This window comes from Acipenser ruthenus, chromosome 27, assembly GCF_902713425.1.
Source record: "Acipenser ruthenus chromosome 27, fAciRut3.2 maternal haplotype, whole genome shotgun sequence".
NCBI lineage: Eukaryota > Metazoa > Chordata > Actinopteri > Acipenseriformes > Acipenseridae > Acipenser > Acipenser ruthenus.
In genome coordinates this window covers 232,880-354,775 of record NC_081215.1, presented here as the reverse complement: position 1 = coordinate 354,775, position 121,896 = coordinate 232,880, and the positions used below count along the sequence as shown (strand labels likewise).

The 121,896-nt window shown below is 42.3% G+C and overlaps 2 protein-coding genes across 3 annotated transcripts; one reads left to right on the top strand and one right to left on the bottom strand.

Annotated features, from left to right (window-relative positions):
• Positions 1 to 311: 311 nt before the first annotated feature.
• Positions 312 to 100,661, bottom strand: LOC117425012 (paired box protein Pax-7). Of its 2 annotated transcripts, XM_059002101.1 has the most exons (14): positions 100,370 to 100,661; positions 94,980 to 95,013; positions 89,824 to 89,914; positions 75,968 to 76,113; positions 73,707 to 73,901; positions 66,585 to 67,317; positions 64,348 to 64,583; positions 63,455 to 63,584; positions 62,597 to 62,725; positions 33,914 to 34,113; positions 23,586 to 23,745; positions 23,106 to 23,305; positions 5,511 to 5,760; positions 312 to 2,736 (listed from the first exon to the last, which is right to left on the bottom strand). In XM_059002101.1, exons 6-14 carry the CDS (start codon positions 66,667 to 66,669, stop codon positions 2,621 to 2,623), a joined length of 1,506 nt encoding a protein of 501 aa, XP_058858084.1. In that variant the 5' UTR covers positions 66,670 to 67,317; positions 73,707 to 73,901; positions 75,968 to 76,113; positions 89,824 to 89,914; positions 94,980 to 95,013; positions 100,370 to 100,661; the 3' UTR covers positions 312 to 2,620. The 2 variants fall into 2 exon arrangements, with proteins under 2 accessions (XP_058858084.1, XP_058858085.1); XM_059002102.1 differs by lacking the exons at positions 66,585 to 67,317; positions 75,968 to 76,113; positions 89,824 to 89,914; positions 94,980 to 95,013; positions 100,370 to 100,661 and having other exon boundaries at positions 63,440 to 63,584; positions 73,707 to 73,829.
• Positions 90,570 to 92,626, top strand: LOC117963816 (small ribosomal subunit protein bS16m-like). The gene is made up of 4 exons (XM_034905122.2): positions 90,570 to 90,725; positions 90,920 to 90,954; positions 91,158 to 91,418; positions 91,964 to 92,626. The coding sequence occupies exons 1-4, from the start codon at positions 90,604 to 90,606 to the stop codon at positions 92,104 to 92,106; spliced, it is 561 nt and encodes a 186-aa protein (XP_034761013.2). The 5' UTR covers positions 90,570 to 90,603; the 3' UTR covers positions 92,107 to 92,626.
• Positions 100,662 to 121,896: the final 21,235 nt, after the last annotated feature.

Below are 121,896 nucleotides of genomic sequence, written 5' to 3'. Positions count from 1 at the left end.
TTCAAAGGCTGCTGGTTCTCTTCCCAGGACTGGACTGGAATGGACTTCTAGGACAGGGGAGTCCGATCCCAGTCCTGGCGGGCTGTTCCACTCCAGGACTAACAGGTACAATGAGATCATTAACTGCTTCAGGGTCTGGACGGAGGTTTAATTGGTTCCGTTAAACTATTTAGAACAGGGTTGGAACAAAGACCAGGACTGGAAAGGCCAGCTTTGGCCAGCCCTGTTTTAGGGTCAAAGTTGGGAAACACTGATCTAAATGAATTTTCCAACTCTAAGAGAAAGAAAAGCAGACATGGCCAGCAGACACGTTCGTTTTTAGAGCTTTAATGGATAACAGTTACGCCAGTGTTACAGGTAAGACACCAACAGGCTGCAGGTAGTAAATGCTGATACAAGTTCCCACTACGCTAATACTTCATACAGCAGAATAAATTATGCCATGATAATATACACACATGCTGAACAGAAATGTAATAAAGCAAAACACAGGTGCAACAAAACAGCAAGTCAACGGGTTCGGGCTGGGGGCTGGGGGCTGGGGGCTGGGGGGGGGGGTCAGGTCAGGGAAGAACGGGGGGGTGGGGGGGTCATATAGTGCTATAAATATCTCAACGTCGATAAATGCAAGTGTTAGAAATGGGTGTTATACACTAGAATTTTTTTTTTTTTTTTTTTTTTTTTTAAATACACAAAGTCTTGAAAGATCTGTTTTGGCGAAGGAGGAGAGAAAGTTTATCTTTTTTCTTGTTAATCCTGAAGATACCTCAAATCCTCCTGTCGCAGTTCTCAGCCGAGCGCGCGCGCACACGCATGCGCCTGCAAAGTTCCTGGCTGAAGAAGACCGATTTGTTTTTGTTGAGAAACTGGAGAAAATGTCTGAGGCTTCAGCTCTCCCATGCCGTGAAGAGGCATTGTCATTGGTCCTGCCTCCAGCCGAGCTTCAGCTGAGGATAGAAGAGGCTGAGGCAGCCTGGTCACGTGTGCCTGGAATGTCACATTGGCATATCGAACCACAATAATGGAGCTTTGCTTCCAGTAGTAACTGCAAAAATGTAAACTCAAAACACTTTCAAATGGAATGGTCCTCAGTCACTTTATCCATTGTAGATGTGTCCATATTGCATGGATGAATGAGGTGGGTGTTTGTTTGTTTATTTAAAAAATAATAATAATAATTTTAAATGATTTTTTTTTCCAGTGAGCAAAAGCGATACAATCTGTCAGGTTGCAATTTTTTTTTTTTCTAACACATTAACGCAGTTTTTAAAAAAAATAAACATATTATAAAGGAATGTAAATTAAAAGCACATCATTGATCTCCCTTTCAATCTACCACTGCACGCTTTGTTTTAGTATAAAACATATGCTCTTCAGAAACATACAACACACAATCACGTTTATGTCCGCTGTACAATGAACTGTATATGCGACTATATCGAGGGTGTCCAAGATTAACTAGGAGGAGTGCTACACAAAAATGTTCGATATTTGCTATTAAAAGGTGTTTCTTTTTACATCTGTGAATGCGTACTGCCGGAAATCAAAGAGCTGAGACAGTAAACTCAGGCAACCCTGATGCTAAAAGACAGGAAAGTCCAAGAGAGACACAGGGTTCTGCAACTAAACCAAGTTCTTCAAAGCAACCACGCTGTTCTTTTTATTAGATTTTTATATATATATATGACAGCAGCACCCTTAGAGAGTCTTTTAAATTCTCAGCATCAGAGTTAATCCCCTCTTTAAACACACACACTAACTCCAGTGGAGTGGTATAAATCCTGTCCTACTGGGATGTTTTACTGTGCCACAGGCATCACAGTAGCTGGAGCCACATGGTCCCTTCGTGCAGATATAGATTTTTCTGCATCTCCTTCTTTAGAGGTGTCGAGGCAAAGAGAGTTTACGAAAATGACAAACTCAATCTGGAAAAGGAAACCTAAGCTTGGTCTTGTTATGGGGAAAAAAACAAGTGTTCAATTGAAGAACCTTTTTTTTATTATTGTCTCAATTTTCCTCTTCTCTGAACGCTTCAGAAGGAGCACTCTGTATGGTGTTTGACTGTGGCCGATTAGTTTTATTTTCACAGCTAAACGTCCCACGCCTGTTGGTTTGAGTTATTTTGGAATGTTAACTTGTAAGATTCTCCTTTTTTTATTTGATCATCTACGGGTTCCTACAGCAACCGCAGAGATTGTCTCTCTACATCGATACAGTATTCTGAAGTCTCTTCCATCCAATCAGAATAAACCATTTACACAATCTCTTTCAAACAACTACCTGTTAACATTTACAACAACCAAAAAAAAAATCTACGAATAAAAAAAAACAAAAAAATATTAATAACAACAACAATAATAATTACTATAAAACAGCAAGTTAAGATTAAGATTCAAAATGAGCTCTTGTGCTGTCTTTGTCGGTCTCCAGTAATGTTTTGGTGGTAGATTCTCTGCGTCTCTTAGTTGTCGCTGCGTGGGGGGGTGCCTTCGTTTTTGACGCACAGACGAGACGCTCGCTCGCTCGCGCACAGAGAGAGAGCTCTGTGTTGGAATGAGTGTTGAAGTGTGAGAGGGGGGGCTGGTGGGATGGAGGGGTGTGCTGCCGGACTCCTCCTGGTTCAGTAGGCTTGTCCTGTTTCCACCTGCAGCAGCCCCAGGACGGCCGAGTGATCCCCCAACTTCATCCTCCTCTGCGTAGACAAGCTCACGTTCTTAGCCAAGTAGTCCACCGCAGCTGTGAAAGGAACGGAGAAAGAGAATGAGTTGTTACGCAAACGACAGTGTGTATTAGTGGTAGAAGTTACACTGAGTCACCAGCGGGGGGCGCTGTGTGCTATGCAGGGAAACTCACTCTGTCCATATTGGCTGTACTGGTTATCCCGCTATATTGTAATAGAGGCATGTATTGTTTGTATGGTGATATAAGACTAAAAGCAAAAAAAAAACAAAAAAAAAAAACGTGTTTTTGCCGTGACAGCTGCATCTCTTTTCTTTATGACAGGAAATCCGATGTTGCCTGTAAACTTGATGAGATTAATTTCATCTCTGCTAATGTGTTTTCCACCGTTTCTTTCTTTCCTTCCTTCTTTCTTTCTTTCTCTTTCTTTCTTTCTTTCTTTCAGAACTGGCTTTGGTAACCAGCAGTCCTCGCTTGACAAGTAAACAAGCCCATCCTGTCAGCATCCTGTCATTCTGCTAGAGCCCCAAAGGGGATCCCTTCCAGACAGAAATTTATATTGGACTTGTCATTTCTATTTAGATTCTTTTCACGCTTCTATCTGCTATCATTTTCATCATTAGGCAGAAGCGATCTTTGGGAATTTTCAGCCTTTCATTAATCCTACAATCCTGACACATGCACGCTGACACACAGACACACGCCAAAAACGCACACACACACACAAACACAACTGTGACACAAAACCATGAAGATTACATTGCACCTAGTTTAGATTAGTTTAGACAAATCATAAAGCATACAGACCAAAAACTGACGCTGCGTTGTTTATTTTATTCCTGTAACTAACTCTGCCAGCATTTTTATTTTCAGTGAAATATGAGAAACAGTGGTTCCCTTTTTAATCTATTTATTTGTGTGTTGTTTTTGGCAAACTGCTCTCAACAAAAGTCACACAGAGAGGGGTTTCCATATCCCGCGCTGGGCAGCGTTTGATGTGGTTCGTTCCCTCTCCCCTCGCTGCAGACTGTGCTGGCTGGCGCTAACACTGTCTCCCTGCTGGCTTCTACACACACCAGGGTGTGACTAACACAGCACCTGCGGGCTGGAGCCTGATTGGAAATATCTGGTATCGGTATTTGGGCTGGAGATTTTTATCAAGAGCACGTGTCTCTTTGTATCCAGAGGCAAGCGGCTGGGGTCGGAGGGCAGATTGCTCCCCCCCCCCACCCTATCCCCAGGTATTGATCAGCCCAGGCTTCCTGACAAGGTTTCAATTTAATAGCAGGAGTTAAAGACATTAGAGAGGGCCTGATTGTGGAAGAGGCGCGGCGAATGGGGGTCAGGGGTCAGGGAGGACACTGCAAGGACAGGGGGGTCAGGAAAAGGAGAGAGAGAGGAAGCACCTTTAACCCTTCGGGGGCTTCGAGCTGAGCGCGCTGTCCCACAACAATAATATTGTTCTGTATTAGTGTTTGCACTTGGACTAACATTGCATTTCAGAAAGCTGGAGTGGAGACAGGGAGCCAACTCCCTAATCCTGCTCCTTAGTATACAGCCCGGGCCTTTGTGTGTTTTAATCCTTAAAATCAAAACGGTATTTGATTCTGTTTTAGGGCAACGCTATATCAAACAGCATGCAGGAGATCCCGGGTTCAAATCCCAGCTCAGTGACTGACTGGCTTATTGTGTGGTCTTCTCTCTGACAATCTGGTTAATATCCTCGCCTGAATCACTTTCAGTTCACTAAACAAAACATCTCCTCTGCCCGTACTGTATATAGCAGGGCCTGCTGGAACAGTTACAAGCAGAATGGGCTGCCAGCTGACGATCATCCCTGTTTGCAAACCCGCTGAAGCCCCGATCCTCTTTCTGCACCGCGGTGGCGCTGTGCGTGGAAATCTCCCTGTTTCCTTCTTTTTTTTTCCAAATCACCTCTTCAGTGTTTGTAACAATGTCAGCTCTATTCGAACGTTCTCGTTCCTCTGAATTAGAAACCTGGTCACCGGGAAAGGGCTGTCTGAACCCCTAGCTATGCAAGTCTTTCAGGTGAAACCTGCTCTCTTATATTTCACTGGTAGATAGACTGGACTCCACTTAGCAGCACTTATTTTCACGGCAGCCAAAATCCTGTCGAGAGGACGAGAAACTGTAACATATCAAAGTTCGGAGCGTGTGTGTGTGTGTGTGTGCGTGTGTGTGTCTGCACGTGTGTGTGTGCGTGAGGAGGGGGGGCGGTTTAAGACATGGCAAAGAGTTACATTGATAAACATTCCTGCTCGTCAGTGACAGCCTTCATGCAACACTTCCTCTCAACACAATTGCATTGTTATTTATTATAACCTACAGTTAATGCTGCTGCATTTCCGTGCCAAGCAGGGCGGTACAGACCTCATCTGAAACACTGCTCCTACTTTTGTGGTCGTGATATTTTATCCATTGTGTGACAGCTCACAGTCATTCCCTCTTCAACTTGGCTTTAGGCTTCCAGGGTCGAGTTTCATACGAATCAGTGCGGATTTGTTCTGGTGTGCAGCAGGGCTCCTCTGCTATTATTTGCTGGCATTAGTAAGTTGCACTTAGATTTTAACTACCATTTAAACACCATTTAGAAAATATGACTTTGATGCGGTAGTAACAGTACGCTTGTAAGGTATTTGGCAGTTAAACACGCTTCCTCCACTTTTAACTATGCATTTACTGCAACAATGATCTGTACAATTCTTTATACTTGGTTTGCCAGGATTCCACTATGATTTTAAAGTTACACGGATTTACCACCGGGGGGCGCTGTGTGCTATGCAATGCAATAGGTGGGGGTGGAAACTCACTCTGTCCGTACTGGCTGTACTGGTATCCGGCGGTGACGGGGTCCACGCTGTAGCCGGTGGTGCTGTAGGTGGGTGGGCAGTAGGACTGCGATGTGGGCAGACTGTCCACCCCCTTGAGGGACTCCGAGCGCTGGCTGCAGCTGGCAGAGATGGCGTTGGAGGAGTCCAGGCTCCCGTGGAGGGGCGAGATGGAGAAGTCGTGCTGGGACTGGTGGGGCACACCGCTGGGGTTACTCAGAATACTCATCACCTGTGGAGGGGTAAGAATTCAGAATTCAGAATTCATCTCTCACCTTGAGCACGGTTAGCTAACAATGTGCATTAAAAGCTAAGGAAATACATTTGCAATTATATTATACATCAAGGTCAAATCCTAAAATAATTCAATATTAAAAGGGGAGATCAACATCTGTCACAACATGGTACTTGGATCTCAATATTGCAGTTATATACACTCGACTTTACAAAGCAAAATGAATTCATTCTATAGGGTGAAAACTTGTGGCCATAGCTGTAGGTGCTACTTAGCCGGTGACATTTAATATAGATCTCTAGTCTAGCCTGGTGCCTCTGCCTCCGAGCTAACAGTACAGCTCCGGAGTGAGCTGCGGCTGAGGTTTCAATATCAGAGGTGCAGTTCAGCCCGGGAGCCTGATAATGAGGGCAGGGTCTGTCACAGCGTCTCCGTGCCAGGCTGCTCCTGTCCCGAGGCAGACTGGGAAACACACACTCAGGGAATACATCATCTACAGCTCCCAGCTCTCCAGACATCCATCCCACCAGCCATGAAGAGTGAGAGTGTTTGCAATAATCCGAACAACGCTGCATATCCTCCTGAGATTGTATTGCTCATTGCGTCGTATCTCTTTCCAAAACAGGAGTGGATATTCTGAAAAGGCTGAGAGCACTGCCTGTGATAAAGGTTTTTTTTAAATTTTTTTTTTAAAGGTGGACCCCTAAAGCCTCAGCGAGTCCAATCAAATGCTTTAATGCATAGGAGGCTGTGTGGTCCAGTGGTTAAAGAAAGGGGCTTGTAACCAGGAGGTCCCCAGTTCAAATCCCGCCTCAGCAACTGACTCATTGTGTGACCCTGAGCAAGTCACTTAACCTCCTTGTGCTCCGTCTTTCGGGTGAGACGTAATTGTAAGTGACTCTGCAGCTGATGCATAGTTCACACACCCTAGTCTCTGTAAGTCGCCTTGGATAAAGGCGTCTGCTAAATAAACTAATAATAATAATAATTTAATGATATTCCAAGATTTTTAAAATGTTTAAACAAGCACACATCGATGTCCTGTAACACATTTTAACATTGGATTTCTTTGTGTGGATTAGATTCATACCGATGTAGTGTAGTTCAGTTATTTAAAAACTTTTCAATACAGTACAAAGCGCAGGTACTGTTATAAAAGTTTACCACAGTAAAAGCGTAGCAAAGTGTAATAAAGCTTAGGTAAGCATTGTACAGAACAGCGAGCTACGGTAAAGCATGCTAATAAATATGGCAAACAAGGGTATGGTAAATGCGTAGTGTAGCCTTGGGAAAAGCAGGGGGGAAAACTGCATAAATACTGTGGAAAAATTCTGTGGTGAACTTTTCTAAGGGTATTTTGTAAGCTAAGGCAGGTTGTTATCAACGTCTTTAAAATACACCCGATTCATAACACTTTTTCTAAAGAGTTGAATAAAATGCCTTTTGCAGGTTAACAGTCTGGAACGGGTTTAAAGAACCTGGCTGGAATATCGTAAACGTGTAAATAAAGGTTTGTTAGAAAAGGCCCTAACCCCACATCCAGCTCTCCCAGCATGCCAGGCGAGGGCTGCTGTTGGTAGCGCTGTGGCTTCCAGCCTGCAAGGTTACCCCACACATGCTCCTCATTGACAGACACCACGCAGCATCCTCTCCTAACATCAGGCTTGGATTCTCACTCTCCACGCTCTGCTGCCCTTTCGCCCTCTCTGTACTGGGGCTGCTAAACCAATTAGCCCATCATGGTGTTGGTTAAGGGGACTGGGCTGAGGCAACAGGACTCCCCCCTCCTGCTCAGCCCCTTGACGAGCACTCAGCAAACTGCTTCTCTCAACGAGTGTGAGCTGCAGCTTCACAGCAATGCAGTCCAAGCACTTTGCAGGCAAAAAACACCTCTATTTATGCAACACTGTACGCAGTAGTATATGAGCCTCATTCACAAAAACTTGAAGGTCTTTTTTAAGGAATGTTTTTTTTTTTTTAAGAACATTTAATTAATTCAAGTTTGAAAACTTTAGTGAGAGCGTTTGACAGTTCATTCTTATTTAAACTCATGGAATGTTTAGAAACCAGATTCTCAAAACAGTTCTTAAAAACCAGTCCTTTAATGTTTGTTGACTAGGGCCCGGTATAGTTTTAGCAGAGATCTGATGTTTTCTTTTCTGTTCCTCTGCAGAATTAAAAGTGGATTTGGCAGACCTGCATCCCTGAAGTGGTGTGTGAAACCGAGCCCAGGTTTCTCAAACGTGGCGAAACACAACAGAAAATATGAAAAGACCTCTCCAAAGAGCTGCCATTGTTTCAGCAGTAAGAAGAAACAGCTGAGGAGCTCTCAGGAGCTCTGAAACGCGCCCTCGGGTTGTTTATTTTTTCGTTGTGCAACTCGAACAACAGATGTTTTTCCTTAAAAAAAAAACCAAAACTGGCACGCATTTTGCAATGCCTGAGCAGGCTTTGTTATCCACCTAACTCGGAAGATTAATAATCAGTAATACTGGAAAAAATGCAAACTTGAAGCTGTGTGTGTGTGTGTGTGTGCGTGTGTGTGTGTGTAGTGTTTGTGTGTATGTAGTGTGTGTGTGTGTATAGTGTGTGTGTGTGTGTGTGTGTAGTGTGTGTGTGTATGTAGTGTGTAGGTAGTGTGTGTGTATAGTGTGTGTGTGTGTGTGTCTGTGTAGTGTGTGTTTAGTGTGTGTGTGTGTGTAGTGTGTGTTTAGTGTGTGTGTGTGTGTGTAGGTAGTGTGTGTGTGTGTGTGTGTGTGCGTGTGTGTGTACTGGGGTTCACTTGTCATACATTTCAGAACAAGTTCATATGCATAACATTCTTCCTGTGTAATACGAGTGGCTGACAATTATTCTGTTTCTCCGACTTGCCTTCAAAATTCCTCAAATTCTCAAAGTCTTAATTCTGTCTCCAACCAGCCTAGGAATTGCAAAACCCCATTGAATGGTTGGATTTGAATTGCTCCCCACCCCCCCCCCCTGTCTTTCTTTCGCAACGACAATAACAACAACAGTAATAACATAATATCATTTCATATATAACAGCAGCAGAAAACAGCGGCTTTGTTAGCTTAATAAGTTTGAAGGGAGCGTCGCGTCTCTGCGGGACGGCTGTTTTTAATCAGATGAGCGCGGGGGCAAAGCGCACGGGACGCCAAAGAGGAATATGAGAGCAGAGAAACGGGGTGGCGGTTTAGTCTGACTCGTCTATTCAGCCGCGCGGCTAAGCAGGGCTGTAGCCTCGGTGATGCCATTATTGCGCTGAAAGCAGAATTATTCAAATCTTCACATTTAGCATAACCTCGCTGACATCAATTAAAGGGGCGAATTGAAAATGCTGCTGCTCTGCGAGAGGTAAAGCGCGCCCTTTATCAGCCGCGAGAACCATGGTGGTTCATTGTGCACACAGGCCTTTCACTCTGCCAGCCAGACGAAGCAGCAGAAATATCCCGGCTACACACTGCACACTCCCTTTTCTAAAAGGGCCCGCGGTTCAACTTCAGAATGTACAACACTTATTGTTTCAACAGCCTCCAGCCAAATAAAAAAAAACAACTCCTGGAGTTCGAGACGGTATTGCATGCAGCTGTTACTGAAGACACTTATTTAATAAATTCGACACAATTGAATTTCAACTAAACCGTTTACATCATTTATAGAAGGTTTAAACAGAATTGTGGTTCAATACATCGTTAACTATGTTGTAAATTATATCAGAAGCACATTAATAGATCTAAACAGAAATAAGTGTAGTTGCCGTGGCATCAAAAGCCTGCCAGTACCTCCACTGTTTTCAACAAAGGCATGTTAAACATACTGAAACATTGGGAAGTTGGCTCTTTTGAGCAATGTATATATATATATGTATACATGCACACATACATACAACCGTATCATGTGTTTGTTTCTCAATTCTAGAATGTTACTGCAATTCTAGAAGATCCGCAGGACTTGCACGACAGGTGACTCGCGTGCTCTGATGAATCCATGACATTCCTTTATCATCATGTACTGTCAGGAGTTGCTGCTTAAGCATGCGTGGGGCGACTCAGACTAGTTCAACAAAATAAATTTTCTCAAACTTGTTAACTTAACCTTGAACAGCCTTGCCCTGAAGCACACGAGAGAGAGAGAGAAAGAGAGGGGCAAAAAGAAAGTACGCAGGGGTCTGGAACTTGGCTGGGCTGCAGTTTGTAATCTATTATTTCCTGCTGTATTATCACCGCTAAATAAAAATCAATAGTGTCTCGACATCTGTTAGCACTTCATCAGATAGGGGTGGCAAAAAGGAAAAACTACCTGCTGCCAATCACCCGGGAGGACAAACAACCCCAGGCCCAACTTTCATTTTACTAAACCCCTCCTCCCGCCCCCTTCCACCCACAGTAGCTGCATCTCGTTTGTGTGTGTGTGTGTGTGTGTGTGCGCGCTGTCTGTGCAGATAATGCTAACCAGGGCCTGGTGGAAAGGACTCAGCCTCCAGGCATTCCTGCTTCTTCCCAAGAGATAGATTACTTTATAAATAATAATAAAAAAAAGAAAGAAAAATAAAAAAAAAAGTAATTAATTCTCTCAAGTTGTGAGCCGTCTGCCCCCGGGCTGTATGAATGTTGAACTGTAAAAGGATACAATGTGCGTCCTTTCAGATAAACACGCAGTGCATTCACAAGACCCTTTATAAGATCTTCATTTCCTTAACTGTCACATTATAGATTTTTTTTTTTGTGTAAGCTTAAATGTTAAGCCTGACAATAAATAAATAAATAAATAAAAACGATTCCAACTCTGCAGGAACCAAGTTAAAATCTTAGCCTGACGATACAAGGAGACAATGATGTAAATACCTAAAAGGTTGATTTTCTAGAACACTGGTAATAAAATTAGACAAATGCTTTTGTCAAAGTCTATTTACTGTTGCATGGATTAAACAGATCATTCAAATAATAAAGACTATGTAGTAACGCGAGTTCCTGCTATATATATATATAGATAGATAGATAGATAGATAGATAGATAGATAGATAGATAGATAGATAGATAGATAGAACTGTATATGAGCATTCTCTCCAGTCTTTAATGAACTCCTATTACAATTTAATGTATTTGTGACAAAACTGAAAAACAGTCAACTGTGTGTGTTTAAGAGCCCTTGAATTATAATGCTGAGCAGTTTGTATAACGGAGTGATATATATATATATGTATGTATGTATGTATGTATGTATGTATAATAGTTGTATAAAGACTGGAGTAACCGTTCAGCCCATGATCCACACAGATGCACAGAGCGCTGCAGCAGTGGATAGAGAGAGCAGTAGAGAACCTGGAGGATGTGAGCACATTCTGACACTGAAATCAGTTACAGACTACAGGAGAGAGGTGCAGTACGACAGCCCAGGACTTGACATTCAGCGCGGAGGCTCACAATTAAAGTTAAAACGGCAAAACCAATAAGGATCTTTTTTTTTCTTTAAAAAATAAAATAAAAAATGTAGTGAACCATGATGTGCGAGCGATCCCCTCCTGTCTCAACCCCCTGCAGGTGTTAGTAATGACAGTCTGTCTGTGTCTGTCTTATTGCTTCCCAAGTACTGCCTCTGCTGCCCCCCCCTCCTCATCCTCATCCTCCTCATCCTCATCCTCCTCATCTTCATCCTCCTCCTCCTCATCCTCATCCTCTCATTCCGATTTTGCTGGCTTGAGTAAACGCTAAGAGAGAGGAGCTAGTGGCTTTGGGAAGTACAAAGAGTCCTGGAGGATTGCAGGCCTGGGGGCCAGTCTGCCTGCCTGCCTGCCCGCCTGCCTGATACGACTGTCTGTTCATCTCCCAACTCCACCACGCCAAAGAGGTGATCAGTGGAGAGACTCTTAATCTGTTAAGAGGACTGGCTTAACTGCTGGGTTAGAGATACCCTTTTATTTAACCAAAATTAAATGCCCCTAAGAGGTACCTTCAAGTTGGAAAAAGGTCATGCGGGCTACAAAATTGGGTTAGAAATCGACTAAGAAGCATGAAAAAAAAAAAAAAAAACACTAGGCAGAGCAGATTTGAGCAGGAGATGCTGGCTGTTAATTCTGATGGCTGAAAAAATAAAAATATACAGACTGGTGACCTAGTGTCAGGGTCTGAATAGTTAGGATGTTACGTAGCCAAACATTTGCAATTAAAAGGATTACAAATAAAAAGAAATCTGAGAAATAAAATGAAGGGGGTTCATTTAACAGCATTTTCCTGTTCCATCAGTTGAACCAAAGGTTTTAAAGCTGCAGCAAAACTATCTATCTGTCGCCTCCTGGTTGAGCAACACATCGGCAATTTAAAAAGTCTACATGCAAGGAATTATTTATCTCTCCAACGAATCTCATTTGCCTTTATTATTATTATTATTATTATTATTATTGGTGGTGAACAAAAATGTTACTTTTCTGACCCGACGCTGGCTTCAAATAGATGGGGTTAATTCCACATGGCTGTCACAATAGCACAGCTTTCAACTTGAAAATGTAATTTCATTCTAGTTATGGCACATAGCGCGTCAGATAACAGCCATGACAACCGTGTATTTTTAATTTAATGCAAACACTGCTTAAAAATGACAACAAACACATCCATAGCTCAGGTTTTTGTTTGTAGTGTTATTTGGAAGTTTTTAATAAGCTGGACAGAGGTGTCGTAATTAGTGGAAATTAAGTGGAAATTAGCTAGTGCGTCATTAGCAGAGAATATTGTGCGAAACTGTTTCCATAACAGCGATGCCCCCACCCCAGCACCCTCTCAATCCACCTTCACACACACACACACACATCAAGGTAGACCGTCTCAAAGGCAAAGTGTCCGGACGCTCATTTGAAAAACAAAATGACAATTTAAAAAAAATAATGATGATTGCCTAAATGTAATTAGCGCGCTTGGTCACAGCCACGTGTAATTAAAGCTGGATGTGCCGCGGCGCGAGAGCCCCTGAGTGGCAGGGAGCAGATGACAGCAATGATTTCCTCTCCCGGCCGCATGTCACTCCGCTAATTGGCCGAGGCACGTTAATCAAAAGTGAAAAGTGCCGTCCGCCGACGGCTGGGCCGCTGCGAGGCCTGGTGAGATGGGTTTGAGGAAGGGGAGAGGGAGAGGGAGGGGGGGAGGAAAAATCGAGAGAGGGGAGGGAGGCCCATAAGTGTTTCCAATTAGATATCTGATTGCCGGTGACAGAAACTGGGCATTGACAAGATGGGTACAGATGAGAGCGATTAGAGAGCGACAAAACAAGCTGTCACTTCTCAGGGAGCGTTAGCCGTTCAAAATATTCTGCATATGCTTCTTTTAACCCTTTCTCCTCCAGCCCCCTGCTGCAGCCAGACTGCCCTTCACTGAAGCGAACTGGGCCTCAGATTAAGCCTAGTTATTAATGGCTTTAAAGAAGATACCACAATATAATTTTATGAATATGAATCTTTAGTAGTTTTAGCATTTTTAAATAAATAAATAAATAAATGCGTTCTCTGCGGCCTTGTTTATTGTATTTACAAGAGTTTGACGCCTTAAATTTTAGCATTGAAGGGCCAACGGTATTGTCTTGTACTGTGCTGGAGTATATAGCAGAGATCAGATGGTGAAACAGTAAAAACAGCTCAAATTAACAGCAATTAAGAGAAGCCTGCAATAGCAACATTCATAATCTGATTGCACATTTTAAAAAGTGGTAGCTATCTCAATGTCGGGCTGTCCGGTAATTTTGAAATCTCTTGTTACAGTATCAGTATATAAATCTAAAAAATCAATAAACTACACTCCCTTAAAAGAAATACAAACACACTCTCTCTATAGTTCTCATGTGACCTTCCCTGCACCCTGTGCACCTCTTCTTGTTTAACAGAAACCTCTGAAACTGTTTCTAATATTTTAAATGTTTCAGTGTGCCTTTCCCTAACCAAAGGTTAATGCACTCTATCACGCTGCAATTGAAGAAAACGTCGTGCTGCAATTCTTTATTTTCCAGCGGTAATGCTCCAGTTACTGCTAGATAAATACTCACCCCAGGAACACAGACTCCAGCCCGCCGCCCCCTCCCTCCCACCTTTCCCCAGTGCCGACTCTCGCCTCGTCCAAATTAAATGGCAGGTTTTAATGATTTCAATATAGCGGTGTTTGCCAAGCAAGGCCTGCAGACTTAGAGGCTCTGACTATAATGCAAGGTGGATCTAGGGGGGGGAGAGAGGGAGGGGGGTTTGTTTGTGAAAAACAGCAGGGCATAGGCAGAGTGAAAAATGTCAGGTCAAATTGTTCTTGACAGTGTTAATATCTGCACCTCATAGCGATAATTACATGTAAATAAATAGTGAAATAGCTCTCAGCTGGAGTCTGAGTGGAGAGGCCTGGAGTTTGAGCCAGCCAGCTGGGACTCAACGAGATTCGTTTTTATTATTATTTTTTGGGAGGGGAGGGGGGGCGAGAGAGAGAGGAGAGAGAGAGAGGAGAGAGAGAGGAGAGAGAGAGAGAGAGAGAGAGAGGAGCAGAAACACTGTGCTGTACATGAGATACATCCTTATGATGCAACTCAGCCCTTTACAGGAGATCACCTGTCTGTCTGTCTGTCTGTCTGTGTCTGTCTGTGAATCAATGTACTTCATCTGTCTGTCTGTAGAGCCCAAACGTAAAACCTTTCAAGGTCACATTTCTGCCATTGTTTGACAGCTTTGCTTTTGAGGGTGCATGCAGGTTACATTGCATTGCACCCCCATTTTTTCCATCCCGAGTAACAATAAGCACGGACTCCTGAAAGCTTTGCTTCCCTGGGGGGGTCAGGATTGTTCTCCAGCGTTTCTCCACACTCCCTGCCAGTGCTAGAACCCCAAACCGGCTCCTGTCCCTGTTGATAAGGGAAGGATCCGCTTTGTAGCTTGTTGTCTGAGCCGCGGAGAGAGGCAGCTCGTGGTGTTGGATGCAGGGGTGTGAACTGCTCAGGGAACACTGAGAGCACCGGGGAATTAATCACAGCCTCGCACCTGTCAGACTGGTATCTGGAACTAACAGCAAACTCATGCAAGAGGGCGCCCCCCAGACCCCCCAACCAGCCCCATCTCACCCCCGCAACGGGGGACGGGGAGCAGGCAAGAATTCAAAAAAAAAAATTAAAAAAATGATTCTGTCAATTTCCCATGAAGAAAGGTACTGGCTCAAGCTGAACCCTGTCCTGAACAGCCCCCCTGTCAATCAGTCCTGCCCCCCCCCCCCTCTCTAAAGCAGAGACTATGTTGCAGAACTGTGTGTGCTTTTGTCGTGTCTGTGGTTGAGGGTGTGAAACCCATTCTGTTTTGGACGAGGGCTGAGGAGTTGTTAACCCCATTCTGACTGCCTGCCCCTCTCTGACATGCACAGGGGGGGCCACCGAGGAGCTGAAAACGATCCGAACACAAGGCGTGTTGGCGGGGGCCCGATTCTGTTCAAAGTCTTTCTTTCAGCGGCTAACTCCCACCCCCAATCCTGGCAGTGTTCACTGGAGGCCTCGGGGAGGTAGGATTTGAAAGCGGGCTGAGTTGTGTGAATTGAAACCCCATGTCACAAACATGCCCTGCACAGATAAGTGATCAGAATCTTTACCATACTGCAAAAACTGCCTGGACTCTTGCAGCATATATTACATCAACAATAAGCAATAAGCCTTAGGAAAATGTCTTGCACACTTTGTAAAGAACATTTCTACATGCGCTGGAAGCATGCATTTGGTAATAGTGTGGATTTCATAGTAGCAATTGGGGTCACACTACCGTGATCTAAATTAGTCTGTGTTATTTAGACATACCGGCCCTACGGTTTCAATAGAAGCTTTTATTTGTGGCCAATAGCCCACTGGATTACTGGTGCGTCTACAGGATCATTTAGAATTGATTGAAGAGATTGATTGCCGTCTGTCTTGTCTGTGTAAAATATATAATAATCAGCACGCTTCTGTAGCTGGGAAGGATACTACTTATAATACTGCTGTGGTGTAACATTGATACAAAGCAGGGAGCAAAGGGAACAGAGGTTATGCATAAGGAGGTCACATGGAGTGGGAAACCATATTTTATACTAGGAGAATATCCACAGCTGCATGCGTTCATATTTTTGTTCATTTTGCAATGAAATACAATATAAGAAAAAAAAATGCGATGGGTATTTGAGATAGCGCCTATACCCATGCCTATACTAAATAAGGGAATCAAATTTTTAAACTAATAGGCATTTCTATTGCGTGGGACCCACAGTGTCGGAATTGGTCTCAGCCAGTCCCTACTTAAATCCTCATCTTCTAGGATTTAGTGAAATTTATATTGGCTGCCTCTCCAAGATAAATGTAAATCGCATTCCCTTATATTCACTGTTTATCAGGATGCAACAGCTCACTTTGTGCAGGAAATCTCTCTCACACAAACACCCTTGCATTTAAATAGCATTTTTATTGTCAGCTCCAGCCTTTCATCTGAGTGAGGGGAATAATGTTTCCTCTCTGGGGAGAAGGGTTGCTGCACTGCAGTCCGAAGCTGCCAAAAGAAAAGAAAAACTGAAAAACCACTAACCCAAACTTTGTTTTTTAAATGACTAAGGGACATCCGGATTATTGAAGGTTTGTTTGCATTACTTACTTGGTGCTGAAGATTGCTTTAAATTGTACCCCACCCCCCGACCCCAATAAAGAGAGCGATATTCTGCTGTCTGTAGTGGACAGGGTAGTACACTATAGCACCATTGCACTGATCCCTAGGATCTGTCAAGCGGAACTTGACTCCCCCCTTTACGAGAATCATTGATATGCTGTTACAAAGGTTGACCACCAGGAGGTACCGATCGCTATGTAAAAATCTCATTTCAATAAATGTTAAACAATAACACTATCAAAGGGAAATAATATTTTATAGCCACAATGCTGAATATATATATATATATATATATATATATATATATATATATATATATATATATATATATTACATTACACACACAATACGATCATTTGATAATATGATACATAATATGATGCTGCCCTCACTCATTAGCTGACTGGGAAGAGACTCTGTTTGAAATGATCTACAGCGATCAGTGACTGTTTTTGAATCGTTTACCTGGGCCCCTCCTAATTCAGAGAGAAAACTAAAAAAAATCTCTCAAATTTTCTCAGTAAACTGATGCAAAAAAAATTATAATCCTCCAGGAGGTTATGATTAAATTTGCTTGCTTTTCATTTTGGCAGCTTCCATGTTTTTTTTTTTTTTTTTTGCTAAAGCTTCTTAAAAAAAAAAAAACAACATTATTATCATTGCCAAATTGCAAAAGTATCTTGCGTATTTAAGACTAGTCCTGTCTCTAACAAGAATCAACAGTTTGATGATTCGTGCCCGTACGCATGTCATTTACATGCGTGTGCTCATCTTCAGTCGCTCGAGCCTGCCAGCTGACACTCTGCCCAGTGAGAGGCTTAATACAGAAGAGTTAGTAACGTGCAAGAGTATATTCATATACCTCCTCTCTGTTCTCATTGATATTCAGGTACACAATGTCTTGTCAAATGCAAGCTAAGAGTGAGCCAAAACTAGAATCTTTTTTCTTTATTTTTTTTTTGGCAGCCCCTGTGTGGGCTTCTTAAATCTAATTCCTCCAGTTTCAAGTGTCTGCCTTGCTCATGGAAGTCGGGGATGAGGCTCGAGTCCCCCTCCCTTATCTCTGGCTCGCAGTTGCTCGGAATCACTTTGCAGGACTCTGCTTGAGCTCTCTCTGCAGCAGAGCAGGCCTGGGGATACGCATCAAAGGGAGGATGGTGAGCGCTGCTCTGTCTCTGATCCCCTTGTGCTGAAACCCCAGCCTCTACACACTCCATCCCCAACATCAAATGCAACCAGAGTCCCTTCATTCCAAAACACAAATCTCCCGACAGCTCCCCTCCGCACTGCCCTCTCCTGCTTTAATTACTCCTGAGCGAGCGAGCCATCATTCATTCTGCAAGAGAACGGGCCTTCTTCATATCTATAGTGTGCTCTTTATAAATCCAGCATGGGGATGGAAGTAAGACTCCCATTGCATAGCAGTCTGATCCGTTCCTGGTTTTACTACAAGTTTAATAAGACCCACCTGAGCGTGTTACCTATATATGCTGTGGCTAATCAAGCTGGAATGGGTGAAACTGCTGTGCAATAGGAGTCTTATTTCCATCCTTGAGATTATTTTCTTTCTCCACTTTTTTAAATGTCAACGGTTGTATATTCTATTATTAATAACATTTCCATGTGTCTATTAATATGAAAGTCTCCATTATCAAATTACAAATACATCTGTTGTTTTTATTATTATTATTATTATTATTATTATTATTATTATTATTATTATTATTATTATTCCCAAAACGAAAAAAGTAGAACCCTTTTTTTTTTTTAAATACAATCAATATGTTGTGGAATAAGAATTTTATAATGGATTTTCAATAGGAGTCTCTTTCCCCATGACTCCCAGCAGGGGTCTCTGTGTTTCAAAAAAGTAATTATCTTTGGAGACAGGAGAGTGGGAGAAACAGATCTTCAGTCTATCACCATACTAAACAGCTACTGAAAACTGATGGAATCGCATTTAATCAATGAATGCATAAACTGCTGCATGTACACATGCACTCACACACCCACACCCACTGATACAACTGGGGCACAGATACACACTTGTAGTGCATTAAATGGACATGCAGAATCTTACAAGAAAATAAAGAGTCAACAGTGAACCCCCATATAACAGAAAGTAAATGTGCAGTAATTTGCTGCAATACTGCAAGGTACCATTTAAGATGCCTACTTTTTTTGTTATCTTGTATTACCAAACGTATTTGCGCATTACTTCACCTGCCTGTGCTGTACCATGCTTGCCTATGCTTCACCTGCCTGTGCTGTACCATGCTTGCCTATGCTTCACCTGCCTGTGCTGTACTGTGCTTGTCTATGCTTCACCTGCCTGTACTGTACCATGCTTGCCTATGCTTCACCTGCCTGTGCTGTACCATGCTTGCCTATGCTTCACCTGCCTGTGCTGTACCATGCTTGCCTATGCTTCACCTGCCTGTGCTATACCATGCTTGCCTATGCTTCACCTGCCTGTGCTGTACCATGCTTGCCTATGCTTCACCTTTCTTTCTACATGCTTTTCCAGGAGTGGCAGTAAAAAAAAAAGTCAGAGAGAGATTTTATTTTCTTACATGCGAGCCAGCTAAGAATGGCTAAGGGGAGGGGAAGAGGGCTTTTCTGATCAGCTGCAGAAAAATGTTGGGCTGACCTAAAGACATAAGAATCTGGGCTCCCCAAGGACCAGGGGCTTAGCTTTACAGAGCCCTGACATGGCATCGTTCTCAGCATCTCAGCAGAAACCAGGCTGCGCAGTTTGGAACACGTCAGGATTTGGTCCCAAGCACCTGTTGGTGGTCGAACAGCAGGAATCCATTTCAACCTGCCTGCGTCGCTGGCAGAGAAGTTATTTACAGGAAATCGCACATTTTTGTCAGTCTACACAAGCAAAGAGCAGCCTAGTAGAACTAGAAATGGACAGAAAATAACTCGGATGACCTCGGACAGATGTCTAAACCCTGGTGCTGTTACATTTCTCAGGAGGAGAAGCCGTTCCTCCAATGGCAGCCTCGTACTACTGTAGCCCTTGAGCACAGAATAAAACCCTAGCCATTGTCTGTCTGCACTGCCTCTGAAAGTCTGGTAAGGGGAAGTGAGGCTGCTCCCTGATCAAAATAAATCTTCAAAGCAACCTACAGCTGACATTCAAACACACTACAGTACAGCTGACCGACTGAGAAATTGTGAGCTGTAAGCAAAGGAATGGGGCGAAGCGGCTCATCTCAATCCCAACGTTATCATGCACAGTACAAGTTTGGTTGAAAGACACGCAGCCATGCTTTAACCTGTCCTTGCTGTCTTTTCAATTCCATGAAAAATTGTGGGGCTCAGTGAACCAAATACGTGTGCATGCATAGGGATGGAAATAAGACTGCCATTGCATAGCAGTCTGATCCATTCCTGGTTTTACTATGAGTTTAATGAAACACACCTGAGCTTGTTACCTAGACACTGAGGCTAATCTAGCACATATTAAAACCTGGAATGGATGAAACTGCTATGCAATAGGAGTCTTATTCCCATCCCTGAATGCATGTATGTATGTATGTATGTATGCATATATGTACATTGCACATGTCTAAACAAAATGTATACAGATTCCTCCAAGGCCAAATGATGCAGAGAGACAACTTGAAAAAAATGTTTTTTCTAAAGTTTGCCCATTTTCTGCAGACTGCTGTTTCCAGCAGCGACTGGCTTACTCAGAGGAATCAGAGCTGCCTTCAGGCTCTCTCTTCCCTGGTTTAAACCCGCGACACACCCTGAGCATGCAGGCTGTGCGGGGGACAGCGCCGGCAGGCATGATCGCTGGACGGACTGCAATAACCAATTCTAGAACTGCTTGCTTTCTTCAGGGGAAAAAGTGTGCAAAAAAATACAAATGATGATGATCACCTGAACTAGGTTTCCACACTGGGGCATCTTGCATCCATCAGAAGCAGACTGCCACAGTCCGTAGATCTAAACTGCTGGACTGCTGCTTTTCAGTGTTTATCACTGTGCATCAAGTGAAATCTGAAAAAGCATGCCTGTGTATGGTAGCGTGCAATACACAAGATGGTGTGGTGACATTTTATAAAGTAGTGTCATTTGAAAGACATTCTGCACAGTAGATCTGATCTGACACTATTTCCAGTGCAGCACAGCCCTGCTGTATGACACCATGGGAAAATAAAAAACACCCAGCAGAGTTCATGTAGCAGCAGGACTGTGCAGTGTAATAGGAAACAGCCTTGTGTTAGCGGTGCTTTAACAAACAAGTCAGAGAATTCCAGCTGCAGCTTCCACTGCTAAGGAGGGTGAGATAACTTTAACTGATTTCAACAGATGCCTGCGCTGTCAAACCTCCGAGAATGGGAAAGCTTTGTGCTTTTTTTGTTTAAGGCTACTTCGTTTGGAAGTTTTATGTCCATGTGCGGGGGTCTCAGAGGGGCCGACCTGAATTCGGATACCCCTGTCAAAGAGTACATCAATTTAAACGGACAATAAGGTCCTGATGGGATTGCCACATGTTCTCTCTCTCTTTCTCTCTCTCTCCCCCCCCCCCCCCCCAGCTCACTCCTGCACACCCCATATGAAGAACATACTGCAGCACTACGGTCAAAACACAACATAGCATATGGAATACTATAGACTACAGAACACTATACTGTAACATACTAGAGCATTCTCTAAAGCACTGTAGCTTACAACAGCATAGTACATGAAATACTTTACATTATATTATGGAATACAGAAAAATACCATAGCATTCTGGTCAATGTGCAAGTGTACTATGAGGAATACAAAATAGGTAATTATTGTACATTACATTGGCCAATATAATAAAATACTATAGTATTTATTTTTTATATCTCATCCGAGAAGATTAATACTCTCTGCAGACAAGCGTGACAAAACGACACCTTTCCTGCGTTAATAAACACATTTCTAATACGCTCTGTTAGGTAGGTTGCAGTTACCTATAGGCTGCTATAAATCTCCCTTAAATGCATGTTCATAAGTAGGCTTTATTTTACTTTCAAATGGTATCTCCCATGGGTGAAATACGGGACACAGTCCTGCAGTACAAATCCCATTTTTATAACAGGGGTAGATGTTTGCTGAGATCAGACCAGCAGGCTGTTTTTGCAATAAGCATGAAAGAATCACACTCATAAAAAGAGAGAGCGCCGTGTTCCTGGTGTTTATGCAATTGCTGAGGAAGCATTAGTGGTTAAACCCTGTGCACTGTGATTAACAATCAAACGTGCTGTGAAATACCCGTGTTATCCCCCCCAACTCTCCACTACAAGAGAAAAGCTCTTTTTTTGTAATGAAATCCTTAATTCTTTCTTTTTGAGAGAGAGAGAGAGAGAGAGAGAGAGAGAGAGAGAGAGTAATACCACAATGTTTCCAATCTGCTTTGAAAAAAATATATGGAAAAAACAAACAAACACAAAACCTCCCTCTCAATAAAAAAATACGTGTGCACGAGGGGGTAATTGCGGACAAATGCAGCATTGAAAATCATTTTCAGCTCTTTACACACCATTTCAATCTTATTTTCTGCTTATTAACCAGATCTTGTTGCTTAGGGTGGGCAGAACAGGCCACTGTCAGTGGGTTCTGTAATTGTGTATAATTTACTGTTCACCACTGATTTGCTTCAATACCAGTCAGTAGGATTATTTTTTCATTCTGTGGTATTTAGGAATCAACCCCTTACTAGAAAGCTTAATTTGAAATGGTTATTATTCAAGGTGCAGGGAAAGGATAACAAGAAGGATTGTTCACGGGTTCTCACCCGCTCCACCCTAACACACGCACGCACGCACTCTGCAGAGCTGCAATGGAATTGTGTTTTCCACTGCAGACCACAATCACTCGACCCCATGTACAGTATTTAGAGCTCCACAGCTACACACTGATATACACGCTCACTGAGGACGGCAAAGCAGCTAATTAAAGCAGCTAATTATCACGTTATCCTTGTGCAATTTCATTTCGGGACGAGAAAGGGAGCTTCTGATTTTCCAAAAAAACAAAACAAATAACGAAGTATTGCTTGATTTTAGAATAAAGAAAACGCAGAAAACAGCACCCTACTGGAATTTCTATTATTTTGCATGGAAACTGATCTAATTTATTTGTCAAGAAAATGAACATCTGACTTTCTGTTTAAGATGCGCAAGTTACAAAACTCAGCCACCGGGGGTCACTACATGCTATGCAAACAAACAAACAAAAATATATTGCTGCAGAAACTCCACACCTATTTTCACCCAAACCAGTTTCAGACATAAACCATAACCATCCCATTTAATCTTTGTCATGGCTCTCCCTGCCATTTTACAAAGAACAGGACTGCTCTGAATATCTCCAGGGGGTGTTAAATGAGAAACGGGCAGAGGTGCAGAAACAGACGGGCCGCGCTCTTTACCTGGTGCAGAAAGATGAGCCTGTGTAAAACTGTACGACATTCTTTCAAACATGTATTGCTTGTTCCTGAGGGCACTGTAGCACACTGCTTACAACAGAGAATGTTTTGATGAGAGTGATTTAAGTGTGCGTGCGTGCGTGCGTGAGAGTGTGTGTTCGTGCGTGTGTGTGTTGGAATTCAGAACCGATTTCAATCTTTAGCTCAGTATTAGGATTTTCTCAGCTGGCCCCTCTTTCTACACCCATGCCCTGGGGGTGATTGGAGCTCCCCTGACCTGGCTGCGTGGCACTGACCTGTGGCGACAGTCCGTTGCTGACTGTGTTCATGTGGTTGCTGGACGGCGATGGGTTCATGAAGCTCTCCGAGTAGCTGGAGAAGCCGTGCCGGTTGGACGCAAGCCCGTAGGCAGAGCCGCTGTCTCCGGTGAGACCCCCCTGGTGCATGGAGGAGGGGGGGAGCGGCTGCGGCCGGTGCACTGTGCCGCTGTTGCCATCTGCCAATTCACAACGAGTGAGAAGAAACGTACATGCATCAGACCCAATGAAGAAAATACAGGAACACTGTTTTGGCATATCTGTCCTTTCTAGCAAGACTGTTGAATGAACACTATCCATCAGTGCTGATTCCCTGATCGTTTTCTGGTCTCTCATAACTAATGAAGACTAGACCTGTTGGCTCAGTTCGGGTACACCTTTACACGTCGATTGGTTCATAACAGCCAGCGGCTGCAGAGTGTGGTGGCTCTGACTGTGGGAGCGTGGCGTTTCTCTTACCCTGGGATAAGGTGGGGTAGCTGGACTCGGGAAGCTGGTACGTTGGCAAGGTTGGCATTCCAGTGTGTGCGAATCCTCCTGGTAACAGGTGATTAAAGGCTGCCAGCTGATTGGCACCAGCCTGCTTGCGCCACCTGGCCCTGCGGTTACTGAACCACACCTGGGGGGAATAAGAAAGAAAGAGAAGATCAGCTTCCTGGAAGCATTTCTGAGGGTCGGTTATCTAACAATTGTGTTTGCTAGAAAAAAAAAAAAAGCATTCTAAAATAAAAGGGGTTAATGTTCCACATGAACTACTGCATGTCCAGTGGGTTCATTAACAGTAGCGTTGCTGGTGAAGTGAACAAACTCTGTCGCCCTTATCCAGACTTCTGTCTGTGCTCAATCCCCGACACCTCTCCCTGACTGTTTGTCTTGCTTTGCCTGTCTGTTAAAAAGCCTAATCCCTCTAGAAAACTGCAACTTCACACAAGGGCACAGAATGTTGTTCTTCCTAAGAGTCCAGAGCCCTGATCTGTGTAAACAGGGTCCCTTAAGCCCAGGAAAAGAAGGCAGGGCAATTAAAGGACCTACTGGATGAGACATCTCAAGTATGTCTGTGAACCTGCTGTACACTTTGTAACACAGCTTCAGAACGGAAGGGTCACTGCCCAAAAATGTACCACAGCTATGACCAAAGTTCTGCATCACCTAGAATTTAAAGATTGAGACAGAATTAAAAAAAAACAAAACTTTATGAATCTTTTATTTAACATCATGTAATGAAAGAAACTACAAAATGATGTTGCAGAAGTCTATCCCAGAAGCCAATCTCAATCTGCTGGTGTTGTTTTTGTTACCAATGGGCCGGCCCACGGTGAAGGAGTGTATCAATGAGCATCAACAGCTCCTCACCGAACAGCTTTTAAACAGCTCTGCTTCTTTTATTTTTAGGTAATCGATTAAGAAAAGGCAGACAGGGACGCATGCGGTGCAGCACAAAAGGAGGAGCGAATAAATCTTCATCAGATTAAAAAGGAGCCCCCCCCCCTCCCCCCAAATCCAGACAGACAACAGCTTTTCAGATCTCCGGGTTTTCTTTTGTTTTTTCTTTCTGTTTCCCTCCCGCGTCACGCAGCGGTCCCGAGGCAGCTCCCCAGAGGAAGTCGCCCCTATTCGGGTTTAGGAGAGCGTGATGGAAGACTGACGTGGAGAAGGGGGAAGCAGGGCAGGAGTGTGTGGCGCCCCCTGCTGTGCACAAACAAACAGCAGCCAGCGGAGAGCTATTTGTTGCGGGGCACCATCACAGGGGCTCCAGTCTCCCCCGAATGGATGGGTTTCACTGGGGCGTCTAGCAGGACGAGTGATCTCCAGCCCCCTGCCTGCTCCCCACCTCCCCTCCTTTATGTTAGTTTAACTTCCTTCCCCTGCTTACTGAAGTAAGGAAGAAAGGATGCACTGCCGCCCCAAGATAACCTCCCCTTCTCCCCAGGAGTCAGATTGTTAGGACTGCTGCTCCCTTTAGTAAAGTCAGGAACAGCAGAGAGAGAGAGAGAGAGAGAGAGAGAGAGAGAGAGAAAGAGAGAAAGAGAGAAAGAGAGAAAGAGAGAGAGGGGGAGAGAGAGGGAGATAGATAGATAGATAGATAGATAGATAGATAGATAGATAGATAGACAGATAGACATACACACACACACACCAAAAGAATTGGGGAGATAACTTGCGTGTTCAATATTTCCGCGGAGCGCAGCGTATAAAATCGCTGAAGCCGGGGCAGATGAAAGGAGATACCAGGCGGGCGAGCCTCACTTTACCTCCTTTCTCATTTGCTATCAATCATACCGGCCTATCTGGTTTGATTTCTTCTCCTGTTTGCAGAGACACCAGCAATGTGTCTTCCTAGGATTACAGGCGCGGCGGCAAGCCGATGAGCGGCAGGCAGACAGGACGACGGTCACCACTAAAAACCTGCCAAATGTGATTGAATTTCACAGCAAAAAAGTAGGACATAACAGAGACTGAGAGGCGTACAAGAGCCCAACATCAATCTCTCAGCTACTTCACAGCTGATTCCGAGGGGGTAAAGGTCTCACGAACTCTGGGAGAAACATCCGTGGAGAAGCAAGGGTTTGCCCAACGTCCCAAAGCCACAGAAACCAGCAAAAACAGCAGGGGTGAGGGTGCGTTCAAAGTGGTAGGGTATCTCTCTCTCTCGCTCCAGTTACATTGAGAAAAATAAATCAAACACTGGTAAGGATTATCTCCAGCCACAAGGTCCCAATACCTCAAGGTGAGGAGAGCAGTGTGAATTTGGTTTCCAGGCCCTGGCCTTCCCCTGCGAGGGACTCGCTGCTCGTGACGACAGCCAGCCAGCCAGCCAGAGAGTCGAGCGAGTCTCCGCTTGGCTGTATGCTAATTAAAGTTGCTGGAAGTGTGAATCTGCAAGTACTGGGTAGGATTAGTTTGATAAGTATCAGAAGGATGAGAGACTGAAAGGAATCCATTTACTTCTCATAATAAGAGTCTCTGTTACAACACCAACGCTGATGCACTGCCACTATTTCTTGTCTGCAATCTACATAAATCCTATTTGTTCCTTTATGACACAAAAAAAACCCCACACATGACTCCCAGGAACAGCGCTGGAAGAGGGGATGGGTGGGCTGGTCTTGCCTGCTTCACAGAGCGAGCACAGTACTTCCTTACAGTACCTGTCTCTATAAGCAGGATGGGAACTCATCTTAGAAGATATGAAGGTGTGCTTTACAGAGATCAATATAAAAACAGCAGCAGCTGTGATCCCTGCCACACTCCTCCTCAGATGGAGGAGCAAGACCGGGTTTGTTATCTGCTCTTAAAGAGCATGGTGTTAATGTTTAATACATTCTTAATCTAAATGGAAACCCGTTGTTTCTGTGGTGCAAATATTTGCAAACGCAACGGAATGCATGTAATCCAGCTGAGCAGCAAGTTGCAAATGGAATGCATGCTCCTGATTGGTTGCAGGGATTGTAGGCGGAGGTTATTAATAGGGCAGCTGGAGCTGGAATAAATTATTTTCTGTTTACCTTGCTGACTCGTTTCTCACAACTCACAAACCGCTGGGAAATGCACGACACGCGGCGCTGTCAAAGTGACTTCCATTTTGAAACGAGATGATGAGGCACGTGGGTGTCTACGGGACGAGGCTGAATGCGGAGCAACGCGCGTCCAAACGTGGAGAGACTTTCCAATAGTTTTGCGTCTGTGCTCTTTAACTGCAGTGTTTATGTCATGCTGGCATGCATTACTCTATAAAAAGGATCCTTCTCTCATCCATTGCTTTCAATATACATTCCAACTTTTTGAAGTCTGATAGAACAATAACATGGAAGCGTTCTCTTCTGTGTGCATGGACCGGTTCAGCCAGTGACAAACTGTGTGACCCTAAGCAAAGCCATTTCATTGAATATATATATTTTCACAGTGCATAAATATATGTGTTTCTACCCCAGCGTTTTAATGATATCGTTGTCTGGTTTGATTTTACTATCCACAGGGTGCTATTAAGAAGCAGACACTCTTTTTTAAACATCTCCAGTTTTAACAAAATGAGCAGCTGAAGAAATCCTCTCCCTTTGCGTGGCTCACACTGGGAAGCTATTGCAAACCACTGATGCTCCAATAGCTTGAAGCCCAATAGAAGAAAAAAAAAAAAAACTTCTTGCCAAATTGATTTGTACGCTTCATAAAGAGGCAATGGTTATTAGATTCTGCTAAATATTATAGTTACGTGTGAAATGTTCATTGGTAATGAAATCTAATCTACGGTGACATATTTGGGTAACAGAGCCCTCACTTCAATGGAGATAAAGTTTCTGAAGAAGTGGAGAACGTGAGCGGTCTCTCAGACACCCCCCCCCCCCAAATAAAGAAGAAGAGCCTAATTCAGTGCAGCTGTACCAGTGATTTACTGTGCTCCCTTGACTCGTTCCCTCTGCTTTTATTTTGTACAATGTAAAGCAGAAGATCTCCAAGCATACCTGCAGCTGCAAGCCTTTTAAAATCACGGTTTGATTAATTAAATGAGATCAAATGCTAGCAAAACCCTCCGAACATTAAGGAATATTTATGAACAAGCAGTTAAATACAGCTTTGGAAAGAGATTATATATACATATACATACAGTGCTCACCCTTTAGAACGCTATAGTGGGGAGCCATAGTTACAAGACCGTGCTAATTGTGTTCTGCCTTATAATGAGTATAAATGGGCTACTGTAATGGCATTATGGAGCAAATGGGAGCCACGATCCTACCGTGTTATAACTGATTCCACACTATAAAGAGGAGTGTTATATGATGGGTGATCACTGCATATATATATGAAAATGAATGGAAAAATAAATAAATAAATAACTAAATAAATATAGTCTTACTAGCACGGTGCCTGAAGGGTTAAATAGAAATGGATAGTGGATCATTACATCATTAACCATGTCGTGAATGACATCACAAACACATTAACAGATTGAAATAGAAAGCCTAGAAGTACCTCCACTGTTTGTTTTCCAGCACACTTTCCCTCGACAAAGGCGTGTTAAACACACCGAAACGTTGCGTATAGGGTCTGTATATTACACCAGAAATAATTGTATTCAACTCCTGCGCTTTTTTGCTCGGACTCTGTTTTCCGGTAGCTTTCATCTGGAGGGTCGTGTTTTTCTTTTCTTTTTTTTTTTCTGTCGTAAAGCAGGTAGCTGTTGTGGTTCTACCCTCTGTCGAGGGGGTCTGGAACTAATTACCCCAGCAGTTAGTGAGATATGGATCAGCTCCCACAATTTGTCAGACAAGGCAGTAAAAAGAGTTGCCTGGCGTGGGGGGAGCGGGCTACGTTTGCTTGCGTAATTATGGGGTTTGGTGGGCTGATGAAGACAGATGGCCGTCTTCTCTGATGAAATAAAACATACCAGAGAGACTCAAAGGGGAAACGAGGGATTAGACCTCAGCTACAACTGCGAAACTGATGACTGAAACCTGGGTCTATTCTTTCAACAAAGATCCCACATCGCATTCCCGACATGTCAGACACCCAATACCCAGAGAAGCCCAGCTGGTACTGGGGTAGCCTTCTAGCTGCGACCCTGGGTTCAAACCCAGTTCTGGAGGATCCACTACATGCTTGGGTGCACAAAACAAAAACTCAATAAAAGAAAAAAAAAATGTAGAGCATTATAATTACAGTGTAACCTCTACTGCTTTGAGCGCCCAACATTTCTGCCGTTTCAAATTGCGCTGTATTGTATTCTAATTTGATTGTATTCAGCCCTTTTGTCCTTCCTTAACTGCTCTGTCTAATCCGTGCATTAACAAGCAGGGCAAGACTGTCCCTGAGCGAGTCGGCCGAGCGTTAGCGGTCTTCTCTGCCCTTCAGACTCGGCACATGGAATACGGAGCACAGAATCCTGATTCTGGAACACTCAAACACACACATGGCAGAACGGGGATAACCAAAATAACCAAAGTCTCTGCACAGCCCGACACGCGATCAAGGGAAGCGGAGCTTGTGTAAAGAGAGGACTGTCCAACAAGTCCAACAAATTGGGGCAGCAGTGTGGAGTAGTGGTTAGGGCTCTGGACTCTTGACCGGAGGGGCGTGGGTTCAATCCCAGGTGGGAGGACACTGCTGCTGTACCCTTGAGCAAGGTGCTTTACCTAGATTGCTCCAGTAAAAACCCAACTGTATAAATGGGTAATTGTATGTGAAAATAATGTGATGTCTTGTAACAATTGTAAGTCGCCCTGGATAAGGACGTCTGGTAAGAAATAAATAATCAAACTGTGCAGACTACTGAGAAACGAAGTTACGAAATGAAGAAACACACACACACTAAGCTCAAATATTTTTTTCTTCAAAAGGCTGCCTCTTAGGGCAAAAAAAAGACCCTTTCTTTCTCTTTCTTTCTTTCTTTCTTTTCATCCATCAATATATCTCATTTGATAGACTGATGGGACCCAGATAAAAAACAAAACAAATACAAAGGCAGGGCCGCACTAAAGGGTGCACGCAGACAGCCAGAGATCAAATGAACTGCATTACAAATAACCCCCCAGCGCTTTGAAAAGTCCCCCCGTTTCAGTGCGTCTTTGAGAGCGGATCAGTGAGCCCCTTGTTCGGCCGCCCTGTATATCTTGCTGGCTGTGGTCAGCACTCTGCTTCTCCCTCGGCTTTCCCAGCCCCAGGGAAAGGCTCACTGACAGCTGCTCCGTCACCCCAGTGCCAGGCTGCTGTTTGTGTTCCCAATCCAGCTGCAGAGAGGCCGAATCGAGAGGCTGGTCATGTGATCCCCCCCCCCCCCCCCCCCCGTCTCTATTTCAGATGCCTCGACAGCAGCAACAGCGAGGACATTTTACACAGAGCCTGTAACGTTCAAATGTCTGCCGAGCTCTTTAGGAAGCTGAATGCATCGGGCCGCGATAGACGATGTACGGGAAATGGGAAGGTTGGAAAGAAAAGGCTCTGGCCGTGGGTTTGAATCCTTCCAAGAAAGTGAATTGAATTCTGGAGGTCTTAGCCCTGACTTTAAAATGGGCCATCCACATGATCACGTGAACTGGGATCCGGACACAGATTCCTACTGTTCCAACTGTGTGTGTGTGTGTGTGTGGATGATGATCAATGAGAAAGCACGCATGACTTTCTTTTGCTTCCTGCTCCCCCTCCTCCTCCTCCTCCTCCCCAAAAAACATTGAAGACCTATGGCCATTATTTACTTTTCTTAACTGGAGTCATTCTCCTAAAGTGACCTTTTCAGAAAATGAAGTTTAAGTTGACCCACTTAGGATGTTCAAAGCACTTCGGAATTAGATTAGAAGGGAAAATTGCATCAACAAATTATATCCATGACTCCAATGCCACAGCTCATCACATGACATCATTTAGGGCTATTATTTAAACAGAATGAGCAGCAGTGTACCATTTGCAGTTTTTAAACACACTGAAGAAACCAAACCCCTCCTCAGGGCTTCATGCAATGTCTCAGAGATTCAGCTGACCTTTAATAGACTGGACTGTAAGCTTGCCAGCACAGCCTGATTCAGGTGCCCTCTAAGAACATTACTTCATACTGACCAGTGATGTATTTTACTTGACTTTGGGTGGCTAGTCCTGGTCTGGATCGAGTCCCTACCCCCATTAAACTCCATTAGAAAATTCAGAATAGATAACAGTTATTTTTTGTGACGTATATACCGGACCGGCCAAGGAGGCTGTGTGGTCCAGTGATTAAAGAAAAGGGCTTGTAACCCAGCGGTCCCCGGTTCAAATCCCACCTCAGCCACTGTGTGACCCCCAGCAAGTCACTTAACCTCCTTGTGCTCCATCTTTTGGGTGAGACGTAGTTGTAAGTGACTCTGCAGCTGATGCATAGTTCACACACCCTAGTCTCTGTAAGTTGCCTTGGATAAAGGAGTCTGCTAAAATGAACCTCTTATTTTATTACCGTTTCAAGACTCCCCTACATGATTATATGTCCCTCATATTATATCCTAGGCTTCGACAGCCACGCTCCTCCTTTGAGCACATTGGGATTGGAAACGCTTTGAAAAGCTGCGGACTTCTGCATTGAACGCTGACTTTAATAACAAGGTGACCCTGCTCGCTTTAGTTTCAGATGCTCGGACAGGAGTTGCTCACACTTGGAGAGAGCCAGGACTGGAGGGAGGGGGGGGGGGGGGGGGGTGCTCTGTTCAGTTTTTACAAGCTTGTGATTGATTCATGTTTGCAGCGGAGTAGCAGGTCCCAGGAGAGGGTGAGGGATCCTCTCTGATATGCAGAACATTTTACAAGGAGCGGCAGGCTTGAAAGTGGTGGGAAAGAGAACCCTGCCAGGACTTTAAATGAGAAATCCATCAGGAATGCAGCCTTCTTTTTTTTTTTAACAGCTGTTGCTATAACTCTACTGTACTGGTCTGCGAGACGCTACAGAAAGCAGGCAGCAGTGAGAGGCTGTCAACTGTCTACAAAAAAGAAAAGTGCTACCCCACCCCTGGTTAGTTATTGTCAATTAATATCAGTTAACTGTCATCCATCTTCTCCCTTATAAAAATTTGCCACAGTTTTTTTGCACAATATTTTTGCTCTTTTATCATGTGTTTCCCATGGGTATACTAGGAACGTGCCATAGTTTACCTGGTTTGCCAGGTTTTGTAATATGATTCACCATACCTCACTGTTATTTGCCATGTTTTCTTACACTTTTACTATGGCAAACTTTTATAAGGGCTATCGTAAGGGAAAACATCTAAGCACTGCATGATAATACTACTAATAATAATAGGTTGGTATTAGTTTAGGTAGACTGTAGTCTAACTCTTGCCATGATTATAAACTGCACTGGCAGTTTAACTAACTGCCTGCACCTCCTCTGCAGTTAAACCTTGCAGTCCACATCAAAGAAAAATCAAAGGGACAACACCCCTTCAAACAGCACATGCTTGCTTCCATGCGAACTACAGGAGGGGCGCGGAGCAGGAAAACGGAAAGAACATCTGTCTCGGAGAGTCCTGGGAGAGAGAGGGGAAAGCTCCTTCTCTCTATCATCGCCGTGTGGAATCACAGCCACTTCAAACACGCGGCCCCAGAGCTTTTCAGCTGAAGGCGATAGTTTATTCTGGAAGAGGCTCTGCTTTTGGAAGGGAACCCGACTCCCCCTGCCCCCCCATCTGGGATTAACCTGGCCCTGCTTCATCTATCAGCATCTCTGCGCAATTGGTTAAGATGTCAAAGCCATCCGAGCTTGCCATGGGAGAGCCAGGGTCGCAGGTCACAGCCCTGAGCTGGTGTGAATAACAGCCCACTGTGGAGACCCAGAATCACATCTGTAGGGACTGCACAGCTAGGCTGGGGTTTCACTGAAGAGCTCCGTGGAATAAAGTTATTTTTCACACTGTTCCAGAGATGTGCGTATGAAGCATGTGTGTGTACAGAGGCACTCGGACACACTGCCAGCATGTGCAGGCAGTGCCAGGCCTGTGTTCAAGCCTGTAGAGATCAACTGGGTGGGGAAATGGGACCCCCTTTCCCAGCGTAGCCTGCAGCGTCCGAGTATTTGCATATCACCATCACCTCAACTAATACCGGGTCTGCAGTGAAACGTTATTTCAATGCCATTCGTAACTCTTCTATGATAAACACAACATTTCTGAAATGACTGTGTATTAAAACAGGGTGATTGAGACACTGACAGGGGGTCGGATCCTGTATATCCCATGTGTATAAATACGATGGCAAAACCACGCGATCCTAACATAGAGATCTGTAGAGAGAGATTTGCCACCATTACTATAGAAGACTAAATGCTGGATCTTGTGCAACACGTGCGACTATTGCAAACATGTTAAATGCAGAAGAGAAAAGGAGAAAGCTGGGACTGGGAGGAATGCTAGCACCGTCGTTGCAGGCAGGCAGGCAGACTGAATTACACATGGTGGCCCCATTACACTGGCATCTCTGTTAACACACTTGATCCCTTGGACATCAACACACATAGCTGACCTCTGATTCTTCACTCACGCTCGCAACCACACACATTTTCCCACAGTGAGTATTAATCCTACTAAATATTAGCTCCCTGACTTCTTTTCACTCATCTGGGAGAGTGTGCGTGTTTTTTTTTTTTACCCTGAAACCGAAGAGGGAGGGAGGGATTGGCAAAGTGGAGCTGGACTATGGGATACTCCCAGCTGGTGTTTGGGGAAAGAAAGCATGAGAAGGGGTGATAATATGAAAAGAAACAAAGATAACTATAATACAGAACTCCGCATTGGGTGGCTGTAGTTGTGTCAGGTTTTACAGTTCTGTCACATAAGCGATGATTTTAATACAGTGCATGCAGGCAGCCTCTGTCTCTCACATACATACAATGCATCCAGAATTCAAAAGATGAACTTACTTAGAAAAGTACACCGTGGTAAATAACAGGATATGCCATGGTATAGAAACACATGGTAAACCATGATGAAGCACAGTGAATGTGTAGTGCAACCCCTGGGTTCACGACATGTCTAATCGTTCTAGGTTTGTTATCCACGATGTCATTATAATGCATGTATGATTTTTCAAAGTCTGGGCAGAGCAGCAACTTCTCATACTGTAAAGAGTTCACAGTTTTATTTTATATATATATATATATATATAAAGCAGAGGAAACCGATAAATTGCTATGCAAATTTAACAATATCATTTAAAATCCCCAGCCCCCAGCCCCCAGCCCCCAGTCCCCAGCCCCCAGCCCCCAGCCCCCAGCCCCCAGCCCCCAGCCCCCAGCCCCTTGTCCTTCCCTCATCGCAGCCCCTCCCACTCCCCCTCACCTGCACGCGGGCCTCGGTCAGCTTGGTCCGCTGAGCCAGCTCCTCTCGGGTGTAGATGTCAGGGTAGTGCGTCCTCTCAAAGGCCTTCTCCAGCTCGTCCAGCTGCTCCGCGGTGAAGGTGGTGCGGCTGCGCCGCTGCTTCCTCTTGAGGGGCAGGTCCGGCTCCGACTCCACGTCCGAGCCCTCGTCCATGCGGGTACCTGGGGAGAGGAGAAGGGTGAGCGGGGAGGAGGAGGAGGAGGAGCCAAACCCTGACGACCCTAACATACTTTAATATTATTATTCCTCCGCGGGGTATCGTGTGGTAGCCGCAAGTCAGTCCGCCTCAGTATACGAGAGGTATGTGGTCTGACGTTGGGGGGGTGGTTTACATATACAAGATTTATGGATAAATCACGTCTGCTACAAAGGGTTCCACAAAGTCATAGAGACTTGTAAGACACCAGCTTTCTTGAGAAATGAAATCCAATTGAAAGTAAATAAAAACAAAGTTAAATGGCTAAGGGGGAGGGGGGGGGGCATATTATATTATTTATTACATCCAGGTTGTTTTTTTTCAAACCTGTTTATGCTTCCGAATAGGAAAAAGAAGCGGCGATTGTGTCCGTTTCTTTACATCACGCCTTTCCCAGCAGCTCACTGATCCGCACACAGGCCTCATCTTTCTTTACTGTTATTATTATTATTTTCAGGTTTCAGGGGAGAATTTCTGATCCCTTCAGATCCTCACAATAGCACCTGAGGGCCTGTGCTCCAGACACTGAGCCTAATCTGGGCCATGACTCCTGGTGAAATTTAAGCGATTCCAAATTAGGGATGGCTGAACTGCTATTTTTTTATGTGAAGGTATTTATACAGGCCGATAGCCCCCTCCGAGCGCCGCGCTCTACAAGAGATGCCCCAGTCGAGAGGGGAGGGGGTGGGCAGAGAAGTTCTGCTGGGGTAGTTTGGAAGGGCAGGTGGGGCAAATCCTTTACAAGCTCACCCAAACAAATGAACAGATCTAGTCTTTAACTCTGGTACAATTAACTTCATGTCTGTCTACCTGTATCTCTACAGTGCAGTGATCTGTACATTAGATCCGGGTTCAAATCCGTAACAAGAAAAGTTCCCAGTGAAACTAACTAACTAAAAAAAAAACAGAAGCCATAATAAGTAAATACTGAAGAAGAAAAATCATTATTAAAAAAAAAACTGTAATAAAAAATGAAATGGCATATCTAGTGTTTCAATAAAGTAATCAGTCATGCAATGTACGTATGCATACCGGTAAAGTTGGAAGAGATTCTGGGCATACAAGATACAAATCTTTTCTACTAAGTAATTCATTCCAAACAAATACAGCTCCATATTCGCTCCAGAAATTGATCAACTTCCCCTCCAGCTAAAAAAAAAAAATTGAACTGAGCTTGCTGTCTGGATTGCTGGGGATCGATTCCAGATTCATATCCGGAAGATTGGAAAAACACAAATTGCTTGCACTGCGTCTGCAGAGAGGTCGTGGTAGCGCCAGGTTCAGGGCTTGTGTGTGTCGAAGAAGCGCCTCTGGCTATGAAAGTGAAGTGGAAGAAACGAGACAGACAGGAAACTGAACCTGGAGATTTCAACAGCTTAGCCTTAGCTCTCAAACAAACACACTCACTCACTCACACACACTCACACACTCACAGGGACAACTGAGCCCATCTTGAAGGTGGAATTTGAGCCCCTTGTGGGGAATCTGGGTAAACCAAGGCAGCTGTGAGGGTGTGAGGGGCTGGGAAGGGAGGGGAGGGGAGTCTGGGGTGTGGTGGAGGTGGAGGTAGGACCTGGTTTTGTTTGGGAAGCAGTCAAGCGTGAAAATAACACACAAATTAAAACGCCCAGAAATCAAGAGGGCCCGCAGCATTCTCAAACCAGAGGAACAGGAACCCGAGAGGAGAAAGAGAAAGGGAATGGCACTCACGTCCGAACTTCGCTAGATTCAGAGGTTTGTTTGGCGGTGCCTTTGAGAGCGAAATCATTTCACTTGTGACCTGAACTAGAAACCCACCCCCGGGGTCACTTTCACAAAACACGTCAGCAAGTTTGCACACCGGAGCGGGTTCGACCCGTTTCACAAAATTCCGGGGCAGAACAGAATTATTATTTTTTTTTAATGATTCTTTAAAAATGAGTCTAAATGATTTTAATACATTTTCTGTTAATTAAAAAATGTAAACTGTGTGTCTTTTTTTGAATTAGAAGAGTCTCTTAAATGTATTTGTGTCAAATAAATGTAAATAAAATCAACAGGTTTGATACAAACTGGATATTTAAAAACAGCAGTATTAAGATGCCGTTTGGATCAGCTGGGATGAATTGTAAAGTGTATAACCCACGGTCTTACTGTAAAGAAGAAAATAGACGGTAGCAAAATTAAACAGCTGAATGAGTGCATCTCTGAGCAGAGCGTGTTTCTGCATGCTGGTGTGTGTGTGAATATCACCCTCTCACCCCCCCAAAAAAAAAATGAAACCGCAAAATAGCTGGCACTCCTGGCCTTCTCTGAAGTTTAATTAAACAAGGAATTACAGGATTAGGCAGAGTCTGTCATTATGGTCCTCTCTAGGAGTCATTTCCCGGACTTCATCTTGTCTCTCGAAAGCCCAGAGTGGAGAATTCTTCCAGGATTACATGCGTCTGCCGGACATGACTGTGCATTCATGAAATCGAATTTGTTTTTTTCTTTAAAAGATTGATTTTCTATCACCCCTCCCCTCCTCCCCCCCTCGCCCTCTCCAAACACACACCACACTTCTCCAAATCTATATCTTGATATATATATATTATATATCCCTTTGTTGGTTTTATGGCTAAGCAGAGGACTGCTCTGGTGCTAACGCAGCGTGACCACACTTGAGGACTGCTCAGCGGTCTCTATATCACTTTGTGAAGGGACCGAGGATTCCAGGAGGCTGATAAAGCTTTCTATTAGGAGTGGAATTAATGGAATAAAAAGAATAGAAAGAAAGAAAGAAAGAAAGAAAGAAAGAAAGAAAGAAAGAACCCACAATCTGCATCCCCTTCTTTCTGTCAATTATTTTTGTCAACTCAGACAGGCTTACAAGGTGATTTACCAAAGTGGTACTTTATTTAAACAGTGGACATCATCAGTGCCGATGACAAGTCTGCTCAGAGTGTTACACCCCTGCCAGCGTTCTCTCTCTCTCTCTCTCTCTCTCTCTCTCTCTCTCTCTCGCAATAAAAAAAGCTTACTAGAAGCGTTAAGTCCATCACCAGACCTGTCATACTAATACAAGAACTTTGACCGAAATGTACAGACAGAAGAAAATGCTAAAGTTAATTTTACATTTTCGTTACTTCCAGTTATGCCTGCCTCAGTAAGCTCCCACAAAGCTGTTTATATTTTTTTTCAAAACGATTAAAGAAAGGGTCAGAGACCAGATTTAAAAGCTTTTTACTCACTGATCTGCAGGCTCATTTCAGGTACGGGAAGGGTTAATTCGGCTTTTCTTGTGGTTAATAATATACTGAAAAATATCGATTCCACAAGTAAATGTTCTCAGAGTCGTAAGATTTAGTCTATAACTTGCATTAAAGTATAACAGACCTGTACTGTCAGACAGCTGAGGGTTATATACGAACAATTATGGTATCTACATTTTGAGAAACTCAAATGATTTCATATTAAGTTATAGTGTTTCAGAATTAGATAAATACACACTTGTGTATTTTAAAAAAAGAAATAGCAGTTCATTAAAGACTGGAATGCATGCTTTGAAAATATGTCCATCTATCCTGTATCACAAAGACTAAAACAGCTAAAATAATAAATCATGTAAACGAAGGGCTGCTATTGCCTGCAGCTAGCATGCAGCTGCTGACTGTGCAATGGTTGACGTTGCAAATCTCATTGCACATAACACAGTGTGGACATACTCCTTGTTTATTAATGTCAAAACAATAAAATAGGGTCTAATTATCGCCATGGTTTAAGTCATTAAAATCGGTCTCTCCCTGCCGGTTTTCCAGAGCCGTTGAATACAGATCGTGCAGCACAGAGCCAGCCTGCACACACCAGACCTGCCGGGTCTTTCTTTCTTTCCATTTGAATTAATTAATCCCCCTAATTAGGCCAGGCCTGCTGGTCCCCAATGGGACCCCACTAAACTTGTTGTGAAAGCAGCAATCGACGGAAGATAGCAAACAGTTATTGTTAGGAGAGGATGTAATGTTTCTGTTAGCAGTGAGCCCAATCTGCTGGAGGTAATGACTGCAAGATTAACATGTTGGTGGAGTGTAGCTGGTTGAGATCGATTTGGTAATGAGGGTTTTGGGGAGGGGGGGGGGTCTGGGTAACGCAGCGCTTGTGGTTTAGCACATCAGAAAACCAAAAAAAGTTCCCTTTAATTTGACTAGTTTTGCTCTTACTGTACATAGTTGTATTTCTATTTCTCTGTCAACTATTTATTTGTTCATGGAGAAGTGAAATTTACTTATAAACAGTACTTACTGCATATCTAACTGCCTTTGCATTGAGTTGGCGGGAATAATAATATTTACTGAATCAATGTGAAGAAGCAGGTGAAACACAACTGTTACCATGTAGCCCGGAGATCCCTGAAGAACGAGCAAGCCAGGGGGCTCTGGGGAGGGAAGGAGGAGACGAGACTGGGAGACTGACCAGGGCATAAAATAGTCCATTCCTGTAACAGCCCATTGTTCATCCAGCGCCCTGTTCTGAGCACAAGCAGATGGGATATCCATCAAAAGTACTGCTTTCTGTCTCTCTTTCTTTTCTTCTTTAACTTTTTTTTTGGCACAAGGACCCCACTGCACCACCTCCCTCCCTCCCTCCCTCCCTCCTCTCCTCCTCATTCTTAGCACCCGTTTGTTTGTCCCTTTCAAATCTCCAGAGGAAACGCACCCTTCATCAACTCCCAGACACAGCTGTGGAGTCTATAAAGAGTTGCACTTTGTATTCATAGCCCTGAGACACACACACACACACACGCACACACACACACGCACACACACACGCACACACCGAGCAGGGGAGCCAGGTCCGAGGGGAGGGGGGGTAGAGCAAGGGTGTCACTCGAACTGAACTGACGGTACGCGTGGGACCCCAGAAAGAAACATAGGGTGTCATTGGCAGGGCCACAGGTAGCGTTGGCTGATCACAACAACAACTGAAGAGATTGAAGAGGGAATAAACTACTAAACACAAATATTGTCTGGCCTCACCACTGTCATTTACACTGAAGCTGGGGGGGCTCTGTTTGGGCCCCTGGGGTAGGAAACAGCGGCCCTCCTGTCTTCCTGTCCCCTTTTCACGTTGGTTTCCTTTCTCATTGTTTTACTTCCCAGCAGTCACCACTTTTCCACCACTTAAAAAACAACACATTTTCTTGGCTCTTTTGGTGGCAAAGAGAGAGAAGGCTGCCTCTCAACTGCAGAGGGGCTGCTTGGAATTAGTCAACCTAGCCAAGACCCCGGGCCGCTGCTTTTCACTATGCGCCCGACCCCCAAGACTCGCTTAACAAAAGGGACCCCAGCGGCACGCCGGTTTAGACAGTCCTTGGCACACCTCGCTTCAGATTTCCAGATTTCAGTCGTGCTAAACGCCTTTGTTATTCGCACAGTGCTTTGTATTTCACGGCCCCTTCAATGAAAAGGTTTTGTAAGTTTCAAAACAACCCGCCAGACCCTGGGCTTGATTCTCAACGATATTTACTCCACTTGGCAGTTTATCCCCCTATTAGGGTTAATGAAAATGTGAATAGCTTTTGAGAATCTGGTCCATTGTCCACAGTAAGAATTTTCATGGTCATTTGTATAGTTTCTTGGCAACAACAACAACAACAACTTATGCAAACAATTATTTGCAAGCAATCATTTCCTTGTAATTAAACCAATGCAATTATTAAAAAGCTTAAGTTAACCAAATTGTTCTTTAGACACAATTAAAAAAAAAAAACAGGGTAGGACCGGTTTTGCTAGTGCTCTTGAAAAATGGCAACATTCAGTTTTCATGCATCACATGTGTATGTATATATATATATATATATATATATATATATATATATATATATATATATATATATATTTATATTATCAAAGGATCGCCTCATTTTAACTTGACCTGTAGTAGTTTGTGAGACCCTGTTGGGTTGGGCCCTGTGGAATTCACTGAAAATTGTTTTATAAATCTTAATGAATCAAACGTTCAACAAAACAGAAATAGAGTTTCGGGTCTAAAGCACCCAAGAGTGCAGCTGAAATTGCAAGCGAAGATATCTTCAAAATAAAACTATATATATATTATATTTATATAATGCATATAAAGACCAACTATAGTCACCAGACTAGTTCTTTTTACATTTCCCACTGTCTTTCTAAAAACGCGTTCATTTTTTCTTTTCATTTCCCCCCCCCAAGTGAAAACTCCTCTGCTTTTCAGTTTTTTTTCTTTTCTTTGATAAAGAACGTATTTAAAAAGAAGGGAGTTTCTATAATCTGTGGCTCCCACAACAAACAATTAGACCCTCTTTTCTTTCTTTAACTCTCCTCGCTCTCTCCATCTCCAAAAAGAAGTCGTTCGGCTTTTATGAGTCTTGTCATCTGTTACGAGGACCCCGGTCCCTTTGTGTGTGTGTGCCTGTCTGTGTGTGTGTGTGTGTGTGTGCGTGCCTGTGTGTCTGTGAGAGTGAGCGCATATATGTTCACCTTAGACAACAGAGGAGTCCGGTGGCCTCTCCGCTCTTTCAGTCCGCTAGAACCCACACCTCAGGGGGCCATGAAGGACTGAATACAGGGCTGACAGACCCGTGCAGCCCTGTGTGATATCAATAAACACTGACTCACTGTGGAAGGTGCCCCCTGAATATTAAAACATTAGGCAGATGGGGGGAGGGGATGGGTGGGATTGTTAATGGGTGACAGAATTTTTTTTTTTTAACATTTATGAATTTTTTAAGCCATACTTACAGACTGTGCATGTGAGTGCTGTTACGAGTGTCTAAGGACTGGGGTTCAAAATCAAAACAAAACACAGAAATGGCTTGCAGAGCTCTTCCTGCGACAGTGTGCATTTCACTTCAGTTTCTTCTTCCTTTTTTCCACTTCTTTCGGCTTAGGTTTTTTTTCTTCTTTTTATTTAAACAAATTGTAAAACTGAGCTGATTGAATTTGCACCCGATAGCTCCAGCGAGTGGACGGGCGGACGGATGGAGGAAGCCGGTTTGAAAAGGAGCAGGTTTAGTTTTACACCAGGGCTGCGCTCTCTCCCTCGCTCACAATGGCCTTTCATTTCCTGTGATTAAGCTTGTGCTAATTTGGGTCACAGCTATTGCAAATGTAATAAAATTAAGTAACAGGCAAAACGACAAAGAGGGGGCTGGGTTTGCAAGGAGCAGTTAGCAGGTAGCAGTTAGAGTCAGCGTGCATGACTTTTTTTTTTTTTTTTTTAAGTGAACACTGATGGACTGAACGCCTTTTTATTTAGTACAGCATGAAAGTTGATAAGTAGCTATATCATTTAATAATGAATGCCTATATTTTAAATGCACCCTATTATTCAAATACAGGACTGTTGTTGAACACCGCGAGACCCGAGAATGCACCAACAGAAGTCACCCCTGTGACATTTGTTCATCCAAACAGCACCATGTGACGTCACCACAGGAACCCCAATGGAAGGCATTGGCAGATACATTCCACTGGTCTACTGATGCAGATTAACCTGCACATATTTATTTTTTCACTGGAGTGGCCCCTTATTTGGACAAGGCTGGTTTATAAATTGGCTTATAAACACCTGCAGTTGTCCACCCCCCGACCCCTGACCCCTGACCCCTGACCCGAGCACCATGCTGTGGCATTGGTTGAGATCTGCCCCAGGGGCCAAGAGAGCGCGTTCCCACCAGCTTCCCTCCCTGCTGCGAGGAGGTCTCCTACCCCAGTGGTGAGCAGATCCAAGCCTGCAGAGGAGGGCAGACTCTGAGGTGCAGGCACAGGAAGCCCGGCTGGGATCCCAACAGTTTCAAGTGTAACGATGAACGCTGCTATTATAAAATCAGGAGAAGAAAGGTCACTCTGCAGGAAATGATGGTTTCCTACTTGAGGAGACAAGATCTCCAAGCTCTACCAGGATAGGGAACTTGTCCTGAAGCCTTTCCTCCCTGACGCCTCCCAATAATAACTTGAAAACAAGGTCCTATAATACCATACAGACACCGACAACATCAGGGCAAGTTATCTGTGAGTTTGACCCTGTCTGAAAGAGAGCTGGTATGAAACAACTGCACTGCACATCAGTGGTGTCTATGAAATCAACATGTTAGACATTATCTAGATTGTCACTTTTTATGAGGCAGTGCTGCTCTGTACAAATGCTGGAGGCAACTTCCTGGATGACGTGACATTCCATGACGGCAAAGTGATGTCATCTCCTCCAGAGTTCTCAGGATGGATCTCTCAAAGACTTGCAGCTTTAGCTCCACACTGCACAAAACAAATGGCTGTGTTTGCGCTTGTGTCTAGCCCATTATTACACACATGTTTTTAACCGTAGCGATACAGAGGCCTTTACACTGCGGGTTAAAGGGTGTAGTATCAACAGGCTTTATGAATACAGAGCACATGTTTGTTTTTTGGGTTTTTTTTTGGGGGGGGGGGCACGTTTTGTTAAATTCACTGTGGTGGGGGTTCAATGTCTCAATGTTCTACACCAAAATTTATTCTCGTGTCCCACAGTTTCCAGCACAGCACATCTTCCCAATGACAAAACAACCAGCAAGTACAAGTGAGAGCAGCTGTGGCGATGGTGGGGGGGGTCAGTGCCTGCTCATGGGAGCTCAATTCAGATACAAAACACAGCAATAAAGAAGAGGTGAAGGAAGCAGGGCTAGCAGTAAAGGGGCGAGCTTGGAGAAAGAATGGGTCATATGCCACGGGACCCTTCCCCGCCCCCTGTGGAGACACCGGACCTGGCCTGCAATACACCCGTTTGCTGCACTCACTCTCCGTGTGCCGCATGCTGCAGGCTTGCTTGTCTTATTACTGTTATTCAGAAGTTTAGGAGGCAACTTGCATCACCAGCAGCTTAGGATCTGATTGCCTATTGGTTATTTTGTAAAACTGAAATATTTTATATTTTTCAAACTGGCGATTTCTCGAGCTTTAATACAATTTGTTTAGTGTGTGTGTGTGTGTGTGTGTGTGTGTGTGTGTGTGTGTGTGTGTGTGTGTGCGCGTGTGTGTGTCTTGAGATCATTTTTACTTGTGTTTACTAAAACAGTAGGAGAAAAATAAATCTTCTGCCTGAATAATCCACTGATTTTCTGTAAATGCTTACAAGCAGCATGACTTGTGAGCCCATCAAATTTCAGCTAACCGTTTCATTCAGTTTTTTTAAAATCAGCCCAAACGAGTTTTTGAATGGGGATACAGACAGTTACTGTGGCTTTAGTTTTGTGGATGATGCTGGCTTGCGTTGTGCATCAGGCATCACAGTATTACATTTGAGCAAACTAGCACTTTTTAAAAGGGCTGATACATTGTATCGTTAACCCTTGACATACTGTTTCATTTTTAAAAATACTTGTTACTTAGCTTTTCTCCATTTTAAATACCAACTGTTTGTCTTTAAAATAAAGAATTTATTGTAACGTAATAATAAATGTAAGAATAAATATTTAAAGTTTAAAGAAGCTTAAATATTATATATATATATAATTATACATTGTATACACACACACACACTAGCAATGCAGGCAAGAATATTCACAATATTATTTTAATGAAGTTTGCTATCAGTTTTCTCATCATTTCTTTAGTTTATTACTTTATCTTATGGGATATTTTATTTTTATTTTTATTTTTTTAAGTAAAGAAAGCGCTTTTTTTAAAGCCAGCATGAGCGCTGCCCGAGGAGAGCGAGACACTGGATGCATAAATAAACCCATTCGTTATGAATGCACGACAGCCCCCTGTTTGAAGCTGGTGAAACTCAGTCCACTGAACAGCTGTCTCTCCACACCGCTGTTCACACCCTGGACAACGCATTCACTTTCTAGGTTGGTGGAAAAAATCTGAACAAATTTCTGATTTGCAACACTCTAGGGACATGTTTATTGTCTTTGTGTGAGCGAAAAAAAAACATGCATGTATAAATAAAGCAAATGAAGATTTCTGGGTGAAGCTGTTAAAAACCATAAAATAAGAAATGTTATGGCCATAAGTGGCGTAGGCTGCTGGTGAGACTTTGAACCAATGGACCATGGTGCTGTCGTAGCTTAATCATAGCTGTGAAACTGGGCAAATAGCTCATTCCCTAATTACTGTTGCATATTATGTCAGGCATGCCTCTATTGTAATAAAATTAGCCAGAAATTCGTGTTGTCTGTTTCTAATGCGCTTCCGAGGTTAATAGAGGATTGTTGTAATCCCAGCGATCCCCAAACTAGACTGTCAAAGTTTGACAAGTGTGGCAGCCGAGAGAATTAGAGAAAACAAAGTTTAAAATCATTAAAGACGCCGCAGAACGACGGGTTTGAATTTGAAACTGTTCTGCTTCTTCTTTTCCTTTTCCCTCCCCTTTAATTCTCTTTCATAAGCACAGGTTAGGTTTGCTACACAGCGCCTGTGTTTTAAAGACAGGCAGAGAGAAGCAGATATAAAACCGCTTTTTATTTTCCTCCCCAGCACTTTTTACTAGGTTGTAACAGGTTGATTTCCTCACTGCCAGCTCAGATGCCCAAATCTCGTTTTATTACAGTTTCACTGTCCATCGTTCAGCAGATTGCATTGCAGATTTGAATTGCTTAAGCATTCCCCACCCCCAACACTTGCACACCATAACAGTAGAGTATGGTAATATAATAATACTTCTACTGCTCTGTTTAAACACTGCAACCTGTCCTTTTTTATAGGGATATTGAAATATAAGGCAAGCTCCAGCATGAGACCAATAAAAACAGCTGACAAAACAATGGAGAAGAAACAAATATCCCTTGCTGCTACTGCTTCTACATTTCACAACTTGCTAGGGCAACTAGCGTGCCCTCAGTTCAAACGTACAGAGCAGCATGCCGGCTAGCACCGATGGGATCAGCTTGCCTCTGTTGTAGGCAGCAGCTTAAAAACAAAACCCTTGCAGACTCACGGTGGTTCCTTTCCCTGCGAACATGCCTGAAAACACGCACTTGCTACTCGGTTTCTGACACTGCCATGAGGCTTTTTACAAAACAGCTCTGTGAACACGCTTCTTTCTGTTTTGAATCCAGATCGTGGAACCCTGCTTCAAGACCAATGGCATGCAGTTGCCTGTTCAAGTTAGTTAAATACTTGTGCTGGAGCAAACACACATGCAGTATATTGGGCTTCATTTGACGAATTGATTTTTCAGGTATTAATTTTCAGATGGCCTTCTGTAGAAATAAAAGGAATTAACGCAAGAATGGGTTCACAACACCGATCTGCAAGACCTGTGCTGGTTTTCGCACCACTTTTTCCTCTTCTCGAGTTTCAGTGCAACGACTGTAATGAACCGGTAGTCAATATATTACTCAATATTGATCATTCGAGCAATTTCAGTTGTCAATGAAGAAGTGACATGCCGAAGTGACACATCAATTCTTAGCTCTTCTTTTAAAGTACAACCCCTTCCAAAAAAACATGACAATCAATGACAATGCAACCAAGTACAGTAAAAGCAACATGCTTGTTTAGGGTTTTACCATTTTATGACCTCACAATGCTCCAGAACCCTGTGTTTCTGGAACTAGAATTACAGTTTACTGAAGACCAGCCTTTGTAATGGATTCTTCATTGCAGGGAAGCAACAGCCCAAGATCCCATTGTCAGTGTATTTCATTAACTGAGTTAATATGTACCTTCTCTTTGTTCCTGCTCTTAGGGGGGTGAGGGGGGTTCTGTTTGATGCCCGTGCTACATGGAGATCAGCTTCAGGGGCTGGGACATTCCAGAATGTGTGCACACCGCTTTACAATGGAGCCCCCACACTTTTACACAGAAAGGAGCCTACGCGTTCCTGCATTTTACAATTCTGCAATGAGAATAAACTGCAGCAGGACATCCTGAGAAAGTGTCTCGTCAGGTAGTCAACTGCGATGGAGACCCGAGGAGAGAGTGAAGGGATTGAGACAAGATACGTTGCATTGAAGAGACTTGCAACATTGAAGAGCTGGTGCCAGTCAAGGCATCGGATTAAATAAAGTATAGCGCCTCAAAACACATAGCAGCGCTACAGTGGTGACTGTGGGGGTGCTAGATTGTGGATTTAACAGTGTGAGCTTTGTATAGCCAGACTGTAGAAGACTTGAAAGTATTGGTGGAATAGTTCAGAATTATTAATACAAATGTAATAAATAAATCTTCTAAAATAAACGTAATGTACTGCTCTGCAGTTTACACCCAAGAAGAACTTGAGGGAGTATTTTTTTAAATCCTTCATCCTTTTCTGTGTATAATATTATATATATACAGTATATATACACACACACACACACACACACACACACACACACACACACACACACACACATGCACGCACGCACGCACGCACATTTCTTTCTTTTTCAAAATGAATGTGTTGATTTTTGAACACCAAGTCGTCTACAGCGTGCCTGCAGATTTCTAAAAGCATAACTATGCCAATTGTGCAGCCGGGTTGCGGAAATAAACAAATTCAGTGCATTTAAAACAAAAACAAAACCAACAAACAAAACAAAAAAAAAACACTTTAGCTTTGAAAAAGACAACCTGATCCATCTGATCCATTCACTGCCTAATACAACCCCATTCAGAAAGCTAAAAGAAGAGAGAGAGAGAGAGAGAGAAACCCAACAGCTCCATGTGCGGGGAAAGGAAGACCTCAGTAGAGGAACACACCACTGATCTCTGGGTTTTGTTTAAAGCAGGCCATCCCTCTAATAGCTGAATCAAAGCGTAATCTCCCTCTAATCTGGCTCTCTCTTTCCAGCCTCTTTTTGTTCTGTTTTGTTTTCCCCTCAGATTGCTTTATTTAACTGTGGCCCTGGAATAGCGCTCATCCTGCTAATTGTGTTGCAAATGTTGACACCTGCCCGAGCGGGCCGTCATGTCTTTGGTTGGCGTGGCCTGGTTTGGTGCCCTGTGATCCTGCTCTGTCCCGGGTCAGCCCTCTGGGGATCATGCCCTCTTCAGGAGAACTAAGAGCAGGTTAGCCGGGTCACAAATCACCCTGCTCTCTGGGACTGTCTGGGAGCGCTCGGCCGTGAAGTGGCAACTGCTGCATCGACAAAGAATGCTTTAAAAAAGAAAGAAAGAACGACGAAGGGGGGAGGAGGGGGTTAAACACAGCCCAAGTGAGCATCCGCACACACAAGCTCTGCACTGTGCTTGTGCTGTATTCAGTGTATTAAAAGGGTTCCACTTTACCACACTTCAGAAGTACGGAATTACATCGCTGTTATGTAGTTCATCTCTTTAGTTCCTGATCAATAACTTCAAATAAGTTTAAATATCTTTCTTTCTTTCTCTGTCAAATAATATAAAGACCAGGGAATTACAGAAAAGCTATATTCCCCCTTCTCTGGTTCATTTCATTTTTTAAAAGCCTTTACTTTCTCCCAAACGCATTTAACAGTATATTGGGGCAACAGGACAGCCACAAAAACTCTGTCCAAACAACTTCCACACCTGTCCCACTAACATGCACTTTGATCAGTCCTCATTGTGATTTATTCCCATGCTATAATAGTTATAACGATCAGCTGATTGGTATAAGCATGTTTGACTATACATACATTCTGTGCACTGCCTGGGAAAAAAAAAACATGACATGACTACATACAGTACTTAGCAAGAAGCCCTGGCTAGCTAGCACGAGAACCTATAGCTACTGGATTTGCTAGGTAGGTGGGTACAAAGTTGCTAAAACATATTTATATAGCAGGTCAAGTGAACCAGAATTGCTAAAACGGGAGCCCTGTTCAGGTCTGATGAATAACTTTGATATTCCTGACTGCTGTTTTTTTGGACGGCTGGCTTGCTCGTTTTCTTTTCGCTGCTTGCTTTAGTGGCGAGCTCACACAAGCTTCGAGCTAGGAGAATGTGGAGCTGGTTCAGATCTGAGAAGAGGACCTGCGGCTGTGAGCTCTGAAGAAAGAGACCCGGTTCAGATCTGAGGAGAGGACCTGTGGCTGTGAGCTCTGAAGAAAGAGACCTGGTTCAGATCCGAGGAGAGGACCTGTGGCTGTGAGCTCTGAAGAAAGAGACCCAGTTCAGATCCGAGGAGAGGACCCGCGCCTGTGAGCTCTGAAGAAAGAGACCCGGTTCAGATCTGAGGAGAGGACCCGCACCTGTGAGCTCTGAAGAAAGAGACCCGGTTCAGATCCGAGGAGAGGACCCGCGCCTGTGAGCTCTGAAGAAAGAGACCCGGTTCAGATCTGAGGAGAGGACCCGCGGCTGTGAGCTCTGAAGAAAGAGACCCGGTTCAGATCCGAGGAGAGGACCCGCGCCTGTGAGCTCTGAAGAAAGAGACCCCTTTATTCCACCCCTATACTGCAGATGTACATTAATGCAAAAAAATACAGATCCGCAGTTCAGAAGAAACACCCCCTCCTTTTAACATGCTGTTGTCTGGCTTGATCGTGTCAGTTTTAGGAGTCCATTCAAAGGTATTCATGCATCTCCCCACAGGGACAATGCAGCCCAGTTTATAAACTAGCAGCCCAGTTGTCTGAAGCCTTTAGTTCTTATTGTTTTCTTCCTCTTAATAAACTTTTTGGAGGAGTTCATCAATCTGCTTGAATAGTTGATGTGCAGTGCCTCCAAAAGCTAAATAACAGAAAGGCTTCTTTCTTTCTTTCTTTCTTTCTTTCTTTCTTTCTTTCTTTCTTTCTTTCTTTCGCTCTTTCTTTTTATTAAGTGGGTATTTGCCTGTCAATAGAGGAGAGTAGGCTGTCAGACTTCAGAACGCTCCTCGATAGCAATTGAGAGAAGGGGGTTTGATTAAAGAAACTATATATATATATATATATATATATATATATATATATATATATATATATATATTATAAAACAATTATGAAGTGAATTCTCAATTATTTAAAAGGGGAAAGTTAAATATAATGTATTTTTTAAACCGTATTCATTTTTTTCATATTCTGTTTGGTTTTTTTTTGGTTTTTTTTAGCATTTAAAAATTAAGTGATGATATTTTTAATTGTATTTTGATGTCACATAAGGAGCAACGGTGTTCTGTACACGCCAGCTGTACGGGCAGGCTGTGGGAATCATCTGAATGCTGCAGTCGGAAATGTATAAAGAAGTTGTGGAACATTTTCCCAGAGCTGCACATTTCGCTGAATTATTCCACAAGTACGTTTTTTTGTCTCCCCCTTTTATTGGAGAGGATTTCAAAATGCGCTGACACCCGTTAGACAAGCGCACAAATTATATAAAATGCAATCAGTTTTAATATTGGCAGCGAGCCATTAATCCAGTGTTCTACCTTTTAAACAGTGTGAAACATGTTAGCAGAAACTTTAAAGCTGCGAATAGATGTCTATGTTCATTAATTTCATACCCAATTACGATGGACTTGTCTCTTTCTAAAACACATTGTCCCCTTTACCCATAATAAGGACGCAATGCTCACTTGCACTCTGAGATGGTTACACAGCGTAATTGCATCGGACCAGAAGATACATTTGGGGCTTTCTGCAGGAAATAATGGAACAGCATGGGGATTGTAAACAGACGTTGATGAATCGAACCGTCAGCGGGTTCCACGACTCGACATCCTATTCGAGTTCCAAATCAATCCTAAAATATTCAGAACCCTCTGTGTTTCAGAACGCATCTGAGAATGATTTATTCCTTATAGAATATAAAACACAGAAACTCGAAGGCACCATTCCTAATACAGTATTACACCCTCCGCGTTTTTCATTCGGTCTCTGCGGCGTTAGTTTCCCTCCCCAACTCTTTGCTAAAACTGTGCGGCTACGCTAACAGCCCCGTCCCACCTACGGTTTCCCCAGCTTGCTCGGCCGGCGTTCAAAAGAGGCGAATTAAAACTGACAAGTTGAATGGTTTGTTTTTGAGAAAGTGAAAGCTGGTCAAGTCGTTCGGATTTCCGAGTCGGATCCATTCGGAGATCTCCGGATAGCCACCTTCTCTCCCTGCTACCCGCTGCTGTTTTCTTAAGCTAACTGAGCGTTTTAGTGACCGGCCAGTTCTGGGTCTGTTCATTTCACTGCACAGCTCCACACTGGAGCGCTAATGCATGTCGCGATAATCACGATTATACAAATAATTGTATTTACTATGATTTTTAATTTATTTTGCTTTGAAAAAGCTGACACGATTTAAATGAAAGCATATTAATTTGTAGCTTCTTCAGGATTATTATTATTATTATTATTATTTATTATTTATTATTATTATTATTATTATTATTATTATTATTATTAATTGTAGTTATGAAGTTATTTAACCTAATTATTCATGCTAATTTCACGTGTATTTTAGTAGTCTTTACTGCTCAGGTTTTGGGTGCATTTTAATTCTGTAACCGCTAAGTGAGTGACTGCGGGACGAAACTTTAAAATGTCAGTACCCCCCCCCCCCCCCCCCCCCCCCCCCCCCCCTTTAAAATACGCTTGGGTGCAATTTATTTCGTTGAAGGCAATTACTGAAGAATAACCCGCGCTCTTTGTTGCTCGTGTTTAGGAAGGATCAGTGCTGTTTTCCACGTGGAAAAGGACTAACCACCATTCTATTCAATATAACAAGCAAATCATTCTTACAATGTAGTTTTCATTGAACTTCAACAACGAGTTTAAGATAAACAAGGGCTGCAGAAGTTATAGAGGTGCTTATTATTATTATTATTATTATTATTATTATTATTATTATTATTATTAGCAGTAGTAGTTGTAATTGTTGTTAGTTTTTCACCTCCTTTATAGATTTTATTTTTTTATGTATTAGTAAATCTTATTTGAGAGGACTTATTTCATAATAAAAAGGGACTGGTAATGTAGTTCTAAAAAATAACTGCACAACATTATGCAAAAGATAATTAATATATATAGTTTTTTTAAGATTATAAAGATTGTTACAAGATATCACATTATTTTTACATACAAGTACATTATTTTTTTACATACAATTACACATTTATACAATTGGGTTTTTACTGGAGCAATCTATGTAAAGTACCTTGCTCAAGGGTACAGCAGCAGTGTCCCCCACCTGGGATTGAACCCACGACCCTCCGGTCAAGAGTCCAGAGCCCTAACCACTACTCCACGCTTTAGTATATAAAACAAAACTAACTACAATGTGCCCATGCTAATATTACTCGCCTTTGCGCGCAGCGGTGAGGTATGGTCAGGTATGGTCAGGAATGGTCAGGAGTGGGCAGGTATGGTCAGGGATAGCCATTGCCCACAATGCGTTGTATTACCTTCTGTTGGAATGTGCAGCCCTGCGCGCGGTATGGGCTGCTCCGTTGTAAGATGGTTTTAAAAAGTTTTTAAAGCCATGCCAGCGGACTTGTTGAACTTTGTACCGGGGTGATTAGGAATTCTCCTTTTCCAATTTTACTGCAACCCAGGCTGCCCCATTGTCTCTCTTCCAGGGAGCCACTACTGCTAATCTTTCGGTTATTTGCAATGAGATTTGAAAAATCCCCACACCCCAGAGCGCTGGATATTAACCCCACCAGTGGGGTAAGAGACCGCGGAGACGGGTTATAAAATACCAACAACGTTATTGAACTCAGTTTGACTGCGAGGCTTAAAGGTAACTTCTAAGTACACAATCTTCAAAGACGCCCATTTCTGGGGATCAAAATTAAAACGGGCTACAGACAGATATACATCTGCAATTACCAAATCGTTCAAACATATTAAATGTTTAAAAAATATATTGATCATTGTATTAAGAATATAACAAAGAACAAACAAAAAAACAGTATTTATAGCAGAAAAATTACAGGCACCAATTATTGCGCTGAAAACTCTCAGTGAACGCTAATGAATATTGTGTACCTGGGAAATGTGCTTCTTGTAATTGAATTTGCCAGTGATTAGTTTGCCACATTGCAATAAAAAGCACGCGTTTCTTAATAGATATAGGCTATGCATATAGAAAGGGCAGCAATACGACATGTAAGCATTTCTGAGAAGCGATTTGAATGCCGTGTAATAAACCCCGTTGCCCACACTTGGGAGCACATTTTCCTCCGCTGTCTGGATTAACTACAGAGGGATTGAGTCTCGCAGGTACACCCTGTTATTATGAACGGTGTCCATTCATTATCCATAGTGTTAATCCTTTAAAGATGCGCTGTCCGCACAGTCGCTCTTTGCCTTAGTTCTAGTTTACACTTAATTATAATCCTGAAATGCCAGCTTCCTTTTTTTTTATCTCTGCTTTATTTTTTCTTTCACTTTTTTTATTTCATTTATTTAAAAAAATAAAATGATGCAAACTGCTTGTCCGAAACAGAACAGGTAACAGGTCTGGTCTTAATTTAAAAAAAAAAAAAAAAAAAACACACAAATGACATGTTTCGCTCCTCTGCAGTTTAACAGAGCCATTTAAAACAATTATAAGGTTACTAAGCTCAAAAAAAATGTGGTCGAGTCATTCCGAGTCCTGCTGCGCATGTCCTGCTGTCTCTTATTCGAATCTGCCTATGGGCGAATGAATCAGCGAGTTCCAAATTCTTCATCTCTCATTATAGAAATCTAACACTTGTACCATGGTATACACGGATATTTATTCTCTCTCGTTTTTGCAATGCAAACACAGTCTAAATAAATAAATAACCGCACGCTCTATCGTACACCTAACAGAAAGGTCTGTATTGGGGGACGAACACATGACCCGGGGCCCGCTACACCTACCAAGCGAGGTCTCCCAACAGCCCCCCTCCTCCCAGATATATTACAGAGGAAACCTAAATGAATGAAATGTTTAAATACAGAAGCTTCACAATCCACAACCCCCGGGAGCGCCCCTTCAAGTCTCTGCACAGCGGTGTCTGATGAACCAGTCATGCACAAAATAGCAAGTTAACCGAGAGCAGCACATATCAAATGAAAGGGAAGCTGCTGCCTGTCTGGCCGCCTAGAGACTCGCAAAGGCCGGCGGTGGAACTGTCAGCCTTCTTGTAAAAATGGACACGATTTCCGTGTTTCCTGCGCATCCCTCGGGTCTTTGCAGTCACCCTGGCAGTTTAAGAAGTTTGATAAAAACACATTTCAAGTTGGAAGCGGCTCTCTCACACTCGCGTATAGTTCAGCGCCTCTGTTCTGGGTTGTGTTGCTTTTTTTATTATTTAATTTGTTGTTCTTTTGTGAGTTTATCAAACTTTTCTTTTTCTACTTTCATTAAATTTGTTTGAATTTGTATATTTTTTTAAAGCAGGTGTTAGTGTTTCTGCACATATTATTGCTCTCCTCCAAGGCTAACATATTTGCTCTCTCGTCTTTAACTGAGCTGGGTCGGGGGGTGGATTTTAATGCACAGAGTTCCGCGACTCCAAAGCACCGCGCTCCCGTTTCTTTCTTTGTGCAATGACGTCCTTTTGTTGACTAATCAGTCTCCCGATGGCTCCCGAGACAGATAAAGATTCTTGGCATTTGTCGGTAAAAATGAAAGCGGGATTAGCGCGAGGCTGCTGCACACTCCATGGCAAAGGGGCCGCGAAACTATTCTCCCATTCAAGCTCCCATTTTCTGGTTTGGTTTCTTTACTCGAAGATGTTTGTCTTTCTAAAGTGGCTCTTCTTAATGCACTGTGAATGTGTAGCGGACAGTAAAGGAGAGTAAACAAGGGCTCGATTCAAATGAAAAAAAGAGAAATTAAAAAAAAAAACATGAAAGAAAAGAACATTATTTTAATGCATAGTGGAGACAAAAATCTAAGTTTAGGAAGACTAAAATAAAAATGCAATAAGCCGTTCTGCACGCTCAAAATGTAAAATACATCAAAAGTTTCACTTTGTGCGCCGATATAGGCTTCTTAAACATGATATAGTGTCGATGTGTATTTACTTATCATGTTTTATTTGGGTTTAAATTAATTGTTTTGCGCTCTAGCTGGCGCGAATGTTGTTCTCCTCAAGTTACACCGTTTCTCTGCCCCCCCTAATGACCCCTCCAGCAAACAAACGTCACTTGCACTCGCGCACAGTGCATACACAGCACCGTACCGTATCCCCTCCCCAAACTCTCACACTGCCTGGATAACAGCCTTATCAAATCACACACGTCACCCTTTAATTTGAACTCACTGTTCGAATAGACTTTTTAATAATACACTGTATCACGCTGCAGCGGATTCACGCGAACGCATCACAACTTACCAGCGAGAGCATTGTACAGTCTTTGCTATTAAATACATTATAAAGCGTGTTTCTGCAAGGCGTAAAAAAGGACACTTGTTGAATTAGGAGGCAAACATCACCGACACCGCAATTCATTTTCATCAGTCAGTCTTTCCAGGTTAAATTATCTCTAACTATCCCTACCAGCCTGTAATGAGCAAACTGCAGGCGCCTTAATCTGCAGGCTAGTACCTGAACAGACTTGTGTCACTGGGTATAAAGCCGAGGTAAAAACGCATATAATAATAATAATAATAATAATAATAATAATAATAATAATAATAATAATAATAATAATAATAATAATGGCTGTAAATAGTCACATGGTATGGACATTAAGTTGCGTTAGAATGAGTATTATAGGAAAAGACAGAACTTGTTTTACACACGCACCATTTCATTTGTTTATTTTTACCTGGATAAAAGAAATACTACAGCTTTGTACTCTGGTAATGGAATCTGCATAGTAGAGGTGCACACTTATATTAGTTAATGAAGGTAGTTTCATAACAATCCCTCATATCATCACTCCCATATAACAAGCAATACATTTAAAACAGACGCGTAAAGAACGTAAGCTTCAGGAAATAAACAGCACGCTGGAAGGCAGAAGAAAGTTGGTTTCCATGTTCTTGTTTTTCCCCCTAGAGGGTGAACCCCACTCGGACACCCGACTGCTTATTGCGTTTGGAGGGGTTAATGGCAGAGCCACGGATCAGAGAGAGTCGAGTGGACAAGCCGAGATTAAAGCCCGCAGCTCACCGGTCCGCAGGGGTGCTAGTAAACACTGAGCCCGTTAGTCTTCGGGCAGGGTCACGCAGAGTTCCCCTGGCACTCCAATTTTAGGGACGGCCAATAAAACAGAGAAGCAGTGGTTGATCTGGAAGCCTTCAGGGCAATGCCCTCCCTTCATTTATACCAGCGGGGGGGTGGGGGGGCTTGTCGTTTGTTCGTTTTGTTCCTAAACTGTAAGCAAGGTCACAGAGGATATTACCCTTATAAGAGTCTCATTAGTGCCTCTACCCAAATTCTGCAAAGCATGCGTTCTATGGATAAAAATCGTTCTAAAGGATACTATGAAATTCAATGTAATTATTATTATTAATTACATTGAATTCAAATAATAATAATAATATGCAGACTTGGCACAGACACTATCTGTTCATGTCAAATTAAAACGCATACACCTTTAAATGATGGAGGGGGGTTTGGCGGGGGGGGGGGGGGGGGGGGCGCTTTTAAAATTACTCAGTACTCGCAGATTATCAACTCTCCTTTATACAGAGAGATAAAATCCCCATGTCTTCCACTGTAGACTTTAGAATTTCCCCTAAGAAGACCAAAAAGAGAAGATTGCCCCTTTTAAAAATAAAATCCCAGGAGATCCGAAAGCCCATTCTCGTCAGTAATATGTGTGCGCAGATAGAGCCAGTCCCACCACGCTGGGATCTTGTTAATTAATAGACAGCTTGCCTTGAAAGCAGCGCAGTCCGTCTGTAATATGATGAACTTCCATTGTGGTGTTGTCACCGCAAATGTTTCTGATAAGCAAAAGCACCCAAGGATCAAAGACTATAAGCTTCTCAATTTCCTTCAGCTGCCTCTTTTCCTCACCTACTTTCTCTCTCTCTTTTTCTCCTTCCCTTTCTTTTTCTCTAACTTTCAAAAACGAACTCAAATCCCCTTCATGACGACTTCAGGGTCCCGCCTCAAGTTCAGAGGTCACCGTTTTGCTCTTGGAAATAACTGCGCATTAATATTCGTTCCAAAGAAGGAGCCTAATCTAAAATTGCGCACCACCAAGAAGACTCACGTCTTTATAAATTGGCATTAGCTGACATCATGCAAGTCCGGTTTGAAAAATGTAATCCTTCTCACTGTCTACATTTATCTTTGCTTGCATATTTTCAGCCATGGAACAAGAAAAAAATACTACTTTGAAAAGGACCCCCCAAAAAACGCACCATGTTCAAATTGCATATTTCTTAATCAAAAGCATAATTATCACCCAGCAATGAGAGCAATGGATTGTCTTCGCTTTAGATAATGTGAGGCTGTAATTCAGCAACGACTGTGGAGGAATACATAGTGAAATATGTGCAGACCATTTAACATCTGTCTGGTTTAATGTAAAACTATAACAAAATATTTCAAAGTGTGCTTCCTTCTGCACCCCCCATATTATTATTATTATTATTATTATTATTATTATTATTATTATTATTATTATTATGACTTTACATACGTCCATTCCTTCGCGTTTCTGCTAAACACTCCCTGATATAACATGAAACATGTTTAACCGAACCTTCCGGATTCAGACTTCCGGTTATTTATTGCTGGTTCGGTTCGTTTGCTTTTGATTTGTTCCAGGAATTACGTCATTGGCTTCATCAGGATTTCGTGTAATGAAGTTGGTCTTGCAAGCTAATTTCTTTCTAAATGGCTTTTCACCAACAATATTCCTATATTATTATTATAAGGTTCCACTTACTCAGGATACGTTCTGGAAAGAGAATGAGACCTTTACATCTGCCCTTGCATCCATCCACCCACCCACCCACCCATCCATCCATCCATCCACCCATCCATCCATCCATCCATCCATCCATCCATCCATAGCAGTGTGGAGTAGTGGTCAGGGCTCTGGACTCTTGACCAGGTGGGGGACACTGCTGCTGTACCCTTGAGCAAGGTACTTTACCTTGATTGCTCCAGTAAAAACCCAACTGTATAAATGGGTAATTATATGCAAAAAATACTGTGTAAAAAATAATGCAATTGTATGTAAAAATAATGTGATATCTTGTAACAACTGTAAGTCGCCCTGGATAAGGACGTCTGCTAAGAAATAAATAATAATAATCTATCTCTCTCTCTCTCTCTCTCTCTCTCTCTCTCTCTCTCTCTCTCTCTCTCTCTCTCTCTATATATATATATATATATATATATATATATACAGAGAGAGAGATTGTTCCATAAGCAAGAGCAGGTTTCAGTCTCCCTGTATTCCCTCTTTAACAAGGGACAAGACCACTCAGTCAATGCATTTTGTATTATTACTATAATGTTTTTGCTATTTTTTATCGCCAGTGTAATTTTGTGAAAGGATTTCATTCTATTCCTAAGTGCCTTACTGCTCCCCGAGTCCTGGCTCCCCTGTATGTTCCTAAAAGAAATCCTTCCATGTAAAATTCCTATGAAATGTGGTGGCGAGGAGGCGAGGGGGGAAAGGGGAGGTTAATCCCAGTTTAATGCAGCGATGCACAGCCACAGGACCGGGCTGTGATGATTGTGTTATCTCTACCCAACATTTGGGTCTCCCTCAATTTCAACCCAGCCAAATAGCTGCGAGAAAGTGCAGATGCAGTGACTCCCGATGCCTGAGGAGAAGATGTTATTAATATCTAAATAACTTCCCCGTACTTTCACTAAATCTCCCTCTCACCAATCCAGACGAATTCGTTTGAAGTGGTCTTTCGCCTCATCCCGTCTTTTTTTTTCTTTCAACGAGGCTTATTCTAGACTAAATATAAAATTCAGTTCACTACAAAAATATATACACATGCATTATATATTTCAATGTTAGTTTGTCCCGGCAACACATTTTGTGTGTGTGTGTGTGTGTGTGTGTGTGTGTGTGTGTGTGTGTGGTGATGATGGAGTGGGTTTAACGGGGTCTGCTTTCTATTACACAGTGTATGGACAAAAGCTTACAAGTTTGACTTTCCAGGTGAGGCAATGTGTGTATCTTCATCCTTATAAGCAACATTCGTTCACTTTCATACACGTCAAAACACACACTTGCATTTGCGTGAGCGAGGAAGCTTGTTTATTTACACTTTGCAACTGAAACTGTTTTTTTGTTGTTTTTTTTACAGCTAGACAATGGCTCTTGTTTGCATGCCTGAGTGTTATCTCGTTATTGTTCAGCTTTGTCTCTGCGCTTCGGTAACAAGAAAGCCCTGTGAGTGATTACGCGCCCCGAACACTGCACCTTTTATATTTGCATGTGATCGAATGCAAAGTGAAACCAGCCTAAAGCACGAGATTGTTAGACCCCCTTCTATCCTTCAAGCGGCCCCTATTATTTCTTCTGATCCCACTCACAGCGCTCGTAAATCCTGCCTGGTCTATGTTTGATTAGATTGGGAACCTCAGGTAATCCGGTGATTTGCTGACGCGTCCCTCGCCTGTCTCTTTCTGACACATATTTACAGACGGCTGCTTGTTGGTTTAATCAATGCAGATTGTTACAGATAAATGGACTGATACCCCCCCCCCCCCCCCTCAAAACCACCAATACTGCCTCCAGGTGTGAAGACTAGAAGTTGTTTAATTATTATTACTGACACTCTCACTCTCTCTCTCTCTCTCTCTCTCTCTCTCTCTCTCTCTAATTGGATTTGGCAGGTCCTAGGGAACACAATCTCTCTACAGCTTCCCTGTGTTTCTCAGCCCACTGGAAGCGACATTATGGAGCACCCTTCCATTGTTTGTTTATACTGAGCACCAGTGTGCGCGTTCCCATTTCCTCACAACTGCCCTGTGCTGGCATTGAGTAAATGTCGCTCGACTCTACTGTACGGGCGTGCAGTTAACCCGTGCTATTAAGGGCTGTTTTTTTCTTGTTTGATTTTTATAATGTACAAAACAGACACTAAAGAAATAGTTATTTAATAGTCAAGTGACTTGTAATCTACACTGTTTAGATGTCTTTCGTTGATACATTCCGATTATTGCTCTCTGCATTAATATTGTTGTGTCGCTTCTAACAGGTCATCCCCTCCCCTCTCAAATACAACTGCCATGTTGAAACGTTTGTATTTATAGTAGCATTTGTGTTGACTGCACAACTTGCTATGGAAATATCAGGACAACATACTTTTCGAATGCAATCTGTTCTGTTGCGCGAGTCAGTTTATAGCTGCAGTTTAGTGTAATTGCCAATCATGGTTAGGCTGAATGGATGCCATTCAAAACTTTCAGAATAAAGCCAGAAAGAACGCCAAAGGTTCATTTCCTTCAAGTTCAAATTTAACTTCTCCAAAATTAAACTCTATCATTTTAATTTGTTTTATTTAAAAATATATCAATCAAAATATGACTTGTATTCCATGCATTTATTTTTAAAATCTCAAACCAGTTCTAGATAGCACGTCAGAGCTCCTAATGCCCCCCCCCCCCCCCCAAAAAAAAAAAATGTAAAAAAAAAAAAAACTCTTCACAACTATAAACGAAACCTAAAATCTCATGAATTTGTGCCCAGGGCTAGCCGGAGTGAGCCGTTTAGAGATGAAAGTGAAAAGAAATAAAAGGCTCAAAATAATCTCCCTTAAAACCCTTCAAAATAACGTTTGTGCTTGAAACTCAGAGAGTGAGGGCTGATTGGGGATAAACACATTTCTTACCATGTCCCCGAGCTATTACACCCCCTTTCCAACACAGCTACCCATTCAAGAGCCACCATTTTCATCGCTGCCTCTAATAAGTCTTAACGTTATTAAATACAAGGCGGGTGATGGAACCACAACAGGCGCAGAGAGGAATCTTTAAGAATTAAAAAAAAGAAAAAAGCGTTTTAAAAAGGGACAGCGTTTAGTGTGTTCTGAGTCTTGCATCCCGCAGGAAAATACACAAAAGAACGACAGAAACGCGTCAAAGGAAAGTTTGGTGCAACGCTTGGGGTGTAAAGTTATGAACAACGGTAACGGGATAATACATAAATAAATACATACATTAAAAAATGCAGCGACACTCCCAAACAAACAAACAAAAATACACCAAGAGTAATACCCAAAAGCCTGATTTTTTTTTTTGTAATGCTATTTAAACAATTGGATTTTGTCATCGCCAACTGCGCATGCTATGTGTTGTGGGCGACTCTCCTGGTGTCGGCTATACTGACTGCAAGCAAATCCATAAATCAGAACTCGACAACTTCAAAAGACAGAGCAATTCAAAGCTACGAGAAGGCGCACACATCGAGAAAAAGCGCTTATATAACACCTATGTAACTGTATTATTATCAGCCATAAAACACGCCATGAAGACAAGGCGATAGAAAAACAGACAGAAATAAAAAAAAACAGAAATAACTAAATACATACATGAAAATTAACAAAAGCGTCAGCAGAGGACAGCCGATTCTTTTTTTAAAACTAGTTAAAAAAAATTAAAAGTTTTCTAAACAGTAGCGAAAACTACTTAAATAGAATGAAGTTAATCTGCTACCCACTTTTTATTTCCCGTATAGGTATTTCAAAATGTGACCTAAATCGTAAGATACGTTGACACACACACACACACACACACACACACACACAAACACAAAGTGCGCAATCCGGTACACAATGGATCCGATTTCAAAATGTGCAATGGCCCTTTCCAAACAAGAAAGAACCACTTTGCACTGCCCGACGCCGATTCTTTTCCAACAGACGATTCTATAATATTACAAAAACTATCGAGCAGCGGGGAGTAGTGAATAATTCATCTCCTTTTATTTTCCCCTTTGGCCCTTTGTCCTAACCTTTTTTCTTTCTCTTCTCCGCGGGTCCCTGAAATGAGAATGGACAGGCCCGTTCTCTATTTAGCCCGTCTGCTTTTTTAATGTTTGTCTTTGTACCCCGGAATCCTCGCTTTAAAAAAGTGCTCAATAGACGAGAAGCTTTTTGTTAACGAAGTTCATCTTCAAGTTTGGAGAAAAGGCTGAATCTTATAAAGAAAAAAAAAACCTTTTGTGGACTTTTATTTAAACCCTTAGACAAATGTTTGATCGTCTCATTTAGTAACTTTTTGTCTCTCTTATAGAAAATAGGGTCCATTTAAATAGAGACTCGATACACAGACCTTCTTTTTAAACAAGAACGCCACTGGACGGAACACGCCTTTTACTGTCAAACGTCACGATAAGGAAAACTGGCATAGAGGAGAGGAAAAAATCAAATGAAATTTATTCCAGGGAAAGAGATACGTTAATCCGACTAAACCAATTATTAAATTATGCCAAGCAATTAAAACACAGAGAAATGTGCCAAAGCACGGAACAAAACCCATTAAAATGCAGTAAAGCTACCAGTATAGGCTGTTATACTCTGCAACCCTATGCTCGTCCAATCCACCCATCCCATAACGTCTATGCAAGACATACACACATTATACAAATTATAAGGTCAGCACACTTTTTTTTAACGCCCACTGTGACAATGTGTGAAATTCCTCTAAAATAAAAAGGTAATATTCGTATTGCTCATAGTAAAGCCGCACAGCAATACCGGAAGGAGGTGTGATCTCCTCTCTCAATTCGACTCAATTTAAGACTTGACCAAAAAAACCCAACTCAATATATATATATGGTAATAATTAAAGAACGATAACAACAATATCATAGTTGCAAACACAATTCCAAGCTTCCTAATGCGTACACTATTATTATTAATAATAATAATAATAATAATAATAATAATAATAATAATTATTATTATTATTATTATTATTATTATTATTATTATTATTATTATTATTATTATTATTATTATCGCTTTTGAGTTACTGTATGTGTAGTTCGAGTCAGGGCTCAACTCGATTCATCTAACAAGTTACATTCCAGTCGTTCTAATTGATATTGATGGTCAAACCGCTCAACTGTCAGACACAGTTTCAAGGGACCGTTTAGAGGATGAGAGGAGGCTGTTGTACAAATTCATTTACTCGTCCCAAATACCTTGCGTCAAGGCTCCTATAAATAATTGAGTAACTATAGCTAGCAGCGACATAGCAGGAGAATCCTCCAGTGCCGAGGATACGTTTCCCAGTCAAATACAAGGCAGAAGTCTCCTCCCCGGATGAGGACACGGCTGATGAAACGCGGAGACCACGTTTTGACAGGCTTACTTGTTAATAGAATATGATATTTCGTTGTAAATAACGCTGTACGCTAAAGAAAACGCCTTTTATTAGACAGTTCAAATGCAGTCACGCTTAGCACATAAACAAGCCTCACGCTTCTTATATATTTATATTCGGAAACTTAAACAAAACAAAAAATCCTCTCTTGATCAAATAATTTTCCACAGGCCAAAACAAACCACAGGGTCTGAACTCTAGAGTGCTTCAAGGTGTGTGACGAGCAGCGATCTCAAAATCTCAAAAACAAGAACTACTGTGCACTGCGCTCCAAAACAAATGCAGAAATAAATCCATACATAAATAGCATGCATGCCCGATATGACCCAGCTGTTCATTCATTTATTTATTCATTTATTTATTTATTTATTTATTTCTACCTTTGTCTCCAAGGATACCGTCAATGCTGTGTTTGGTTTTCTTTTCTCCATCTTCATCCTTCTTATCACACTCATCCTCGTCTTCTTTCTTTCCAAACCGGGCTCTTAAGACCCGGCTTATGGAACTCACTAATTAACAATAAATAAATAATATTAATAAAATAGCATGACCGTTAATACAGCTTATATCTTTATCTGAATTGAATAATAATAATAATAATAATAATAATAATAATAATAATAATAATAATAATGCCACCACTACTAGCAGTATTAAGGGTTTCGGATAGCGCTGTTATTATTGATCTGTTTTGTGTTACTGGTTAACGTTGCACTGGTTATTTTTTCTGACCAAAAATGTTACTGTTATTATTATGGCCGTTTAAAATGAGTGCGAAAACTTTACGCAATACTCCTGATTGAAACACACACACACACACACACACACACAGACACACACACGCACACACACACACACACACACACACGCACACACACACACACACACACACACACTACAAATAACTCAAACTGGTTTAACACAAATGTATCTCCTCGTTTTTACCCAAACTGTACAGTGATATATTACATCCGGCCATATTGCTAAACGTCTAACTTTTTTTTTTTTTTTTTTGGAAAGGAGATTTAGAAAAAAAAAACAACAAAAAAAAAACACCTGTTAATTTTTTTTTTTTTACAAAACAAGCAAACACGAGTGAGACTCTCGGGCAGTTGCAGGTCTGTCGCTCTGTTTCCAGTCCAGTCCAGTCCAGGCTGGAGCCCTGTCTGTTTTGTGAATGGCCCGCGAGCGCGCGCACTTGGTAGTAAAGGAAGGTTGCTTACCAGAGGTAGCCTCACCTGAAGGCACTGTGCCTCTGTCACACACCCCGTCTTTCAGGAGCTTGTCTCGGATTTCCCAGCTAAACATGCCCGGATTCTCTCGCTTATATTCTTCTATCCTCTTCTCCACGTCGGGAGTTGCTACCTGCTTTTGGGATCAAATTTGCACAGAAAAAAAAGAGAGGAATCGACTTTAATCTAAAATATATAAACGCATCGAATGTGTTTGATTAGAGGAGAGCTTGTGTTGAATGGTATTGTAAGAAATAAACAAACACATCAATAAATATTTTTTTTTACGGTTTGTTTAAATTTGACACAATGTTGCACAAGCTCTTCGTGTAGCGAACAGATCACTGTGTGTAACTGCATGCACAAGCTGTCAAAATCGAAACCGACACAACACGCTTATTAGTATCGTGCTGTCTATTTTTTATTTATATTTTATAATACTGCAAAAAATGTATTTTTTTTAGTAAGGCGCAATAATTGCAGCAAACGCGTTAATGGTTACAGAAACGGGAGTTACAATTCTGCATTTTCAAATCGAGTCCAGTTGCTTTGTAACACACTGAACACACACCTTCCAGTTTTGGAAAAGTGCACTTATTGTTAACATACACTTTCTAGTAAATATTAATTCAACAACAATACTACGACTAATAATACTACTAATAATCCTATTACTACTACTAATAATACTACTAGGCCTAACAATAATAAAACTAAATTCTGTGCATTTCACTACTCTGTATATAGAACTTCAGTTTGGAGAAAGTTGTGAGCTGGCGTCATAGGCCACGGTCTGAGGTATATCCAGAATTCAGAGGGCAACCTTTATTTTATTTAATTCATTATTATTAATATGATGATGACGTTATTCACTTTCCCCAGACATCTTCTTTACTCACCCTGGGTTTGCTTCCCCCGATGGCTCCGGGACGGATCGAGCCGGTCTCTTGGTACCGGCACAGGATCTTGGACACACACCCGTGAGAAACTCGCAGCTGTCTGGAGATCACACAGGGCCGGATGCCGTGGTGAGCCATCTCCACTATCTTGTGGCGGATGTGATTTGGCAGCGGCCTGCCATTGATAAATACCCCGCCGAGCTGGTTCACTCGTCCTTGGCCCAAAGGAGTGGAGACTGACATAATAAAAAGCATTATTATTATTATTATTATTATTATTATTATTATGGATATCTTTTTTTAAATTTATATATATATATATATATATATATATATATATATATATATATATATATATATATATATAATTAAATATAATTAAATAATATAATTAAATAATTAAATATATCCAAGATCAATTTCAAAATAAACTCAAAATAAATTCGTGCTCAGTTTTGAAGTCCATGTGCTTATATATATATATATATATATATATATATATATATATATATATATATATATATATATATATATATATATATATATATATATATATATATATATATATATATATTTACTGTGATATAAAACGAATAAAGACTGTTCGATAAACACGATTGTATTTATTTCCATGGCTAATCTATCATATTATTCGCTATTATTATACTCGTCGTTGTTTGTTAGGAAGATTATTTTTTAAAAAGCAATTGCATTTATTTTGAAAGATATTTGTGTATTATTAATTATCAAAAACATACGATTCATTTATTACCCAAACAATATAATTCTTAACCTACCGAATCATTTTGTGTATATACATTAATTTTTATAGTCTTTCAATTGCTGTTACATTAGTAAAGTACATAGCACGCTTCATAATCCGTCGCCGTGCATACAAGCCTGTGAGTAAATGCGTATTTATTTTTGAATGCGTAAAGGCAGTTTGAAAAAACTAGCAACTTTATAAGGTCGCGGGGGTGACATGTTCATTTCAAACAGATCTAAAACCGTCGTGTCTTTTCAATCGTAATCCCCACGCCTCCATCGAGACCTCTGCTTCACATCGGCCGTGTTGAAAATGAGTCTCATGCAGTGCTAATTTACAGTAAACCTGACAAGCACTTCGCAGGAAATATCATTAGCGACAGATTCTACTTGAGAGGCCAATTCTGCATTCAAGAGGTGCTAGAGATTGCGGCACTTTCCGCCTTCATTATTCCTAGTCATGTTGTTCAAATATTGATGTAATCCTTTGAGACACCGCTTTGCGATGTGTTTTACTTTCATTTGCTACACTCGGGCACTTGAAGAAATCTGCCTTGCTGTGCAAGCTGCAAGCTTCGTGTTTTTGTGCAGTTTCGCGCGAGCCACTTGAGCACGCTCTTTTTTTTTGCCCAGATCCCTTTCCCCATTGAATTCAAGATTAATAAATGCAAATACAATTGCTCTTTTTTTTTGCCTGGAAATTCTAACCCAAAACCCTCTTCCTATCCTCCACCCCCAGCTGCAGTGATTATTATACAAACACTCATCAAGTCTTCAATTTAATGGTTGAACTTTATGAGTATTTTATTATACTCGCATGCACCGATTTCATATAAAACTGCTGCTATAGCAAAACCTAATAAAATTATGATTTAGAAAGCTTTCGAGAACTGCGGTGCGTGTGAATGCATATGTTTTCAGATTAAAGTCTCACACGCAATAATTGGTAATTGCTATTGTAGCTGCCCTTGAATACAAGTGGGTTTAATATTAAATTGCTTGTCATTGTACCGGTAGGTTAAACAAAGACTAGCCTCTTCCAATATCAGGGAACAAAGTGATTCAAAACACACAAACTAATACGTGATGCCCAAACAGTGTCTGCTTTCAAAAATACTTAATTCTTTCGCATTTTCTATTTTAGTTATCAAACTGCCAACAGGAGCCTTGTTTTTGAAAAAAAAATACATTCAGGTTCAAAACTACAAACAAGAAAAATACACGAAAGGCAACACAAATAGTTTGGTTTCCAAAATACTTTTCAAAAGACAATTCCCATCTTAAAAGCAAAATAATGGTTTTGCCATATACACGAACATGGATTGCATACTGTAAAGTATAACAACACAAAACGTGGAATGACATGCTGAAAAAATATATAACAAAACATGCATGTAAATGCATAAAATAATAAGAGTATTTGACAGCTGAAAAGAAAAGTTTGCATTATGATTTTTTTTTTTGTTACGTACCTTCCAATGGAAATCCAGTACGGGGGTAATTCTGGCCCGGCGCGGGTCGCATCATTCTCGGAACGGTGCCTGCTAAACTTGCCATACCGTATAGTCAATAACAAGCAGGCGGAAATATTGCAAAGTTCTTTTGGCCGCAAACAAGTCCAGACTGGTGACTGCTTAACAATATAGATAGTGTCAAATTATTAGGCAGCGTCTTCTGTCAAAACCAACTCCCCCCTAGAAAAAAGATCCAGCCAGATGCACACACTTGGAATGCAAAAACCAATACAAAAACACAAAGAAAAGTCAAGGAATGATTGAAATAAAGAAATAAAGAAAGAGAAAAAGAAAGAAAGAAAGAAAATGTCGGCTTTTTTAAAGTCGAAATGCAACAAGGAGCATGGCTCTTTACAGTGTTCAGTGCGAGTCCTTGTGCGTGTGTGGGAATGTATCTAGGACTCAAACAGACGTTGGGCAAAGGTTATTCAATTCTTTGCTGTGTTTTACTAAAAGGTCTGGTAGTTTTTGATAGCAAAGTCTGCTTGGAGCTTGAGAGTTGTTGAAGGGGCCAACTTTGGCTCACTGTGTGGAGGAGGGAGCGCTGCGCTCCGATAGGCTCCCAGCCTGTTCTTTTATTCATGGGACGCGCGGAGGGGCATCGCTATGGAGCGCTGGACCAATCGCGTGGCGCGCAGACCGTCAATGCACACACTCGATTCATTTTAATCCATTCCACCGCCGCCTCGTTCTGGCTGTAAATGCATACATACATACATACATACATACATACATAAAAATGGTTGACTTTTTTATTTTTTTATTTTTTTACTATACCACTGATTGAGCCAGTCGGCCAACCACCCGGTATGACCTTTGATCTGTATATTATTATTATTATTATTATTATTATTATTATTATTATTATTATTATTATTAAATAAAAATGAATACTTATTTGATAAAACCTTAACAATACATACTACTGGTGAATATGCATGCATGTTGTATATAGCTAGATAGGTTAAATATTGCTTACTTCATTTATTAAAAATAGGCTTGTATTTTTTAATATTAATAATGATAAAGAAATAACGCTACAGCATGCAGCATGTTTGATTATATATAAAAGTTGCATTGATTTTATTTGAGTTTCCACATGCAGCGGGTGAGCATCTCCTTGCTTTTAATGACTATCATGACAATAACAATAACTGAAATGATTGTATTTTATCTTGCTCTTAATTGTATTATCACTTGTACTGTGATTCTTGAAATGTATTTTTGTTTACGACTGTAAGTCGACCTGGATAAGGGAGCCTGCTAAGAAATAAATAAATTAATTAATTAATTACAAAAAAAAACTAAAATTGCTCCTTCGTTTTTAACAGACTTCTGTCATCATAACACCAGGACACATACGAACAGTATACACTACAAGAAGGATGCATACCATCTAAATGTATATAATCCACACATACATTTCATGGGCGATCGACTAAAAAAATGACATTGAGATACTAGGAGAGCTCTGTGTAGAACATGTGAGCTTTCTCTGTCAGAACTGTGTGTGTTAAAGACCCGTCCTTCTCTACCGAGTCAACGAGGGTTCTGTATGTTGGGTTCCACGTAGAATCCAATTAGATTATTAATAATTCGAACCCCTGATTGGATTCCAAATGTAATGCTTTCGAAACCACTTTTAATAGCTCTATAGAGGAGCGCAGGAGTCATCTTTTTTATTAAAAATGTATAAACACATTGTTTCTCAGGTGAATACAAGTGTGTGTTATAAGTGCGTAAAAAAACGCATTAAATCGACACGCGTTTGACTTTGGCAATCCCACAATTAATTAATTTGTTTCAAAAATCCACTTGTGTTTGAAGCGATTATCAGTGTTTTTTTTTTTGTTTTTTTTTTGTAAGGATAGCGGGGCACCCTCACATTAGTGATCTCAAGACGCCTCGTCTCTGCTCGTTTCTCATCGTGAATGCTTCACTTGACCCTCTTCTCTGTGTAAGAAGCAGTGTTCTCTCTGAAGGTGACTTCTTTTCAGGACTCGGAGGAGCTGCTCTTCACCGCAGGGTATGACGCCAATCCTCCCTAAATCTGCGTTTTCCTGTGTTAAAAAGGGCTTTCTCTCCCTCCAAGATCACTGCGAATCCTACAATAAATGAAACATTCCCAACTGGAGACACATACACTAGTTATTTCCTAATCCTATAAACCCAACATGGGTCTTTTCGTCTCCAAATCAAAATGTGCTTTCCTCCAAATACCCGCACAGACACCGTGTCCAATAAAACGATGTGGACAGTCTTTCTGGGAAGGTGTTGTTATGCAACACCCATAAACACAGCAGCTTGTGGTAAATGTGTGAATAACACAAACAAAACAACACACACACAGCAAACTGGGTTGTGCTTCGGCAAACATTTCACTGTTACCTTTGAAACAAACATGGCAAGGCGCGAGTCTTCATTGTGCATTGACGTGTTTTCAAAAAGCTGCAAGTTTATGGATATTTTATTAATAATAATAATAATAATAATAATAATAATAATAATAATAATAATAATAATAATAATAATAATAATATACAACAACATACAAGGGAGATAAACTTATTTATATACATGTAGAAATATTACAACAGTGCACATTACTGAAACATTGCATACCAGTGTCAACTAATGGATTTAACAAATTTTATATATATATATTATATATACACACATACACATATATATATTAGCTCAAAGAGCCAGCTGCCCAACGTTTCGATATGTTGTACATATCTTTCTCAAGGGAGCCTGTGTTTGAATCCAAACATTGGAGGTATTTATAGGTTTTTGACGGCATGACAACTACTTGTTATTGTTTACATTCAAATCCATGATTTATTCTTACATGATGTAATGGTGTTCTATATATTGTGACGTCATTTTTACTTCTATCTTTGAATCTGTATTAATTCTAATTAACACTACTTTATATAAACTTAAATTTTTACTATATCATGCAATACTGGATCAGCAGTCTAGATATATATATATATATATTATTACACATGGTCAATAAGCAAATATTTCTGCACAAGGGGAGTGTAAGGAAGAGGGTACTGTGTCCTGTACAGAACAGCGTCATCTAGAACCCGTTTTTTGGATTCTAGAAAAATGTGTTGTCTGAACAGCAGAGGGTTCTAAATTCGAACCACCGATTTATTAAAACTCCTAAAGGTTCTATGATTCGAATATTGTTGTAAAGAATTCAGAGAAAACGTTCAATAATATGAATAACATAAAATGTGTTAAAAAAAAGTAGGCGGTGAAATACATGCACGGTCCTTAATTTAATACAGACCTTTATATAGGCTAAATATACATGTCTGTCATATTAACGCTGTCTTATGCAATGGTGTGGTTGCAATGTTACCGCGCAATCTCATTCCATTACCCAATAAATAAACTTGATGTCACGTTTTAATAAACACTGGATTTATTTATTTTTGTAACGGTGGCAACTCGTTCTACCGAGAGATCGGGGTTTTGAAGTGGTTCTGTCTACAGCAGGTGAAAGCGAACACACTGTCCAGCCAGATTTAAATTAAAAAATCTATAATTTCATGTGAATGGGTTTTACAATCGGGTTTGCACAAGCCTCTAAACCGAGATTGGGTTTCCTTTGGGTTATAAAGCTAAGATCAAACACTCCCGCTTCTCACCGTGACCAAACCAACTTTCAAAAGTCTCTAAGCCCCGAACCCTTATTGAAATGGTGGAGATCCCTTCCTTAATATTTCATATGGATAAATTTTATTATTGGGTTGTTATTGGAGTGCATATTTTTTTAAAGGCGAAATTGTTATGAAAGGACGGCAGGTGCTAAAACTGGAAATAGCTATCTCTGCGTACACGGTCCAGTGAGCGGTTTATAAGATGAAAGACTTGTTTAACTTTTAAAAAAAGGTGGTTTAACCAGCAAACTACAATACAGGCTAGATCATAAAAAAAGAGCTCTGTATTGATAGACGAGCCGCATAATCAGGTATTCCTGCAGGGCTCCCTGAGTGAAAAGCTGCTTTCATTGAACACGTGCTACTGTTTCAGCAGGAATTGCGTACACTTGTGTATGCAGTGAGCGAAAGTCTAGTTTTATTATCATCTTTAGTGGGACTAAAAAAACTAGAGCAAGTGTTTTATATGCAAGCTGTAATAATCATAACTGATGACAGAAATTAACACGAATGCTGTGCGAGTTACAGCATTTAATGAAGACAGCTGAAGCGCCGACTTTATTTCAATAATAGCCGAGGGACAATTTCCTTTGGTTTATATTATTACAGTAGTTTTGCATTGTTACTGTTATTTAGAGAGCGCTGTGCGTGTGTCGGCTCGGCTGGACCCCCGTGCATATACAAAATGGTGTGGAAATTGCCGTGCAAAGCACTCCTGGTGGAAAGCAATTTCACAAATAATTTTCCCAACAATTAGGGAGTGTGGAAGGGTGAAATGGCGATTTCACATGTATGTGTGCCGGTGGGGGTACCTGCTCGCCCAGACGCGGAGCTGAGGATCCTCTGTCCGGGTTTGGTTCACTTCACACGGGCTGCCGAGGCACATAAGACCCGCTTCTCCCACCTGGGACTCTGTAACCCAGCATCGGATTAAATCAAGCATCAATCACAGGAACCCGAAAGCAAAACGTGGAGACTGTTTCTGGCGTTGGAAAGGACATTTTATATTACTTTGTATATTTTGTTCCCCATATGCTGGGCGATCTATCCGTTCCATTGCTCTCATTGTTGCTGCTGGATAAATGCCGTGTGTCACCCACTCTTCTGGGGATAACTGTAAATCAGTTTTAAGACGAGCCATATTTCAGGAGACAGTGCAGAGATTGGAAATGGATTTCTTAAGAGCGCCGCACACAATGCAGCTTCTTACCGCTTCACACTGTCGCATTCCTCGCGAACACACCGTGGAGACATATCGCAATCCTGAAGAATGCAGGATATGTACTTTTTGGAATTACTGTATACATATAATTAGGGCTGTTATTTGTATCATTATTATTGATATCAGTAAGCATTAAAACAGATAGGACAGCAATAACACAAACATGATTATTAATAATTTGGTTTCGTATTATGTGCATTCTAGAGCTGTAAAATGAACAGGTTTATGCTTCATAAAGGAAAACAACACGGTGTTTTGAGCATGCGATTCAGAACACAGATTGTGTTACATTTAACCCAAAGTAGGGTGTGCTTTATAACAAAGTGTTGAACGGGTGCGTTCTGCTTACGCAAAGCGTGTTGTATCCGAGTCCCTCTCTGTCTGTCTTTCCATTTCGTATTTTTATTTACAAACGACACAAGTGCTTAGTGGAGTATTAATGAACGCATGTGTATTATAAAAAATAAAACACACAGACTCAAATCTAACACATACAGATGCATGAAAATAATTAATAAAAAATACATCATCTGGAAATGTAAGTGAGCGGAGTCCTGAACTGCGTTCTCGTTGTTTACAGTGATCGTGTCTGGTTGATCTTTAATAACGCCTGTGGGATACTTTCACTAAATGCCTTTTAAAACTTATACTATATACTCTTAAACTCGGGTTTTGAGTTCGGCGGATTATTTTATTGACAGGTTAAACAGATCAGGGTTATTGGGACTATAGGAATCGTAAACCTGCTCGTATGGATACTCTCGATTTACTTGAAAGCCAATCCCCGTTGTTCATGCATATTTTATTACACCCTAAAAAATAACTTCGAGTCCGCAACTCGATACAAGTAAAACCATTATTATTTTCAAGAGCACTCGTGCAGTCGCATTTAAGTCGTTGAAGTATTTCTCTTCCAAAAAAAAGTTACGAGTTGTACTTCAGAACAGTTTTGACTACCCCCTCTCCTCTCTCTCTTTTAAACCAAACAAAATCTCTCTTAGTCATGCCTGGTTTTCTCTGATCTCTTTGAAGCTGCTGTCGGTTACCTTCCAATGAAGCCGAGTACAGCTTACAATACAGTAATTATATATATATATATATATATACACACACACACACACACACACACACACACACACACACACACACACACACGTCTTCAATGCAAGCAGTGGATGGCCGCTTGGTGGCTGATGCGAAAGGCAAAGTTTTGCCAACACTCATGTAGTGACATTGTTAATTTGTGTGTAATGGGAGTTAATTTATTTTCACAGGGCTACACATCCCCGATCTCAGGGGACCAAAAAAAAAAAAACCCGCATGAACCGTAAAACACGTTTCAGCCACCAGCTGAACAGGATAGGTCCCGGACAAAAAGAAAGAGTGTCACAACACATTGAATAAATCCACTGCAATCCTTCAATCTGTTTTACAGAGGATCAATTTTAATTACCGCCTACAATAAGAAATGTAACCTACACCGCGTACAAAGACTGCACCAAAGCCCATAAGAAAAATGAATACATATCATAGGGCCTGACATGCAAAGGCATCCGAATCACAGCTCTAACTTCACTCGCGAACTGTTGTTACGACATCTTCAAAACAGCAGAATTGTGCGGGACTATTTTTTTAAGCTTACTTCCTTGTCAGGCTTTTAAAATAACTGGTTAATAATACGTTAACTAGTCGTTTCCAGCCTCAAACTAGCCATAGAGCTGGTATATTTGTATCATATTTTATTTGTTCAAGATCTATGTCAAATCTTGCATTGCGTAAAGCTGTACAGCGGTGGACAAAAGTGTTGCAGCACTTAGAATGTTATGATTGAGACATATAATTTTTTTTTAAAAAATACTATATGAATATAATTGTGATATTTCATTTAACATCATGTAATCAAAGAAAATACAAAAGTCTTCCGGAAGAAATAGTCGTACAGTATTTAAACGTTAGATTTGGAAACGTCGCATTTTTTCAATTGTTGTGAGTTTTTCGTTAAGTATAAGGACAATTACAAAGCGGTATGTAATTCAATATGTTAACGCGTAAGCAGGTTTCATTCGACTTCATGAAGCAAATTGTTCATTCTATAGGGTGATGCAAAACTTTTGGCCATAGCTGTTCAGCTTTACTGTTTCTCTAGCCACAGGGCTTTAATTTCTTTCTGTTTCTTTTTACCTGGCTGGGTAATTTTAACCAGCTTCAAAAGGTTCCAGAGAAGGCGTGGCCAAGCGAGCGAAGTACAGCCCTCTGTCTCCTGTCGCCTGTCCAGCGGGTTCACCTGCGCGCATTTTGTGGTTCCCTATAAAGAGTGTGTTTTCAATTGGTGCTGGAGACAACACGGCTGGATAGCCAGGGGGAGCAGGCACCCTTCTGGAGAATAAAAAATACAAGAGTAAAGCCAGGCTTGTGTTCATTAGCATCCGGATTCTTAAAACGCACACGTATAGGTCACATGGTGTACACCTTCAATCACTTTTATAAAACGCATTACAACAAAAGGTCATACATCAAAGAGGGGTGGAAACTAAATTCAATCACAAATACGGTTGTATCATTTTGTTTGATAAAGCGCTAGGTTTTTTCTGTTATAGCCCGTGACTCAATCATAATTGATTCACAAAATAAACAAAAAACATATTCCCTTAATTTCCCTTCGAGATTTCTAGCTGAACTCGACTTCTACCTCATGGCATTTGGATGCAATATACAACAGTTTATCTAAACAGTGTATAGTCGATAAGGTCGGGGGGGGGCACAGATAAAGCCAATAGCCTGAAGGTCGGACCCCCCCCCCCCAAAAAAAAAGTCTGTTACTTAAGTCGGTGAGTCACGCCAAACTGAAGCTAAAACACAAACACATTGATTTTTTTTTTTTTTGCCAATTATGTTTACAAAAGTCACGTAACTAAAATGGTAACTTTAAACAGTCATTTAAAACAGCGTAGGCTTCTGTAAAACGAAAGAAACGTCGAGGTACACCTACATATATATATAAAGTCCCAGTTTTCCATACTCCTAATTCACGCAGGCTGCCCTACTTCCTTTCTCTCGTTCGGTATCTTCAGAACCGTCTCCGGCGTCGTGGCAGACGCGCGCCCCCCTCGCACCTGCAGCTCCTTAAAAGGCTAATGAAAGCGAGCCGCTCCCCGTGTTATTTTAACAAACAGCCCATCGAAAACAGCACCTGGTTTCGCTCAGAATTAGACTCGCAGGCATCTGCAGTGTTTTGTGAAGTCGTTTGAAATGAGTTGTTGGGACCTTTGATTTATTTAAAAAAAAAGGTGTATTTAAAATAAAGTAAAATAAGTGATATTTAATATAAATGCAGGTGTAGGGAATGCGTGCTAAATATGCCATTACATATGTCTGTGATCTGACAATACTACTACCACTACGACTAATAATAAAGGGAGGGAGGGAGGGGGAGGGACAGATGCCAGACCTCTGCCCAGCTCCCCGGTGACCCGAGCTGTCATTTCACTGCACTAATTACTTTATACAAGAATCACCAAGATCTCCAAACGGTTTACATCACAGAAAAATGAGATGATGAATTCTGCTGCAATACACGTGGCGTCTGGCAGAGGGCGCTGTTGCTCTCTGAACGGTGATTGAGCGTCTAATTACCTCTCTCTCTCTCTCTCTCTCTCTCTCTCTCTCTCTCTCATATGTAGTTCTGCAAGTTTACAGGAGAGTAGTCTACCCTTGACCCCTGCGTGCTTTACTGACACTAATATTTGTGCACGGACCCTTGGTGGCACTTTAATATTGTTGAGGCGGTACTTCCACGTCTCTAAAGTTAACCTGCTCTGGCAGTCTCTGTTCATTAAACATAACCGCTCGCTACTCCGCGTGTGAAGTGTGCTCCTATACAACAAGCGCTGAAACGAGCCCTCGTATTGCACAGAACAGAAGCAGCGCCCACAGGGCTCGTGCAAACGCTGACAGCTGAAGAAGGTGTGCATAACGGCAGGCTTGTTTGATTGATAGATTATATAGATTAGATAGACAGATCGATGGATAGATACCTCACTAATATATGCATGCTAACTGTAAACTGCCTAACAATTTAACGAAAGTAACTAAAAGTTCCACTTCATTCATTACACAAATCAAAAGCGCCAGTGCATGGTGACGTAGCTGGTGGCGATTGAGTGATCCGATTGGCTGTTAAGGTTGTGATGGAGGATAATTAAGATTATTAGTACAAGTGAGAACAAATCCCAACAGGACCAACTTCAGGGAGCTGGAAACTGGTAACATTGAAGTGTATTTAAAAAAGTTACAAAAGTCTTCCCTGAAGCTATCTGAACTGAGATAGCGATTGAAAATGTGTCCTGTTAATAGACAGCCAGAAGTAACAGTTGTGTTTGTGCATTTCAGGTACATCTGAACAATTAACATTTAAAAAAAAAAAAAAAAGAAGAAGATCAGACCCCCTTTGGTGTCTCGGGGTCTGGAGATTGTTTAGAAATCCGAGGACGGGACAGATCTCTTTCTGTGAGGAGAGCAGACACCCACACGCAGGGAAGCACCGAGACCAATGCCTGGTACCGACTGGAGCCAGATCAAAAGAAAGAAGCTGTGAAGAGAGAGAACATTTAAAAAAAAAAAAAAGTCATTTCTCTCATTTATTAAAACCCCTTAATTAACTCCCCAACAAAGGCTGGATTCTACTGAGATGGACAGTGGTCATCTTCAGACATGCCTGTCAGACCTTTGAGATGCAGTCTTTGTTCAAATAGACCCTGTCCTTCTCTCATGGACATCCCAAAGGCTGGAAAATGAACAGACTTTCTCTTTCATCGCACCTCACATCTTATCTGGATCTCTGCAGCATTCTTCAAACGCCTTGAAGTGCCTATCTTAGTGCTATGGTAATTAAAAACAACACTTCTGATGCTTCTGGGTGAATGTGCAGAGTTGCTAATCACTATCTGGGGGATGTATTTTACAGACACACACACACACACACACACACACACACACACACACACACTTTGTTTTTCTCACAAAACGTCAGGGTGTATGTGTGTGTATAGAACACCTCCATGAAATCTTCAGGTGTTTATAGAAATCTACAGAAAATGAAAATTAAAAAATTGCCAGTTTTACAGATCTGGAGAATATTACAGACATCTGCAGAAACGGGTGTGATTTACACACATATGCCTATAGGATGGTAAAAACACTTAATTTTCTATAGTAATCTATTGTTTAATACAAATTGTATCGGGCAGTTTAAGCTTTGGTGACTGTTCACTGCTGAGCTGCACTTTGTACACACTTTAACTAAATTGGTTAAAGCAGGCCAAGTTGTTTGACTCACAGTGGCTTGAAAAAGGACATTTTTATAAAACTGAATATTCAAGCTACTTAACTTCATTGGTAGTTGAAATAAATAAACTAAATGTCATCTAAGTATAACACTGGTGATTTTCTCGAATCGTCTATCTTACAAAAAAAAAAATGAAGGAAATTTAAAAGCACCTTCCCCAAATGAATCTGTTTAATTTATGTTTAAATATGCTTTATTTCCCATACAATGTAATTGTTATATAAACAGAATACAGCACAAACGTATACAGAGTGCAGCGTTTATTTCACTGGACGAGGAACAGCCACTGTGCTGCTTGAACATTAATCCTCTCTCTCTCTCTCTCTCTATTTACATTAAGAGATACGAATCCAAGTGTAGATGAGATTGAATCAAATGTTCCATGTAGTGTTGTCCATATGCAAGAAATAGCATTGGGGTTTCTTTAGAACTGCTCATTTCTTGCAGATGGTTTAGTAAGAAAGGGGCTTTGTAAAGAGGGGGCTCATGGGATTGCGAGGTGTGCTTCTGCTGCAGCCAGAAAAGGGTCACTTCCTTTAGGGTGCCTTCAACAGCATCGCTGAATAAGCAGGAGAACCCGTGTCAAATCATTGCGGAAATGTGCCAGTCGCCTCTGGTGTGGCTACCATTGTTCAAGTCTTGTGATTCCTTTTAGCATGGTAGCGTGTTTAGGAAAAATAACCAGACTGAGAACAAGCACCGCTTTAGAGCTCCTGTTTGTTTTCACTGTACTGTAAGGTCACCGCCCCCCCCCCCCCCCGCCATCCCTCTACCGTCCCTCGAAGCAAGTTAGGAATTATTATTGCAGCTGCAAAAAATTTGGAATGTTCTATAAACTCCCCCCCCCCCCCCCCAACAAGAATTTTGTGTTACATTTATGCTTTTGCTCCAGTGCGAAGTTTACATAAAGTTTACACAAGTTTACAAAAAGTTTATGTAAAGAGTTACATAAAGTTTGCATTAAAGTTTACATTCTAGAAGTTGCTGCAGTAACACAGCTGCAGTTCTTTATAAAACCACAGCGACAAGACCCGTGAAGTGCATGGCCATGGTTAACAATGGGCAAAGACAACTGTCCGTGTGGGGAGCCCTTGCAACAGGAGAGACACTTTGACACACACCCGAATCTGCTCTCATGAGTGGGGAAACTTGAAAACATGAAGTGCGAGAAGCTCTGATCCATCTCTCAGTGAATTTTGAGCCGTGAACAATAAGCGTTCAGAAGGATCTCGCCGGGGTTATAAAGCACGCCATGACATCACTGCCAGGGCCTGCCAGCTCACTGTCAAAACCAGAGCGGTCTGCCAGAAAATGTAAATCTAACTACAAAGCATACAGAACCCTAGCATTGCCACTGTTGTGTCACTGCATAGATATGAAGATCATTCAGTAAGGTCACTTCTGCATTGTTAAACAGACAACACTCCATCAGTCTTCTATTATACATAGAAACCTACAAGAGAGTTGTCATGGTTTAAGGTTAGTTAAGATCTCTTTCCCTCACGCTGTGCAATTGTTTTTAGTGTGGGGTTATGGGGTTCAGAGATCATAGGGCAAGATATAAACCCCACACCACTGCTCCCAATCAGAACTTCAATGCTTTGGTATTGCATTTTACATAATCTATAAGTGTTAATAAATTTCACCGAAGCCATAGAGCTCATCCACAGCACGCCTCATGCTGTATTCTCAGACAGCAGCCGAAGTCTTCATGCGACTCTAATGCTGCACCAAGTTGAACCTTGTTAACACGCTGAAGCATGTTCACATCTGCTCAGAATTATTCCAATGTGTTATTGTTTCCTCTGGGGACTTTATCATGATGCCTGAAAGTGCCTGTGTGAAACATCTTGTAAGAGGAAGACATGGCTGCTTACTTTACTTGATTCTTTTATTTAATCAGGATGGGAGCCTGTGAGATAGTCATCTCTTTTCAGAAGGGGTCCTGGGAGCCAGCTTCAGCTCCTAATAACAGCGCAGAGATATCGTACCGCAGGAAACAGTGGCAAACCACTTTCAACTCCCAGTGCTGGATAGAAGCAGTTAAACTTTCCCTCCCCTCATGGGTCAATGTTTCTTTCCAGCTCCTAATATCCTCTCTGTTGCACCCTTCTGAAAAAGGCACTGTACTAATACAAACGACAAATGCCAAAAACACACTGTTCTTCTATGATCTATGACCATCAGAGAAACTTTATTTTGACCAATAAAACATGCACAAACATTACTGACAGAACAAATAGAGGGATTATACTAATGGAAATTTCAGTAGACAGCACAGTGACAGGCTGCCGTTGCTGTACAGTCAATGGGACTGGCTTTTCCAAACTGTATGTGTTTTTTTTCGATTCCCAATGAAAGCGCACAGATATTCCCTTTGTCATACAATGTTACGTATTTGTAAATAATGGCGTGGTTATCACTAGTCCTGGAAGATCGCTTGGATATCTTCCACCTTGGCGAGAGGGGTAATCACGTTTCCCAGGACCAAAGCCACGCAGGGCTGGAGACAGGGAAGGGAAGGGTTGTGCTGTGGCAGAGCCAGCAGGAGATGAACAGGTGCAGGTGTCTCAGGACCCGCCACAGTGGAGTCTGAGCTCTCCAAGGAGGTACGGAGAGCATTTAGCATCCTGTGTAAGCTCCCAGATGGAACTGCTTAGGCGTGTTAAATCAAGCTGGTGGTAATGGCATCTTGTCACCATTTATCACCGCAAGGAGAGGAAGGAATGTCCGAGATGAGAGAACAGTCCTCCGTGCTACAGTCCGCGCAGAAGCATTCCAAAATACCTCCGAGGTTAACCCTTGCAGCGCTTTCAGATCCTGCCCTGGTTTTATTCCAGGCGCGTGTTCAGTTTTACAAACACTGCACTGAAAGTGCGGTCAGCAGAAGGAAAGTATTGCAATAAAAAATGAATTTCCTGATAAAGAAAAAAGAACATCTACAACTGGAACGGAGAAGCTGGACTGCAAGGCAATTCTTGACATCGTATGGGTCAATAGAGAAAGTGCAACACTTCTACACAGGAACTTATGGGTCAAAACTTCAGAACTTTAAGCAATGTTTAGTTTAGGATTTTTTTTTTTTTAAGCCCATTTTGATTCAATCAAAATTGCAGGTCATTAAACCTCTTTTACTTTATTTCAAGTCAACATTTAAATCGAAGCGTTAAGAGTTTGTTTCTAAATACTCTTTGAAGAACACCTTTGTGAATAGGGCCTTCTAAACAATGAGCCAATTCATATTTAAAATGTAATAGTCTACAGAGTTTTTTTTTTTTCTCAAACCCAATTTTACACGATCTTGAAAGCCTGCATGTTTTCAACTTACATGCTTGGTCCAACAAAAGGTATTGACATCAACACTCTGTTTCTTCTCAAAATGTTACCGATTACTTTAAATACTGTAAAACAAATATCTGCTGCAACACAAATCTGCAGCATGTGAACTGCGGCCCTTCTTTGCGGTTCAAATTGTTTTGGTGGGGTTTTTTTTTTGGCGGCGTGTGTAGTTTGCACCATTTTTATAAAACAGCAGAAAAGAAATAGTGAAGATGTCCCACTCTACCCAGCAGAAGGATAAGCATGGCTTCCTTGCTTCCCAGCGAGTTCTACCAGCCTCCCTCCTGGAGGAGTCATTTGCTGCTTCACCCAGAGTGGGTGGAAGAACAGCTTTCTTTTATTCTCCAGAACAAACCAATGGAGCTGCCAGACCCTCAAGTGCCAAAGTGATGATTATAGGGCCTGTGAACATCACCTGTTCTCTTCAGTTACAAGTTAACGAGCAGATAATGCGTTTCTTTTCTTTGTTTTTGTCTTTCACTTCAAACCATGAATCACACAACAAAAAGACCAGCAGTAAATAAAAGGCACAGAAAAGGTATTATATTAGCCGTTTGTTGCTCAGAATAACAAATGAACTCCACTGTACGTGCATCTTCTATTCAGAAGATCATGTGGTGCAAAATAACCAGGTCAAACAAGTCAACCCAGTTACTGTGTAAGGGATGCAACAAAGAGGATCGATGCTGTTTGTTTGGTACAAAGACAAAAAGAAGAGAGAGAGAGAGAGAGAGAGAGAGAGAGAGAGAGAGAGCGAAGAGATGGAGGGAGAGAGAGAGAGAGAGAGAGAGAGAGAGAAGAGATGGAGGGAGGGAGAGAGACAGACAGAGAGACAGAGAGAGAGAGAGGAGACGGAGAGAGACAAACAGAGAAGAGACAGAGAGAGACAGACAGTCACAGACAGAGAGAAGTGACAGAGAGAGACAGGAGGGAGTGAGAGAGAGAGACAGACAGACAGACAGAGAGAGAGAGAGAAGTGACAGAGACAGAAGAGGGGGAGAGAGAGAGACAGAGAAGGAAAGATCTCGCTGGAGGCTAAACTGATTCGTATTGAGATAGACAGTAAGCACACACTGCATTCTCTGACAGGGCTTTCAATGGTTATTAAACTACCTCTTCCTCATTTGACTCATGTGCTTAAAATCCTAAAAAGGCCTGCTTGTTTGTTATTGCAGTCTAATTGCAGATTCTGTTACATGACCAGAAGGCTTCCTCTGAAATCGGGGTCCTTGTTCTGATGAGTGATTTATTTGTGCATTTCTTTGTGAAAGATATCAATTTATGTCCTTCGTTGTGAAATCCCCCTCTTTGGACACTGTGGAAAGAACCACATTCCTTCTGCAGATACGCACGCCAGCACCTAAAAGTCTTGCCTTTGTCTGTGCAATCTGCATGCGGTGAAAATGAATGCAAGAAATCTATCGTCACTGTTAGTGAGTTTGTTTAAAATTGCAGTGCTTCTTATTCCATGTGCTGATGTTATCCTGAGCAGAGAACATAAAGCCTGTATACCGTTGTTCGTTAACGAGATGATTTCTGTTTAGGATTTCTGTTTAATCCCCCCCCCCCCCCCCTCTCTCTCTGTAGGGGTACTGTGTGAGTACAGTACTGTATTAAACATTTTCAAAATTAATTTGTTGATTGACAATTAAACTACAAAAGCAATCAAAAAAATACTGGCAGCTTCGTATGGAACATACCTGCACGCGTACATGGTGTCTACCCACTTACATCAAGAGCCTCACATACCAGTACCGTCTCTGAAGAGATACAGTGTGAATCAACATAAACCTTGAAGCCAGAAACATAACAGATGGCATTTCTTATGGAACAAGAGGCTACCTACACACAAGACGCATGACCTTGCATACTGGACCAAATTTATCAACTGATTACCAAACTGCCCCACATGTCATCCAGCGCTAATGGCTGGCATGCCATTGGCTGCAAGAACACAAGCACACATCCTTCTAGCAGTTAAAGCCAGACACTGAAATGAAAGTGCTTTCCAAGGACAGTCCCATTGACCATGAGAATTACCTGCCCAGCAGTACCCAGAGGTGTGCATTCTTGGTAAAGTCAGAAATATATCGATTGTGTTTATATGGACGGCAGAAAATACAGAAAAAGCATTGCGGTCCAATTCTTCACTGTTCTGCCCTTTCATTTTCTCGAGGGTCTTACAAAGCTAGCAGTGGACGTTAGCAATTAGACAAGGTCAGGCTCTTCGGCAGAGGCCAGTCTTCACAGAGGGGCTGCCCCTCGCGCTCACTGGGCACTGAGGCACTGTAATGACCTGCCAGCGGGTCTGGTGCACACTGGAGCCAGGGCTGGCTAGGAACCAAGCCTCACCATAGGAGCAGCATTGTGGTTAGCATTAAAGTCATGTTCTTCACAGTCATGTTGATGTGTTTCACAGTCAAGTTTACAACCCTGGGTTTTCCTCCGCAGACACATGACTGAAAGGTGTTATTAAATGTCATCCGGAACTTTTAAACACTCCATCACGAGAAACACAGAGATGCTAAAAACAAGCTTTACCATAAAGAACGGTAAAGTGACCCTTATGAAAGTTTCCCACAGTAAAAGCACAGCCAAGTGTAATAAAGCACAGTGAAAGCATGATAAAGCATAGGGAAGCATTGTAAAGCACAAGGAGGTCTGGTAAAACACAGGGAAGCATTGTAAAGCACAGAGAGGTCTGGTAAAGCATAGGGAAGCATTGTAAAGCACAGAGAGGTCTGGTAAAGCATAGGGAAGCATTGTAAAGCACAGAGAGGTCTGGTAAAGCATAGGGAAGCATTGTAAAGCACAGAGAGGTCTGGTAAAGCATAGGGAAGCATTGTAAAGCACAGGGAGGGATGGTAAAGCACAGAGAGGTCTGATAAAGCATAGGGAAGCATTGTAAAGCACAGAGAGGTCTGGTAAAGCATAGGGAAGCATTGTAAAGCACAGAGAGTTCTGGTAAAGCATAGGGAAGCACTGTAAAGCACAGGGAGGTCTGGTAAAGCATAGGGAAGCATAGTAAAGCACAGGGAGGTCTGGTAAAGCATATTGAAAAACAAGACATACCAGGGTAAACTATGGTAAATGCAGAGTATAACAACCACGACAGAAGCATAATGAAAGTGCAAATCAACTGTGCAAACTCTTCCAAGAGCAGCAGCAGCAGCAGCTCTGTGGCTTTGTCTCATTACACGTTCTGTATAAGAGACACGCAAGCAGCCTTAGCCAGATGGACAGGGCGCACAGTGATGATAGCGTTATCAGAGGTACGTTTGAAACCCTGGTTAGCGCTCAGATATCGGAGGTGGTTTCTCGATTTCAGTGACACTGGGGTTAAATCGTCTCCAGTCCCTTTGCTGCGCGCAATTTGTCCCCACAACCTCGGAACAACACTGCCTTTTGAACGGAGCAGCATGTGATAGACTGGGCTGTCATTCGCTTTAATCGGTTAGAGCAGGTCCTCTCTCTTGAAACACTGCTCGAAGAAAGAAAGACAGACAGAAATAAAGAACTCTGTTTAATGAACAAGAAAGTGACTGCGGTCATTATACATGCTGGCCGATTTGTTTCACTTGGAGCATGAGTGCAGTGCCGTGAAACGTGAATCATTTGATTGGCAACGCGTTTGTGTGTCCTCAGCGCTGCGGGTACAGTAATCCTACAGGTCTGCATGCACACCCACACTCCAGTAAACAGGTATTCTGAAGGTGGGAATCAATAACGCACCAAAATGACAAACACACTTGTTTATAAAACAGCGATCTATAAAAGCCAGCAGTAAACAAAAGGTCTGCTGATACGCGTATTCGGAAATGCCTTTCAGAACCATTTATCGGCAGGTATTAAATACATCGGATTTCATGTTTGCTTTGAGAAAAAAAAGGGACGATTTGAAGTTAAATTAGGAGCACATGTCCCGAAGTGATTTTAAACACCGATACAAGGTTTTAAAAGTTGGTCCTATTAAAAATCATTGAGGAAGTGCATTGGTACTGAAAAGGTTTGCAAAATGTACTGCAACTCCAGTCTCTCTGCGCTGCCCGTTTGCATTTTCCGAAGAAGACATGCGAGCTGAAAACACTGAGATCGCAATCCCTCGTTTCCTCTTTTGATCCGGAATTTTTGAAATGGAACTGGACCAACACAGCCGAACCAAAAAGTGCTGCCAGTTGGCCCGCAGTTAATACTGCCGTAGAGGTTTCAGTAAAAACTGTGAAGCGCAAATGTTAGCGGCAGAGACACACATAGGGGCTGCACTTGGAACCAGATTACTCACTCATTTATTTCCATTCAAATTCATTTGGGGTGCTTGCAGTGATGCTACCCGACACCCCGATCCCAGCCTACAGTAATCCGCAAGCTCCTGCCTACACATGCTTTCTCAGCGCAGCCCAGCCGAGGCTGTATTCACAAAGAAATAGCAGGGCGGTGTATGCATAGTGCCGCAATGTATTAACCTGCTGACCTGTCTTTTTTATATTTCCCTAACTCTGGCATGCTGTCTGCAATCATTGAGAGTTCTGGTGTTCTGTCTCTCCAACACTGAAGTATTATCATTATTCTCTGGAACATACTCCGAAATGGATTGAATGGCTCCAAGCCAAGGAAGATTCCATATTGGAGCCTTGAACCAAGAGCCAACATAACATAGAGTAGGACATGTAAAGATATACTAAAAGAAGACATTTGAAGAGTTCTTCGGTCGTTGAAGCCTGCAGTTTCCTGTAAAGAGGGTTATCTAGTACCCTCCTACAAACAGGACTATTGAATCACACATGTATACTGGTGCTGGATGGTAAACAGAAGTCCCATACACAGGGCCCTACTTAATCAATACAGGGGTGCGGTTCTACTTGGTGCATTTTGAGATGTGAAAGTCTGGAAGTCTGGTACCATTTGAATGATAAACTTCACTGCTGGTCAGTTTGGACTGAAACGTGTTCATGGGTAATCCACCCCACCACTTCCTCTTTCTTTAAAAGGTAAGACTATAAAGTCGACTGGAGTGCGTACTTATCTTTGACTGTTTCTCCCCAGCAAATAGCGTGCGAATGTCGCTTTAGGTCTGTGTTATTACACATCTATTCAAGATAAATCACACGTCTTCCATTACGCACGGTTTAGTATTTTTGTCCTTCAGCTGGCACTTTGTCAACCCAGACAACCATTTCTAAATTGTTTTTCATGGAAAGTTGTCGGGCAGAACAGAGCGTGTTGATGAGAGGGGAAGCATGAGACCTCGTCAAGGGGCCGGCCCACCTCTAGATATCAATGCCGACATTCTGTGGATCACTCACCGAAGATTCACCGTGCAAGATTCATTCTGTGCGTCGTCAAGGCAGCTATTCATCTGCAGTTCTTTACACAAAACATTTCAAAGTGCAATACTGACACTGTTCTTTGAACAACTCCAATCATCTTTGAAGGTCGCGAATTCAAAAATAACACGTGGAGTCCAGCCGCAAAAGAACGTCCCAAACATCTTCTGGAACCGGGCGGTTTAAAGTTATGCAAAACGAACACAGTGGGTTTTCGCTACGGTTTAAGTTCATCATATTGTGAATGTTATATTTAAGTCCAGTAGCTCATCCGTTATGGTTTTATTTAAAAAACTAAATTAGTCATAAGGCTTAAGTCATGCGTTACTATAAATGATTTTTTTTTTATGTTCATCAAATGTGGGGTTTACACTCATTGCAAGCCGCTTTGGTATTTCCCATAGTTTTAATGTTGGATTACTTTGTGTCGTCCTGAAGCTTCACTCTTCTGATCACTTCTCTGTTTTTTCCTGAACAGTCGCAGCATTCTCTATGTCCCCTTTTCTGTTTCTTATATACTGCACTGTATTTAACCCACGCATTATGGTAATAATAACTTGGTAAAAGGAATCTGAATACTCCACATTGTTCTCACGTTATTTTTTAACACATTTACAATCCTTCTATTTTTGTCTCATTTGCAATGACTCTCTCATGAAAGATTTATGTTGAGACGAAAATAAAGGATTGACAAAAAAAAAAAAAAAAAAAGCTGAAAATCCAGGTTCTCATCAGGCTGCACCAAAGGGCACATCTTAAGTATTTTAAGGAAGTAGGAATCTTTGACATAATAGAGGAAAAAGTATACAAAGTTACAGCATAGAGAATATCTGAAATATTTTATTGAAGCTGAAAACTTGATACATGGATCTGATTGTAGGTCAATACAGGGTTCTACAGTGATGATAGATAGATAGATAGATAGATAGATAGATGTTATTTATTAATAGTTTTATACTTGTATGTAAAACGTAATGAAGTAGCACTAATAGCCTTGATACATTTTTTTTAGATGTTGTGGCTTTGGACTAGATAGTACTGACACTGGAACAAAATAAAGCTAATAAACTTGTCATAGGCCCCAGTTGAGTCAGTAATTTTCATTGTAAAATATTGCATTTGCTACATTTTCTGTATCGTTGTGCTTGATTTTTACGCAGTATGTTTCCAAATGTAATGGTTATGCCACTGATGCGGCTGAATGGCAATATTTAAGCAAGAAATCACTGCAAAATTGGGCAGTTATCATGGCAGGATACAGAGGAAACTTTGAGCGAAGAAGCAACAAGACATAATCATGCAAAGCTGCAATTCAATTATAATACGAGCAGGGAAGGAAAGAAAATACTAATTGCATTAAAATCGACACACTCAATTTACAGTAATGTGCCTTTCCAAAAGCAGCCACAAAAGTAGCTCAAATCATAATTGCAAAAAAAATTAAAAAAAATAAAAATCATTATGCCTGTTGCAATTCAGTTTATCATGCTAATAGCGCTAATATTTAAAAGGCATGGCATTGAACTATAAACCTTCAAACCGAGTTTCCCTGAGCAGACTGTGAAAGCCAGTGGGTTTCTTCATGCGCTGTTTCATATGTTTCTATGTGTTAGGCTAAAGCAGGACTGTCCCAGTGCTGAGCTGTGGGTGGAGCCCTATAGGGCTCACCAGGCTCCACAATATGCCTCTCTTGATTCAGAGGTTACAGCTGTTGTTTCTGGTGGAAGCAAACAACTGATGTTTTAGCATGAAGCTTGTTAAATGAGCACCGAAGTGCTGAGGCAGGTTGCAGTCTGGTTACACCACATTTGGCTCTTTAGAAACTTCCTAGTAAATTGCTAAGCCAAAACTGTTGGACAGCTCTGGTCCAAAGCATGTTACAAAAAACTGACAATACTGGGCAAACCCAACAGGACCCTGTGGAACAGCAGCTGTCTGGTACAATTCTGTTATTGAAATGGGTTAATATGTCCACTCTATCCCATGCAGGGGGGAGACATTGTGATTCTCTTCTTCTTAGTGTCCTGGTGAATGCAGTGTGCTGCTGGAGGCGTGGAGAGTAGTGGTTAGGGACTCTGGACTCTTGACCGGAGGGTCGTGGGTTCAATCCCAGGTGGGGGACACTGCTGCTGTACCCTTGAGCAAGGTACTTTACCAAGATTGCTCCAGTAAAAACCCAACTATGTAAATGGGTAATTGTATGTAAAAATAATGTGATATCTTGTAACAATTGTAAGTCACCCTGGGTAAGGGCGTCTGCTAAGAAATAAATAATAATAATAATAAATAATAATAAATAATAATAATAGAGAGGGTCTGGCCCTGCAGACTCCTATCCAGCTCCATCTTCATACTAGTGGCCAAGCCAAATTGGCAATCAAGTATATAATTTAGCCTGATCACATTCACACATGGTTTTTGGTCCAGGGATGGGGAGTTTTAACCAACCGTATCGTTGCTAAATAAAACAAATTATTTGCACCTCCCCCTGTCATGGGTTTCATTTACAGTGACCCGGAGTGCAGGGTTGCATTACCTAGTCCAGTTTCTTAGTGCCCCTCTCTTCACCTGGCTTGGGGATTGGTGTGGACTCCTGTTTCTTGATCGGCTGGACCTCCACTCTCAGTAAAGGGCAGCTTGCACAGTGATGTTAATTGATTCTGCAGTTACATTTGTTTACCCAAGCCCCAGACAAAAAGCTCATTTGTCCCACTGCTAGGTGTTAACTGGATCTCCCTTCACAGCCATTCACGTGTCTGTCATACCAAAAAATGTCAGTCCTATTAAAAGCTAGTGTGAAATCCCAATGTTCCTTCTGAGAAAAGCTGGCTTTCTAATGGGGAAGGAAACATTAGGGTGATGCATATTCCCTTCAGCTGCATGCAAACACCATGACCTTTGATTTTCAGTTCACAGAGGAAAATCAATCTCTCCTTCCTTTTAACAGTAACAAAGGCCTGAGTACGTTTTACAAGTTTGTGTAATCCACACTCTCCACTCCCTCCACTCTCTCCCTTCCTCCCCTCCCTCCCCCTCCCCTCTCCTCTCTCCCCACTCCCTCCCCACTCTCTATCCCCTCTGATTTCCTTGAGTTTTATTTTTATTTAGAAGGAATGTATTGCTCTCACAATGCAGCAGAGAGATGTGTGCTGGGAGTACCGTTTAACCAAATAGGTAGCAAAAAGAAAAATGAGAACAAATCATTCTGCAGATTGTGGACACAGACACACAGGCACATATTCTCAGATAACCGTGTAGACTCAAGTATTAATCCATGCTCATATTTGAACAATTTACTTGGCAAAAAACATTGTCACCTATCCAGGCTGGTCTTAGCCTATGTCCTTCTTGGATACAAGTCTGTAAAGCTGGCTTTGCACAACCTTCAAATGCAGGTGTTGTGTATTTAAATGACGTAGGTGATGAGTTACAGCCAATCATATCGCAGGGAGTTCAGGGAGTGTGGCTATGGGTTGGGTTGGGTTGGCTTGGAATGGGGAAGGGGGGGAAGGGGGGGTTGGGGGGGGGGGGGGGGGGGGGGGGGGTTGGCTGCATGTGACTCCTCAGTGTATGATACAGCATGGCAAATCCTTCAGTCTCAACCTCACAGGACACAAACCCCTAACAGACTGGAGACTCACTGGCTGACTGACTGGGGTGCTCATCGCAGTAGTAGACAATACTAACCTTTTGTTTTGTGCTTGGCAAGAAAGTCCTATCTACTGTGGGATAAAAACAAATCTACTGTGTCTCCACCTAGTGGAGAGTCCGTGCCATGTTTCAACAATCCTGCACACTACTTTGACTTGCGAATGCGTTTTAATTGCGTTTCATCTGCGCGAAACTTACATTCCTTCATTTCAACCTTTGGGATTTTGAAATGTAATTAGAGACCCTGTTACCAAAAGCTTTACAGCAACTCATAAGTTATTTAAAAAATAAATAAAACCAGGTTTAAATGACATTGTAAGCATTTCGATTTTCAGGTCAAAACTACATGCAAACCCCTATGAGATCAAACAGAACCCCAGAGTGGAATCTTGGTGAATACGAACCTCGAGCGCAAGCAGACTGATGAAAACGAGTTGCAGTAATAATAATAATAATAATAATAATAATAATAATAATAATAATAATAATAATAATAATAATAATAATAATAATAATAATAATAAGACAATGAGCAATGAGCAATGAAGCGTCTTTATTAACGCTAGCCTTGCAACAAGAAGATCACAGGAAAAGCTGAATTGTTACATGGGAACCACAGGTTTAAAATCAGCTTCCCTACCTCTTACTAGAAGCACGGCGCTGGAAGTCGGAAGGTCCACAGCCCATAACCAGAAAGCCAGAGTTCTTACTGTTCGTATTCCTGAATCCTGCTGAAAAAGACAAGCACACGCACCAATTAAAAAATTAATTAATACATATATTGCAATTTTAATAATTTATACCAAGTTTATCGTAGAAGTTTCAATTATAATAATCTCTCTCTCTCTCTCTCTCTCTTTTAAATAATAATAATAATAATAATAATAATAATAATAATAATAATAATAATAATAATAATTCAACAAGTTCATTAAACGTTTGTTCTCGGGTACAGCTACTGTGTACACGTCTGCCCCCTGGTGGATATTCTGAATTACAAACAAACTGGTAGATTGAACCCTTACTGCTGTGTTGTCATACAAGTTCAAACTGTTTATAATTTTTGTTGAGTGACAATTTATATTGTAATTAGGCTATATTTAAATAAATATATAGAATAATAAAATACAATACAAACTATGAATAAATATTATGAAAACGCAGATAGAAATACACGCATAACTCGTAGTTTATCTCTAGACTGCAAGTCTGCCAAGAAATAATAATAATAATTAATAATAATAATAATAATTATTATGCAACTCCGGGGAAATGCTAAGAGTGACTTTGTAAGAACATTTACAGTACATCCCAAGAGTGACGTGTTCGACTGTTTCCGACACTGCATTCGAAAAGAGCCGAATGTGTCCGGAGCGGAGCAGGCGATTGTACTTCCGAGTCACCAAGATGGCTGTGCCCGATGCAATGTGACACTAACACACAGACTAGCAAAGCGTCGGCATGTTTAAACTGCACACACGTTTTACTCAAATCAAAGTCTGTCAGAGAGCTGACCCGGGTGGTATATTCGGACGTTTTAAAGTCAGTATCTTTTGCTGTAATACATTATCTCGTTGGGAATAAGAACATTATCTAATAGTCGCGATTGTATTTTGACTTTGAAAATAACGAATTTAATTTCTGATGTATTTTTTTATTATCTGTACAGCAACCGCGCGCGTTTAAAACGTTCTGCAAATGAAATAATGCGTTTGATTTTTGTTTGTTTGTTTCAGCTTTAACTTATCAAAGGACACCATGGTTCACCTGTGTAAGTCGTGCCCGGCGCTTTTCATTAATAGTTATATTTTTAGTATTACTGCATGGATGGAAAAGACATTACCATTGCACAGGAGTTTGATTCACTCTTGTTTCTCTTTTAATGTTTTAGTACTGTTTTGTTTTTCCCCGTATGCATTTACTGCACTTTCCCCTTGGTAGTAATTGGTGTCGCTTTCCCTTCTATTCTTTCAGCCTCTTTGCTGCTGAAGCATTACCACGGGGGCCACGTCGTCATCCGGCTGGCCCTCGGCGGCTGCACCAACCGGCCCTTCTACCGCATCGTGGCGGCTTACAACAAGCGAGCCAGAGACAGCAAGCACATCGAGCAGCTGGGCTCCTTCGACCCGCTGCCCAACATCTACAACGAGAAGCTGGTCAGCCTCAACTTCGAGAGGATCAAGTACTGGATTGCCTGCGGGGCGCATCCCACCAAACCCGTAGCAAGACTTTTAGGTAAGGGGCCACCCCGGCCTGTTACACAACATCTTCCTCCATTCCAGGTTTTACTACTACGAGCTTGATAAGCCACAGCGGACAGGTAACAAGCTCAGGTGTGTCTTATTAAACTTGTAGTGAAACCATGAAACAGTGGTTAGGGCTCTGGACTCTTGACCGGAGGGTCGTGGGTTCAATCCCCAGTGGGTACACTGCTGCTGTACCCTTGAGCAAGGTACTTTACCTAGATTGCTCCAGTAAAAAACCCAACTGTATAAATGGGTAATTGTATGTAAAAATAATGCGATATCTTATAACAATTGTAAGTTGCACTGGATAAGGGCGTCTGCTAAGAAATAAATAATAATCATTATTATTATTATTATTATTATTATTATTGGATCAACTGCTCTGCAATGGGAGTCTTATTGCCATCCCCGGCTGTTTTAAATATATTTTCAAATGTGACCTCGTTAAATAAATTACTAGCTTTAATAGCTGTCGTCGGTTTCTGCTACTTACAGTGGTACAGGGCTGATGTAAGAAATGTCTTCCCTCTCCAGGCCTGTCGGGGTTCTTCCCCCTGCACCCCATGACCGTGACCAAGGCGGAGCGATTGCGGAAAACAGCGGGGCAGAAAGAGGCCCTCGGAGCTCCCGGAGAAGTGAGCGAGGAGGCCAGCGAGAGCAAACCAGAGACAGCTTAGACCTGGACTGCAGAACCAAGATGCTTAACATTGAGAACCTCACTCGAACCCGAGTGTGTGTGTGGAGTAGGATTGTGAGACTGGGTCCCCAGTACAGGAGAGAAAGTGCTGCCTCAGGGATGGAAAGAAGAATCCTATTGCAGAGCAGTTTCACCCATTCCAGGTTTTAAGGCGTGCCAGATTAGCCGCAGTGTGTATGTAACCAGCACAGGTGTGTCTTATTAAACTTGTAGCAACACCAGGAATGGATCAAACTGCTATGCAACGGGAGTCCGGAAACTGCACAAGTGGAGCAGGACCGATTTAACACTGTTGCATGATGTGCCTAAATGAAATGTGTTCAAGTCCCAATAAATTCCACGTCCTGATCCCTATGTGACTGTCCCAGTACACCAGATACATAACCCAAACGGATCCCTCTGTTTGATTGATAGGATTGCACCTGTAATGTGCTTCTGGACAGCGCTGATGGCAGTGGGGTAAAGAATTTGAGACGCACCCAATAAATGATTCCATTCAACTTGAATTCTTTCCATTATTAATGTTATTGGAAGGGCAGATTGCATTAGCAAACAAGCACAGCTTTAAGATCCTTTTTGTCTGTGCCTTTTGTAACAGAACTGCCAGAAGTACATCAATTATTATTAATTATTATTATTAGGGTTTTTTTGAAGTTACCAGAACAATACCAAGCTCTATGATAAAAAGATGGTGTTTTGCACAAAACTGTTCACATGAGCTCTGACAGTATTGAACAGTTTATCCATTAAGGAGAACTGAAAAGCTACACGGCATTGTTCTCGTTCCTGTGAGGAAGCAGCCAGCTGCTGCTTCCCCTATTAACCGACAGGCTTTGACAGCCGAGACGCGGACGAGGTGAAATGAGCCAGGATGTGAAACGGGCTGAAAACAAGGCAAACAAACAGAGAACTTTCTTTAACCTAGCGTAGCGCGAGATACCGTGCTTTAAAATGAAAACGCAGGTTTGCCGTAACTTCTGCTTTCGAAATGAAAACGTATCTTGAATAGACTTGCATGACAGCTTTATGAAAACATTTAGTTTGGTGCAATCATTTGTACATGCAGTGATGAAAGATAATCTCACTGTAGTGCTAGTTCTGGGGAAACACAAGGTGTTTGCTGTAGCTAAGGCGTTATCTATAAACATCTTGGGTCATGATGCTGACAGCCCCTGCGAATGACTCCACTCATTAGGAATGCATTATTGGTTTACAATAGAATGCCGTGACCCTGTTTATTGACCCAGGAAGCCAATATAAGATGCATTCTTATTCTGTTTGGTATAAAGGGTGTACTGTGCAAAACAGCAGCACCAATAAAAACCTGAAACTGACGGTGACTTGCAAAACATTCCCTTTGTGTTAAAGGACGGGAGGGGTTTCTCTGATTAAGAGCTCATTCAGTCCTGGAGGGAATTTCAATAGTGTAACTTCCTTGAGCAACAGTTATACTCTTTGCATACTGTTTCCTTGAGCAAGTTACACTGTTTGCGCACAGCGTTCGACAAAGCATTAGAAACAGACGCCAGGTAGCATTGCATGTGAATGGGCTCGCCTCTCGCAGCACGCCCCTGACACGCATCACAGAATATAGAAAAGATCTCCTTGTTGCAGGTCAGTTTTTAAGCAGGCAAACTTTATGCCATCTTTTCAAGCGGCTCGTTGCATTTGTTTCAAGCAAAGCTGAAATTCAAGATGGTTTTAGGGATTGATTTGTTCACATGGTGAAGTGTCACCCACAGCAACCTGCTTCTGCTTTCTTGGGCTTCAGTCCCAATGGGCAAGAGATGAGATCGATGGTTCTATAGGAATGAGCCCAGGCCCTCGGCTGGCGGGTCTCTCATTTCAATCTCTACTGCCCACTGTGGACCATTGCGATGGGGAGTCCCAGCTCGTGCTCTTCCAGAACAGGGTCTCGATTGTGCTTCTTTATTATTGTTTAATTAAGCAGTGGCTATTTAAAAACAAACCACCACCATGCTGCATGACATTACGCACGCTTCTTATCACCCCTCATTCAAGCTGTTTATTCATTGTCAATTTCCCCATTGGAAATGTAAGTTTAATGGCTATTAGCGATTGCATTTATGCTTCTGTTATCGTGTTTATTCTGCCTGCGTGGAGGAACTCTTGGGTGGTTTGATAACAAAATGTGTTTATTTATGTTTTGCTCATTATGTTTGCAGAAGGATTTTTATATATTACACACACACACACACACACACACACACACACACACACCAGCTTACAGAAATTATTAAGATATGTTGCTCCCCTCCCTGGCTGTCTTAGGCCTGGGCAAATGGAGTTCAAAGTGGGAGAAAAGGAACATTTATTCCACTATTAGTTTTGCAAAAACAGCTAAACAGATTTGAGAATGATCACTACCTGCACCCCCACTGCACTGACCCTCCACACTGCACTGACCCTCCCCACTGCACTGACCCTCCCCACTGCACTGACCCTCCCCACTGCATAGTCATGGCGTTCCTTTATTTGATTTTCACTGTGATTGGCAGCAATGACCTCAATCAGGTTTATTTTCTACAGTATATTCAAATCAGTTTGCCAAGAAAGTAAATAGAGGAGCTTTGTTTTCTTTATGACAAGCATGGGTAGGACTTTCAGGTGCTTTTATTTGATCAAAAGTATCGAAATTCCATTCTAATCATTCCAGGGCTGCAGTGTCAGGTGGCTTCTCAATAGTTTACATGCTTCCTACACCTGAGTAATACATAATGGACTTCTTGCCCAGTAAGTGACTGGACCATGCACTATGGTGACTTCAAAACTGGACAAAGAAAATGTTATTTAATGTGATACCTGCTTGTGGAATAACTCCTGAAATCTTACCTGTGATGCGTCTGTGCAGGTCCGGATTGTGGAGCTTTGAAAGAAACACATAATGCATTTACTGAGCTAGCTGTCTAGAAAATGATGAGCTTCATCTTAATGTAAACGGTTTTACTGTGCTATTCAGGGGCTATTACAGAAAAGTCTCACTCTTTTTTAGAAACTTTTTTGTTGTAAATTTTACAGTCTCAATGACAATGCATTTTGAATGGGTTATTCGCAAATGTCACCGATCCCCTTCAAATCTCACTCATTTGAATGCTCTAACGTGGGCACGTCTGCATGAAACACAGGTGTGGTTCCTCCTTTGAGAACAATAGGAATTAATTACAGACCTGTGCAAAAACTTTGAAAAAATGTGTTGAAATGTACTGAAGCATTATGCAAATAGAAGATTAGCTGCCTGGGTTATCAGGGAGTGTCTTGTGAGCTCATGCTTGCTTTTGTAAAAGCACAAAGTGGCTTTGCACACAGAGAAAAGAGCCTTTATGAGGAGGTGTTTTTATACACATGGAATCAACAAGATATGCAACCTTTGAAACTCGGGCTCCTGTTCACCTAGGCACTGTAATACGAGAAGCGGCTTGCCAATAAGACGCAAATCGAACAGTAAACGGTTAACACGCCCTGTTCTCTCGAAAATCAAATTACCTGTCGTAACTGTCCATTTCTGAAATAAATGTCTTATTTTGTTTTGCTTGGATGCTTGATAGAAATCAAAAGCGCGCCCAAGCAGAGGATTTGCATTAATTTACAGTATCTGCCGATCTGGGCTAGAATTTGAAACCAGGGGAATGATAGGCGTCTAGGTTTTCAATTCTTTGCTAAATCCAAGGACGATATGGTTTAGCAGATTATAATCCTAATTGTCATTGCTGATAAAGGCATTGTGCACACGCTCTGTATCCCATGTATGACATGATCACTACGTCGCTGCAGCATAACGCGGTAGATGCAACGACAAACGAAGTCAAGTGTGGTAAAGCATAGGCAATGGTAAAACAGAAAGACAACTCTGGTAAATGCATCGCGCAGCGGTAAGGTTAAGTTCAACAACGAGCACTAATCAACCATGTGAACCCTGATACCCTCCAACGCTGTTGCAAAAGGTAACTAATCTCTTCTATATGCAAACATTTACCATTCATCTCGGACTACCGGAACTACAGTAACATTCTGTAATCCGACAGTAGTGCTAATCGGGGTCTGTGAAACTAGCCGATGCGCTATTGGCATGATTTAACCTTGCAGAGCTGATGAGTTAAGGAGGCTGTGTGGTCCGGTGGTTAAAGCAAAGGGCTTGTAACCAGGAGGTCCCCGGCTCGGCCACAGACCTTGAGCTCCGTCTTTGGGGTGAGATGTAATTGTAAGTGACTCTGCAGCTGGTGCATAGTTCATACCCCCTAGTCTCTGTAAGTCACCTTGGATAAAGGCGTCTGCTAAATAAACTAAAAAATAAAGGTTTGAGAACAGGGCGGGAAAAACTAAAAACCTGTTGTGTCTTAAGACCGGTACAATTTACCTGAAGCAAATGTTTGCTGTTATTGACATATAGCACCTGTCAAGCTATAACAAGAAAACGCTTACGTGCAGCTGTCAGCACCGCAGCGTGTGTGTCTTTACAGAATCAACACGTGAAAGGTCATGGTTTCAACACTGGCGAGCCCTGTTGCAAAGCACATGACCTCAAGTCAGGTGACAGGTTAGCATGCAACACGTCACGCTAGTTCTTGTTTAAACACCTTGTTGATTTTCATGTAGTGGTTAATAGCAGCCCCCTACCAGTAGCAGAGTATAGGATCCAAAGCGAAGAAACCAAAGTGTGTAAAACATATACATTTATTTTTTCAAAGAAGCAAGTCATTATTAGTATGCACCCCATTACCATCAATCAATCTTTATTTTATATAGCGCCTTTCATAGTGGACCACCATCACAAAGCGCTTCACAACAATCGATGTTATCGTTTAGTTAATTCACTTTGTGCTCATGGGCCAGCACAGGTACATCTCTGCTGTAACCAATTAATAAGGTGCGTAAAACTTAATCCGAACAAGCGTGTCAGCTGACAAACACTGAGTGTAAAGAGCCGTTTATACTGAAAGCTGCACAAACATTTAACCCGGGGGAGATAACGTCTTATGCAGGAGTGATGGCGTTTTAATGGGCATTAGAATATACTTTGGCTCGGCATGAAAAAATAAACAATGTTCAAAATGTATTCATTTTAATTAAACTGTAACCAAGTGGCCAGCCTTTGGAGTCAGTTTAAGGAAGTGATGTCCAAGCTAATTCATTGTTAGAACGCGGTGTGCAGCAAGCATCTTATTACTCCTCTTTATTTGACACTGAATTGTTCAATTGTACGTGATCACCTTTTATTAAACACTAATACAAGCCCAAATACATTCTGCTATCTCCTTTCTCTAAGCCATCAGATCTCGCAGGTGCTGCTCTTGAACGAACTCTGTTCAGCAGTTTGTTTCACCTGTAACCCGCAACATTCATTTTTCATGGCTAGTTCCACACACCCTGATGAGCACTAATCCTGCACAACTTTTTACACTTGTAACTTTAAAGTCTGTTTTAAAGCTCTTTTCAAAATGTCCGCTCTAGTGCACCAGGGCTTGAGATTGTAATGCAGAAAGGTCTGGTAAAGCATAGGGAAGCATTGTAAAGCACAGAGAGGTGTGGTAAAGCATAGGGAAGCATTGTAAAGCACAGAGAGGTCTGGTAAAGCATAGGGAAGCATTGTAAAGCACAGAGAGGTCTGGTAAAGCATAGGGAAGCATTGTAAAGCACAGAGAGGTCTGGTAAAGCATAGGGAAGCATTGTAAAGCACAGAGAGGTCTGGTAAAGCATAGGGAAGCACTGTAAAGCACAGAGAGGTCTGGTAAAGCATAGGGAAGCATTGTAAAACACAGAGAGGTCTGGTAAAGCATAGGGAAGCATTGTAAAACACAGAGAGGTGTGGTGCATAGGGAAGCATTGTAAAGCACAGAGAGGTGTGGTAAAGCATAGGGAAACATTGTAAAGCACAGAGAGGTGTGGTAAAGCATAGGGAAGCATCGTAAAGCACAGAGAGGTCTGGTAAAGCATAGGGAAGCATTGTAAAACACAGAGAGGTCTGGTAAAGCATAGGGAAGCATTGTAAAGCACAGAGAGGTGTGGTAAAGCATAGGGAAGCATTGTAAAACACAGAGAGGTGTGGTGCATAGGGAAGCATTGTAAAGCACAGAGAGGTGTGGTAAAGCATAGGGAAGCATTGTAAAGCACAGAGAGGTGTGGTAAAGCATAGGGAAACATTGTAAAGCACAGAGAGGTGTGGTAAAGCATAGGGAAGCATTGTAAAGCACAGAGAGGTGTGGTAAAGCATAGGGAAGCATTGTAAAGCACAGAGAGGTGTGGTAAAGCATAGGGAAGCATTGTAAAACACAGAGAGGTCTGGTAAAGCATAGGGAAGCATTGTAAAGCACAGAGAGGTGTGGTAAAGCATAGGGAAGCATTGTAAAGCACAGAGAGGTCTGGTAAAGCATAGGGAAGCATTGTAAAGCACAGAGAGGTGTGGTAAAGCATAGGGAAGCATTGTAAAGCACAGAGAGGTATGGTAAAGCATAGGGAAGCATTGTAAAGCACAGAGCGAAGGTAAAGCATAGGGAAGCATTGTAAAGCACAGAGAGGTCTGGTAAAGCATAGGGAAGCATTGTAAAACACAGAGAGGTGTGGTGCATAGGGAAGCATTGTAAAGCACAGAGAGGTCTGGTAAAGCATAGGGAAGCATTGTAAAGCACAGAGAGGTGTGGTAAAGCATAGGGAAGCATTGTAAAGCACAGAGAGGTGTGGTAAAGCATAGGGAAGCATTGTAAAGCACAGAGAGGTCTGGTAAAGCATAGGGAAGCATTGTAAAGCACAGAGAGGTCTGGTAAAGCATAGGGAAGCATTGTAAAGCACAGAGAGGTCTGGTAAAGCATAGGGAAGCATTGTAAAGCACAGAGAGGTCTGGTAAAGCATAGGGAAGCATTGTAAAGCACAGAGAGGTGTGGTAAAGCATAGGGAAGCATTGTAAAGCACAGAGCGAAGGTAAAGCATTGTAAAACATGTTAATAACATGGTAAACTATGTAAAAGCACAGTATAGGCATGGGAAGCTGCTGAATTACTGTGGTAAACGTGTGCTCACTTTCAACAGTGACAATACATGGTTTATAGATGTTAGAACTAGCAGATAGGTCAATAAAACAAAACACTGGTTACTGTTGTTAGGGCAACGAGTGCCGAAACTTATCAACGTCTGGGTACACTTCAGACCTATAACTGAAATAGACTGAACCCAATTCTCATACCCTGCTCCAAAAAAATTAAAATGTTAGTATCATCGTGTTTTAAAATGAAGAGCCTGCTTCTTAACTGCATTGTTTTCAAGAGGCTGCGTTTGTTTTCACAGCTTTGGAGACACACCGGAGCTTATATAGAAACGTCGAACTCCGAGGAAACGGGTTAAGTCATTTACTTTGGTATCATAATGCTTTGCATGTCACAGACTAGAATACACAACACATAGTTCCATGTATACAGATTGTTTAAAGTGATGACAAGCTGCATCTCTCTCTCTCTCTCTCTCTCTCTCTCTCTCTCTCTCTCTCTCTCTCTCTCTATATATATATATATATATATATAAATGATCCTTGGTGTTTTATGGTGACACACACTATCTTATCAACTACAGTGTCGCATTGTAAAGCAGTTACAGTTTGGTGACATTATCGAAAAGTTGCATGAATTGAAAACTATCCTTTATTAAATTGAATATATATATATATATATATATATATATATATATATATATATATATATATATATATATATATATATATATATATATATAAAATTACTCAGGAGTCAAAGTTGTGTAAATAAAGTATTTTTAAAAAACCCATTCACTCCAATATAACCAATTATCCACACGGTCTGTAAAGGGAGTATTTATTTATGGATTCAGAGAGCGACAGGCTTCCACTGCTAACCGCGACCACATCCTTGAATATCCGGAGTTAAAAGACAAAAAGCAGCTACTTCTGATTTCCACGCATCGTTATTTATTTTATTTATTTGCCTCCAGGTCAGTCCAATAGGAGAGGTATGTTTGCCTGGCAGAGCAGGCAAGTTAAACCCAGCCTGGCACCGAAGCAGCTGTGCCAACCCCATGCCTAGAAGGTGGGTCAATGCGCTAATCATCTACATAATACTGCCCTGAAGCTAACGATATGCGCGCCCATGTTTAATGTTACAGATTAGTTAACACTGTTTGTTTATCAGTGCAGCCATGGCAGTATCAGACAGAGAAATCTGTAAAGCACAGCTTATCGTTTTTTTGTGTTTTAATTCACGTACCTTAAGAAATGCTATTGATGCCGAGATCAAAGCTGGTTCCATTCCTCGCACACCTCAAACAAAGTATTAACTTAGCAACATTGATGTAATCGCACGAAGAAACTCACAAACCCGCTTTAAAAGAGTTTGTAGCTTCGTCCTAATGCAAAAAGAAATCAATCAATAAATAAATAAATATAGCTTCACGCTGCTTGAGTAGGACTGGTGGTTCCGTTCTTGTGTGGAAAATAAATGTTATCTTGGTGACTCGAGAAGATTCAGTCCGACATTGTATCCGTCAGGACTTGACCCTTCCAGCCCCGGTCTTTATTCCATCTAAATTGTTTAATTACACCAATTAACCCTCCATCCACAGTAGCTGTCTAATTGTAGCTGTTAAATCTGCGGGTGACATGGCCCTCCTGCACCCACAGCCCCGCATTGAGTTCTTACCCTGATTGATGGCGCTATTCAATCTAACCACCGCGTTCATTTTTATAAATCTGTACAACAGTTTACCATAGTAAAAACACAGCAACATGTGATAAACCATCATGAAATCATGGGAGGCACATGGGAAAAGTGTAAAAAATATTGTGCGAAAGTATTTATATAATAATAATAATAATAATAATAATAATAATAATAATAATAATAATAATAATAATAATAATAGCCATATACTGTAAATGAATAAGGTAATCATGTTTTAATCCACCTGTAGTGTTCACATTGTAAGAGTCATCTTATCAAAGCCCTGCCTTACTGAATCTCCTTTAAGAAAGGCGGGTTCCTGCAGTTAGGCGATCATCCCTTAACGCTGCGCCATCAAGTTATATTCATACGCACCCCGCAAACACGATCCATCAAATCTCATAAAATATGAATGTGTGTTTGCTGAAACAGTTGTGGGTGCTCTATTTTTAAACTGTTCTTTTGAATTATGTTAGATTTTTATTTATTTTTACGTCTGTTGACTTTAAGGGGTGAGTCATGAGCCAGGCTATGGCTCTTTGTATCAACCCAGATCAGATTGTACTTGATAAGGCTGCCCGGCCCTGCTACTAGATTCTTCTCAGCTTTCATAAAACATTATGCTATTTACTGCTGGCAACAACAGCCTGAAGCATTGCTTAAAAAAAGAGAACTCAACACCCAAACAGGGGCATTTTCACAAAGCTTAAACTTGCAAACCAGGAGCCCATGCGAGGCTATTGTTAAAGAGGCCAACAATGGTTTACCGTTGTATGTATATCGGACTGTATATCTTTCATAAAACAGACTTTGGAAGAACATGGACGCTTTGTAATCAGTGCTCAGTATTGCAATGGCCGTTGATAAACAGCTATATGGCCACACGTTTTGCATCACCCTCTAGAATGAACTCCTTTTGCTTCATAAAGTCGGATGCAACCTGCTGAATAATGTTATATTAACATATTGAATTACACATCGCTTTGTAGTTTGCCAGATTTAACGAAAACATGACAATTAAAAAATGTGCCATTTCAAAATCTAACACGAAATACTGTACTACAATTATGGCTTCTGGTAGGCATCATTTTGCAGTTTCTAAAAATTACATGATGATGTTAAATAAAAAATTTCAATTATGTTCATATAGGGTTATTTTTTTTGTTGTTTTTTAATTATGTCTCAGTCCTAACATTCTAGGTGATAAACTTTTCACAAACACAAATCGCTCCAAAAGGTTTCCAAAATATATTCCCAGCAGATTGCAAAAGCATTCCTCCATCCTGGCCTTCCTCCAAAAATTCAAGATATGGGAAAACTCAAGATAATCCTGGAGGGCCAAACAAACGCACCATGTACACAGCAGGGTGGATGTATAAAACTGGTAAGCAAGAAATACAAATATTTACATACTAAAGTAATGATAACGAATCAACGCAAAGCACAATCGCAATAGTGAATGCAGTATCTAGTGCTGCGAAACCATTTTCCAGTCTTATTTCTGCCCCGATATAATATCAGGTCCTCACGAGTTTATTACAGGTGTGTTTGTTGCTTTAGTGAGGTTATATGGATACAATTTGTACATCCATGTTTTATAACCTTAGTATAAATACGGAATCGCTGATTCATAAAGACTTTGACGCATTCGCCATTAAACAGCATATAAAACATGGATCTTGTGAAATACATTGCACGCCTGTTCAAATACATTCAGCACAAATTATAAAGGAGTTCAGTGGCAATCAATAGATTGCACAAGAAATACAGTAATAAAGACGCTGTTTGTTTTGGAGCTCCAAAATAACTAGCCTGTCGTCATAGACAGCCTTCAAGAACTGAGTACAATACCAGTGCAAATTATTATTATTATTATTATTATTATTATTATTAACGCCGTGTTTTTTTTTGTTTTTTTTTTTTAAGGTAGATCACAGTCGGGTTCTGATTCTGGATTGTTAGAAGCCGGCACCACTTTTAAAGACACTCAGTTCTCAATGTCAAGCACAGAATCTTGTGCTTAACCAGCCTTACAATTCCAGAAACAATGACGAAATAATGCAAACAGCAAACAAAACACGAGCAACCACACAGCAATTAGCGTGGTGCGCAACAGCATTTAGCGACCGGATTACGTTCTTGAATGTTTATTGAAATAACAGTTTACAAAACAGCTGTAGGCCCATTGCTCTGCAACCACACAAAGAACCCTTATAAACGTACCCCACAGCAAAAGCATAGCAACGTGGAATAAAGCACAGTGAAAGCATGGTAAAGTGTAGGCACGCATCGCAAAGCACAGAGAGGTATATGGTACAACATGGCAAACCAGGGTATACTATGGAGCGTGGCAGAACCATCGGGAAAGCATGTTAAAACTGCAAACACAAGCATGGTTCAATATCTGAGCAGCTTGCATACTTGTTGCATTAATGTTTGAAACAAACAAAAAAAACACAAATCGATTGTAGTACCAGGAACCTTTTTTGCCATGCATTGTTAACCAATATAACATTTCCTCACGACTGTTTAATGAGTAACGCAGTTTCTAATTCTAGAAAGCAACTAAGAATTGAGCGACACGTTTGTGAATAACGACTAGAGGAAAGAGGTCAAGCAAGTGTTTGGAGGTTTTGTTATTTTGCAATAAGGGTTGCATGATATTCACCAGGTGAATATAAAACTGGTAAGCAAGAGATACAAATATTTACATACTAAAGTAATGATAACGAATCAACGCAAAGCACAATCGCAATAGTGAATGCAGTATCTAGTGCTGCGAAAGCATTTTCAAGTCTTATTTCTGCCCCGATATAATATCAGGTCCTCACGAGTTTATTACAGGTGTGTTTATTGCTTTAGTGAGGTTATAGGGACACAATTTGTACATCCATGTTTTATAACCTTAGTATAAATACGGACTTACCAGTTTTATATTCACCTGGTAGGTTTGCATAAGGTGTGTGCCAGGTAGACACAAAGAGAATGGGTCGGTTCCCAGAACAGCTCACTCTGAAAGCTTCTGGTGACGCATTAGATGTTTGAAGGCATGATGAATGCTAATCTTGGAACCAACGATGTATTCATATCAAAAAAACCTTCAGGCTATGTAGGATAGGCTACAAAAAGCACTGACTCAAAAGACACCTGCTCCAAGGATAACTTAGATTCAAATAGATTCCAAGACTGGAAAAACTTATTTCTAAGGATTGTTTTTTGATACTCTTTTTTGTGTGTGTGGAAACAACTGTTAATATATTTTAATGCATCTTTAAAAAAAACAGCAACAGTGACTCCAGGTTTAAATGCAGAGGATTACAGCACTTGAGAAAGCATAAGAAAGCAGAATTAAAATGAAGACACTCTGTGGGGGAATTCAAGTACATTGGTCCCTCATATTATACAGCCTGTTTTTCATTCTTATAACAAAGACCACAAGTGCAGGTAAATGTTGATTTCTTGTATTTTCCGCTGTGTCTGACTGCGGTTAAGGATTTCTAAGCGTCTCAAGTAAACCTGCTTGGTTTTGGCTTGTTGGGAATAGCATAACATATTTATTTGTTGAGTTTGTGGAAGACAAATAATTGTTAATAACTGTGACGAGGCAAAAGCCCCAACATGTAAATAGTGTGTGTGTGGGAATGTAAGGTAGGCAGGGACAGATTTAACCCCTATCCCTGCCAACCTTACATTCCCACACACATGCTATTTACATGTTGCAATAAATCAACAGATATACAGCACATACTCTCCATTAACTGTATGTACTGTAAACAGCAAATTATTTAAAGTCTTAAAGTGTTTCCATAGATGTGGATATATTTTAAAATAAATGCTATGTTCATTTTATGTGCACACTTGCAAAAATACTTTTTCTTGGATTTTCAGTATGGAATTAAATATGTAACTGCTATGGTGCCCATAAGAAATGGCACCCTCATTTTAACATTAAAGATTTTTTTTTTGTTTTTATTATTATTTAAGATGGTGTTTTTAAATTGCTAATACACAAATTACTGATGGCTAACTACACTGTGAATATATTTCACATACCGTAGGTTTCTGTGTCGGCTAAAAAGGATTCCTGATCATGCATCTGCGATACAAGTACAATAACGAAAATACCTTTCAAATAATGAAACTGGTTATTTAAATGTGGCTTTCCCAGGGTATTGGGTGACAGGCTGTGTATTATAACACTGTAATTCCATCTCAGCAATCTACAGGGAAGAGTCCAGGTCCCCTTGGTGGAAATTCAGCATTATACAAAACCTGTCGTTTTTTGTAAGACAGACAGACACGCAGGGGGGTTTAAAATATTTTTTTGTGGTTTAAATAGAAATTAGACGGAGCTCTTTTAACGTATTTACTTTATGTTCTATTTATTTCCCCCAAAATTTTACCCATGGTTTAATCCCAGGTTAGGATCAATATTTTTGATCTCTTTTTACCTTCATGTTATTGAGACCATTTCCCTTACACAGTTATACTTGTCGTTGGACTGTACTGCAGCACACCAGAACTATATTATAGCAATTTGGTCCTTTCTGGAAGTTTGCACATGATACTCAAAAGGTTAATTATAACTGTGCTTAAGATCAGTTTCAGTTGATTACAGCGGCGTTTGTGATTCGGTTTCTAATGCTGTTTTGTTGTCCGTACATTACAGTAACTATTCAACAATCAAGTAACATGTCAGCAGCCTCCAAGCAACGTTCTGCTTAAATCACAAGGGATTAGGTTCCATAGTGGGTTATCTCGGTTAAGTATTATTAGGAAAATGAAACTATCTTCAGATGCTTTGATTGTAGATCAGAATACAGGTGAGATTGCATTTCAATACCAAATTAATCAGTCCTATGAGAGACGGATAAGTTACACACACAAAAAGTCTCAGACAGATTGCACAAGGTTTTGTTTCTAACTGTAGGTAATTATAAGATTAGATTACCATATGACTCAGTGTACACTAGGAGAGTGTGGGCCAGTTCAGGCTTCTCAACTCACACCCCAATGCATTCTGGTAAGTGTAGTCCTGCTGTGAAAGCTGTCCAAGACAGATAACACATACCGGAATGCGTTGCGATGGGAGTTGAAAAGCCTGAACTGTCTCAAACTATCCCGGTGTACATGGAGTCATGTGGTAAACTGTAAGAAGAAAGAAATTAGCATTAAAGACTATCTGATGGAGTGAGGAGTTCTCTTTCGTGTTATAATAAATGTGCACAATTGGTGTCTCTCATGCCATTGCAAACCAAGGCATTGTCCCAGCCATGTCCTTAATTATTTCATTGAACTGCTAGGCTCAGTAAAAAGACCTTACCCTGGAATTCATTGAACGGGCTTCACTTGTACCAGTGATTTACGAGGTTCACTCTTGTTCACTCTGCTACCACCTATCGAGTAGTTTGAGTACTGCACCACAAGCATAAAGGTGAATTACGTACTGCAGGCTTCTGTCTAACACAGCTGGAAATGAATTAATTTGCACTGCACAATGTTGTATACCTCAGTAAGACTTCAATGATAATCGGTCAGTGACAAAGGACCTGAACTGACGTTGCATGTGCGGTTAGCTTAAGAACTATGAAACTTGTAATCCATTATCAAAGGCAGACTCACTGCTCTGTGTAAGGCTGTTCAGAGCCACCTAACTCCTTTACATATTATGGATACAAATAGGGAAGTTTAAAACAACATATTACCAACTTTTTGGTGGTAATATTGTATCCTCTGGTTGATACCTTGAATTAACCGAATCTAAAGGATATTAAAATCATTGGGAAACACCCATAAAAGTTGAGTTCAGCACATTGGATACGTCTTTAACTACATTTTATCTATCTACTAATTAATTAATCAGTCTCTGTTTGCATAACATACTCTTACTCCCGTCATAGTAGCACTAAATCAAATCGGTTTCTTTCTTTGTCACAGCTTCAAACTTCACAAACCATCCAGTCACCGAAGGACCTTCAGCTGAGCCCTCTACACGTGGTGCCACCACTCCAGAAGTGAGTTCTACACCACATTCGACTGCAGAAACTTCATCATCTGAATCAAATGCAACATCCTTTACAACACCCGCATCTCACTCCAACACAACTTGGGAAGCTTCAACAGCTTCAAGCTTCACAACCCATCCCGTCACAGAAGGACCTTCAGCTGAGCCCTCTACACATGGTGCCACCACTCCAGAAGTGAGTTCTAAACCGCATTCCACTGCAGAAACGTCATCAGCTGAATCAAATGCAACAGCCTTTACAACACCCGCATCTCACTCCAACACAACTTGGGAAGCTTCAACAGCTTCAAACTTCACAACCCATCCAGTTACTGAAGGACCTTCAGCTGAGCCCTCTACACATGGTGCCACCTCTCCAGAAGTGAGTTCTACACCACATTCAACTACAGAAACGTCATCAACTGAATCAAATGCAACATCCTTTACAACACCCACATCTCACTCCAACACAACTTGGGAAGCTTCAACAGCTTCAAACTTCACAACCCATCCAGTCACAGAAGGACCTTCAGCTGAGCCCTCTACACATGGTGCCACCACTCCAGAAGTGAGTTCTAAACCGCATTCCACTGCAGAAACGTCATCAACTGAATCAAATGCAACATCCTTTACAACACCCGCATCTCACTCCAACACAACTTGGGAAGCTTCAACAGCTTCAAACTTCACAACCCATCCCGTTACCGAAGGACCTTCAGCTGTGCCCTCTACACATGGTGCCACCTCTCCAGAAGTGAGTTCTACACCACATTCGACTGCAGAAACTTCATCATCTGAAACAAATGCAACATCCTTTACAACAACCGCAACTCACTCCAACACAACTTGGGATGCTTCAACAGCTTCAAACTTCACAACCCATCCAGTTACCGAAGGACATTCAGCTGTGCCCTCTACACATGGTGCCACCACTCCAGAAGTGAGTTCTAAACCGCATTCCACTGCAGAAACGTCATCAACTGAATCAAATGCAACATCCTTTACAACACCCGCATCTCACTCCAACACAACTTGGGAAGCTTCAACAGCTTCAAACTTCACAACCCATGCAGTTACCGAAGGACCTTCAGCTGTGCCCTCTACACGTGGTGCCACCTCTCCAGAAGTGAGTTCTACACCACATTCAACTGCAGAAATGTCATCAACTGAATTAAATGCAACATCCTTTACAACCCCCGCATCTCACTCCAACACAAATTGGGAAGCTTCAACAGCTTCAAACTTCACAACCCATCCCGTAACCAAAGGACCTTCAGCTGAGCCCTCTACACATGGTGCCACCACTCCAGATGTGAGTTCTAAACCGCATTCCACTGCAGAAACATCATCAGCTGAATCAAATGCAACAGCCTTTACAACACCCGCATCTCACTCCAACACAACTTCGGAAGCTTCAACAGCTTCAAACTTCACAACCCATCCAGTAACCGAAGGACCTTCAGCTGAGCCCTCTACACATGGTGCCACCACTCCAGAAGTGAGTTCTAAACCGCATTCCACTGCAGAAACGTCATCAACTGAATCAAATGCAACATCCTTTACAACACCCGCATCTCACTCCAACACAACTTGGGAAGCTTCAACAGCTTCAAACTTCACAACCCATCCCGTTACGGAAGGACCTTCCGCTGAGCCCTCTACACATGGTGCCACCACTCCAGATGTGAGTTCTAAACTGCATTCCACTGCAGAAACGTCATCAGCTGAATCAAATGCAACAACCTTTACAACACCCGCATCTCACTCAAACACAACTTCGGAAGCTTCAACAGCTTCAAACTTCACAACCCATCCAGTCACAGAGGGACCTTCAGCTGAGCCCTCTACACATGGTGCCACCACTCCAGAAGTTAGTTCTACACCACATTCCACTGCAGAAACGTCATCAACTGAATCAAATGCAACATCCTTTACAACACCCGCATCTCACTCCAACACAACTTGGGAAGCTTCAACAGCTTCAAACTTCACAACCCATCCAGTTACCAAAGGACCTTCAGCTGAGCCCTCTACACATGTTGCCATCTCTCCAGAAGTGAGTTCTACACCGCATTCAACTGCAGAAACATCATCAACTGAATCAAATGCAACATCCTTTACAACACCCGCATCTCACTCCAACACAACTTTGGAAGCTTCAACAGCTTCAAACTTCACAACCCATCCAGTTACCGAAGGACCTTCAGCTGTGCCCTCTTCACGTGGTGCCACCACTCCAGAAGTGAGTTCTACACCACATTCGACTGCAGAAACTTCATCATCTGAAACAAATGCAACAGCCTTTACAACACCCACATCTCACTCAAACACAACTTCGGAAGCTTCAACAGCTTCAAACTTCACAACCCATGCAGTAACCGAAGAACCTTCCGCTGAGCCCTCTACACATGGTGCCACCTCTCCAGAAGTGAGTTCTACACCACATTCGACTGCAGAAACATCATCGTCTGAATCAAATGCAACATCCTTTACAACACCCGCATCTCACTCCAACACAACTTGGGAAGCTTCAACAGCTTCAAACTTCACAACCCATCCGGTCACCGAAGGACATTCAGCCGAGCCCTCTACACATGGTGCCACCACTCCAGAAGTGAGTTCTACTCCACATTCAACTGCAGAAACGTCATCAACTGAATCAAATGCAACATCCTTTACAACACCCTCATCTCACTCCAACACAACTTGGGAAGCTTCAACAGCTTCAAACTTCACAACCCATCCAGTAACCGAACGACCTTCAGCTGAGACCTCTACACATGGTGCCACCTCTCCAGAAGTGAGTTCTAAACCGCATTCCACTGCAGAAACGTCATCAGCTGAATCAAATGCAACAGCCTTTACAACACCCGCATCTCACTCCAACACAACTTGGGAAGCTTCAACAGCTTCAAACTTCACAACCCATCCAGTAACCGAAGGACCTTCAGCTGAGCCCTCTACACATGGTGCCACCTCTCCAGAAGTGAGTTCTACACCACATTCGACTGCAGAAACATCATCAGCTGAATCAAATGCAACAGCCTTTACAACACCCGCATCTCACTCCAACACAACTTGGGAAGCTTCAACAGCTTCAAACTTCACAACCCATCCAGTCACAGAGGGACCTTCAGCTGAGCCCTCTACACATGGTGCCACCACTCCAGAAGTGAGTTCTAAACCGCATTCCACTGCAGAAACGTCATCAACTGAATCAAATGCAACATCCTTTACAACACCCGCATCTCACTCCAACACAACTTGGGAAGCTTCAACAGCTTCAAACTTCACAACCCATCCCGTTACGGAAGGACCTTCCGCTGAGCCCTCTACACATGGTGCCACCACTCCAGATGTGAGTTCTAAACCGCATTCAACTGCAGAAACGTCATCAACTGAATCAAATGCAACATCCTTTACAACACCCGCATCTCACTCAAACACAACTTCGGAAGCTTCAACAGCTTCAAACTTCACAACCCATCCAGTCACAGAGGGACCTTCAGCTGAGCCCTCTACACATGGTGCCACCACTCCAGAAGTTAGTTCTACAACACATTCCACTGCAGAAACGTCATCAACTGAATCAAATGCAACATCCTTTACAACACCCGCATCTCACTCCAACACAACTTGGGAAGCTTCAACAGCTTCAAACTTCACAACCCATCCAGTTACCAAAGGACCTTCAGCTGAGCCCTCTACACATGTTGCCATCTCTCCAGAAGTGAGTTCTACACCGCATTCAACTGCAGAAACATCATCAACTGAATCAAATGCAACATCCTTTACAACACCCGCATCTCACTCCAACACAACTTTGGAAGCTTCAACAGCTTCAAACTTCACAACCCATCCAGTTACCGAAGGACCTTCAGCTGTGCCCTCTTCACGTGGTGCCACCACTCCAGAAGTGAGTTCTACACCACATTCGACTGCAGAAACTTCATCATCTGAAACAAATGCAACAGCCTTTACAACACCCACATCTCACTCAAACACAACTTCGGAAGCTTCAACAGCTTCAAACTTCACAACCCATGCAGTAACCGAAGAACCTTCCGCTGAGCCCTCTACACATGGTGCCACCTCTCCAGAAGTGAGTTCTACACCACATTCGACTGCAGAAACATCATCGTCTGAATCAAATGCAACATCCTTTACAACACCCGCATCTCACTCCAACACAACTTGGGAAGCTTCAACAGCTTCAAACTTCACAACCCATCCGGTCACCGAAGGACATTCAGCCGAGCCCTCTACACATGGTGCCACCACTCCAGAAGTGAGTTCTACTCCACATTCAACTGCAGAAACGTCATCAACTGAATCAAATGCAACATCCTTTACAACACCCTCATCTCACTCCAACACAACTTGGGAAGCTTCAACAGCTTCAAACTTCACAACCCATCCAGAAACCGAACGACCTTCAGCTGAGACCTCTACACATGGTGCCACCTCTCCAGAAGTGAGTTCTAAACCGCATTCCACTGCAGAAACGTCATCAGCTGAATCAAATGCAACAGCCTTTACAACACCCGCATCTCACTCCAACACAACTTGGGAAACTTCAACAGCTTCAAACTTCACAACCCATCCAGTAACCGAAGGACCTTCAGCTGAGCCCTCTACACATGGTGCCACCTCTCCAGAAGTGAGTTCTACACCACATTCAACTGCAGAAACATCATCGTCTGAATCAAATGCAACATCCTTTACAACACCCTCATCTCACTCCAACACAACTTGGGAAGCTTCAACAGCTTCAAACTTCACAACCCATCCAGTAACCGAACGACCTTCAGCTGAGACCTCTACACATGGTGCCACCTCTCCAGAAGTGAGTTCTAAACCGCATTCCACTGCAGAAACATCATCAGCTGAATCAAATGCAACAGCCTTTACAACACCCGCATCTCACTCCAACACAACTTCGGAAGCTTCAACAGCTTCAAACTTCACAACCCATCCAGTAACCGAAGGACCTTCAGCTGAGACCTCTACACATGGTGCCACCACTCCAGATGTGAGTTCTAAACCGCATTACACTGCAGAAACGTCATCAGCTGAATCAAATGCAACAGCCTTTACAACACCCGCATCTCACTCCAAAACAACTTCGGAAGCTTCAACAGCTTCAAACTTCACAACCCATCCAGTAACCGAAGGACCTTCAGCTGAGCCCTCTACACATGGTGCCACCTCTCAAGAAGTGAGTTCTACACCACATTCAACTGCAGAAACGTCATCAACTGAATCAAATGCAACATCCTTTACAACACCCACATCTCACTCCAACACAACTTGGGAAGCATCAACAGCTTCAAACTTCACAACCCATCCAGTCACAGAGGGACCTTCAGCTGAGCCCTCTACACATGGTGCCACCACTCCAGAAGTGAGTTCTAAACCGCATTCCACTGCAGAAACGTCATCAACTGAATCAAATGCAACATCCTTTACAACACCCGCATCTCACTCCAACACAATTTCGGAAGCTTCAACAGCTTCAAACTTCACAACCCATCCAGTAACCGAAGAACCTTCCGCTGAGCCCTCTACACATGGTGCCACCTCTCCAGAAGTGAGTTCTACACCACATTCGACTGCAGAAACGTCATCAACTGAATCAAATGCAACATCCTTTACAACACCCGCATCTCACTCCAACACAACTTGGGAAGCTTCAACAGCTTCAAACTTCACAACCCATCCCGTTACGGAAGGACCTTCCGCTGAGCCCTCTACACATGGTGCCACCACTCCAGATGTGAGTTCTAAACCGCATTCAACTGCAGAAACGTCATCAACTGAATCAAATGCAACATCCTTTACAACACCCGCATCTCACTCAAACACAACTTCGGAAGCTTCAACAGCTTCAAACTTCACAACCCATCCAGTCACAGAGGGACCTTCAGCTGAGCCCTCTACACATGGTGCCACCACTCCAGAAGTTAGTTCTACAACACATTCCACTGCAGAAACGTCATCAACTGAATCAAATGCAACATCCTTTACAACACCCGCATCTCACTCCAACACAACTTGGGAAGCTTCAACAGCTTCAAACTTCACAACCCATCCAGTTACCAAAGGACCTTCAGCTGAGCCCTCTACACATGTTGCCATCTCTCCAGAAGTGAGTTCTACACCGCATTCAACTGCAGAAACATCATCAACTGAATCAAATGCAACATCCTTTACAACACCCGCATCTCACTCCAACACAACTTTGGAAGCTTCAACAGCTTCAAACTTCACAACCCATCCAGTTACCGAAGGACCTTCAGCTGTGCCCTCTTCACGTGGTGCCACCACTCCAGAAGTGAGTTCTACACCACATTCGACTGCAGAAACTTCATCATCTGAAACAAATGCAACAGCCTTTACAACACCCACATCTCACTCAAACACAACTTCGGAAGCTTCAACAGCTTCAAACTTCACAACCCATGCAGTAACCGAAGAACCTTCCGCTGAGCCCTCTACACATGGTGCCACCTCTCCAGAAGTGAGTTCTACACCACATTCGACTGCAGAAACATCATCGTCTGAATCAAATGCAACATCCTTTACAACACCCGCATCTCACTCCAACACAACTTGGGAAGCTTCAACAGCTTCAAACTTCACAACCCATCCGGTCACCGAAGGACATTCAGCCGAGCCCTCTACACATGGTGCCACCACTCCAGAAGTGAGTTCTACTCCACATTCAACTGCAGAAACGTCATCAACTGAATCAAATGCAACATCCTTTACAACACCCTCATCTCACTCCAACACAACTTGGGAAGCTTCAACAGCTTCAAACTTCACAACCCATCCAGAAACCGAACGACCTTCAGCTGAGACCTCTACACATGGTGCCACCTCTCCAGAAGTGAGTTCTAAACCGCATTCCACTGCAGAAACGTCATCAGCTGAATCAAATGCAACAGCCTTTACAACACCCGCATCTCACTCCAACACAACTTGGGAAACTTCAACAGCTTCAAACTTCACAACCCATCCAGTAACCGAAGGACCTTCAGCTGAGCCCTCTACACATGGTGCCACCTCTCCAGAAGTGAGTTCTACACCACATTCAACTGCAGAAACATCATCGTCTGAATCAAATGCAACATCCTTTACAACACCCTCATCTCACTCCAACACAACTTGGGAAGCTTCAACAGCTTCAAACTTCACAACCCATCCAGTAACCGAACGACCTTCAGCTGAGACCTCTACACATGGTGCCACCTCTCCAGAAGTGAGTTCTAAACCGCATTCCACTGCAGAAACATCATCAGCTGAATCAAATGCAACAGCCTTTACAACACCCGCATCTCACTCCAACACAACTTCGGAAGCTTCAACAGCTTCAAACTTCACAACCCATCCAGTAACCGAAGGACCTTCAGCTGAGACCTCTACACATGGTGCCACCACTCCAGATGTGAGTTCTAAACCGCATTACACTGCAGAAACGTCATCAGCTGAATCAAATGCAACAGCCTTTACAACACCCGCATCTCACTCCAAAACAACTTCGGAAGCTTCAACAGCTTCAAACTTCACAACCCATCCAGTAACCGAAGGACCTTCAGCTGAGCCCTCTACACATGGTGCCACCTCTCAAGAAGTGAGTTCTACACCACATTCAACTGCAGAAACGTCATCAACTGAATCAAATGCAACATCCTTTACAACACCCACATCTCACTCCAACACAACTTGGGAAGCATCAACAGCTTCAAACTTCACAACCCATCCAGTCACAGAGGGACCTTCAGCTGAGCCCTCTACACATGGTGCCACCACTCCAGAAGTGAGTTCTAAACCGCATTCCACTGCAGAAACGTCATCAACTGAATCAAATGCAACATCCTTTACAACACCCGCATCTCACTCCAACACAATTTCGGAAGCTTCAACAGCTTCAAACTTCACAACCCATCCAGTAACCGAAGAACCTTCCGCTGAGCCCTCTACACATGGTGCCACCTCTCCAGAAGTGAGTTCTACACCACATTCGACTGCAGAAACATCATCGTCTGAATCAAATGCAACATCCTTTACACCACCCGCATCTCACTCCAACACAACTTGGGAAGCTTCAACAGCATCAAACTTCACAACCAATCCGGTCACCGAAGGACCTTCAGCTGAGCCCTCTACACATGGTGCCACCACTCCAGAAGTGAGTTCTACTCCACATTCAACTGCTGAAACGTCATCAACTGAATCTAATGCAACATCCTTTACAACACCCGCATCTCACTCCAACACAACTTGGGAAGCTTCAACAGCTTCAAACTTCACAACCCATCCAGTCACAGAAGGACCTTCAGCTGAGCCCTCTACACATGGTGCCACCACTCCAGAAGTGAGTTCTAAACCGCATTCCACTGCAGAAACGTCATCAACTGAATCAAATGCAACATCCTTTACAACACCCGCATCTCACTCCAACACAACTTGGGAAGCTTCAACAGCTTCAAACTTCACAACCCATCCAGTTACCGAAGGACCTTCAGCTGAGCCTTCTACACGTGGTGCCACCACTCCAGGAGTGAGTTCTAAACCGCATTCCACTGCAGAAACGTCATCAACTGAATCAAATGCAACATCCTTTACAACACCCGCATCTCACTCCAACACAACTTGGGAAGCTTCAACAGCTTCAAACTTCACAACCCATCCAGTCACAGAGGGACCTTCAGCTGAGCCCTCTACACATGGTGCCACCTCTGCAGAAGTGAGTTCTACACCACATTCAACTGCAGAAACGTCATCAACTGAATCAAATGCAACATCCTTTACAACACCCGCATCTCACTCCAACACAACTTGGGAAGCTTCAACAGCTTCAAACTTCACAACCCATCCAGTAACCGAAGGACCTTCAGCTGAGCCCTCTACACATGGTGCCACCACTCCAGAAGTGAGTTCTAAACCGCATTCCACTGCAGAAACGTCATCAACTGAATCAAACGCAACATCCTTTACAACACCCGCATCTCACTCCAACACAACTTGGGAAGCTTCAACAGCATCAAACTTCACAACCCATCCAGTTACCGAAGGACCTTCAGCTGAGCCCTCTACACATGGTGCCACCTCTCAAGAAGTGAGTTCTACACCACATTCAACTGCAGAAACGTCATCAACTGAATCAAATGCAACATCCTTTACAACACCCGCATCTCACTCCAACACAACTTGGGAAGCTTCAACAGCTTCAAACTTCACATCCCATCCAGTAACTGAAGGACCTTCAGCTGAGCCCTCTACACGTGGTGCCACCACTCCAGAAGTGAGTTCTAAATCGCATTCCACTGCAAAAACTTCATCATCTGAAATAAATGCAACATCCTTTACAACACCCGCATCTCACTCCAACACAACTTGGGAAGCTTCAACAGCTTCAAACTTCACAACCCATCCAGTCACCGAAGGACCTTCAGCTGAGCCCTCTACACATGGTGCCACCTCTCCAGAAGTTAGTTCTACACCACATTCAACTGCAGAAACGTCATCAACTGAATCAAATGCAACATCCTTTACAACACCCACATCTCACTCCAACACAACTTGGGAAGCTTCAACAGCTTCAAACTTCACAACCCATCCAGTTACTGAAGGACCTTCAGCTGAGCCCTCTACACATGGTGCCACCACTCCAGAAGTGAGTTCTAAACCGCATTCCACTGCAGAAACGTCATCAACTGAATCAAATGCAACATCCTTTACAACACCCGCATCTCACTCCAACACAACTTGGGAAGCTTCAACAGCTTCAAACTTCACAACCCATGCAGTTACCGAAGGACCTTCAGCTGTGCCCTCTACACGTGGTGCCACCTCTCCAGAAGTGAGTTCTACACCACATTCAACTGCAGAAATGTCATCAACTGAATTAAATGCAACATCCTTTACAACCCCCGCATCTCACTCCAACACAAATTGGGAAGCTTCAACAGCTTCAAACTTCACAACCCATCCCGTAACCAAAGGACCTTCAGCTGAGCCCTCTACACATGGTGCCACCACTCCAGATGTGAGTTCTAAACCGCATTCCACTGCAGAAACATCATCAGCTGAATCAAATGCAACAGCCTTTACAACACCCGCATCTCACTCCAACACAACTTCGGAAGCTTCAACAGCTTCAAACTTCACAACCCATCCAGTATCCGAAGGACCTTCAGCTGAGCCCTCTACACATGGTGCCACCACTCCAGAAGTGAGTTCTAAACCGCATTCCACTGCAGAAACGTCATCAACTGAATCAAATGCAACATCCTTTACAACACCCGCATCTCACTCCAACACAACTTGGGAAGCTTCAACAGCTTCAAACTTCACAACCCATCCCGTTACGGAAGGACCTTCCGCTGAGCCCTCTACACATGGTGCCACCACTCCAGATGTGAGTTCTAAACCGCATTCAACTGCAGAAACGTCATCAACTGAATCAAATGCAACATCCTTTACAACACCCGCATCTCACTCCAACACAACTTGGGAAGCTTCAACAGCTTCAAACATCACAACCCATCCAGTTACCGAAGGACCTTCAGCTGAGCCCTCTACACATGGTGCCACCTCTCAAGAAGTGAGTTCTACACCGCATTCAACTGCAGAAACATCATCAACTGAATCAAATGCAACATCCTTTACAACACCCGCATCTCACTCCAACACAACTTCGGAAGCTTCAACAGCTTCAAACTTCACAACCCATCCAGTAACCGAAGGACCTTCAGCTGAGCCCTCTACACATGGTGCCACCACTCCAGATGTGAGTTCTAAACCGCATTCCACTGCAGAAACGTCATCAGCTGAATCAAATGCAACAACCTTTACAACACCCGCATCTCACTCAAACACAACTTCGGAAGCTTCAACAGCTTCAAACTTCACAACCCATCCAGTAACCGAAGGACCTTCAGCTGAGCCCTCTACACATGGTGCCACCACTCCAGAAGTTAGTTCTACACCACATTCCACTGCAGAAACGTCATCAACTGAATCAAATGCAACATCCTTTACAACACCCGCATCTCACTCCAACACAACTTGGGAAGCTTCAACAGCTTCAAACTTCACAACCCATCCAGTTACCAAAGGACCTTCAGCTGAGCCCTCTACACATGTTGCCATCTCTCCAGAAGTGAGTTCTACACCGCATTCAACTGCAGAAACATCATCAACTGAATCAAATGCAACATCCTTTACAACACCCGCATCTCACTCCAACACAACTTTGGAAGCTTCAACAGCTTCAAACTTCACAACCCATCCAGTTACCGAAGGACCTTCAGCTGTGCCCTCTTCACGTGGTGCCACCACTCCAGAAGTGAGTTCTACACCACATTCGACTGCAGAAACTTCATCATCTGAAACAAATGCAACAGCCTTTACAACACCCACATCTCACTCAAACACAACTTCGGAAGCTTCAACAGCTTCAAACTTCACAACCCATGCAGTAACCGAAGAACCTTCCGCTGAGCCCTCTACACATGGTGCCACCTCTCCAGAAGTGAGTTCTACACCACATTCGACTGCAGAAACATCATCGTCTGAATCAAATGCAACATCCTTTACAACACCCGCATCTCACTCCAACACAACTTGGGAAGCTTCAACAGCTTCAAACTTCACAACCCATCCAGTAACCGAAGGACCTTCAGCTGAGCCCTCTACACATGGTGCCACCTCTCCAGAAGTGAGTTCTACACCACATTCGACTGCAGAAACATCATCGTCTGAATCAAATGCAACATCCTTTACAACACCCTCATCTCACTCCAACACAACTTCGGAAGCTTCAACAGCTTCAAACTTCACAACCCATCCAGTAACCGAACGACCTTCAGCTGAGACCTCTACACATGGTGCCACCTCTCCAGAAGTGAGTTCTAAACCGCATTCCACTGCAGAAACATCATCAGCTGAATCAAATGCAACAGCCTTTACAACACCCGCATCTCACTCCAACACAACTTGGGAAGCTTCAACAGCTTCAAACTTCACAACCCATCCAGTAACCGAAGGACCTTCAGCTGAGCCCTCTACACATGGTGCCACCACTCCAGAAGTGAGTTCTAAACCGCATTCCACTGCAGAAACGTCATCAACTGAATCAAATGCAACATCCTTTACAACACCCGCATCTCACTCCAACACAACTTGGGAATCTTCAACAGCATCAAACTTCACAACCCATCCAGTTACCGAAGGACCTTCAGCTGAGCCCTCTACACATGGTGCCACCTCTCAAGAAGTGAGTTCTACACCACATTCAACTGCAGAAACGTCATCAACTGAATCAAATGCAACATCCTTTACAACACCCACATCTCACTCCAACACAACTTGGGAAGCTTCAACAGCTTCAAACTTCACAACCCATCCAGTCACAGAGGGACCTTCAGCTGAGCCCTCTACACATGGTGCCACCACTCCAGAAGTTAGTTCTAAACCGCATTCCACTGCAGAAACGTCATCAACTGAATCAAATGCAACATCCTTTACAACACCCGCATCTCACTCCAACACAACTTGGGAAGCTTCAACAGCTTCAAACTTCACAACCCATCCAGTTACCGAAGGACCTTCAGCTGAGCCTTCTACACGTGGTGCCACCACTCCAGAAGTGAGTTCTAAACCGCATTCCACTGCAGAAACGTCATCAACTGAATCAAATGCAACATCCTTTACAACACCCGCATCTCACTCCAACACAACTTGGGAAGCTTCAACAGCTTCAAACTTCACAACCCATCCAGTAACCGAAGGACCTTCAGCTGAGCCCTCTACACATGGTGCCACCACTCCAGAAGTGAGTTCTAAACCGCATTCCACTGCAGAAACGTCATCAACTGAATCAAATGCAACATCCTTTACAACACCCGCATCTCACTCCAACACAACTTGGGAAGCTTCAACAGCTTCAAACTTCACAACCCATCCAGTTACCGAAGGACCTTCAGCTGAGCCTTCTACACATGGTGCCACCTCTGCAGAAGTGAGTTCTAAACCGCATTCCACTGCAGAAACGTCATCAACTGAATCAAATGCAACATCCTTTACAACACCCGCATCTCACTCCAACACAACTTGGGAAGCTTCAACAGCTTCAAACTTCACAACCCATCCAGTAACCGAAGGACCTTCAGCTGAGCCCTCTACACATGGTGCCACCTCTGCAGAAGTGAGTTCTAAACCGCATTCCACTGCAGAAACGTCATCAACTGAATCAAATGCAACATCCTTTTCAACACCCGCATCTCACTCAAACACAACTTCGGAAGCTTCAACAGCTTCAAACTTCACAACCCATCCAGTAACCGAAGAACCTTCCGCTGAGCCCTCTACACATGGTGCCACCTCTCCAGAAGTGAGTTCTACACCACATTCGACGGCAGAAACATCATCGTCTGAATCAAATGCAACATCCTTTACAACACCCGCATCTCACTCCAACACAACTTGGGAAGCTTCAACAGCTTCAAACTTCACAACCCATCCAGTCACAGAGGGACCTTCAGCTGAGCCCTCTACACATGGTGCCACCTCTGCAGAAGTGAGTTCTACACCACATTCAACTGCAGAAACGTCATCAACTGAATCAAATGCAACATCCTTTACAACACCCGCATCTCACTCCAACACAACTTGGGAAGCTTCAACAGCTTCAAACTTTACAACCCATCCAGTAACCGAAGAACCTTCCGCTGAGCCCTCTACACATGGTGCCACCTCTCCAGAAGTGAGTTCTACACCACATTCGACGGCAGAAACATCATCGTCTGAATCAAATGCAACATCCTTTACAACACCCGCATCTCACTCCAACACAACTTGGGAAGCTTCAACAGCTTCAAACTTCACAACCCATCCAGTTACCGAAGGACCTTCAGCTGAGCCCTCTACACATGGTGCCACCTCTCAAGAAGTGAGTTCTACACCACATTCAACTGCAGAAACGTCATCAACTGAATCAAATGCAACATCCTTTACAACACCCACATCTCACTCCAACACAACTTGGGAAGCTTCAACAGCTTCAAACTTCACAACCCATCCAGTCACAGAGGGACCTTCAGCTGAGCCCTCTACACATGGTGCCACCACTCCAGAAGTGAGTTCTAAACCGCATTCCACTGCAGAAACGTCATCAACTGAATCAAATGCAACATCCTTTACAACACCCACATCTCACTCCAACACAACTTGGGAAGCTTCAACAGCTTCAAACTTCACAACCCATCCAGTTACCGAAGGACCTTCAGCTGAGCCTTCTACACGTGGTGCCACCACTCCAGAAGTGAGTTCTAAACCGCATTCCACTGCAGAAACGTCATCAACTGAATCAAATGCAACATCCTTTACAACACCCGCATCTCACTCCAACACAACTTGGGAAGCTTCAACAGCTTCAAACTTCACAACCCATCCAGTAACCGAAGGACCTTCAGCTGAGCCCTCTACACATGGTGCCACCACTCCAGAAGTGAGTTCTAAACCGCATTCCACTGCAGAAACGTCATCAACTGAATCAAATGCAACATCCTTTACAACACCCGCATCTCACTCCAACACAACTTGGGAAGCTTCAACAGCTTCAAACTTCACAACCCATCCAGTTACCGAAGGACCTTCAGCTGAGCCTTCTACACATGGTGCCACCTCTGCAGAAGTGAGTTCTAAACCGCATTCCACTGCAGAAACGTCATCAACTGAATCAAATGCAACATCCTTTACAACACCCGCATCTCACTCCAACACAACTTGGGAAGCTTCAACAGCTTCAAACTTCACAACCCATCCAGTAACCGAAGGACCTTCAGCTGAGCCCTCTACACATGGTGCCACCTCTGCAGAAGTGAGTTCTAAACCGCATTCCACTGCAGAAACGTCATCAACTGAATCAAATGCAACATCCTTTTCAACACCCGCATCTCACTCAAACACAACTTCGGAAGCTTCAACAGCTTCAAACTTCACAACCCATCCAGTAACCGAAGAACCTTCCGCTGAGCCCTCTACACATGGTGCCACCTCT

Coding starts and splice junctions, on each gene's coding strand:
- LOC117963816 (XM_034905122.2), top strand. CDS start 90,604: ATGCAATGTGACACTAACACACAGACTAGCAAAGCGTCGGCATGTTTA. Junction 90,726..90,919: donor GTATATTCGGACGTTTTAAA/GTCAGTATCTTT, acceptor TGTTTGTTTCAG/CTTTAACTTATCAAAGGACA. Junction 90,955..91,157: donor GGACACCATGGTTCACCTGT/GTAAGTCGTGCC, acceptor CTATTCTTTCAG/CCTCTTTGCTGCTGAAGCAT.
- LOC117425012 (XM_059002101.1), bottom strand. CDS start 66,669: ATGGCAAGTTTAGCAGGCACCGTTCCGAGAATGATGCGACCCGCGCCG. Junction 23,306..23,585: donor CTACCCCACCTTATCCCAGG/GTAAGAGAAACG, acceptor GTGAATTGGCAG/ATGGCAACAGCGGCACAGTG. Junction 5,761..23,105: donor GCAACGGACTGTCGCCACAG/GTCAGTGCCACG, acceptor ACCCCTCCACAG/GTGATGAGTATTCTGAGTAA.